This window comes from Balaenoptera ricei, chromosome 4 (genome assembly GCF_028023285.1).
Source record: "Balaenoptera ricei isolate mBalRic1 chromosome 4, mBalRic1.hap2, whole genome shotgun sequence".
Lineage (NCBI taxonomy): Eukaryota > Metazoa > Chordata > Mammalia > Artiodactyla > Balaenopteridae > Balaenoptera > Balaenoptera ricei.
In genome coordinates, this window is record NC_082642.1 from 111567160 (window position 1) to 111689055 (window position 121896).

Here is a 121896-nt window from a genome sequence, read left to right on the forward strand (position 1 = left end):
CATCAGTAACCAGAGATCAGAAATTCAAAGTCATAACCAGTTACATGCACAACACTGGTAATGTAAGCAAGGACTTTCAGGTCTAAATAGTGAAAGGTAAGCTAAAGACCAAAACTGATATCCACAACCACAAACAAACCCTCTCCCTAAGCAAACTCAACCTTTTCACTGGCTAATGTTTCTGAGGTAAACAGAAGGTCTCCGTTTAACAAATAAGGCTTTAGAAAATGAAACTGCTTACCAGACCAGGTTGTTAGATAAGAATTTCTTGTACGTGATGAACAGACTTGTTTGAAATGCCTCTAATATGGTAATCAACATGATATACAAGCTCTACTCCAAGAGCGCACCCATTCTTTAAGAGAGGGTGGGAAGCACATGCTGGACAGAGGCATTAAAAAGTCTCCCAGACTGGAAAGCACCTAGTATTTTTAAGAACCCAGAAGGCCAATGTGGTTGGAGTGAAAGAAGTAAAAGAAGAGTGGTGATGGCCAGAGCTGAATTTGGAAGGATAAGCCAGATCTATATTTCTGTCCACCACTGAAAGAATTTGAGCATCTCAGTGTGATGGGAAGTCACTGAGATTTTATTCTCTCTGGCTGCTATGTGTAGAATGAACTATAGAGTAGCAAGAAGAGAAGCCAGAAGGGAAGCTAACATGCTATGGCTACCCAGTAGCTGGCCAGCACCATCTTCATGTGTCATAAGTCAACACTCACCTCACGTATGAAGAGCATCTAACCACCCCATCAATGCTCAGATAGAGTAACTCACTCTGTTATGTTACCCTTTTCTTTTTTTCTTTTTTTTTTAACATCTTTATTGGAGTATAATTGCTTTACAATTTTGTGTTAGTTTGTGCTGTATAACAAATCAGCTGTATGTATACATATATCCCCATATCCCCTCCCTCTTGTGCCTCCCTGCTACCCTCCCTATCCCACCCCTCTAGGTGGTCACAAAGCACTGAGCTGATCTCCCTGTGCTTTGCAGCTGCTTCCCACTACCTATCTATTTTACATTTGGTAGTGTATATATGTCCATGTCACTCTCTCACTTCATCCGAGATTACCCTTCCCCCTCCCTGTGTCCTCAAATCCATTCTCTACATCTGCATCTTTATTCCTGTCCTGCCCCTAGGTTCATCAGAACCATTTTTTTTTTTAAGATTCCATATATATGTGTTAGCATATGGCATTTGTTTTTCTCTTTCTGACTTACTTCACTCTGTATGACAGTTTCCAGGTCCATCCACCTCACTACAAATAACTCAATTTCGTTTCTTTTTATGGCTGAGTAATATTCCATTGTATATATGTGCTACATCTTCTTTATCCAATCGTCTGTCGATGGACACTTAGGTTGCTTCCATGTCCTGGCTATTGTAAATAGTGCTGCAATGAACATTGTGGTACATGTTTCTTTTCGAATTATGGTTTTCTCAGGATATGTGCCCAGTAGTGGGATTGCTGGGCCATATGGTAGTTCTATTTTTAGTTTTTTAAGGAACCTCCATACTGTCCTCTATAGTGGCTGTATCAATTTACATTCCCACCAACAGTGCAAGAGCGTTCCCTTTTCTCCACACCCTCTCCAGCATTTATTGTTTGTAGAGTTTTTGATGATGGCCATTCTGACTGGTGTGAGGTGGTACCTCATTGTAGCTGTGATTTGAATTTCTCTGATGATTAGTGATGTTGAGCATCCTTTCATGTGTTTGTTGGCAATCTGTATATCTTCTTTGGAGAAATGCCTATTTAGGTCTTCTGCCTATTTTTGGATTGGGTTGTTTGTTTTATTGATATTGAGCTCCATGAGCTGCTTGTATATTTTGGAGATTAATCCTTTGTCAGTTGCTTCATTTGCAAATATTTTCTCCTATTCTGAGGGTTATCTTTTCATCTTGCTTATGGTTTCCTTTGTTGTGCAAAAACTTTAAGCTTCATTAGGTTCCATTTATTTATTTTTGTTTTTATTTCCATTTCTCCTTCACTTGGCATAACATATTTTATATATTTCTGCCACTAAGTTAAATGAAATAATATAAGTGAGATACTTCTCACTGTGTTTAATGCATAATAATTGCCAATATTAGTTCCTTTCCTTCCTTCTGAGCTACGAATAGTCATTCTTCATTTTTTCTCTTCTGCAGGGAAGACTGCTGTGGATTACTTTCACTACATATTACCAATAATGCCACAATTAAGGGACTTTGCAGTTCAAGACTGATAAGGCAAAAGAGGAAGTAGGGAAATTTCGGCAAACAAAGTTGGGGTGCCAGCCATGGATATTGAAAGCCAGGCAAAGAATGGGCTTTAGCAAGCCAGGGAGGTAAGAGCTTGCAGGAGTGTGAAGATAGAATGAAGGAAAGAAAGGTCCTTTGTGAATGCCTGGAACAGGCTGACTTTACTTGTAAGGAAGCATGCCAGTTATGTTTAAGTGGTCAGAAAATGGGTGAATAGTCCCTGCATCTTCTTCACTGATATATCCCCATGTCATAGCCTAGGGCCAGGCACATAGAAGCTCAAAAGTGCTATTACACAATTATAAATAACGTATCCTTCAGAGAGAGACAAGCTGTTAAACTGAGGTGCAATCAAAGCCAATCTGAGGAAAGAATTACAGAGCCCAGGGGAAATGGCTCTACCTGACCTTGTGTTGTATGGAGAATCCAAGTGTGGCAGGGTCTTGGAGGTAACTCTCCTTTAAACAACATGAACATAATCAGAGAAGGGTGGTCATGGTTTTATTGCTAGAAGGGAGAGAGGAAGGAAAACAAAGGAAGAAAAATGGATAATTATGTTTTACTAACAAGATTGTTCCATAATAGACTCATGGTAAAGAAGTACAAAGCCAGCAGAGGCCTCTTTCTGAAGGGTACCAGTAATAATAATTCAGACCTAATGCGGTTTAAACCCCTGGAGCATTTTTCTCTATTTCAAGCCTACTTCCATCTTTGCCATGGTATTATCCTTTTAAGTTTGAATTATTGGCCTAAGCCTGATGTCTACCCCTTCCTTCTGGCAAAAGTCACAGTCTAGCCATTTGAGCTCAGAGTCAATAGCTCACTGAGACAATTAATGAATGATTCATTTATTTCTTCCAACTCCTGATAAGGGTGGAAATCCATCCAGTAGTCATTTATAGAAATACCACAAAATTTTTCAAAAAATCAGTCAAAGTTCCAATGCCCCTAAAGAACAGTACTTCTCAAAGTGCTTGTCCAACTCCCTGGTAAACCTCTGAGGTTTACCATAGGCAGCTATGGAAACAAAATTCTGACAATGGAGAAAGGCTGGAAATGAAGAACCTGCCTATTTCTGATTCACACTGTGTTTGTAGATTCTTACCATCAGGTAAGGACTGATGGGGTCCAAGCACCAGTGACTGGGATGAATGGTGGGAGGGTTTAGGGTTATGTGAATATGAGACAGAGCATACTCAGGAAGAAAATTTTCTGGCTTCGATTAGACATGACTCTATTGGAGAGGGTGCTGGCAACTGTGGAACTACCCTAGGATTTGGCGTTATGAACCTCCTCAATAAAAAGTATTTTATCGGACTTCCCCGGTGGTGCAGTGGTTAAGAATCTGCCTGCCAATGCAGGCGACACAGGTTCAATCCCTGGTCTGGGAAGATCTCACATGTTGCAGAGCACCTAAGATCGTGTGCCACAATTTCTGAGCCTGCATTCTAGAGCTCACGAGCCACAACTACTGAAGCCCATGAGCCTAGAGCCCGTGCTTCGCAACAAGAGAAGCCACCGCAATGAGAAGCCCGCGCAACGCAACGAAGAGTAGCCCCACTTGCCGCAACTAGACAAAGCCAGTGCGCAGCAATGAAGACCCAACACAGCCAAAAAATAAATAAATTTAAAAAAAAAACCTCATCAAAAAAAAAAAGTATTTTATCATCCTGTAATCATTCTTCTCTTCACCTTGACACTCCTCCACACCTCATTACACACACACACACACACACACACACACACACACCAAGGTTTACACAAGGCTCGGTGGTTTGTGACCACCTAGAGGGGTGGGATAGGGAGGTTGGGAGGGAGGGAGACGCAAGAGGGAAGAGATATGGGAACATATGTATATGTATAACTGATTCACTTTGTTATAAAGCAGAAACTAACATATCATTATAAAGCAATTATACTCCAATAAAGATGTTAAAAAAACAAAAAAAACACAAAAATCTAGCTCTGAAGCTGACAGCAAGTTAAGAGAGGCAATCAAAACAAAGTGGAAAAATGTCTTGGGAGCAAATAACATAGTATGCTTGGATGAACTTGCCTTACATAGACTTTTCCGAAATATATATTTTTCAGACAGATGTTTTTGTTCTCACGTTCAGTAATGCAGGAAAAAAATAGTAAGAGATAAAAATGGCTTGCAGGGCGAGGACACAGGGCTAGGAAATGTGGGTGAATCAGATGCACATCTTGTATAACCAAACCTCAACAGAAACCATACTTGTTTTCCACCTGACAGAGTCTCCAATTCCCTGCATACCCACCAAACTGAGACATAAATTAGATGCCACACTAATTTCTGATTAAATTCATGAGTGATAAATGATTTGAACATACTTTTGGATCTGCTAGTTTTTCACCATGATGGATAAAATTATTTATTTCCCTTTGGTGAGCTAAAGACATCCAGCTACTTAACAGCCTCTCCTGACTCTAATTCCATAAACATTCATTGTAAGTCTTATTTTAAAAGCTCTAGTGTTTTCCTTCCCCTAACCAAGCTATAAAATTTGGATTTGTCTTATTCAATGCATCCCCTCATCTCATTACCATATCCTGTTCATATAAATAGTACAAATAAAAATTTAAAAGGAAGGGAGCATTATATTCATGGCTTAGACTTGTGTAAGTTTTTATTTAAACATAGTTAATTAATAAGTATTAAACTTGAATATGCTATGCCTTTCTTATGTTAACAAACATAATTCTTTTTAAAACTCTGTGTAAGCAATTAAATAGTTTATGTGGCAGCTTCTATACCAAGTTCTAATTATTCTGTATGAAGATAGGCAATGTAATAATTAACCACCTTCAATTCCTGAACAGGAAATAGCAAGTTCTTTGTTCTATTAGTAGGGATTTGACAATCATTAAACACCTTAACTTCTTGTTCCATAAGTAATGATAAAATTGGTAATCTTTAAAGAGCTGAGACATAGATATTTTGCCTAAGATTATGAGTAGAATCATTTTTAAGATAAGCATTAAAATATGTGGAGTATTTAAAGATTTTAATCAAGCAAAACCCTAGACTACCATGTACAGGATATGAAATATCCAGTGAAATATTTGCTGGTGAACAAGCACACTTAATGATACGTTTCATTCCTATTTAGTTGATGAAATAAAATCTGAGAAATCCAAAGTAAAACCTCCCCCCGCAAAATGGGGCCTATACCATACAGACTCTCAGATAATACTTCCCTTTTAGCTGTGTGGGAAAGAATGAAAAAAAAAAACTAAAAAGACACACTTACTTAATCTTTTTATCATAAGCAAGACAGCAGGTATCAGGGCCTAAATTCCTTTAAAAAAAATCCATCTAACTAGCAAAATTTAGGTTGCTCCATTCACATTTAATACATTCTCTTGAATCAATCTTTATTTCCATCAACCTTTTATCATCAGCATTAGTTAGGACCCTTGTGGCAAGTGACAGACCCAGGTTAAACTAACTCAAAGGAAAACAGGTATATTTATTGGTCAACATCAGCAATGGCACTGAACCAGCAAACCACAAGAAATATACAGATGCTAGAACAAAGTCAGATTGTTGACTACAGTAAGGAGTTTCCTCCCTCTCTCTCTGTCTCTCTCTCTGTCTCTCTCAATCTGTGTGTCTCTCTCAATCTCTCCCTCCGTCTCTGTCTCTCTCTGTCTCTCTCTCTCTGCATACTGGCTCAATTATTTTTCTTCCTTACTACACATGGTAGAAAACATAGGTACCAAATATTCCCATGTTTACATGTCTTACAAATACCATTAAAGATACTGAATTGTTATTTTTAAGACTAAAAATTCCTAAGATTGCCCTAAGCCCACACCTTTGCAAATTAACTATCCTCTAATTATCTTATTTCAATTGTGCTGTGGGTTTCTTATTATGATCTTAACTGATATAAGCATGCAAGCAACAATCACCAAATACTTCAGAAACAGCAACGCCAAATTCAACAAAGATAATAACTTGTACCTGAGATAAGCACAGTTAATAGAACAAGTAAAACAGGATTTTAAAATATATCCTTGAAGACTTATACAAGAATATTGCAATCTTTTAAAAAATTAAGTAGAGGGGACTTTTGCTTCCAGATATAATAAAGTACCTGGATTGATTAATACTAATCAATCCCTCCTAACATGAATAATTACAAAGCTGAACAAAATGTATGAGAACCCTATTTTTAGGCACTGGATGACAGGCAGTGCAATACTATAAACCTTGAGGGAAGAGAAAGCCCATGAGATGAGCCCCACAGTCACCCCAGTTCTCAGCCTGGAGAAAATTTCCTGACTTTACTGACTTTTTTCCACATTTTTCCACTGTGTCTGACTTTGGCACAGTGAGCTGGAATTCAGAGAGGATATGGAGGTCCTAATGAGCTGAGGAGGTAGATATCAGGGTTTAGGGGAGCTGGAGCAGCTGGAATCTGAGGGCATCAGACAGGAAGAAGCTGTGGAGGGGACGGACAGAAGTCTGCATGAGGGTTCAGGCAAGCCCTTAATTAAAGGCTTGGCTGCAAATGCGCAAGGTGAGACTTCATGAGACTTACCAGAAAACAGCTGGTATAGGGTTCAGAGCTCAACATTAGTTGTCGAACAGTGCTGCAGGTTGCAGTCTTTTCCATATAGACAGTATAGACCACAGATCTATAAAACACTAGGGGTATCCTGGGAATCCAGTTGAGACATCACAATGTTTAGTACAGACTTCTCTAGATAGGCCCAATAAAATGAAAAAACCAAGCCCTGAACAAAAAAAAAAACTCAGGGAATATATAATTTGGAGGAATTTGAATCCTTGAAAGTTGCAGTATCTTGGGAAATACTTTATGCTTCTGTCAGATCTACATTAACCAACTGACAACTATGCTTATACAAATTCAAGGTGTTTAATTAATAATTAATTTTTTTACTAGCACAAAATTAAGACACTTAGAAGGAGATGACAGAATCCATATTCTCTACAGTGTATTATCCAAAATGTAGTATATAATAATAAATTATATGATATACAAAGAAATAGGAAAATGTGATCCATAGACACAAAAGAAAGCAATCAATAGAAACCAGTCCTTTGAAAGGCTTATTGTTGACTTTAGCAAACAAAGATGTTAAACAAACTATTGTAAATAAATTCTAAGAACTCAAGAAAAATAGAGGCAAAGAATTAAAGGAAAATATGGTAATAATAAGTAAACTAAAAGGGGTCCTTAGCAGAAAAATGAAAATTTAAAATAATAAAAGAATCAAATGGAAATTCTAGAGCTGAAAAGTAATGAAATGAAAATCACTGAAAGGGCTTATCAACAGAGGGGAGAAGGACTCAGTAAATCTGATGATAGGTCAATAGATATTATCCAATCTGAAGAATAGTAAGAAGACTGAAGAAAACTGAAGAGAGCAATAGTGACCTGTTGCATGATAGAAAAATGGTCTTAACATGTATGTAACCTGGGCCCTAGAAGCAGAAGAGATAGTGAATGTAACAAAGAAGTATTTGAGGAAATAATGGTCAATTTTTTCCCAGTTTTGATGCAAAACATTGATTTATGTACACATACACTCAACAAGCCCAAATAGGATAAATGCAAAGAAAATATCTAAGAATATCATACTCAAACAACTAAAAAAGAAAATATAAAGAGAAACTCTTGAAAAATAGAAAAAAGAGACCCATTACATACATGAAGCAAACAATGAACTGACAGCTAACAATGATATAAATTATAACTGATTTCTTATGAGAAATAATGGAAACCAGAAGATAACAGAACATTTTTAAAGTGCAAAAAGAAAAATATAACAGAAAACACTGTCAACCCAGAATTCTGATCCAGTGAAAATATCCTTCAAAAATAAGAATGAAATATAGACATGTTGAAATAAATTAAATCTGATAGAATTCAGTACCAGCAGGACTTCACAAAAAAATGAAAAAACAGAGATGTTCTTCAGAATAAAGGAAAACGATGCAAGGTGGAAACTCATATCTATTGGAAGGTATAAAGAACACTGGAAATGGTAGATAAAGAGGTAAAATAAATTACTACTTTTTTTTTCTGGTCATAACTTTCTTAAAAGACATCTGACTCTAAGGCAAAATTAATAACATTGTAAGGTGGTATTTATAACATGTGTTGAAGAAAACAATGTGAAAATAACAGTACAAAAATGGATATGTGGGTAAATGAAATTAAACTATTATAACTTTTTACATTTATCAAGAAGGAAATGGAAGGTGGAAAGTATCAGATGTGAAATGAAGAGTGGGAAGTAGAAATTCATGCAATATTAACTTTACATAGATTTTCATAAGTTAGGTTGCATGCTGTTAGGCCTAGAGCAACAATAACAGCAACAACAACAACAACAAGTTAATTAATTAACTTAAAAAATGAAGAGAAATAGATGAAATAAAATTTAATGCTAAAAAAAATTGAATTAGTCTCAAAGAAGGAGGAAAGGAATACAGAGAAATAAAAAGGCAAAAGAAATAAATGGAGAAGAAATATCAAAAGGAAAAAGGCAACCTACTGAATGGGAGAATATATTTACAAATCATATATCCAATAAGGGGTTAATATCCAAAATAGATAAAGAACACATACAACTCAAAATCAAAAACAAAAAAACCCAATTAAATGGGCATAGGATATGAACAGAGAATTTTCCAAAGAAGACACAGAGATGGCCAACAGGTACATGAAGAGATGCTCAACATCACTAGTAACCAGGGAAATGCAAATCAAAACCACAATGAGATATCACCTCACACCTCATAGAATAACTATTCTCTAAAACACAAGAAAGAACAAATGCTGGAGAGGATGTGGAGAAAAGGGAACTCTCATACACTACTAGTGACACTATAAATTGGTGCAGCCACTGTTTTATGAAGAACAGTATGGAGATTCCTCAAAAAATTAAGAATAAAACTATCATATGACCCAGCTACCCCACTTTTGGGTATTTATCTGAAGCACACAAAAACACTAATTCAAAAAAAAAATACATGCACCCCTATGTTCATTGCAGCATTATTTACAATAGCCAAGATATGGAAACAAACTAAGTGTTCACTGATGGATGAATGGATAAAGAAGATGTGGTATATTATATATACACATATATGTGTATATACACATATATAATATATATATGTATAATATATAGACAGACCCACACATAATGGAATGTTACTTAGTCATAAAAAAAGAATGAAATCTTGCTATTTGCAACAACATGGATGGACCTTGAAGGTATTAGGCTAAGTGAAATAAGTCAGACAGAGAAAAACAAATACTTTATGATGTCACTTATATATGGAACCTAAAAAGGCAAAACAAATGAGCAAACAAAATAAAAGAAAAACAAACTCACAGATACAGAGAACTTAGTGGTTACTAGAGGGGAAGTGGGTTGAGGGTGGTAAAATGGGTGAAGTGTGTCAATTGTATAATGATGGATGGTAACTAGAGTTATGGTGGTGATAACTGTAGTGTATACAGACATTGAATTATGATGCCGTGCACATGAAACGTATTTTTTTAAAAAATAGCAAAATGGTAGCCATAAACCCAATCACATTAAGAACTATTACATTAAATGTAAATTGATTAAAAAATTCAATTAACAGACAGAGATGCCAGTCTGGATAAAGAGGAAGACCCAACAGAATAGTGGCTCCATATGAAGGACTTTATATAAAAAGACATAAAAAAAACAGGTATATAGACTGAAATTTAAAAGATGACGGGGGAAAGCATATTGTAAAAATACTAAGCTTAAGAAAACTGTAATGGCTATATAAATAAGAGTAAAAGAATATTACAAGAGATAAAGAAGGATATTTGATGATGATTTAAAAAAGACAATTTATAAGGAAGACAGAATCCTAAAATTATATGGATCTAGTTAAAGAATGTCCAAGTCAGTAGAACAAAAATAGAAAAAACTAAAGGCAGAAGTAAACAAATCACAAATCACTGGAAATTTTTAAACATCCTAAGAGTAATGGATAGAAAAAAAAATGTTTTAATTAAATCACTAAGTATATAGATTGTCCAAACAACACTATCTATAAACCTGTCCTAATTTACATTTATAGGACACTACATCCAATATCTCCAGAATATAGAGTGCTTATGGAACATTCACCAAGACAGTCCATCCACAGACAATAAAATCAGTCTCAAAACATTTCAAAAGGTTTAAGTCATAGAGTATGTTCTGTGATTATTAAAATGAGATACCTAAAGAAAACAATGAGATATGTAGAAAACCACCTCAATTATTCAAAAGATAATTAATACACTTATAAATAACCCTAAAATCACAGCAGTAATCACAAGGGAAATTAAATAAAATTTCAAATTGAGGGATAATGGAAACACAACATATCAACTAAAGCAGTATTTAGAAGGCAATTTATAGTTTTAAAAGTCTCTATTAGAAAAGACAGATTTAAAATGACTTAATATTTCACATTAAGAAGGTAGAAAAACAAGCAAATTGAAATCAAATTAGGTCCCATTTGTTTATTTTTGTTTTTATTTCCATTACTCTAGGAGATGGATCCAAGAAAACAAAAAAAAAAAAAAGGCTGTGATTTATGTCAAAGAGCGTTCTACCTATGTTTTCCTCTACGAGTTTTATACCACACAGGCTTAAATTTAGGTCTTTAATCTATTTTGAGTTTATTTTTGTATATGGTGTTAGAGAATTGTTCCAATTTCATTCTTTTACATGTAGCTGTCCACTTTTCAGAACACCACTTTTTGAAGAGACTGTCTTTTCTGCATTGTATATCCTTGCCTCCTTTGTCATAGATTAATTGACCAAAGGTGCATGGGTTTATTTCTGGGCTTTCTCTCCTGTTCCATTGATCTATATTTCTGTTTCTGTGCCAGTACCATACTGTTCTGATTACTGTTGCTTTGTAGTATAGTCTGAAGTCAGGGAGCCTGATTCCTCCAGCACTGTTCTTCATTCTCAAGATTGCTTTGCCTATTTGGGGTCTTTTCTGTTTCCATACAAATTTAAAAAAATTTTGTTCTGCTTCTGTGGAAAATCGCCATTGGCAATTTGATACAAATTTCATTGACTCTGTAGGTTGCCTTGGATAGTACAGTCATTTTCACAATATCGATTTTTCCAATCCAAGAACATAGTATATTTTTCCATCTTTTTGTGTCATCTTCAACTTCTTTCATCGGCATCTTATAATTTTCAGAGTACAGTCTTTTGCCTCCTTAGGTAGGTTTATTCCTAGGTATTTTATTCTTTTTAATGCAATGGATATTTGCATCTATGTTCATCAGTGATGTTGCCTGTAATTTTCTTTTTTGTGATATCTTTGTCTGCTTTTGGTATCAGGGTGATGGTGGCCTCATAGAATGAATTCAGAAGTGTTTCTTCCTCTGCAATTTTTTGCAATAGTTTCAGAAGGATAGGTGTTAACTCTTCTCTAAATGTTTGGTAAAATTCACCTGTGAAGCCATCTGGTCCTGGACTTTTTTTTTATTGGGAGTTATTAAATTACTGATTCAATTTCAGTACTGGTAATTGGTCTGTTCACATTTTCTGTTTCTTCCTGGTTCAGTCTTGGGAGATGGCACCTGTCTAAGAATTTGTCCATTTCTTCTAGGTTGTCCATTTTATTGGCATAGAGTTCCTGGTAGCAGTCCCTTATGATCCTTTTTCTTTTTGTGGTGTCGGTTGTAACTTCTCCTTTTTCATTTCTCACTTTATTGATTTGGGTCCTCTCCCTTATTTTATTGATGAGTCTGACTAAAAGTTTATCAATTTTGTTTATCTTTTCAAAGAACCAGCTTTTAGCTTCATTGACATTTTCTATTATTTTTTTAAGACTCTATTTCATCTATTCCTGCTCTGATCTTTATGATTTCTTTCCTTCTACTAACTTTGGGTTTTGTTACTCTTCTTTCTCTAATTGCTTTAAGCATAATGTTAGGTTGTCCAAGACAAGGATGCCAACTCTTGCCACTTCTATTCAACACAGTTTTGGAAGTCCTAGCCACAACAATCAGAGAAGAAAAAGAAATAAAAGGAATACAAATTGGAAAAGAAGTAAGACTTTCACTGTTTGCAGATGACATGAGGCTATACACAGAAAATCCTAAAGTCGCCACCAGAAAACTACTAGAGCTAATCAATGAATTTGGAAAAGTTGCTGGACACAAAATTAAAATACAGAAATCTGTTGCATTTCTATACACTAACAATGAAATATCAGAAAGAAAAATTAAGGAAATAATTGCATTTATCATCACACCAAAAAGAATAAAATACCTAGAAATAAACCTACATAAGGAGGCAAAAGACCTGTGCTCTGAAACCTATAAGATGTGAATGAAAGAAATTGAAGACCCCACACCCACAAACAGATGGAAAGATATACCACGTTCTTGAATTAGAAGAAACAATATTGTGAAAATGACTATACTATCCAAGGCAAGCTACAGACTCAATTGAATTCCCATCAAATTACCAACCGCATTTTTCACAGAACTAGAACAAAACATTTTTAAATTTGTATGAAAACACAAAAGACCCAAAATATCCAAAGCAATCTTGAGAAAGAAGAATGGGGTTGGTGGAATCAGGCTCCCTGACTTCAGATTATATTTCAAAGCTACAGCAATCAAAACAGTATGGTACTGGCATAAAAACAGAAATATAGATCAATGGAACAGGATAGAAAGCCCAGAAGTAAACCCATGCACCTATGGTCTGTTAATCTATGACAAAGGAGGCAAAAATATACAATGGAGAAAAGAGAATCTCTTCAAAAAGTGGTGTTGGGAAAACTGGACAGCTACATGTAAAAGAATGAAATTAGAGCATTCTCTAACACCATTTACAAAACTAAAGTCAAAATGGATTAAAGACCTAAATGTAAAACCGGATTGTATAAAAATGTTTTAGAGGAAAACATAGGCAGAACACTCTGACATAAATCACAGCAAGATCTTTTTCCACCCGCCTCCTAGGGTAATGAAAATAAAATAAACAAATGGGACCTAATTAAACTTCAAAGCTTTTGCACAGCAAAGGAAAACACAAACAAAATGAAAAGACAACCTTCTGAATCGGAGAATATATTTGAAAATGAAGCAACCAACAAGGGATTAATCTCCAAAATACACAGACAGCTCATGCAGCTCATGCAACTCATGCAGCTCAATATCAAAAAAACAAACAACCCAAATAAAAAATGGGTGGAAGATCTAAATAGACATTTCTCCAAAGAAGACATACAGTTAAAAAGCACATGAAAAGATGCTCAACATCACTAATTATTAGAGAAATGCAAATCCAAACTACAATGAGATATCACCTCACACCAGGCAGAATGGCCATCATAAAGAAATCTACAAACAACAAATGCTGGAGAAAAGGGAACCCTCTTGCACTGTTGGTGGGAATGTAAATTGGTGCAGCCACTATGGAGAACAGTATGAAGGTTCCCTAAAAAACTAAAAAGAGAGCTACCATATGATCCAGCAATCCCACTCCTGGGCATCTATCCAAAGAAAACCATAATTCGAAAAGATATATTCACCCCAATGTTCATTGCAGCACTATTTACAATAGCCAGGACCTGGAAGCAACCTAAATGTACATTAACAGAGGAAGATGTGGTACATATATACAATGGAATATAACTGGGCCATAAAAAAGAACAAAATAATGCCATTTGCAGCAACATGGATGGACCCAGAGATTGTCATACTGAGTCAAGTAAGTCAGACAGAGAAAGACAAGTATATGATATCGTTTATATGTGGAATGTTTTTAAAAGGTACAAATGAACTAATCTACAAAACAGAAATAGAGTTACAGATGTAGATAACAAACTTATGGTTACCAGGAGGTAAGCAGGGGAGGGATAAATTGGAAGATTGGTATTGACATATATACACTACTATGTATAAAATAGATAACTAATGAGAACCTACTGTGTAGCACAGGGAACTCTACTCAATACTCTGTAATGGCCTATATGGGAAAAGAATCTGAAAAATAGTGAATATATGTATAACTGATTCACTTTGCTGTACACCTGAAACTAATACAACATTGTAAATCAACTATACTGTAATAAAAATTAAAAATATATATAAACATATAAACAAAAACAAAAAAACAATTTTATTCTATAGATCAGCAATTAACATTTGGAATTTAAAATCTGAAAAACAATATCATCAAAATATGAAATATTTGGGGCCATTCCTTTTAACTGAACTATAGATTCAACACAATCCCAAATATAATCCTAATAGGCTCCTTTGGCAGACATTGACAAGTCTATTCTAAAATTTATATAGAACACAGAGACTTAGAATAGAAATAAACAGTTTTGAAAAAGAACAAAGTTGAATGACTTATTGGACTTAGTTGACAAAGCTACAGTAATCAGGGAGTGGTTTTAGCATGAAGGTAAGCATACAGATCAAAAAAATACAGTGTCCAATAACAGACCTACACATATAAATCAATTTATTTCAACGAAGGTGCCAACATAATTTAATAAAATTAAGGTACTATTAGGAAAATTATATTCATCATTTTCCAAGCAGCAGCAGCTGGAGATGGGAGGTAGAAGAACCCCTCTTACAGACTGACAGATTCTGCCATAAGGACTAAAATAACTGCCAAGAGGCCACAGATAATTGGGCAAGATTGAGATTAGTTTTGCAATTGCCAGCCTTCCTGCACTTGATTCAATTCACTGGGTCACTCTTTCCCTATATCTGATTTAAAGTAGCATATTAAAGTTTTTCCAACTGACTTGTAGATAACTAGCAGCCAAACTGCAGTTATATTTTTAAAAATACATATATGGGATGAGCAACATAAAAAGAGGGAGAAATTCTTTTTTTTTAATCAAATGGATTTAGGTTTCACTAATCTACTTCCTTGTTTGATAATTGAACTTCCTGGAAGAAAAAAAAATAATGTATCCATTCATTAGATCTAACCTGCCTCAGTTATGAGTAAAGGCCCCTTAACAGAAAATTGATTTCTGTTTTATATGATAAATAAGTCCATCTATATATAGAACATATACTTTTGTCAAATACATTATCTCTAATCTAAGTTATTTTTAATTGCACAAGCTCATTTTGGTAAAATCATTTCTTAATGAGATTTAGCTTGATCTGAGTAAGAAAAAAACAAATAACTGCATAAATGCCTCATTTGTTCCTGCTCATTTGAATAACAGCCAAAGTAATACTGTCTCAAAGAGATGTTTTTTCCAAATGTGATTTATGCAGTAATAAGTTATTGATGTTAACATTTCCAGTCATTATTACTACAAAGCTAAATATCACCAAAATCCATTCATTTCTATTTGACACATAGGATATGGGCAAGGTTGGGAGGCCCTACATTGACCATATTACATTTCCCTTTATCTCCTCATCAAGTCCATGCAGTTTAATTTCCGTTGCATCAGACTTTGATAGCGTGTCAATTTTTTAAATGCTCTTCTTCCCAAATTACTAAAATACAAAAATAGTAACAAAGAAGGAAAGTTATATTATTACTGACTGCTTTTTAAATACAAAGGCTGTTATTGCTGGCAGATGGATTTTTGTTCTGAAGAGTTTCATCTTCCTCTTCTTTCTCCTGCCAACACAAAATTAAGCTTTGGCAATTAAATATTTCAGTGAATTTGAATTGTGAAAAAAGCCAATTTGGACCTTAGACCATTTAGCATTTACTGCCCATGAGAGATAAAGGTAGATGCTTTAGTCTGAACTATGTTAACTGTCTACAAAGCAATTTCAAGAGACAATTCTAAATCCTCCAATGTAATTCGTGCCCTCTGGATCAGGCAGGAATTCCCTGCTGTATTTATTTATACTATTTCACCAAATATGTAAGCAAAAGCCTTGAACATTTTCATTTTTATTCTCCCCTTTAACCAATTTTATAGGGATCAAATTGAATTTAGTATTCACTGTTCCCATTATTTTACATTTGTTTTTTTAGAAATGGGCAGACTATCATGGAGTAGGGAGAAAAAGAAGTACAATGCATAGGAATATATGGAATCCATTGTATATAAAATTTTTTGCATACTGTTGAAATTGAGACATTTTTGAATTGTGTCTCCTGGCTTGCTCTGCCATTACCATCATCACATAAGGGAGATGAGTCATCATTAATGTAACTAACTATTCAAGCACTAAGGGTGGCAGTAAAGACCTTCAAAGAAAAGGACTCAACTACTGGAGTCACTAAACTCCAAGATTCAAATAACACAAATATGCATTGGCAGAGTAATGTGTACATCACAGTAGTTTGTACCTTTCTACTGGATTACACCAGCCATTACTTCATATGAATTTCCTAACTAGAGGGAACACATTGTAAGAGAATGCTAGTGGAAATCACATATGTATTTCAGAAAAAAATTCTACCCCAGAGCTTGCTTTTTAAAACGACAAACTAGGACTTCCCTGGTGGTGCAGTGGTTAAGAATCTGCCTGCCAGTGCAGGGGACACGGGTTCAAGCCCTGGTCCAGGAAGATCCCACATGCTGCAGAGCAACCAAGCCCGTGCGCCACGACTACTGAGCCTACGCTCTAGAGCCCACGAGCCACAACTACTGAAGCCCACGCGCCTAGAGACTGTGCTCCACAACAAAAGAAGACACCGCAATGAGAAGCCCACGCACCACAACGAAGAGTAGCCCCCGCTCGCCGGAACTAGAGAAAGCCTGCGTGCAGCAACAATGACCCTATGCATCCAAAAATAAATAAATAAATAAATTTATTAAAAAAATAAAATGACAAACTACCAGAATCTGAAATCTGTCCTTGCCATGATGATAGAAACCACCACGCTGAGATGCTGAAGGGTTCTTCCGTACCGGTGAGCCAATCCCTTCAGTTGCCAGTCTTTATAAATGTCTTCTTCTCTCCTCTAATGTCTCTGATTCTGCCATCTAGTAAAACTGGAATTGTGCCTGGTTGTGACTGCAGTGGGCTTGCTGGGCATTTGAGAAAGCCCTCCCAATTTGAGAGTTCCCTATTACCACCTGGAATAGAACATTACTAATTATAGGTTGCTTATTATAAAATATATTTTTTCTCCCAGAATTTAATTATCAAAATCGCTTAATCAGCAACCAATATATGATTGTAGTTTTATCCTTTATAGCACAATTGAGAGCTCTGGGAATCCATGGATCCTGATGCTTCAAAAGGTTTTGTAAATAGCACCACCTAGGGACTAGGCCACATGCATCATGTCACGTCCGGAGAATTCCTTCAGGGCTGCTCTTTGTTGTACCCAGTATTGGGGTACATTGCTTAATCAATCCTGTGTTACAACGTGGAATTGCTGCTTTTGGCATTGGGGTCGGGGAGGGCAGCAAGGATCACCTTCTCATAGGTTAAGAATGAGAAAGTAGCCTTGTCAGAGCAGGAATACACAGCTATTTGGTACCAGGAGTTAGAGAGTTAGAATTTGGATATCAGCTGTTTACAGGGACTGTCTGAGAAAGCTGGCTGCCCAACTCCTGGAAGCCTCATGGCCTGTAGGATGCTGTCAAGAGTCCATGGGAAGCTGAGTTTAGATGCAGTCCCTTCCACCAGGAGAGGGGAAATAGGCTCTGGTGTCCCTGCTGCCTTATTGTCCAGGTAACCCACACTGAGTCCACAGGGACCCCTTTCAGAAAGCTCTGCTCACGGAATGCACCACATTCTGGTCAGAAGAACAGTCCTAATAAAAGCATTTTATTATGTGGTTTGCGGAAATAAGGCAACAAAGCTCATGTTAATTTCATTTCAAGAGTTGGTTCCAAGACTTACTCATGACTAAACCTTCAATGATAAAAGCAACATTCTGGTAATCCCCAAAGCAGACAGGTCCTCAACTACAAATGTTTTACCATCAAAATAATACTGACTTACTACTATCTGCAATATTTACAAAACACAGCAGAAAAATCCATTAGAAGATAATTCTGTCCCCAAAAATACATCCCATTAAATTCTTTAAGAAACGTTGACTACTTTAGAGCAACATGTACTCATTTGAGTTCCCCTTTTGATTCAAGGACCAGAATACTACTTACTAGCAAACTCTTTGCCGGCACCACAGTTGTGACTTAGTCATTTTTTGTTTCATTATAATTTTCTACTTCTATACTAGTATATGGGTGTCTTTTCACCATTGACAGCTTGAGCAAAGATGAATTATTTTAGATATGCAGGAATTCTATGTGGGTATATTGCATACCATTTACTGACATCAGGCAGACTGGAAGATTACTGGTGTAAATGATTTTATGTTTCTCAACACTCATGCATAAGTTCTATTTTATACACATCCATAAGGGAATTTTAAGTCCTACAGGTATTTCCTTTTCCGTGAAAATAATCAATCTAGTAAGGAAATAATTACCACCTAGTCAATTTCTTTTATAAATTTGAAATTGAATTGATAATGTTTTCCAAAGTAAGCATGTATGCCTCATGTCACAAAAAAAGGCAAATCATGTCTTTCAAATGGACACATCCGATTTTGAAATAGTATGTGCAAAATCTTTCAGAGAGGTAATACAGAAAAAGAGTGTCATCATATTAGAGTTTATGATGGACAGACAGCCACATTACAAACTATAAATGCATTCTATGTTTGAACGCTTCTGCTCTTAAACCTGCATGTTTCTGTGTCAATACACTGCAGCACAAGGCAGTGCTACATTGATGCAACTGGCTGTTAATGTTCTCAGATTTACTGAGGCATCCTATTACTGGAGTGATTAGATTTCATGTACATGATGCCATGGTGTCAGCAATGTTGATGTTGGCTCAGAAGCCATTCAAATTAGCATTGCTCATAGCATTTTTTATATAGTAAGATGTTACTCATAATGGCAATACTGAAGAAAATACTTCTTCCATAGATGACATACAACACCCCCAACTGTCAGAGAAATGATTAAGCAGAATATAAAGGCAGCATTTGGAAAACAAAGGGATGAAGCATTAGGAATTATGCATGAAACATTAGGAATTATGCAATCATTTACAAAAGTTTGTTCCAAAATTCTTGTATCTTTATTGCAATTTTAGGCTGTGTTTACATTACAAAGACATAACTCCTGTGTATGTGTTGTTTTTTTTTTTAACATCTTTATTAGAGTATAATTACTTTACAATGTTGTGTTAGTTTCTGCTGTATAACAAAGTGAATCAGCTATATGTATATATATATCCCCATATCCCCTCCCTCTTGCGTCTCCCTTCCACCCTCTTGCCTTTTGGGAAGTCTGAGGTCTTCTGCCAGCGTTCAGCAGGTGTTCTGTAGGAGTTGTTCCACATGCAGATGTATTTTTGATGTATTTGTGGGGAGGAAGGTGATCTCCATGTCTTACTCCTCCACCATCTTTACGGTGCCCCCGTGTTGTTTTATAGAGGATTCTTTCAGACATTTACATTAGGAATTCAGTTTTGAAATAAAAGTCATTCCCAAATTAGGCCGATGTTGTTTATTAAAATGAAATTCGTGCCCAAACCCCCAAATGGCTCTGGTGGTAATTAACCAAAATCAAGTACTGGAATATTGCAAGTTTTTAAAACCAAGCTGACAATTTTTAAAAGGAGACAGTCACCTGCTATAGATCAAATTTTAATGCATTTACTTAGTCTGCCATCATTTCAAGAGCTTTGTCACAAATCCTGTTTTCCTAGTAAAGGAGAACAGTATCACATTAAAAGAAATCTCTTTAGCATGATATTTCTTTGCTGAAACATGTACTCAGTTGAGCTTATTTACATTAGCTCTTCACTTCCAAATGCTCACTGCATTTTATAATATAATCTAATTTTAGTAATCACAGTGTCTCTGTAACACCGGTAAGTGGAAATTAGCATTCCCATTTTCCAGCTGAGTAATTGGGAAAAAAAAAAGGTAACCGTTTTCTAGGGTCACTCAAATGAGAACGAGCCTAAATACCTCAACAGAATTCATGGCCAAAACACCTGCAATTCCTAGAACACATCACGTGAGTCCTTTGAGTTTTTCTTTCATGAACTGTGTGTGAACAAAATCCCACCATTACATAGCACTTAAAGTTTACAGAAAACTTCAACATATATCATTACACATAATCCTCACAACTGTGTGAAGGTGGGTATTTTTATACCATTTTGCTCATGAGAAAAAAATGGAAGCTTGAAAGAGATAAATTGACTTCTCTAGGGTCAAAGATATGACAATTGGCAGAGCTGGGCTAGGAGGTCAATTGGATTTCAAAAACAGCATTCTTTCCTCTTCCCCATGACTACAGTTGCCTTGTCCTGAGTCTTTGCTGTCTCTGCCTGTAAAAGCATATTTTACACTTCAAGATCTATCTCAATACCACCTACCACACAAAGCTCCTAATGTTCCAACGTTCCCACAAGAAATCTGTATAAATATCTTACATACAATAATAAGATGTGGCTTATCTCTTTTTCTAGAATGAAGCAGTAAAATGAAAGAACGGTGAGCCTTGCATATAGCACTTGTTCAAAGGACATAGATTGAACAAATGGATGAATTAATCAATGGAATCATTAACCAAGGGAAAGAATGATTTTTTAATGTTTATATATCAACAGTCATAATAGTTGATAGGATGTTTAGAATATTACCTAGCCTTCCTTCCAGGAAAAAGAATATCTGTGGATCTACTCTGTCCTGTGGACAGGAGAAGGCAGGCGTGCTCACCTGTGGCAAGGAGCAAGGTGGGAACTGAGTCCCAGTGCCAGGTGAGGGTGGCCCAGGATACCAGGCAAGCTCTGAACATTCAAATCTAAGGGAGCAGGCAGGGGTAAATCTTGGATCCTACAAAACTGCAGATACTCCTACCATATCAGAAGCTTGGCAACCAAGTATTTTTATGAACCAAGAGATGTTCCTCCTGTCTTCGCAACTTATCCACACAGGGTCCCAGAGCACCTTATACATCTAAATTGTCCTTAGTGTTCGCAGTCTCAGTCAGGCAGAAGTTAGGACAGAAGAGGCCTTGCATGCTTGTGATCTCACTAGACCCTAAGGTCTTTGACAGCCAGGACTGTGTCTTGAACACCACTATGTTGCCAGTACAAAGCAAAGTGCCTTTAGGGATACTCAACACCTTTAAAAATAAATAAATAAATAACCAAAGCCCAGATTACCGTAGAGGGGGAGGGGTCCCCTGTGGTAAACCAACTTGTTCTCCTCCCAAAATGCTTTGTGGGATGAGATTAGCTTAATAATTTTCCCATGGCAGCCCCTGGCCCTTCATCTTGAAGACAGTGAAGCCTTGTTTGTCAGCACACATACAGTGATCTCTCAGATGCAGACGTACATTAACTGAACTCACAAAACTGATAAATAAAACCAGAGTGACAAGTGATTTATTTTAGTATAAAATCTACTTGATTCAGTTTCTCAATTCTAGCTGGCACACTATTTCCCTAAAGACAAAACATATGAGAAGTCCAATTATAATCAAAAGGTTCCTGAACGAGAATACAATTGAAAACTTGTATATTCATATAAAGCCACCATCTCCTATAAGGAAAGTCTGGACAGAAGGAATAGTCAAAATCATTGGCCAAAGATCTTTTTCCACTTACCAGACTATGCCAACATGGATCTAGTCTCCATTTACCTTCCTAACTCTCCTTTTTCTTTGTCCTGGAGACTGTTAATGCCCTCTTTCCATAGATTCATTGTTTTTAATTGGTATTTATATACTTCAATGAGTTACTATCAAGTCTCGCAGACCTAGGAGCTAGTTTGCCTCTTTGGCAGCTTTGTGCGTTTCTCAGCTCAATTGACATTAAAATTTTACTCTTAGAGCAGGGAGGGCAATTAGATTTTCCTCACTTCAAAGTTCCTAAGGGAAGCCCCACTGTATCATGATGTCATAACAACAATTAGATGAAAGAACAACTAATAAGATAAAAAAATGTTTCCCAGCAGGTAGAAAGTCAAACTCACACAATGTCAAGAGAAGCCTAATCACTCCTGAGCCTTGCCTGAGTCGGTGGTGCTCTCCTGACATCACAGATGAAGCTAGTTGACTCACCCTGCAGGCAGATCCAGTCCACCCAGGTCTGTGATCATAGGCAAAGGAGATCTAAGTTCCTGCCCCACATTCTGGGTTTCTGCACCCCTTGTTGTTCAGCTCTCTTTGAACCCTTTCTAGAGTATGACAACTGGGCATCTCACATTGCTAGACACTGTGTCCCCATGTGCTCTAATATCAGATGCTCGGTGACAAGGGACACAAGCAGCCTGACATGACCCTATAGGGAGGGACCTGGGGGGAAAATACTTTGACTTCACTTTCTTCCCTACTTCTCTCCAACTTCCCTCTATTCTCCTCCTGTCAGTCTCTTAGGGTAAAGATCAAGGTGGAGAAGGATCCAAGGGGCAAATAGAGCCTATCTGAAACGGTAGATAAAAACACAAATAAGCAGTGGGACTTTGGTCAAGTCCCTTCTCTAAACATCAGTTTTCTTACTTTTAGAAGGAAAATAACAAACCTACAGAATTACTGTAATAAATAAATGAGCTAGTTCACGGAAGAGTGTTTAGCAAAGCACCTGGTATATAGTAAGAGCTTTAACTATGCCTATGATCACTGCTGCTGGTGTTATTATTATTGCAACCACTACCCCAATCCACTCCTCTGCCCCTTTCCCTTTGAACAATCCTGCCAGTTACGCTCCATCTTCCTGAGGCTGGATTCTTGTTCATAAATCCTGGTTCCAGATTCCCCATAGTTGGGGTCCACTAACAATGATCACATCCTTAACTTCCCTGATAAGAACAGCTTTACTGAATTACCCACTGATGAACTGTGCTACATCTGCTGAGTATTACAATCTTTTTTATTATAAGGTTAAGTAGGAGGAGTCCCTAGGTTTGGGACTTACCAACCCTATGTCTTTGTCTTAACTGGCTATAGTTGATATAATCATAGCCCAAGATTTAACAAGGACAAGAGTTTTATTTTTAAATCCTTGGTGTTATTCAGAACCATTACCTTATCATTTAAGAGTGACATTTAGAGAATGAAAGGATGCACCGTTAGGAATTATGGGTCTGTATACAAATGAATACAAATGCAAACACAAAATGCCTTGGTCACTCCCTGTTTCCTTCCTGAGTCTATGGTTTATGGGTGAAAGCTTCACTGGCTACAGAAACCATTCTGGAAGGATCATTACCAACTGCATGAAAGTTTGACAGTCAAAACATATTAGGTGGGCTTCCCTGGTGGCGCAGTGGTTAAGAATCTGCCTGCCAATGCAGGGGACACGGGTTCGAGCCCTGGTCTGGGAAGATCCCACATGCCGCGGAGCAGATGGGCCCATGAGCCACAATTACTGAGCCTGCGCGTCTGGAGCCTGTGCTCCGCAACAAGAGAGGCCGCAATAGTGAGAGGCCCGCGCATTGCGATGAAGAGTGACCCCCACTTGCCACAGCTGGAGAAAGCCCTCGCACAGAAACGAAGACCCAACACAGCCATAAATAAATAAATTAATTAAAAAAAAAAACATATTAGGTGATTGTTGGCCATAACTTATTGAAATATGAGCATAAGTGGAGCAAAGCTGAGACCTGAGGATTGTTCTGAGACTGTATACCAACAATATATTTGAATCCAGTAATTCACTGTTGCCAGCTTAGGATGGCTCTATGAAGCACTTCAAACTCTGTTGTTGGCTGGAGTGGTCATTTGATGGGAGGGAGGTTTTTGTTTTATTTTCCAACAGGTGTATTTGTTTTCTTTCCTTGAGATTCCACTTTTGCTTTTCTACCCTCAAAGCCATACTCTGCTCAGCTTGGGGTGTTAGTGATATGGAAAATGATTTTATCTTCACTCTAGGACTGCACCCTCCAAACGAAGCAGAAAGGCTGGCTTTGTTTTCTCAAGGACCAGGAATTTAATAGAAAGCTGAGCTGCCTGTCATAGGGATGAGAAAAGGGTGAACCTGAGAGAAGAAGACATCTATCACTTAAGCTGGGCACCTGAAAGTGCCTAAATGAACATAATTTATACCCCAGAATTTCTCAGCTTGATTTAATTTCTTGTGCTTTAAAAGGCTGGCTTAATGTGATATATTTTCCATGGAAGGTAAAATTACAGAATGGTAATTGGGAGCACATAAATAACAATGTCTATAATAAAGGGTAATCAGAGTATGTGAAATCCTCCAATGCTACTGATTCCTGGCCTAAGGCCTTGCATGTATCTTTGCAAAGTTTCAATGTGGCCCGTGAAATAAACCAAAAAGAAAGAGTAATTATGAATTGTATTGATGCTGTGATTCACAGTAAGATCACAAACTTTGAAAAAAGTAAAATGGCATTATAATTTAAAGTTTCTTTAGTGTGTATAAACAACATGGAGGAATATATGAATTTAAGCATTTTTAATCTGGAGAAAAATAGCTATTTCAGCAATTTGTCAGTAACTCAAATGAATTCTGTGGCCCTTCTTTGATTAAGGCTTTTAAGTGGTGAAGTAATCACTCGAAACTAATAGGATTCTCCTGTAAGCATGCAGAAGTGTTGCTCACAGTGTTCTAAAACACAGAATCTAGAGGAAAAATGTTTTCTGTCCCTCATAATGCAGCAGCTAGACACTAATCAGCTGTGTGATCTTGGACCATTCACTTAGCCTATTCTTCAACTGCAAAATAGGAGGTTTGGGTAAGACCATCTTATATCCCCTTATAATTATTAAGTTATAAAATTCTAGAGTACTTATACCTGACTTCCTGTAGAGTGGCAGGACAGCCAAATTAGTTTTTTTTTTTTTTTGAAGCTATTCTCAATCTCATGCAAATGAAGTTCTAAATTTAACAATTATAGGCTGTATTTTTGGTGAACAATTTGGTTGACAATTTCTTTATTAATTACCTAAGTTTTTTCAAAAGCTAAAAAAGAGCTCAAGTGTCTTCTCCATAACCAAAGATGCTCAATTCCAATGCATATATGTCACCATGCTTTGGACCATGTCACCCCAACATCTTTGTTATAGTTGAAGGACCCCTAAACCGAAGGCACTCAACCTTACAATGACTTACACAGCCTGTGATGCATCCTAGAGTTAAACATCTATTCATTGTAGGTACTCCATACTGAACCATAATTATCTGTCCTGATTAGATCCCTTCTCCTGAGAAACTTGAATAAAAATAAGAGAGACACAGAAGGTATAGTAGCACAGAAGGAAAGACACATGGAGAGTTTGCAATAAACAGGAGCCATGAGACAGAAGGAACCGTCAGTAAATGGAAGAAGGTACCCTGATGCCAACTGATAGCAGTAACAGAAGTAGAGAAAGAATTACAGAAAGTATAAAACTGGGATGGGCATAATTCATTACTAGAATTATTGTTGGACCACTAGAATAGCTTGAATTCTTACTGAGTTCCAGTTCTCCATGAGGCCTGATGATGTATCTTCTGAGACTGTTCAACACTTCCTTGACTCCTCTATGTGAATTCAGACCAAAAACTCATATTATGAAAAGAAAACTTCATATCTTTCTGCTCCTTGCAACCTGAAAGAGCCTAACACAAGTAAGTTTCAATAAGTGAAATAAGTCAGAGGAAGGCAAATACTGTATGGTATCACTTATATGTGTAATCTAAAAAAATACAGCAAACTAGTGAATACAACTCAAAATAAGCAGACTCACAGATATAGAGAACAAACTAGTGGTTACCAGAGGGGAGAGGGAAGGGGGGAGGGGCAGTAAGAGGGGGTAGGCTATTAAGAGGTACAAACTATTAGGTATAAAATAAGCTACAAGGATATATTGTACAACACAGGGGATTTAGCCAATATTTTATACCACCTATGAATGGAGTATAACCTTTAAAAACTGACTCACTATATTGTACACCTATAACTTATATAATATTGTACATCAACTATACTTCAATAAAAAATATATATAATGCAAATAAATAAATAAATAAAATCAACCTGTTGTATCTGGTCCCAAATGGGCTTATTCCTGAATATGCAAAAGCCTGGTGTAGCTCAGCAACAGTAGGCAGAAGGGAGTGACGGTAAAGCCCACATCAGTCCATATTTCAGGTTATAGAAAGCATTTTAGTAAAAGTATAAGAGGTCAAGTAATCTAAAACTGAAAACTAAAAGTTTATATGAGTATCTATAAATTGCATTTATCCAAGCTATTCTTGTTCAGCATTTTCAGGGATATTCACGATTGAGGTTTAATGAGATTATTTTGTAAATGGAGTTTGGCTAATGTTATTATTGCTTTCATGAAAGCCTGGTATCAGCAGTATGGTTTATCATTCCCTACCAGAGAATGTTGGAAGAACTGTATAAATTAAACCACAGAATGCTTACTCTGTATGCTAGCTGTTGAAGTATTTATCAGCATTCTAATTAGAGTCCTGTTTATGAGGCTGAAAGAGCTCAGGGCCAATTTCTCATGTAGCTCCTGTTGGTGGGCATAGTTTCCAGAAAAGCATGGCTACATCTGGCGTGTACCTTGTAGCGCAGGATTGATATTTTATTCATTTTATAGCTAGCAGCAATTTTGCAGGCAATATCTTTCTGAAACAGTGGATTCAGTACAAATAGCAATGTAGCTATGATATGGTTGCTCTGTTTTATCAAGTGGAAAACTTTAAAAGGAAAACCTGTATGATTTGAATATCCCTGTAAACTGTGTTTAATGCACCTTTAAATGAAAGGAGAGGAGTTGGTCACAGAAACAAAAGCACTCAGTACATCTCTCTCCCCAATCTGATGCAAAGCAAGACTCATGTGATATCAGGAGAATGAAAGTCATCATCATAGGGCCATTTCAGGAACCATGGAACCCAGAACAACATTTTGACAAATGGGAAAAAAAGGCAATGCCTTCTCCACTCTGATTTAGTTTGTCAGTCAGGCAGTCTGCCAACAACAAACTTATTTGTTTTGCCCAGCATAATTGCTAATTTGAGGATAAGTGTATTTTCTTTTTCCTTCAGTCCATCTATTCTTATATTTAAGCTGGGATTTAAAACAGGGGTGATTAAGATCATACATTCCTCACAATAAAAGATGACTAGTTTTTATTGTCCATAAGGCGAGATGCAACTGTAGCTGATGACCAATTTCATTCATGGGTTTAGAAAGATGAATGGCTCTGGCTGGATTTTAAAATCCTTAAAGGGACAATTCTATTTATCCAGATAATTACTCTATGAAAGGTACAACGGAAACTTATAACAGTATCTTGCCCACAGCTATCAATACGTGGTCCCCAAATGACCCTTCCCATTACATCTTCTGCAGAGTTCACAGTGATTTACATGAAGGATGAAAGAAGATTTGAGAAGCCTGAAGCGATCCTCTCAATGTTGCCTAATTGGTAGATGCGGTAAACACTGATAATCCTGCACGTTGGTGGTGTTGAAGGCCAATAAAGTATTTTCTAACTGCATCTTTCAATCTTCTCACAAACGTCTCACACAAAAACGCAGTTTGGGGCTAAACAGAACCACAAAATATTGGGGTAGAGATAGGATGCACAAAATGAGGAGGATGGCCATTGATAAAATGCTGTGTTGTTCTGTGATGAATTTTCACCTTACTCTGAATACCAAACTGACCAGGTCAGGCTAATACAAGTCATCATCAAATGGCAAAAAAAATTCAGAGTTATAGAGGTGCTTTTTGTTGTTGCTATATGATGGTGAGGATGGTCATAGGTCTTAGTAAAACACTTCAGAACAAAGACTCAGTCCACAGTTGAACTTTGGTTTTGGGAGAAACTTTGTTCTCCCTCCATCTTTCATCCATGACCTTCACCCACCATTTTTATCCTAGCGAATTTCAGTTAAAATAAATATCAAAAGAATGTACAGCCTAAGAGGAGTACATGGAAAAAGAGAAGGAAGCATCAAAGCCAATCTCTCTATCCGCTGGGGGTTTGGGGGATTTTTTTTAAATTCAGCTGCTGCTCTATCTTTTGTTACTCTATTCCTTTACTACAACTTAGTATTAGCAAATACATCTATAGAGAAAAAGACAATACTTTTTCTCCTGATTTAGCACCTTCCTTGTGAAAGATGTTCCACAAGGCATTGTGGAGGGTTGAGGGAAAATAGCAACCCAGTCCTTGCCCTCCAGACTTCTCAGATTAAGTTGTAAATGGCAAACTAAGATAAAAGGGTGAACATGAATACAGTCTAGAAAATGGAGAACAGGTTAGGGAGAGGTTGATTCCCACCTGGGAGATCCAAGAAAGCTAAATTAAAAAAACAACAACAACAAATTTTAAGTAGAGCCTCAGAGGACAGGAATTTAAGTAGTCAAAAGAGTAACAGACCATTCAATACAGAGAGAAAGCATGCAAACATTTTTTAACCAATATTTATCCAATTAAAGAATTAACTAGTATGTATATAATGGAATGTAAATTGGTGCAACCACTATGGAAAACAGCATGGAGGTTCCTTAAAAAATTTTAAATGTAATTACCATATGATCCAGCTATTCCACTTCTGGGTATTTATTGAAAGAAAATGAAAACACTAACTCAAAAAGATATATGCACCCCCATGTTCACCGAAGCATTATTTACAATAGCCAAGATATGGAAACAACCTAAGTATTCACCAATGAATATAATGTTATATCTCAATTATACCTCAATAAATGTAAATCTTTAAAAATAATTAACTTAATAAAAGTTAACTATTCACATAAGGCAATGTTAGAACAAATTTAGAGGAGGACATCTTCTGAAGTGCTGGAGAGCAGAGTATTAGTAGCATTTTAGGGGAAATGTCTGAAGACAAGGTTATAAAGAGAGACAATGACCCACTTTGGTAGATTGTTGTCCATCACGCCTACGGGTGATAGAAAGTATTTGAGGAAGGGAGTGATCTAAAAAGAAATGCTTTAAAATGTACCTACAGCAGCACTGTTAAGAATGGATTAGAATGTGTAGTGAATTATACCAGTTAATAAATTACTATAGTTCTGGTTTCAGTAAAATATTAAAAATAACCAATAATTCTTTAGTGTGTTAGAATTTACAAAGTTCTTTCACTCTCGCATACATTCTCGTTTGAATACAGGCTGATACAGGGCAGAAAGGTAGGACTAAAAATAAAGCACAGATACGAGACAGAGGTTGAACTGAAGGATCTGACTACTGCCTGAATATGGACAATGGGAAAACTACCAAAGGACTTCGGTCTGAGTTGAGAGCTATTCACCACCATCACCACCAACAATGTATTGAGGACATCCTAAGTCTTAGATACTGTGCTAAAAATTTATATTAGATGATCTCATTTAATTCTCACAGCTATATGTGGCCACCCCATTTCATAGATGAGAAAGCTGAGGTTTAGGGAATATTAAGAAGTTTGTCCATCACATAGCTGGCGAGTGGCAGAGCCAAGACTTATCTGAATCCAAAGCTGTCAACCACTTTAGCTTGTAGTAACTTCCATAATACTGGTCAGTGACAGGCATAGAAGCAAACTGTTTATATCCGCATAACCTATGTAAGATATGCAGATTTTATAAAGAACTTAATTTGACTTTTTTTAGGTTATTCATTATTTGATTCAAGAATAAACAGTACTTTCTTTTAAAAATGAGCTGGGAGCCTTGTCAGAATCGATTATAATGGCAACAGATCCCACTTAAAGAAACTGGCAATCTCTTGCCACACTAGATTTTAATTAAAAGGGTGTACAGGGGGCTTCCCTGGTGGCGCAGTGGTTGGGAGTCTGCCTGCCGATGCAGGGAACACGGGTTCGAGCCCTGATCTGGGAGGATCCCACATGCCGCGGAGCGGCTAGGCCCGTGAGCCACAGCTACTGAGCCTGCGCGTCTGGAGCCTGTGCTCCGCAACAGGAGAGGCCACGATAGTGAGAGGCCCGCGCACTGCGATGAGGAGTGGCCTCCGCTTGCCGCAACTAGAGAAAGCCCTCGCACAGAAACGAAGACCCAACACAGCCATAAATAAATAAATAAATAAATAAAAATAAATTAAAAAAAAAAAAAAGACTTTCTTAAAAAAAAAAAAAAAAAGGGTGTACAAAAAGTGGGAAGCTTTCTGCCAAAATGCTGTAGCATCATAATAGAGTCACCTTCACTTCTGGACGTTGTTACATGGAAAATCCTCAAGTGTCAAGGAAAGAAAACCATTTTCCTTTAACCACCTATTCACACATGACAGTATCTGTATTCCCAAAGTTATTATATGCAGTCACAAAGTAATTTCCAACATGCTCGACTTTCAGCACTCCTGTATAAACTATTGTGGGGGTTTCTTCTGGAGCCTAACCTAAATCTTTCTGGCCAGTGGGACAACTCAGAAGGTTACTGCTTTAATCCACTAAGTGGCCCTTGATGGCATGAAGCAATTAATGACTTGTCCAGAAGTACCCGGTGATAGCATCAAAAATAAGAATGAAACTTTCTATTGTTACATCTTTTACAATGTGATTTTTATATAAGTGTACATGTGTACACTTCAGATGGAGTCTCTATGATTTTATTCTATGCTGTGCTTGAAATCACAGGCCAGTAAGTAAGGATTTATTCTTCTCTATGTATTTCATTTAATTACACAATTACATTCTCTAGAGAGAGGCTGTATTTGAAATGACCCAGGCAAAGGAAGGTTTAAAGGTGGAGAGTCATATTATTATGAGCGTTTACAGTTCCTAGTTAAAATGACAAATCCACTCAGTTACATATATTAAAGAAATGATGAGCATCTTTTTTCACAAAGTAAATATTATCATGTTTCTCATCTTGTCTTTCCTTTGTATGGCGTGTTACTTATTTTATACATAAATTTATCCTGGAGTAAGAGAGGAAATAAACAACAGTATGCGTTAAAACGCTTTCTTTCCACAGAAAGAAAGCACTAGCAGCAGGGAAAAGCCTATTTAAAGAGTATTGTCATTTTGGTTGAGCAGGAAATGAATCTGCCACAAAGGGTTGGAACCCACTCTGATAGAATTGAAGGTAATTAAAATCTAATGGTAGAATCTAACCATTTAAATTGCAATATTAAATTGATCAAATAGGATTGAAATCAGAATATTTGACAACCTTAAAATGGGACTATAAGAGATTCACTGTGTGCATGTGAAATGTTTGCTTACTCCGGATTGAAATGAACATAGCATGGATGAAATGAAATAGTTTCTAAATTTATATGACTTTTCAATAGTAGAAAAAGATGGTTGTGAGGATTTGCATCTTACAGTATATAATGACGACAACTGGCATAAAATTAAAAGCTTTCAATTACAAACAAAAGATGATTAGGTATTTGCTGTTTATGAGATCTTATTATTCTAGCATGTATATTTTATTCCATAAAGTCTGAAGATGGGAGTTTTAAAATATCAAATTACATTTATTGCTGGCTTAACCTAAGTCTTCATGGTTAGGCTTAACAGTTGCTCTCTCCAAGCACAGACAACTTAAAGTTGCAATGCATATGTTTCCACATGTAATTATACTATTTTTATTAAAATGTTAATATATTAAAAGTAGTTTGATGCATGAAGCAGAAAAAATGCCAGTTGAATTTCTTACAGGAAATTAATAAAGCACAGTACGGAATCTAATAGAAGTTTAGAGAGATTATGATTTGCCGAAGTGAATGTCAGTCTCCCAGCTTCTTGTTCAACATTCTTTCTAACATAAAACCAATTCTTACTGCTTTGCATATTACCTGAGACCCTAGGTACAACTTACTTTGTTATCGACCACCAGATGTTCAGTGTTGTTGAGGATATTATGCACTGCAGCTGCACCTGTCAGATTCCATCTTGTTCCAGATGACCAGGAAGAGGGTTTTCAGGCCTCACTGGCCATATAAAATCTAGGTCTCTGAACAAGGCTGTGAATTAAAATACACTGAGAGAATAAGTACTAACAATAAAAGACAGATATGGGTTAAATCAACTTTTATTTTCTATTTCAAAAGCCTTCTTTTAAATTGAAATTGTTTTCTAATTAAGGATTCTTTTCTTGGTTGTATTACATTTATATGTACAGCACCCCCCACTCCCACCCCCACACACTTACATGCATTTTTAAGAACTTTAGTTTCCTGAGAATTTTGTGACTCAAGGAAATGAATGCTTCACTCATAGTAAAAGGCTCAACCACCACATAGCATAATCACATGACCTGAAGGGAAATCATTGTACCAAAGGAAAAAAAGTTCCAACAGAAAGAAGAAAACCTAGGTCTCTGTGCATTAGGTTTACTGAAATTACAGACAAGCAAATGTTCATGAAAGACAGTGTATTTATGTATTTTTCCCAGAGAAATAATGTTGAAATTGAGAGCTGTGTTCTTGGAAAGAGACTTGGCATAAAAGCAAGGATAGCTTAGGCCAATGATATCATTTAAAAAAAGCATAAAATTCTACCATATATTTAATACTAAAATTCTGCTGAGAGTCCAATAAAATGAGCATAAATATCCTATACACACTGATTATACAAGAGGGCACTCTACTCTATAAAGGCTACATGCTGCACATAAATAAAATTGTGCTATAATACAAATTAAAACTACTTAAAATTAATATGCTAGTTATAATAAAGATTAAACATTTAATTAACAATATTTTTGCTTGCCTTCTTAGAAATTTTATGATTTGAATGGACTGGGTCACTTAAATTGCTGTCTAGGGAAGTTTGAAATGACTTTTTCTCCTCAATAGATTCCCTGTCTTGACGCACATGATCCCGGCTGTAAGATTCTGAGACTGCTCAGCAGACTATAGCGTAAGGGAAGTAAGCACGGTTAAGAATCCACATGCACTGGCTCCCCTGGAGGAGGTCAACCATCTAAAATTAAAAATCAAACCTGGGTCAGACTTAGACGTGATCTGGGCTGGTGTAAAATTCCATGGGGGAGAAGAGACCCCAAAGAGGAATCTTCCAATACCAGTGACACCTTTGGTCAGGAGCACTGCAGCTCACAATTCTAGTTTATAGCAGGACAGGACCTGGTAGCAACTGATAGGAGTAGAGGCAGAGAAAAGCGCTGTGCAGGCTGTCAGGAAAGTGACGAACAAGTCAGGGATTAGAACTGAAGTCCAGTCATGAGAGGTGACAAATAACAGGAAAGAGTGCAGCCTGATGGACACACAGATGTCCAGGGAGTTCCCAGAGGTCCAGAGGCAATGAGTCTGAGAAGTAGCAAGACAAACTTAAGACCCTATCATCACAACCCTGATGGAGAAGGGGCCCCTATTACTGCCAGGTTCCTTGGCTCCAAAATGGATCTGTAGTAACCTGCAGTTCAGCAGCCTGAACCTCTAATATCATTCAGTGCTCAAAAATCGAGTTCTTGTTTTCAGAGTGTAATCTTGGTGGTAGATAAACATTCTTTCCAACAAATAAATTTGGTAATATACAACACATTTACAGTAGTGTCTAGAGCTTTAAGTTTTTGAAAAAGAGGAAAACCTTCTGAACTCGGTCCTTCTACTTATTTATTTCATACTTGTTAAATAGTTTGTTCTTCTCACTCATCTCATCCTACTAAGAGCATGAAGGCTGCTAAAGAAAATACAAATAAGAAGCTGGGGGATGTGTTTGGAAAGGAGGAGCAGTAGTTGTACTCCTCTACCTTGACTCTATGCTATTTGGGAAGGTGTTTATGGTTTGATTATATGTGTAAGGTCTTGAGGCTTCTCATTTCAGTTTTTGGAATCTCATTTACTATCTCATTTTATTTACAACACTCTAACATGGATACAGAAAGAATTATTATTATCCCTGTTTTACAGATTAGGAAACTAACTTGGAGTAGAAGTGGTAAATGAAATCTGTCTTCAAAAACCTGAGGCAGAGATCTACCCATGCTCAAGTCCTTTCACATAGTAGATCTTCAAAAATATTTGCTGAATGAATGGGTGAGTAGATGATTTTTTTCCACTAAAGTACTATTTTTAGGGCACAAGTAGGATAAGGAAGAAAAGTGAAGTTACAACAGGGCTGAGGAATGAGGTTAACAGTAATAGCTAACATTAATGGCATGCTTCCTCTCTGTCAGTCATTTGAGAAGCACCTTATACTCATTTATTCCTTAGAACAACTTGTGAAGGTAAGTAGTAGTATTTTTCACATTGAACACATGAGGAAAACACAAAATATATTTCAGAGCTGGGATTCAAACTCAGGTATGCTGACCCACAGTCCATGCTCTTAACCTCCCACCACACAATGTAGAAACAAAATTAAGTCAGAAATCACAATAATGGCCAAGAACAGGTGCAACAGTGAGGAAATCAGGATAAGTGGAAGCTCTAATATCTACCAAGTGCCAGGCCTTTCCACAGATTATCCCTAGTCCTCAAATTAACCCCCAAAGTTGGTATGAGAATCTTCACTTCATAGATAAGGAAGCTGAAGTTCAAAGAAGCTAAATGACTTCCTCAAGGTCATACACCTCACAAGTGACAACTGATTCAAATCAAGTCTTTTTGACTCCAAAGCACAGGGTTTTTCTATATAGAATATTTCTAGAGACCAAATCTACACAATCTAGACCACAGAAATCTTCCAAGTCCTGGAGCATTCTCTGTCCTTAAGGAATATAGTACAGAGGAATTCAGGGATGTTCATGTCTTTGACCAAAGAACCATCTTTCTCGATCTGGAACGTTCATCCCTTCACTAAGCATATAAAATACTAAACATAGATAATAAACAAGGAGAAATGAGGGAGAAAGTACACCACTGCCCAGCCAGGTCAGCTGAATCAGCCCTGGGGATCATAAATGATGGATAAGTGTAACCATTTGGGTCAAAATGCTATACATAATAGAGGATTTCATAATAGAGGTGTATTTCCAGCTCTAGACACTAGGTAGTATGGCTCCTTCTTTCTGTTTGGGGATATACAGATACTTCCATATATCTATGGTGATCTCTTTTCAGCTTTCTGGAATTGCCTTCAGTCTTATTCCAGAGCAGTGGTTCTCAAACTTTAGCATGCAGCAGAATCAACTGGAGGGCTTGCTAAACAGAAAAAAGGGGACTCCACCCCCACAGTTTCTGATTTAGTAGATCTGGACTGGGTTCTGAGAAACTGCATTTCTAACAAGTTACTGGGTAAGACTGATGGTGAGGGTCAGGGGATCATACATCCAGGACTAGCGTTCTAGAGTTATTGTAAGTTTCCAATTTATTTCTCTTACTCCAAACCAATGCCGGCCATAATATATCAGCTCGCAGGAATGAGCAACCTGTTTTACAAGCAATGTGCTCAAATTCCTTGACTTCAAGGCCCCCAGGAAGCTCTAGGTACTGATTTGCAGAGCTTCTGCATTTCATAGTCAGTTCCACATTTTCCCAGAGCATAGAAAGCACAAATAAAGATGATATCTAAGATAAAAGTTAAAAACAATAATGCCTATACCTTTGCAATTTATGCACAGGTCCTCAAAACTCAATTTCGTCCTACGTGGTTTAGATTCCCTGGGCTAGCCCTGCATAATCAATATAATCTAGAAAGCGTCATCTAATCAATACTGTAGAACTTGTTCATTTTTCTGCCAATATCAGATAGAAATAAGGTTTTGCTCATGTTTTGCAAATGAGTTTTTTAAAAAATTATTTTCATAACTTCACTGTGAGCCTTAGACTTTTCTAGTTGTCAGAGCTCAGCTAGGGAAAGCTATAACTGACTGTTTCATTTGACAGTTCCTTTGGAACAATTATTTAATGTGAGCATTATTTAAATGTGAGAGGAGAATGCATATATCTTGGTGTGGTTTTAAAATTTACCCTCAACATCTTATCTTCCATTTACATTTAAAACAGCACATTATTCTTTGCTTCTTGGCTTCCATTTAGAGTTAGCACAGAGTTCAGATATTGGGAGAAGTCATTTAAACTGGAGAGCGAAACATGAGAACACATTTTTCTTTCTTCAGATGAGATTAAGAGAATAACCTCTTTTTTTTCTTTTTTGGACACCCAAATATCTTTTAAGGGGGGGGGAAGGGGCAGTGGGGGGAGGGTCTCTCACTGCACATCTTGTTCATTGGGGCTGCTTCCTGAGTCCTGCGGCTTCATCACATGCAGCAGCTCGGGTGGGTTGGAGAAGGGCTCGATGCGCAGGGCCTCAAATGCTTCATCTGCTCGGAAGGCTAGTCCCACAGTGGCTGGGGCCTGAGGCCCTGCTGTCTGGCTGGTGAAGCCACACTCGCCCAATGTCTTACCGTCGTCCAGAAGCTTGTCGTCCTTGTACAGCCGCTCGCTGCTCGTCCAGCGACCGCCCGAGGACGTCCTCGACGATGCGCTTCAGCTCCAACACGGTGCTTGACTCCTTGGCGTCCGTAAACATGTCGTTCTCGTGAGGAGCCCGTCCCTCACAGCTACTACTTCTCCCTCTAGACGCTCCAGAACAGCCGCGCTCCGCCCCCTTCCCAGCAACCCGGGCGCTGGTCCCAGCATGCCCCGCGCCAGGGCGGCCCCACCCCGCGCCCGCAGGGCTCCGTGATTCTCTTAATCCTATTTAAAGAAAGAAAAGTGTTGGTCTTAAGCTGAGGCAAAATGTGATCCCTTTGAACTCTATAGTTGACAATTTAGGAAAAACCACACAGTCCTCAAGGCATTATTTCAAACCCTCTGGGTATGTACAAAGTTACTTACACTGGTTGCCATTTTGAGGAAAGATCTCTTTTTGAGGAAAAAATTTAACTCAAAAGAGTTCATGGGGGCTTCCCTGGTGGCGCAGTGGTTGAGAATCTGCCTGCTAATGCAGGGGACACGGGTTCGAGCCCTGGTCTGGGAAGATCCCACATGCCGAGAAGCAGCTAAGCCCGTGAGCCACAACTACTGAGCCTGCGCGTCTGGAGCTTGTGCTCCGCAACGAGGCCACGATAGTGAGAGGCCCGCGCACCGCGATGAAGAGTGGCCCCCGCTCGCCGCAACTAGAGAAAGCCCTCGCACAGAAACGAAGACCCAACACAGCCAAAAATAAGTAAAATAAATAAATTAAAAAAAAAAAAAGTTCATGAATTAGCGCAGGAAAGCTGCTACAACCTTTCTCCTCAAACCTGGAGGAATTTGGACCTTATAGCTGTATTTCCAATGGTGTCCTGACCACCCTTTCCAAGGGATACTGAGTAGGGCATGGAGGGAATACCAAGAGTCTCCAAAGCAATTATCACTGTTCTGATGAGGTGATGGGGTGAGGCGAAAATGCACAGGAAATGGTTATTTGTTTACTTCAAAATATGAGTAGTGTTCAACTAAAGGGGCTGATCTGGAGAATTTCTGTATCTGTTTCATATGCCAGGCAGTGACATTATACTTATTCTGGAGATTGCCTTTATGTACAAATAGCATTCATTACATGCAGCTTTTGTCAACTCTAAAGGGCAAAGGAAAAACAGATTATTAGTAAAATTAAAAAAAAAAATAACACTGGTATGTATTTTTTTTCCTCAGGGTGAGAGGGAAAATGCCTAGATGTTTTCAAACATTCCAGCCATCAACTCCAGAGAGCATGGACGAACATAATTTTCCCTGATGACAATAATGAAGATGATAATGCTTTTCAGCATTTCCCAGAGCGTAAACTCGGTTTGAGTGTGAGCCTGGCTGTGTGACCATAACGAATGCTAGTGATATGGGAAAAACAAATGCACAAATGAAAAACAGTGAGTCAGATAGCTCATTCGTTGCTGTCAATAGAATCTAGAGTTCCCCAAATCTGCTTAGTGTCTGCCATTGTATAATGTTAAGTGCATTGCAGACCATTTGCATGTTGAATAAAATGTTAGAATTGCTTTGGAATAAATAAAGCAGTTGCATTTCCACTGTCTCTCAGAAAGCTTTGGATTTTTGTTTTCTTCCTACATGCTCATTAGATTAAGTGCTAAGAATTTTTTTTTTCAGTAGATGAAATAAAGTTGAGAATTGATACAATTATGTCAATAATATAGACGAAACACTTTCCTCAACTTCCAAATTACCAGACCACTAAAATTACTTTCTCATTTAAATTATCTGGATACTTTCTCAAAACAAAAAAAAAAGGAAAAGAAAAAAGAAAAGAAAACATTCTAGAGAGTAGTAGTATAAGAAGATTAATATCAAAACCAATTATTCTTCCTAACTGACCATAGTTAACTTTTCTATCAGTTTCCTTCGTGTCTTTTTTCTGTGTGAGCTCATATTATATATACAGTTCTGTATTCTGCTTTTTTCTTTTCATGTTATAGCATAAGCATTTTCCATTTGGGTAAAGGCTTTTTATAACTGACTTTAGTGTTTACATATCATTATAGCACAGCAAAGGACCATAATACATCTAAGAATTCTGTATTTGGAAACATTTAAGTGGCATCTAATATTTTTTATTAAAAATAATAGTGATAAACATCCTTGTACATAAATCAATGTATCTCATGTTTCAAAGCTGTGAGTAAATGATGACATGACTTGAGTAACATAGGTTTAAGTCAGATCCTCTGATGATAGCTGGGCATATGGACACCCACAGTGCATTTCTGAGACACCTGTGCTGGTAGTGTGATGATGTGACTAAGTTCTGGCAAGTTAAAAATGAGAGAAAGTCTCCTGTGGCAGCTTCCAGGAAATTTCCTTAAACTATTGACGATGTGTGTATGTCCTTTGCCTCTGTTTTTGGACCTTTCTCCATTTTGGATCACAAGACAAGGGCTACAGACCAGGGATGATGAAGTGTGAAATAAGAGAAATTCTCATTATGGATCCATTGACAAACTGGAAAGAAAGCATTAAAGTTTTGATAAATCTTTTAATGAGATAATGAATCACCCGTGTTCCATATTGCATTTTTGAGAGTGAGGGTGATGCAAAAACTAATTGTGATTTATCTTTATAGAATTTAAGAGAAATAACTGGGTTCAATTCTCTCTCAGTGGGCATTCTGCCATCTCATTTTATGAACAACAAAATATATGTTAGCAAAACAATAGCTTTTAAAATAAAATCAGTTCCAATCCCCAAGTGGTAAATAATTTCTAAAGTTAGAAAACTACACGCAAAGGGAGAAATGGCTTCAGGACCTGTGTAACTTTGAGTCAGAGTTGCGTGAACTTGTCAAACCCAAACTCTCCCAGGATCTTCCAGTGTTAGTTGATTAGCCAAAGGAGCAGGATTATTCAGTAATAGATTGTGCTTTGGGCATTGCTAATACAGCTGTGCTCCTGATGAAAACTAACCTCAACATTTGATCCAAGTTCCCTTTGACTAAACTTCCATATAATGATGTCACTTCTCTTTTCAACATAGAAAATGAAAGGGAAAATTGAGATAATTATGTTGGCAATTTAAGTAAAACAAAAAATATCCAGATACTTGAGGCAAAAGGGAATTAGAGGTTTGAGCTATGCAGATAACAATCTGAGTTCTCAATTTCACTTCGCCAAGAATACAAAGCATTTTTTAAATGTAGTTTATTGAACAGAGATTTCCAAATATTGTGTCTAGTACCCAAACCAATTCTCTCCTTGCTATCTCAGCAAAAAGTGGTATTAATCAAGGCAATTTTAGTTCTCCTGTATTATTCAAATTAGTAAGGATCAGGCAAGATATTCTCACAAACATGAAAGTATAACTTATATTTATCCAGTTCCCACTTCCTTTGAGTCTCTGGAGGAGACGAGTCACCATCATGAGAAACATGGGTAACAGCTACCAGAGATTTGTTTTTGTCTTCTACCAGTGAACTCATGCCCTCTGAGAAGCTGCCTCACCTCCCAGGGTTCAACACTTGCCTTGTTTCATTTGCCCCCTATTATCTCTGCTTTGCTGTTTTATGCTTTTCACTGCTTCTGGCCTGTTGTCACTGCTGAGGACATCACTCACTCCACTCCTTGGCCACCTGCCCCCTCAATACCAACCCTGCAGGATGTAGGTCCAGTCAGTACTTTGATGCCAGGCCTCCTTCTGCCCTGTTTCTCATGATAAGGAGAGATAATTCAGCATAATTTCCAAGCACATCACTGCCCACCCACTCATAGCCCTGTCTTTTCTCTGTTTGATCCATATTTTTAGCTAATATAAAAGAGGACCCTCTGCTCACAAGCCCTTACCTCCAGACATTAAATATTTCAAAGTAATTTCAAGAGATTATCAAATTTTGTAATATTTTTATTTATTCATTCCCTTAATGTGGCTGGGTTCATTGGGACGTTTTATATTTTAGTAGTGTGACACATAATAATGGCGTGTTTGCAAGTTTACCAGCTGTGATGGTTCATTTTGTGTCAGCTTGACTGGGCCACGGGTTGCCCAGACATTTGGTCAAACATTACTCTGGGTGTGTCTGTAGGATGTTTCTGGATGAGACCTAACATTTGAATACATGAGTAAAACAGATTGCCCTCTCTAATGTGAGTGGACCCTATTTATTCAGTTGAAAATCAGAATAGAACAAAAAGTCTAACTCTCCCATGACTACGAGAAATTCCTCCTGCCTGACTGTCTTTCCAACTGGGACACTGGTTTAGTCCTTCCTTTGGACTAGAACTGAAATAAAAGCTCTTCTGGGGCTTGCGCCTGCTGGCTCTCAGTCTGGAAACACATCACCAGCTCTCCTGTGTCTCCAGCTTGCCCACTGCAGATCTTGGGACTTGTCAGCCTCCATAATAATGAAAGCTAATTCCTTAAAATAAACCTCTTTATATGCATACATCCTATTAGTTCTTTTTCTCTGGGGAACCCTAAGACACCAGCCAATCCTGGTACTTATTTTGTTTACTACCCAAGTATATACTTTTCTAAACTACAAATTTGGATTGTTTTGTATTAAATGTCTCCCTGCTTGTAAATAATTGAGGAACTTCATTTTCGAAAGCAATTGATCTATGGTCAGCTTGCTGTTTTCCTTATAAATATAAAATGAAAGCAAATGTGTGCTAGCCTAATAGCCTCTATCATCTTGACAGAAGGCGCTCCATCCTGTTACAGTTCCCTCCTGCCAAGTGCTCTGAGAATCCTTCAAACTACACCTTGTGTGTGTTCACAAACAAATGTCTCCCATATACTTCTTCTCCTGCTCTTTTCTCACTTCTAGAAGTTCACTGCCTTACATTTTCCACAGCTAACAACGCCCCTTCGTGGATCATCATGTCTGTCATGCTCCCAAAGCTAAGTGCCAATACTTGAGGACCCAGACTAGTACTCAGTTCTGGAAGATTGGATTCTCCCTGAGTGAGGAAAAGGATTTCTCCTCAACTCTTTGTCATATTCCAAAACAAGGGGTGGCAGCCAGATCCTGACGGGACTGTCATGAGAGACTATGCAACTCTGGGCAGAAGCTGAGCTCCTGTCTTTCCAGTTTTTACTTTCCCCTCAAAGTTTTAAAAATCGTAAGCTCAGTTTTAGTCAGAGCTCAGACTCAAGGTAAATTACTTCTTTACCCTCAGCTGATCTCATGAATATGCTCCCAACACAGGGCTGCGGAAGTTCAGCGTGGAGAGGGCAGTCTTCATCTAGCCTAGAGCTACTGCCCTTCCCTGTTGCATTAGGCAACTTATTTTAAGTTTAACCTTTCTTAATGTTTGTGAAAGTAGGAACAGAATGGTGAGAGTAGGATGGAGATATATCTTAAAAACAAAAAAAAATAAAAAACAAACAAAAAATCACTGTTTTAAAGATATCACTTAATTATTTTATTGAACAATCATCTTTTACATGTCATCAGACCTTACCCCTGAAGTGCAAAAAACAGTTTGAGGTATTAAAACTGAAGGAACATTTGCACATATTTTGTAAGGTTTTCACACTATAGTAACTGGAATATTCAGTATAACTAAATACTACATATAACTGCAGGTTTACAAGAACAACGCTATTTAAAGCAAACCTGGTTTGTCTCATTATAGCTTTGGACATCCCACTTATGTTATAAAGGTGGCAAAAAATAATATGAGATTTAAGTTGCTTGCAAACTGATATGTGCATTATTCAGTTTTAGAAAATGGTGTATAGAATTTAACGGGTTAATAGCTGAAACAGTAACTATCCCCAAAGCACAAAAATCAAACTGACAAACCAGTTTCAATGATATAATGTCCTATTCACAGGATTTAATCCTTGGATCAATGGCAATTCACTTAAAGTATCTGAAATAGATTTACCAGAATATTTCAATACTATCCCTGTACATGGAGGGTCACATAAGTAGCATGGTCCATATTTTTTTCTATAAGATTTCCCCCTTTAAATTAGTAAATAAATTGCTAACACTGATAAAGTTCAGAATGGTCACTTCAAAGTTATTTTGAAGTAACATGAGGAAGAGGAGATTGGCTTTTTAAGTATTTGTTAGACTCTGTTATATTGAAGAAATTATCAGGAGACTTTTCAGATCCCATTTCCCTCTGACTGTGTCTATACCTTGAAAGAGAAAGTTGAAGCAATTATATAGCTAATTAGAGTAATATAAATACTTTCTTCTGAACTATTCAGGCAAATTAGAGAAAAGGTATTTTTTTGATTTGATGATTGATTTAATTATTAACATCAGAGCATAGACACTTCATTTGAAACAAATCTAAGCTTGCATAGTGATTTGCATGTAGTGTAGTAAAATTAAGTCCTGAATAATAGGTCACAAATGTTGAATAACAATTAGTCTCTACAGCAATTTCTACAGTTATAAACAGCACTTCTAGTAGCTGCACATGCTAGGTTCTGGTGTTTGTCATTGAATTGTTTTATTTGTTCCATTGTGTAGATAGATTGAACAAAGGGAAGCTTGATTTTTTGGTAAGAATATAGGCTTAAAACTTGGCTTTTTAAAATTTTTTGCAAAACTGATAAAAAATAAAATGCTTCTTGCAGTTTACTATTAGAGGAAAATACTGTTTCTTCCATGGCATTCATGACGCCTTAAAGGAGACACCTGCAAAAGTAGGCCTCCTCCAGACTATATGTTTTGTCTACATCAGAAATTTGTAAGGAAAGCGACAATTTTTTCATGGAGACTCCAGCAAAATTCTGCAAAAACATTTAACCTGTTTCCTCTTTGTTCTAGGGAAAAAACGGAACTTAGGTTTTTAAAAAACCCCATAGGAATGCTATGCTTGTGTGTGGGGACAATGTCCTCTCCCACAACTACTGTTTGTTTTCTCACGTATTGGTTCCTGAATTAAGAATAATCTTTGCAGTCTGGAAGCACAGCTGCAACAGCAGCTGAATGGTTTACTTGGGGGCAGAGGGAACACAAGTTGATGTTCTCACTTGAACCAGGAGAAAACTGATCACAGATTCTTCTGTCAAATGAATAACGACCTAGTGTCAGTATCCTTTAGAGGTTAACGACTATTTTTAGTGTTTGCTACACAAAAGGATGCTCCCTCCAGGTTAGGATACAATACCCAAGAGTTGTATTTTTTTTTTTCAAATGAATGTTTTCAGACACGGAAATCAGCCAAAAACATAGGAGGTCATAGAATGAGAAATTAAATCTCAGGTGTCCAAATTGGCTGGTCCAATTAAAACCTATCCCCAAGCTGCAATTATCTGGAACAAAACAAAAAGCAACTTTCATTTCAGGACCACATATGCAAATCTAAGTGCCATCACAATGGCTTTTAATGCTTAGGGGATAAAATGCAACAAATTTATTTTTTTTCCTATGGTCACCTTTTATCTATAAAACCAATAACCAAAAGAAAATTGAAAGGAAATGAAATAATGACAGATCCTATAGGATCTAAGTCCTGAATGTTGTTTGCTTATTCTCAGTATACCCATGGGTGCCATACAAACAGGGCTGACCACAAATGTAAGTGACAAGAGCAATATTATCAAAATTCTCTCACTATTGTCATGCTAACAAGCTACACTGAAATCTATCAAACCTACAAATATCAAATGCTGGCTGGCATTCAATTCAGATAGAACACTGACTGCAGTCACACACTGCAGAGTCAGTGAAGCCTTCTCCCGAGAGCAGGAGCCTGTGACAGTCAGTCAAAGACTGGGTTTCGTATGCCATTCAATACCAGACTGGTGGGTGCCTTCCTGTGTAGAAGGGCCAGTGAGCACAGGAGGAGGGAAAAGCTCACGACTCCCAGAATGACCGTTCCTGATATGAGTGCACTGGTGATGGCGTTCAGCTGGAAATGAGGTTCGTTTGGAGAGCCTGCAAGTAATAAACACGCACAGTGGGAAGGTCCAGCATCAGATTTAACTCACCTTATCCCAATTTAAACCTGCAAAGTATCTGTCATCAGTATCTTGTAGAATAACAGCATGAGACAATTATGCTACAATTTATTTGACTATAATTCAATTCAATACCCAAAGGATTGTATGGTTTAGAGGCCTGGTATCCCCCCGGCAGCCAAAAACAGTCACCTATAAAATGCTCTAAAAATTGACCAACAGGTTGCATATGAGTTCAGAAATCCTCAGTGAACTGTTATTTAAAATATAACAAGCTTGTTAAACCAGAGCTCATTATTTTTAGTTGATTACAGTTTTGTAACTAATCACCAAAAAATACTTACCATTTAAAAAAATTATACTTTAATTTTCAATATATGTTAATTATCTTACCAAGCTGTGAATTGTTGGTTGGAGTCTCATCTGGGGGGAAGAAAAGAAAAAGAAAAGCAATATTGTGTCTCCAAATATTTATCTATGTCTGTTATAGTTCTATAATTACTTTTTACCTATATGTCCCCTCACCTTCACCCACAAGCTCCCTGGGAAAGGCAATAACGAAAGTCCCGCTAAACCGTCTGCTTTCTCATTTCCTGTTCCATGTGTCCAAGATTTCATCATCTATCTATTCCTCCAAGCCCACACCCCGCCACTGCCCTGGGCATACAAATAAAATCATAAAACATACTGCTCTGTATTCTTTCCTGCTGACTTTGCTTCATCATTATCTCTCCAGTCAGGTTAGTGGGGGCAGTAATTGTTAACAGCTATTACATTTTTTAAAGCCCTATAACCTGCCATTTATTATTCTTTTATAGAGAAACATTCATTATTTAGTGCCACTCTATTTTAAGTGATGCCAATTTGCCCATTATAATCTGCAAAAAACATCAAGTTCCAAGAAAATAAATTCGTACTTAATAACTAAATGAAAAGAAAAATCATTCCTGAACTTGAGTTGCAGTTTTATTTGCATCTGTTAAGTAAAAGACTGAAGCCATTGATTTTTCATTTTCCCTGACAAACATAATAGATGCAATGAACACATTCACTTGGTTTCCCAGTTTTTGTTACCCATTTTGTAATCATATAGCAATTAACCCTTGAACATACACAATGAGTGAATTTTATATTTGTGTTTAAATACATGGGTGTATATGTGCCTGTGAGTGTTTGTTATTTGAACCATAAAATGTGTGCAGTTGGCTGTTTGATTCTGGAGTATAAATACTATTACAATTAATATGTGTGTAATTTCATACAGTTTACAAAGTGCTATCTCATATGTTATCACATTTAATTCTCATAATTGCCATATGGTTTAGATATTATTGCTACTCCCATTTTACAGATGAAGAAACTTCCATCTGCCACAGCCTCCATGATAAAGTAAACACTAAGCTTAAATAAAAGATCAGTTTCAGAGTCCCTTTTCTAAAATAATATAAACTAGCAAGTGTGGAAATATTTTTAGTAAAAGAGATAAATATCTCAAACTATAAAACTCCAGGATTAGTATTTGAAATAATTGATGGGAGAACCTGGTGAGATATTTATAAAACATCTGATGCCATTTCTTTTCAGACATATGAGTCTTGGCAGAAATGATGGTTCTGCTGTTTGATCCTGAAGTACAATGTCCAAAATAAATAAAGCACTCATTCATAGGATTCTTTAGAATGGTGCAATGCATTGCTATAGGACAAAAAGAAAAACAAAATACAAATTTTCATTATAAGACGCCCTTAGGAAAATCCTAACCTCCAACCAGTATCATCCTACAAGGACAATAGCTTCTCATGGAAATAGACAGGATGTATGCACTGTGATTCATTCATCCAAAAGATCTGAGTGCCCCTTTCCCAAAACAAGCTGCCTCACTGGAACATGGAAGAGAATATATAATGCTATAAAATTCCTTTTTAAAAGTTATTCTTTGTTTAGGAATTACATTTATTTGCTCTTAAAAAAAAAAAGGTTTCTATTAAAGAATAGGAAGTTTCCTCCTATGTATCCCAAATTAAGCAAAAGTTCTATGATTGTATGCCCCCACTATTTTCTGCAATTTCAGGTTAACAAAAGAAGTCAGAATATCCACTCCTCTCTTACATTACCAAAGCACTTTTGTAAGAACAGCATCCCAGCTGTCATCTACAAGGACTTGGCTGTGGACAAAATCTCTGTGTGGGGACAAAGATGCCAAATGAGCCACATCAGCTGCAGGCTCCAGGACTCTGAAAAACTGAAAGCATCCTACCTTTGGTAGATGGCTGAAATCAGAGTGTGTAATATTTGAATATTGTTTGGAATTGTACTCGATACTGAATAAGCTTAGCGAGAATAAATTTATCTGTTATCTTCTGTTTCTGGTATCCTGCAATGTTAGGATCATTGCAATTAAAAGAAAATCAAAGAACTGTCTAGAAAAGGGAGGTAGAGATTTTTCAGGAGCTTTTTGTCACCATACACTTCTATTTTTCTCTCACACCAATTTGGTCTTATACACATATACACTAAAAGAAACCTTATGGAATTCAAACAGATTGGAATTCTAAACTTGGTGAGCTCTTCAAAAAACATATAGCTAGCTGAGGACCCATAGGAGGAAAGTGATAGCAGCAATACCACAGCTGTTTAAAAGCCAGAAGTGGAAGATAAATTGTCATTCTCTGCTTTTCTCTCAGATAAGTAGCTGAAATAAATGGAAAAAGTGAACATCAGTGCAAAGATATATGCAGAATGAATATTTTTCCTTTCTAAGCACAAACTATTTTTTTAAGTCTTCAATTTACCTATGTGGTAAAATGAACCACATATTTCAGGTTGAGAGCCTCAAAACTTTTTACTCTCCACTGGGTCATGTTCGTTAATAGTCTATCTCTACATTTGAATTCTAAGATTCCCCAAGGGCAAAGACTGTGGCCTGTTCTCTATTTTATTCCCAGTTCCTAGCAGAGTGGCTGTCCCTGTAGGGGCTAAATAAATATGCTAGAATGAATTATTCAATGAAACTCAATGACGCTAGTTGGACAAGAGTTTGGCTTGAACTTCTCCATATGAATTTTTGTAAAAAAAAAAAAATTAGGTACTACTATTTTCCAGTGATTATACCTTTAAATTTCCAGGATTGTACCCCATGATAAGCATTTCCCTACCGAATAGTTTTAGCATTTCAGAGCTTAAAATAAGAACATTTCATGAATTTTGAGGATTTTGAATTCTGAAGATATGAATATTTTCCTAAGTCAACTAAAAAAAGGATTAACAATGTTGGGTAAAAATAACCACAACGGATTTGACTTCATTAAAGTAAAACAAAACAAAACAGGAGTTCTGAGGTTTAACAACTTATTAAACCTGATCCAAGCCAGATGTCTAGGGGAAGGCGTGGTTCAGTGTGTAAACAGAGCAAAAATTCCAAGTATCAGAGAGCTTTGAAGAGAGCAAATCAAGCCTGAAACTGGACTTGTCTATGAAAATCAGCCACAGGATCTGCAGAGATAAATTCTAGCTGAATTAAGGTAAAAAATAAAGTAAAACTAAGAGAAGAAGGTAGACCTGGTCATTAAGTTGGACATTAAATTTACATAGAATTTGCCTGTGAATGGCTATAGCTTGATTTCTGAGTTGTATTTGTATGGAATTTAAAATTAAAAAATTTTAAGGATATTATAGTATTATAATGAAATCATTGTTACACATGGTCCTCTAGGCAGTGAGGCCACCATGATATCCAAAAATAAGGACCATCCTACTGCTATTTATCAAAGTTACAAAAAAAAAAAAAAAAATCCACAGAGAGTGAGAGAGAAATGAAGGAAGGTTAACCATTATCCTTTGGGGGCTTTACGGGTGGAGAAACCAAGGTGACTAGGAGAGAACCTTAGTGCATTGGGAAATAAATGTCATCTTTGAGGTGGAAACAAGTTGAAATTGGAAAGGAAGAAATCCAGGCATGACATCAGAGGTATTGTTATCAAAGGCATTAGCTCTTTGAGGTTTTAACATAGATATTTCGGATGACTAGACGTGATGTGGAAGAAACCTATAAACCTGGATAGCTGGTGAGCTACAGTAGGATTAGAAACTGCTGCTTGGTAATCTTTACTGGGATTTGGAAATCTTAATAATTTTGGTCTGTTTTAAAATTATATTACAGTAGTAAATTATTTAAAATTTGTAATATTTAAATTTGATTTCGTCCAGGTAAGAAGGAAGCAAAGAAGTTAAAGAGGAGGAAAAGTCATCTACTCAACATGAACAGAGAAATGTCACTTTCAAGGTTCTTTTCTTATGGCAAACTGACTCTAGATACGCTCCATAGAAATAAGAAAATTTTTTTTTTTTTTTTTTTTTTTTTGTTTAAGAATATTTTTTATTGTGCCTACCCAAAAGCATTCCTAATTATTGGCAGCAAGAGCTGAGTTTCCATGCAGTGTAATTCTATGAGCTATTTCCGACAGCTAGATAGAGATAAGGATTGGGCCTCTGACAAACCACAAACCAGTCATTTTCAAACCATTCAAAACATACCAAACCCTCAGGGAGTAGAGACTAAGTTTGAAATTTTATATTTAATAAATTTCTGCATTATTTAAAGGGCCTCTTAGGCTTTTTAAAAAAATACTGATATGTGTACACAAACACAGAGGAGTGAATAATTAAAGCAATTGTCTGGATTTTTCAGGTCCAAATGACTTTTGCTTAATTACCTCTTTCAGACAAAACTTCCTTTTCATTGTGGGACAGGAGACCCACAATTGAAACATAATAATAGCCTATGGCTATTATAAAATAGAGAAAAATTATTAGCATATAGTCCAAATCAGAATTCTGCTTTCCCTTTTTAGACAAATTTAGAACCATAGAGTTAGAAAGAATCTGAAAGGCTACTTTTTCAAACCCTTTATTTTAAAAATAAAGAAAGAAATGTTTGCCCAGAGAAGTGGAGGAAAATCCCAAGTTTCACAGCTTATTAGGACAAAAGCTGGAACTAGAACCAGCTTTTCAGACTTCAGTGTGTGTTGTTTACAATGCATGTCTGTTTTATCCAACTGATTCTGGATATCTCCAGGTTCACGCTTGTAAAGCAGTATCCCTTTGGAGAGTGTGTGTGTATGTGTATATGTATGTGTATGCACATGCATATACAAATATTTGTATACATGAAAATGTATTGTATAAACAATTGTGTCCATTAGAGTCATGAGCACAAATGAGTGCACTGGTGGGCGTATTTACATACTATTACAATTCAGGATCCTGGGAGGAAGCAAATGGTATTCAAACTAGCAATTTAAGGAGATTTAATAGGACTATTTATAAAGATGGAGGGAATTCACAGGAGAAAGTCAAGTTACCTGGGCTATGGGTTAAAGGGAGAGTTTCCAGAACTCTGAGAGTAGTTGAATGGAGAGAGTTGTCTGGTGGGAGCTGTGTGGACTTCACACCCAACCTCTGACAGCGCCACCTATTGGCCAAGTCCAACCAGAAACTACTTGGCAAGGCAGCCAGGGGATGCAGTTCACAGAGACCAGTATTCAAGGTCAGAGAGGGGCTGGGAAGGGCAGAGTGGATCCGGATGGGCAAATGAAACATGTCCAGCACCGTATACTTTGTGTGTGTGTGTGTGTGTGTGTGTGTGTGTGTGTGTGAAGGGAAATGTGGTAAAGACAATATTTCCCTTAGTAAGTTGAATAAACAGGAAACTACCATGAAATTAAAGTTGTCTAGCAGTTTATCTTGTCTCACAGTTAATTAGTGCTCTTTAAGAATCACTTTGAGTTCTCCTTAGAAGCCAAGGAACAAGCCATTTTGGAACCGTCTATTACTACACACAGAAGGAGGAGCGCTCTTACCACTCCGAGTAATGATGGGCCCTGCAGAAAGGACAGCATTTCCAGAAGTGCTCTGGGGGCTCCAGGTGGTCCTCCTCCCCGCATCTCGCCTTTCTCTGTGGTCGCAAATCTAAGGAGTTAAGAAAACAAATGAAATTCCACACCGGCACAAAATTGTTTCTTTATGGCCATTTGGAAAGCAGATTCTTTTAGAAGAGATACCACATGTTTAATTTTATTCATTTACTTCTGTGCATTTATTTAATTACTTTGCATATAACTGCTACAGTATTTCTTATCCTGGCTTGGGCCGCATTTCTTATTTCCTCCCGTTGTAATTGTGCATTGCCTCATTAATTTACATAGCTCAATGGCTCCCCTGAAAAAGGGCTGTGTTTATCAAACTTTTCTACTTTTATTTCTCTCAAGGCTTTAATAAATCTTTCCCTGAAATGTTGGTCAGCACAGAGCCAAGGAAATGTGGAATCTCCATTTAACCCCAACTGATATAGCTACTTAGGACTAAAGCAATTAATGATTGTGAAGAAATGCATGAATTAGAGCACACATATAAACACATTAAAGCTATCTCAAATCAAAAAACATGACTGCATTTTTCTCAGGTTAATATTGCTGTAACACTAGGGGGCCTACTGTCTAGATATTCTACTCTGCTCCATAGCCCTACTGAAGGATTGGAAGTTCCCTGGTTACTCTGTTTCATGTGTCTGTGACTTTGACCATCCTTTGGCATGGAGTGTCTCTTATACTCTTGATTTTGCCTCTTTGGGGTTCAGCTGTCTTCAAAGTCATATCTCTTCCACTGAGCCTCCCAGCCTCTCCTGTTTCATCTCTCTCACAATGATGAATAATGCCTTTTACTACAGCCCATATATATGTCTGCCTTTGCACCATAACATTTTGTCATATTTTATTCCATGATTATCTCATGATCCTAAAGGATAAGCTAACTGAATTCAGAACTCATTCATGCATCTCTGTATTCCCAGTATAATGCTTGGCACAAAGCGGCATTCAATAGATCTTTCCTGGATGAATGAAAAAATTGTACTCCAAACTATTTGACCTAATGCATATCCACTTTCTATGTAGAAATTAGTTCCTAACACTTGATAACTTTCAGCTTAGATCAATTCAACAGTTCAGAATAAAGTTGCTAAAAACATACTGGCATAAGGAAGGGGCAGTCATCAGCTCTGCAGAGCTTGGTAACACAGTGCAGGAAGACAGTGGACATTTTCTGATTCTTGTGTTTCACAAATCGGAACACTTCAAAGGAAAAGCGGCCCTGCTGGCTCCTGCCGTTTTCAATGACGGTTGTTTGAGGATCTTTGTCACAGCTACACGTTAAAGAATGTGAAAACGATATTACTGGAAAGTACCAACCCACCGTGACTTGTAAATTAATTTCTGCAGTATTAAGAGTACCCCATTACATTAAGAGCTAACAAAATTATGCCATGTTATAGATACTTAATAGGAGAATAAACTAACTCAACAGATATGTAAGTGACCTAGATCACAATATTTAAGCAGATCAGTTTCTGATTATAATATTATTATCAAATTTTAGAGGAATTATACTTTCATATGGTTCAAAAATCCAAGCAGTATAAAATATATATAGTAAAAAGTCTCTCCCCACATCTCTGCCCTTGTCCATGCTCTCCCATGTCCACACACAAACCTGCCCAAGGTGACCTCACATGTTACTGCAGCCTCACAGGGCATATGCAAATAGAAGCAGAAGCAATATATTCTCACTGTTCCCCCCTTCTTAAACAAATGATAGCACACTCTCTATATTGTTTTGTACCTTGCCTTTTTTTTAATTTAACAATGTATCTTAGAGGTCTTTCCATATCAATATTTAGAGAGCCTCCTTCATCTTTTTCCACAGTTGTACACTATTTCATCATGCACACGTCAGAGTTTATTTAACCTGTGCCCTATTTATGTACACTTGCATTGTTTTGAATCTTTTGCATTTTTACAAAGTAATAATGAATAGTCTTACAATACATCATTTTGAACGTGTGCAGGGTTATCTATATATCTGTAGGATCATTCATCAGATTTTGCCACAACGCCCTCTATAAATATTGTTGCATTTTGTACTGCCCCAGTAGTGTATAAAAAATACTTATTTCCCTCAGAGCTACATCAACAAAGTATATGTATGAAATTTTGGATTATTCCCTATTTGGTAGGAACAATAAACCATCACCATATAAAATCAATTCACCTTTATCTTAGTGTGAATGGATGTGTGCATTTTTCATATATATTAGAGCCATTTGTGTTTCTTTATCTGAAAATTTTTTATGTTCCTTGCTCAAATTTTTATTGTACTGTTGGCCTTTTCCTTAAGATTCCTATAAATTCTTGGTTTTTAGGAAGAGTGGTTCCTTGTTTGTTACGTAAGTTGTAAATTGTTTTAACTTTGTTGTTTGGCTTTGGACATTCCTCCCAGTGTGTGTGTGTGTGTGTGTGTGTGTGTGTGTGTGTGTGTGTGTGTTTGAGCACAGAAATTTTATTTTTACATAATTTAATTTTAAATATTTTATTTTATGGCTTCTAGTATGTGGGCTAAACAGGATTTTCCTTACTCCAAATTTCTAAAGATATTTTGCATGTTTTCTTCCATCACTTTTAAAGCTGTAGTTTTTACATTTAAATTAATCTATTTAAAGTTTACCATGGTATAATGAGTGAAGTACAGATCCTATGCTATTTTTTTTCTTAAGATTATCTACTATCCAGCACTATTTTTAAAAATCTCTGTCAATCTCACTGATTTGCATGTTACCAAACTCTGTCATATAGTAAATTCCCATGTTTTGGATCTATTTTTCAACTTACTACTCTAAATTTTTGTCTATGTGTCTAGCCTCACATAATATCATACCCCTTTAATAACTTTAGAGCTTCTATTAACTGTAATATCTGGTAGAGCCATACCCTCCTCATTTCGATGTTGATTTCCCCCTTTCTTTGGTATTTTATGGATTTTTTGTTTATCCCTTTTTTCTCGATTCAGTTAGCTTGTGATTCTCTGTTCTTGTAGGTATGCATTTCTCCTGACTGTTTCTGGGATCTATGGCACTGGGACCCCTCAGCAATCACTTTTCTTCCCTGCTTCTCCTGCCACTTCTTCCCACTCTGCTTCCTGCCAGCCTTTTCCTGCTCTGTTTTGTCTTGATCGTAACTGTTTTTATCAACACTAACACATATTTTGGAATTTCTAGGTTTTCTTTTCCTCCTAATCTCACTGAAAATGGCATTTAGGGGACTTTTTTTAGTTATCCATTTCAGTCTCTATAGTTTCCAAGAAGAAAACTGAAAGAATTAAGCTGAAGCCATAGTCATACCAGAAGTCTGATGATCTTATTCTAGATTATCAATACGTAATCATTATAGAAATTTTGGAAAATAAGAAAAATGTCAAAACAAAATGATCCACAATCTCACTTGCATAAATAACAAAGGTGAACCTTTTGATGTATTTCCTTATAGTCTTTTCTATCATGTATTGTATAAATGAGGTCAATTGTACAATCGTGTATGCCAATTCTTTCACTTCATATTTTAATACATTTAAATTTTAAAGAACCACATATTTCTAAAGATAGAAATATCAAGAAGACAGAAGGGGAAGAGATAAAATAGAACCAACTATTTTTTTCTATTTTATAAATAATTTTATATGATTATTGTGTCTGTGTGAGCTCTCAACTTACTGGTTCTCCATAATTCACCTACCCATTTCCTTACTGCTGAACATGCAGTCGATTCTCATGTTTTACTATTTTAAATAGCACTGATAGACAAGAAAGTCATAAATATTTTAGAATATGCTTCCCAGTTCACAAAAGTAGAATCAAAGGATATGAAATCTTTTAAGGTTTTTTGATACATACTGATATTTTTTCCCAAAAATGTTAACCAAATTAACACTTCCAGCAATAGAATATGAGTGTCAGTTTGATCATACCCTCTGAGTATCATCTTAACATTGATTAGCCAGTAAAACTTATTCTTTTGGTTTCCCATAATATTACTCCCATCATGTGTCAATAAGTGGCAGTGATCAGAGCCAACTGCATTTTATAAGCATGATTAGAAGCCATTGCTTGACTCTCAAGTCTGTTCTCCTGTCAGATAAAGATGCTGAAAAGGAACTGAGATGATTGAATGTTTTTATGATCAATGTCCCCTTTCCCCAAATGTAGATTACATTCACTCTATCACTGTCTATTGGGGAATGAAGTTGAAGTTATTGGCTCTGATAAAAAAGGAGTGGTAGGCTGTATTACACTTTCATATTAAATACTGATAAATGAAGAAAAGCATTTTGAGGTCTAAATTATCTAGCCCATTACTTTAATTTTATTCTCCTTTTGATATACCATGAGACAGTCTAGTTTTGGAAAAATAGTACCCTCTCACTGCCTTTCTCATATTGTCCATAGTACCCTAGCCATGCTTTTCCTAAGACAGTGAAATATTCCCACATGACCTAAACATGAATAAAACATCTTTGATGGAGCAAACTTACTTGTAACTGTCATTCAACAACAGCCTTATCAGCATTTCATGTTGAAAATTTTTCTCCACTTTTATAGTTCCAACTATATAAGGACTAAAAGTTCAAAATGTAAAACTTTAAATTTAAAAGCTATAAAAGTACACTATAATTTGTTTATCTGACTTAGCTTTTCTATTTTAATTATCTACAGTAGGATTATTGCTATCAATACAAGACTTAGACACTTACCTAAGGAAGAGATCATATCGAATATCATCATTTGGGTTCCCTGATGGGGTCGTGTAGCAATAATCCATTAAGACATTCCATCTGCAGGAAGAGGTAAGAATAATCTAGAGTCAGAATCTCCTTTTGGATGTTAGTTACTAATCCAAGGGAAGTAGATATCGACAAACATCTTATCCCAGGGAACATAGTTTTATATTATTTGCAGAGACTTCTTGTTTATTAAAATTTTCTCCTAAACTCAAACTATTTAAAAGTCTGCAACAAATTGCTGTCACACATCAAGAATCACATACAACCAAGAATAAAAATGCCAAGAAGACAAAAAGGGAGAAGGTAAAGTAGAACCAGATTTCTAGAGTGTGCTAATCTCTTCAGGATGCAATGTTTAAATAATAATATATGAGAAACCCAAAATAAACTATTTACATGCTACAATTTTTTTACTAGGCCAGAAATGGATCTTTACTTTTGAATTTCCTTTCAATTCTGATCATTCTGGATTTTCTATGTGTCAAATGAAACTTGATTGATTTTGTTATTTTGCAGAGATGTTTCTGGAGATAGTTTTATATAATTTTGGCCCAGATTCTTATGGGGAGAGTTCTTTTGTTTTTTAATAAACTTTTATTGAATAGTAACACACATAGAAAATACATGAATCATAAGTGTTCACAAAATGACTGCATCTGATTAATCACCTTTCAGATGAAAAACATAGAACATTCTGGTATCCCAAAAGCTCTCCCCATGCCCTCTTCCAGTCACTACCCCTCCTTCTTTATGGGAAGAATTGCTATTTTCCAATTAATGACATAAAGTGGGTGTCACCCTTTAATCCTTGTAATTTGGTTTTTTTAAAGATAAATTTATGTATTTATTTATTTATTTTTGGCTGCATTGGGTCTTCGTTGCTGCACACGGACTTTCTTTAGTTCTGGGAATCGGGGGCTCCTCTTCATTGTGGTGCGCGGGCTTCTCATTGAGGTGGCTTCTCTTGCTGAGGAGCACGGGATCTAGGTGCACGGGCTTCAGTAGTTGTGACACGTGGGCTCCAGAGTGTAGGATCAGTAATTGTGGAGCACGGGCCCATTTGCTCCGCGGCATGTGGGATCTTCCTGGACCAGGGCTCGAACCCACGACCCCTGCACCAGCAGGTGGATTCTTAACCACTGCTCCACCAGGGAAGCCCCCTTGTAATATGTTATTTCTACTTATTAGCATTTCTTTTTTGTTTTAATTTAGGCAAATATGTAAAATATATGTATTTTTACATATAGGCAAACTAAAAAATATAGGCATTACCTTCTAAACCAAAAATTGGGGTACATGATTTGATATACAGTTTGACAGGAGGCAGAATATTTGAAATCATCCCTCTCTTGGAGAATCTGAGGTCTATGGCTTCAGAAGGTGTGGCGATTGTGGGTGGGCGGGCATTCAGGTGGGAAGAGTAATGTGAACAAAGGTGTGAAAGAACAGAAGGAGGGCTTCCCTGGTGGTGCAGTGGTTAAGAATCCGCCTGCCAATGCAGGGGGCACGGGTTCATGCCCTGGTCCGGGAAGATCCCACATGCGGCAGAGCAACTAAGCCCGTGTGCCGCAACTACTGAGCCTGCGCTCTAGAGCCCGCGAGCCACAACTACTGAACCCACATGCCTAGAGCCCGTGCTCCACAACAAGAGAAGCCACCTCAATGAGAAGCCCGCGCACCGCAGCTAGAGAAAGCCCGCGCACAGCAAAAAAGACCCAACGCAGCCAAAAATAAATAAATAAATATTTTAAATAAAAAGAAAAAAAAAACCAGAAGGGACTAGGAAGGTCCTGGGGTTCATGGGGAGCATCAGGTGGGAGGGCTGAGATGCGAGCAGCACGGAGACACTGGAAAATCTGGAAAGGAGTCTTAGGTGCTGACATTTTTTAGAGAGAAGCAGCAGGATGAAGGAAGGTCACAATCCCCACTCTGGCAGGGATGTTTTGGGGTGAATGTGCTAGAGAGTGCAGGAGGTGTTTTGAGATGCTGACAGCTGGACCAGAGGGTGGCTGCATGGGTGGAAGAATAATAGACATAATAGGAGAGGCACGTGGGAAGGAAAACTGAAGAATAAGATGGGGTGAATTCCTGAGAAGTTTTTTGGACATTTAAGGTGAGGTTATGTCACCTTAATATAGGGTCGAGTTTCCCATTTTGGAAACTGGGAGAACAGTGGTTCCACTGATATTCTTCTTTTCCTTTAAATTCGTGTCTTTTCCCTTGATTAATCTCACCCCATTCTGACTGCTCTCTTGTTTGGAGTGATAAGGATAGATATCAGACAGAGATGACACTAGATCAGGGCCAGGAACACTGCGTAGGATTTGAGCTGGCAGAAATAAAATGGAAGCGTGTGTGTGAGGAAAGAGGGTGGTGGTGGAGATAGAATCTGGTCAGAGGCAATGGCATAAGCCTTGCTATGTTTGGCAAAAATGTGTAGCCATGGATGGCGAGAGTGAAATGTCTGTACCTGGTTAGGGCAGGAGATGTATTAAAATCCCTAGGGGAGTGGCCTCAGGCCTATGCCCCTAACTACTTTTTTTTTCTTTTAATTAATTAATTTATTTATTTTGGCTGCTTTGGGTCTTCATTGCTGTGCGCGGGCTTTCTCCAGTTGCGGCAAGCTGGGCTACTCTTCGTTGCTGTGCGCAGGCTTCTCACTGTGGTGGCTTCTCTTGTTGCAGAGCACGGGCTCTAGGCGTGTGGGCTTCAGTAGTTGTGGCTCACGGGCTCTAGAGCACAGGCTCTGTAGTTGTGGCGCACGGGCTTAGTTGCTCCGTGCCACATGGGATCTTCCCGGACCAGGGCTCGAACCCGTGTCCCTGCACTGGGGGGTGGATTCCCAACCACTGCGCCACCAGGGAAGTCCCCCTTAACTACTTCTTTAAGAGCCATTGTTTAGCATTTCTAAATGGAATGGCAATGGCAATATTTTTTTTAAAGTGAATGAGCTAACTTTATGATTCATGAGGCTTTAGGCAGCCAAAATGTTTTAACCAACAAAAGATAAGGGTTTGAAAATACCTGCTGTCCAGATTAGTGGCTTGTACAGCTGCAAATACTTTGGTTTTCAAAGGTAATCCTATACTCGGGATAATTAACTGCTGACTGTAGGTTGAATCCTAATGATGAAAAAAATAAGCAATTAATCTATCATTGCCTTCCCAACAGCACATCTACTTAAGACAATAATGTCCTATAAAAGAAAAGGGGTCAAATCAACATCAATTTACAGAACCAACTCCAAAAAGGACCTAATTAATCCTCTAGTTTTTGGCAGAACTGTTCTTAATCATATCCAAGTAACAAATTCATGCATAAATCTTTTTGTGTCCGTAGTTTACCATTTATGATGATTAATGTTCAGTGTATTTAAATTATATGCAATGGTTACTAGTCAGAGATTAGTATTTAGTTTGTCTAATATTCAACTATCAATATTCAGTTTATTTAAATTCATATTCCAGTTATTTAAATTATATTAGTGGCTAATATTCAGTTTATTTAAATTATATCTGCTTCAGTTTAAGCCCTTTGCCATTGGAGTTGTAAGTCTTTACACTTTAAATAATGTCTCATTTACCCAGAGTCACTTATCTGGCAATTTGAAATTACCAAAATTTAATAAAAAACCTAAAAAGAGACCAGTATGGTCTCTGAGTTGCCAAAATGCATGCCCTGGAATTCCTGTACTAGATTACATGGTAAAGACTTATAGAAGGGTGTCTTAGGACTTCATTTCTACCTTTTACCCTAAGTTTAGACCAATTCTGGAGAGTTTATTTATATCACTTCCCAATCTACAGTAGATTAAAGCAGCAAATTAGAAATTGAGAAGTGACAGCTTTAATTTGATAGTAAAGAAGAACAGAAAAAAATGTAGAATAAAGAAAAAACTTCTCAAAATCTAAGCTGTCAAATCATTTAGCATGGAGGCAAATTGTTTCCCCCAAATTCAGTAACTCTGAAGATAATGCTATTTTGCAGCAAAGGGGAATTTTTAATGTTCATTATGAAATCTCAACATCATCAAGCAAAGGCAAAATACAGAGCATACTCTATTTAAGAAGGTTGGGAAGAAAACAACAGATATTGAATTTTTAAAATTAAAAGAATAATAATTCGTATGATTCACTTTTGAAAAAGTTGCATTCATGTGGAATATTTCATTCTCAAATAAAGCCTGATAAATGAGGGATTATATGCTGTATTTATTTTCTATATTTCTGTGATAAATGATAATAGCTCCTCTAACCATTTCTGATAGGTAGTATTTTTATTTCATTATCTTTCTGGCTCCCTTTTCCAACTTCTCCAAGTTATCCACATTTCATTAACTATACAGTTCTTTCATCTTGTATTTGCATCAATATTCTCCAGAAGAATGTTTACTGTTTTTTACAAGTATTATACTATAAAGTCAGTTGCAAGTGATATGACTCAGCTGTGGTTTAATCATGACTTATCAAATTTATTCTTCTAAAAGGTGATCTTCTGATTTTATTTTGTTTAGTTGCCTTTACTCCCGTTAGCACAATATTGTCCCTAAAATCAATTATATTTATTTTAAATTTTTTCTTCAACTTTAAAAATAATTCATAATTAACATAACCCAGTTTTAGATTTACTCTGTTTCTTTATCTGCTCAGAAGACACTATTACTTAGGTATAATTCAAATTCACAAGGTCATCCTCACTTTCAGTTTCCACAGAGGAGAAAACTGATCTATTTATACCATGCAAAAATAAGGTCATAGTTCAACTTGAAGTAAACTCCATATATTAAAATCACACAGTCAATAAATGTCATTATTTATTACAAGTAAAATTTTCCTAAGTACATTCACTGAATCCCAGAACACATAGAAATAAACAATTGTACTTTTTCCCAAGTAACTAACCATAGAATAAGAGCAGTAGGTATGTAATATAATTTTCATCATTCCTAAGGGTTAGAAATCACAAACTTTGCATGTAAAATAGGAAAATATGGCCCCCAATGGTTGTAAAATAATACTTAGTTTGAAATACTGCAATAAAATTACATTTGGGTAGCTAAATGTTAGTGTTCCAAACAAATAATAAATATGGTTTTGGATCAATTCGTCAAAGTATACAAAAATTTTTTCAGTATAAATTACTATTTTTTTAATGTCCTGTAAGATGGCAAAATATTACAATGGTGCCATGTTAAGAAACTAGTTTGGGGCAGTGAAGCTCTCCTGTATGATACAGTAATAATGGATGCATGTCATATACATTTGTCAAAACCCATAGAATATATAACGTGAAGTATTAACCTAAATGTAAACTATGGACCTTACTTAATAATATGTCAGTATTGGTTCATCAATTGTAACAAATATGCCATATGACCCATAATACAAGGTGCAGATAATAGAGGAAGTTGTATGCAGGCACTGGAGGTCTATAGGAACTCTCTGTACATTTTAGGTCAATTTTTCTAAATCTAAAACTGCTCTAAAAAAATTGTCTGTTAATTTTTAAAACACTAGTTTGTAGGGAAGTGGTTGAATTTTATTAAATAACTGGTTAGTAAATAACTTTTAAATTTTAATGTATTAATTCAACCATTAGTAATACTTTCATTGCAAATTGGTTAAAAATGAGAAGGATTTTGGCACTATGTATTTCATTTATATTCTGATATAAATTACTTACTATAGAATTAAAATCTTAAGGTTATCATCAAATTATAGACTTTTACTTGGCATTAAGATTCTAGAAACTCTTTGAAGGATTAGGTCTAGTTAGCAACAGGACTACGATACTATTTCTAATGATAAAGGAAAGAGCTTAATAGCAAAGCTCTCCTCAAATCCACAGTTCTAAGGTTTGATTTTCTGCTTTTCTGCTGAGAGAATAGTTTAATTTCACAGAAAATAGTGGTATCCTTAAATGTCATGTGAGTATGTTTTTCACTTTTTTAGGATCAGGAATTCTCATCTTTGTTTCACTCAATTATAACAAATAAGATTGAATCCAAACCATTCATCACAATTCTACCTGAGGGACCTTACACATATAAATTAACAGAAATGTTCCCATTTAAAAATACTGCTCACAACAAAATAAATATCTGGCCATACTGGGAATGAATACTGACCCATATTTGCTGAGTATTGTAAAACCAAGTATCTTGGCAGCTTCTCCTTACAGAAGAAAGTTTAGAAATGACAGAAAGGCAATCTCCATTCCAACACATTTTAATTTGTTGTTTAGAACTCTGTGGTGTCAGACTACAAACTTATAAACATGACTTTTTAAAATGCCTTTGGAAAATGTCTTACTACAATATTTATAGCACATTATATTCAAAGTATAATGCAATGACTTTTAAATCAGTTGCATGAATTATAACTCAGTGCCATGATGACACGAATAATAATGTAAAAATCAGATTCATAATTTACAAAAATGTTGGTTGATAGATTGAAAATTGATATTTAAATCAGGCATTTAACATGTATGAATAAAAATTTTTAATCAACATGAAAATATCATTGTGAGATTAATGTTAGTTATAAATAGAAATTCATGTATTTTTCACGTTTTTGCTGCCACTGTCGATATTTAAATGACAAAAGTTTATACAATACTGTGCTGTCAACCCAAATTATTTCAAATGTGACAGAATTGACAACAGCCAAAACCCACATTGAAAATATTAACACATTCATCACCAAGCATCGTGCCTTCAAGTCAAGTATCATTTGGACTTTTCCTATCTTTTTATCACAAATATATTATTTCCAAAATCTTGACCCTGACTATGGCTACACACACACACATACACACATAAATAAATATATATGTATAAATGTAGATAGACACTTGGAGTAACTATGCAGAATCACATTTATAAAGTAAAGTTTAAATCATACACCAACTTCTAGAAAAAAATGGAGTTTTTAGTATACTTTTATCACTAAGATATATGAAAATGGTGGTAAAGATGAATAAGTGTTACCAAAGTATAACAAGGTTAATGTGGCTTTTGGTACATTTTTATATAAAAGCCATTCTCATAAATGGCTCCTCAGAACAGTGAAAGAGGAGATAACATCCTTCGCCCGTCAACTTACGTTATAAAGAATCAGGTTCAAAGTGCTGACAAATGTACCATTGTTCTCCCTCACAGAAATAGCAGCTGAGGACCTAAAACAGATTGAGGAAAAGGAAGGCATTGATGAGATTTTTAAAGTTTCAGTTATACCTTAATGTTAGATTTAAGGCAAAAAACTCTTGAGTAATCCTGACATACTTTTAACTAGGTCTGGAGTGTGCATACTGTTTAAATTACTGAACAGATAAATAATCAAAAAGCAAGAGGGACTAAGTAAAGACAAACTGTTCTTTATGATCTTTTTATTTATAAAGGAAGCTTTTTTACATTTTTTATTACTTACATGAAACTTTTGCAGAAAAACGTCATTCCAAAAAAAATTGAATCTGATGCAAATACATTTTCATCAATTTCACTTCAATAGAAGTTTCATGAGATCAGGGACTTTGTTTTACTTTGTTCACTGCTGGAACATTGCATGGCACGTAGTAGGTGTATAATATTTATTGAATAAATGAATACATTTCCATGTGCATTGAAGTTCAGGAGTGTATTTAGTGAGAAAGTTGAGGGGAGCAGAGTGAAAGACTATGACCTCCTTCCCTCTGCACCTGTATGCTTTTGACTCAAGGCCTTTCTTTTCTTTTTTTCCACATCAAAATCTTGCTTTTGACCAAGCTGTTTGTCATCATTGTGCCATTAAGTCATCTATGAATATTTTTTATCTGAAGCAAAATGTGTCCTCCACGTTCCCTGTGACTAAGATTAAACAATAACTTTACTTTTGTGATAGAAAACCCTAGAACTGGAGAGGGAAAGTTCTTATTCAATCACTCCATCTTGTCAAAAATATTTCACAAATCCATATGGTTATATTGTAACATGGATGTATAACTGTCTTGGAGTATGCGCTTTGGGAGTAATGAATGGATACATGACTATAAACAAAAGGCAATGACCTCAGTCCATGTCTGAAGCTCTTTGGCTCTGGGTGACACCACCTTTCCTGGGAAGCATCAGCAACTGTGCAGGTGACACCTCAGCAGGAGGCATGGAGACCTCAGATTCTGGGCAGCAGAGTCCACCAGTGAGAGATACGGCAGAGAATGAAGCCAAAGAGGACCCAACAATGCAGTGACCGAATGTTCTACACACTGGAAACAGGACAGGCCCTTCTGGACTGCATAAGCACCCAGGGTTCTTGGGTTCTTGGGCAGTTCTGAAGGGAGCTAGGAGAACCCAAGGCTGACTAGTTTGAGCCAATTTTAATTGGAGGGGGGGAGGATTAAAACTGAGCTGTTGATATGCATCATAACAATAACACTCACAGATGGATAGAGAGGTAGATAGGTAGGTAAATAGATAGATAGATAAGACCTTATATGATTTCCATTAGATTGAGTTTAGCTATTCTCAACAAACCCTGCTATCTTTATAAGTCCCTCAAGGGTAAAAATGACTCAAACCAAAAGACAATATGAGAAAGCAAGAATAAAATGCGACTTACGAAGCAAGCTGGGTATTATTAACCAGGTATTCCAATGGATAACTACAACTAAATTTGTAAAGAAGTCCAGGTAGATAGCTGATGATTGTTGGTGGGTCTGGAGTATCAATATATCCTGAAATATTTCCTATTTGTACTGAAGTTGCATTTCCATAAGCACTGACTCCAGGAATTGTGGATACCTGTTAGAATGGTAGATCAAGCTCAGTTATTAAATTGTTACATGTAAATCTAGGCATTTCATATAAATAAATATTAGAAATAAAATAAAACATTAGACAGATCATTTCTAGGGTCTGTTGCAACTATAACATGGCATGGTTTTGAAATTATACACATATAATGCTACTTATAAGTGATCATATGTCTTTTTTTTCTTCTTCTCATAAAGAGGGTGATTTTATTCTTTTTTAATTAGTTTTTATTGGAGTAGAGTTGATTTACAATGTTGTGTTAGTTTCAGGTGTACAGCAAAGTGAATCAGTTATACATATACATATATCCACTCTTTTTTAGGTTCTATTCCCATGTAGGTCATTACAGAGTATTGAGTAGAGTTCCCTGTGCTATACAGTAGGTTCTTATTAGTTATCTATTTTATATATAGTAGTGTGTATATGTCAACCCCAATCTCCCAATTTATCCCCCCTGTTCCCCCCTGGTAACCATAAGTTTGTTTTCTACATCTGTGGCTCTATTTCTATTTTGTAAATAAGTTCATTTGTAGCATTTTTTTAGATTCCACATATAAGCGATATCATATATTTGTCTTTCACTGTCTGACTCATATGTGTCTTTTAACTAAATAAAACTTCATATAACCAAAGACACTATACTCATATTTCATAAATAAGAAAGTAGAGAGACTATATGTTACTCGTTGTGCTACAGCAAGTAATTTGAAAACGCTCATGGGTAAAGTCCAAATCCCGTGGCATGGTCTAAAAGACCCCTGTTAATCTGATCTTGTTTTCCATGTTAGCTTCACATCTCCAGGCTCCCACTCTTGGTTAATAATGTCCCAGCCCCAAGGCCCTTGTTGCTCTGGCCTTTGTGCATACCCCTCCTGCCTCCACTCTCCCCTCCTCACCACGACATATCCCACTCCTCCCCTGGATCTCATCTTGCCTGGAAACTTCTCCTGATAGCCCCACAGCTTCTATTCATGCAATCACAGTGCATGAGCAGTCTGACTCAGCACACCCCCATCCATAATCAGAGCTCTTTGTGGGCAGGGGACCCTCCTGGTCTTGTTTGCCTTTGTCCCTTCAGCATAGCTCAGTGACACCAGCATTTTGGGGTCCTCGAGATAAATTCTGAACAAATGAATTAAGGTCACACATTTTCTTAGGGTCGATCTTCTCAGGGTCTTCCTCTGTGGTACATGGAGATTCTCATCCCCTTCCAGGACAATAGTTCATAGGTGGGTTGCAGAGGGATCATGAACTCCTAGAATTTATATAAAAATATTGTCCATGTGTATATTTCCCTGGGACTGATTAGCTTTCATTTCTCCAATCCCACTAAAATTTAAGAGCCAGCATTTCAGGAATAATCAATAATGTTCTTGACCTTCATAATACAATTGAGCTTCTCCCGCCATGTCAAATACAATATGATGCTCAATTAATATTTTTAGCAGATATTATGGAGACCTGTAACATTTAATTTTCAACAATAGAATATACTTTATACGTGAACCTAGGAGCACATGGGCAAAGCTGAAGCAATAATCTAGCTGACTCATGAAGAGAACCAAAATCATTATGAATGAAAACATTTTGATTCTAATCCAGATGACTTAGTAGTCTACTTAATTTTTCCCATACAGGACTATCCTTGGAGCAGACTCCAAAGGTGGTGACATCTAAGACAAAAATAAAAAAGTAAGTGATTCTTCCTCTCTACACATCGCTTGCCTGACTGGCTAGCTAAACATGCAAATTCTGTCTGCGAAAAAAAAATTATATACATATATTTATATATATACATATAATATATATCTCAATTTTTATACCAGAGTAATTCAGCTCTAAAAAAAAAAAAATGAAGGTACACACATGAACACGTACACACACACACACACACACACACACAGGCTTTGTCTGGCATTTCTCCCAAATTGTTTTTCCAGCAGCAGGGTAAGACTGAAGTCAAGAGTAGAAAGCTTCTTGAAGGAGAGGCCTTGGGCTACCGTGGGAGGAGGGGCAGAGCTGCTTCTCTCCACATGGGCTCCCTCCCTCCACACGGAACCTCGGATGTGTAATAATCAACCTGCATCACTCTCCCTCTCTCCCTTAGGCCCACTTCATAACCTCTCTGCACACAACCCAGAGAGATGAATAAACGTTTTTAATAAAAAGAGTCAAGAATACTCAAGCTGTAGACTTGGAAATGGTCATGGGCACAATATTCTAACTGCCCTCCGGGAAAAGATAAAGGAGATTCAAAGAAATCTTTTTCCTGTCTCCTATCTCCCACCACGTCTTAAAAGTCCTGCCCTTAGAATAATCAAGCTTTCCCCCTTAATCCCAAACAATAATTTATCAAGAGGAAAAACGGATCTCTCCTTCTTCACCGGGCTGAGTGGTCATGCTCATTGAATCTTCTTTTTGTCTTTGCTAGGATTAACCAATAAGACTCTATTTAAACAAGCAAAAGAAAAAATAGTGCTAAATGAATTTTAGTGTAACACCCCCCAAATCACAATATTTTTACTTCAATTAATTTTAATTCCCAGGAGAGTGAATGCCTCTTTCAATTCTATTTTTGGTGTTCAATGCATGCATAAATAAATGAATAGTGTAGACTAGTGGTTCTCATTCAAGGTGGAAATATTTGAAGTGGTGTTTTGATTTTCACAATGACTGGAGAGAGCGTGCTACTGGGATTTCATAGGTAAGATTGGGTATGATAACATTTTGAAATTCAAAGGACAGTCCCACAGGATGAAGAATTTCACACTGGAAATGCTAACAGCCCTCTTTTACAGAACAGTGGTGTGGATCATTCAATGGTAAACATGATACCTAGAAGACTCTAAGTTTCTCATTCTATATTTCATCTTTCTTCCTGAATGAGGACACTAAGAAGCAATAGGCCAAGTGATCCATTGCCAAACTCACTGGAATACTTCCATAAAAAGCATGAGGAACATAGCTAATGATCAACAGTAGAGACATATTCCTCAGCGTCACTCACACAAAATAATGTTGGTTGGAGTAGCACAGTTAATCTCAGGCCCCTCAACCACCAGCTACAATAAACAGAACCACTATTGGAAAATAAAATTGTATGATTGGGAGCAGAAGCCTCAAACAGACAAAGGAAAGCTATTTGTTCAGTTTTATTGGAATTTTTTCTCGAAAGATAGATTGGGCTTCTGATTATTTCATGAAACTGGGAGTTTTTTTAGTTATGATCCCCAAACCTAGCACACAATTTCACACTAATCTTACCACTAAATTGTTTCCACAGCCCTCCAAGGTGCTGAGATTGATGATGAAAATGACCACCGCAGGAAAGGTGTTGTTATTGATGAACCCCCTGCAGTGGGAATCCCCATGCCTTCCGTTCAGTGCCAGGTCTGTTTCAGAATAACCGGAGAAAAGTACTGTGCAAAAATTAATCTTCATTGTAATGGCCTGGACCCCACAGTAGACATTGATGTCTCTTTCAGCTGAAATAAAAAATATAAAAAAACAAACAAGTCACGAAAGCACAGCATGGGGTCCAAGAATAACTTTAACATCCCCTGAGGTATTTTCATCCCCTTGGTCTGTTTAACTCATTCCTATACTTGAATATACCATAATCCAACGTGAACGTATTAGGAAAAATAGTCTTTGATTTAGTTATTTCAGGAGAGATCTTTGAGTGTAGAGATTATAGTTCATCTCTGTTTCCTTGTGCCTGGTATACAGTGGATGTGCATTAAATGTTGATCGGGTAGTGTAAAATGATTGTAGAATTGAGTGGAAAAAATTAGGCCACTTAGGAAATTCAGAAGAGAGTAACTGAATTATTTAGATCACCTGTCTAGAGTAGTGAGACTCACTACAAATGATGCATTTTCTCAAGTGTAAGGAAGAAGCAGTTAAAATCCATCCTAAGCCAAATTGCTGAGCACTTCGGTGTTTTGTAACCCATCTCATCCAGGATGTATAAACAAAAGCCATCCATGCAGATTCCATTTTATTTTATTAAATTATGCTAGAAAGGAAGAGAATGAAAACTTACCTGTTGATATTACTGTCAGATATGCAGTCTACCCTAAGAAAAATTTGCCAATGACTATTCCTGAATAAAAGCAATTAACTAGGCATGAAAATGTAAATTCACAATTTGCAGTTTTCCATGATTCCATGAGTTATCAGTGATGGGGTCCATTCCAGGTCTATAGAGGTGAGCAGGCACACACACACACACACACACACACACACACAGCCCACACACAAAATTTTCATGTCTCTATTTAGTTATTTTTCTGCATGTAATGAGGAAAATATATGTAGAAAATGGAGAATTTGGCTGCTGCTAGGTAATTCCCCAGTGTCAGAAGCTTTTAGTTTTATTGGTTTTGGTAACTGTTACAGATTGAATTGTTTCCCTCCCTCCAGAAAAAAAAAAAAAAAAAAAAATACATTGAATCTTAACCCCCAGTACCTCAGAATGTGACCTTATTTGGACATCGGGTTATTGAAGAGGTAATTAGTTTAGATGAGGTCATACTGGAGTAGGGCGGGTCTCTAATCCAATATTACTGGTGTTCTTCTAAAAGGAATATCATGTGAAGAGACAGAGACACAGGAAGAATGTCATGTGAAGACAGAGAATTGGAGTGACACACCTACAAGCCAAGGAACAGCAAAGACTGTCAGCAAACCACCAGAAGCTGGGAAGAGGCCAGGAAGGATTCTGTCCAGAGTCTCAGATGGAGTTTAGCCCTACTGATACCTTGATTTTGAACTTCCAGCCTCCGGAATTGCGAGAAAATATATTTCTGTTGTTTGAAGTCACTCTGTTTATGCCACATCGTTACAGCAGACTTAGGAAATTAATACAGTAAGCTTACCACTCTTTAACACTCTTATTTTTTACCACTGAGATAAAGAATCTGAAACATACATCTGGTTTTCAAAGTGTGAAAACAAACAAATAAAAATGGATTAAGCTGTTTGGAGAAATCAACTTTATTGTTCAAAAAAGGAAAAACAAGCAAAATAAAATATTTTTTTGGTAAATGATCTAATATGTAAATGTCATTCATGACTTTTTGGCATGAAGTTAATTTGCTTAAATGTATCAGTTCTAATCTATGGGTAAAAGTGTTCAACAGCATATTTCTTTGGAGTGTTTATTCTGCATACTGGCTTTTTGTTGGTAAAGTGAATCATGTTTTGAGGATACGAATCAATCAAAATGGAAATTTCTATGTTTGATTATGATTTTAAACTCAATACAAAAAAGAAAAATTGTTTTCATAGCAAAAGATAGAAAGATGGAAAATCTTTTTCATGGCCAAAAGGCAAATATGAGGCTACTTAGTATGGAAAACTCCAAGCAATATTCCCTTTGTAGGTGGAAAATAAAATGATATTCCACAGATGAAGTATACTGTGCCAACACAGAAAATAATAAATACCACTTAAAATTGGGAGAATATGTCTATTAGCTTTCAACAACATTAGCTGTTCAAATGCAACTATAATTTTTAAATGATGCTCTTATTAAAATAATGAGTTCATTTAAACAAATGTTTGAGTGTTTCAAACATTCAAACTTCAAATTACATCTTAAATCTGTTGATTTTTCTCCATCTTTATGCTATTCCTTGGTCTATGCCATAATTATATTTTCCCCTAGAATATTACATTAACCTCCTAACTGGTTCCTTTATTTCTACTCTTAATGCCCTCTAATTAGTACAGCTGTTAAAACGTAAATCCAATCATGTTACCTCTTTGCGAAGATCTTCAACAGCTATTCATTTCACTCAGGCCAAAAGTCCAAATCTTTTCCCAGGTCCTCAAGAATCTCTGTGATCCACCACCTGTCTACCTCTGCATTCTTATCTCCTCTCTACTATCTCCCTTGCTCCCTACATCTGTTTCATAGAATTCTTTTCAGTTCTTTAAAAGTATCACACTGAATCATAGAGGCCAGATTAGTGGTTACCTCTGAAGGAAAACTGTCTAGAATAAGGGAAACAAGGAAAATTTGGAGGGTGATAAAATTGTTCTCTATCAATCTGGGTGGTGATAACATGAGTGTATACATATGTTAAAATTTCAAGCCACACCCTTAAAATTGCTGCATCTTATTTTATATGTTATTCCTCAATAAAATACCGTATTTTAAAAAGCCTAATATAGGTTACATAAGACCTTCAATCAGTTTTCTTTCCCCTCCGTAGGATGCTTCTCCTATTCCCAATCTTTGTCTGAGGAACTCCTACTCATCCCTCAGGTCTCGAATTTCATTGTCTTTTTCCCAAAGACTTTCCTGATCCCAAATCTAAATTATGCTACTCTGCTTATGATGTCAGATCGACTTGGAATCACATATGTATTTGTATAATTGTCTTCTCAATAAATTGGAAGTCCCAGAAGGCAGGAAGCTATGATATTCATTGATGTACTCCAGTGAGTTATTAATTAATTACTCACATAAATTATGGGGCAATAGACTGCACTAAGGATGTACAAAGTAGTGGTCCTTTTTCTTAGGTAGATCACAGTCCATAAGAGGAAATAGATGTGGCCCACATTTACAGAAAGATTGGACAGAGAACCATGGGGTGGCATAGAAAGAGAACCTTACCCAGACCAGTTGACTAGGGACAGCTTCCTGGAGAAGATGGCATTGAACTGAGTTTTGAAGTATCGGTAGGAGTTAGCTACAAAAAGTAGTGGGAAACTTACAGCACAAAGGGGACAGCATGAATGATGACAGAAGTATGAAATAAATATGCTCAGGCTGGTTAGGAGCTGGACAGTTCCATTTTCATTTGAATTTAAAAAGCAAGGAGGGGGACTTCCCTGGTGGTGCAGTGGTTAAGAATCCGCCTGCCAATGCAGGGGACACGGGTTAGAGCCCTGGTCCGGGAAGATCCCACATGCCGCGGAGCAACTAAGCCCATGCGCCACAACTACTGAGCACACATGCCACAACTACTGAAGCCTATGCCCCTAGAGCCTGTGCTCCACAACAGGAGAAGCCACTGCAATGAGAAGCCTGCGCACAGAAACAAAGACCCAATGCAGCCAAAAATAAATAAATTAAAGGAAAAAAAAAAAAAAAAAGCAAGGAGGAAATGGTAGGCAATGAGGCCAAGTAGCAAGCACACAGGCAAGATCACAGGAAACCTTCACATACAAAATGGTCTCTGTAAGGTAGCAAAATGTCTACTTAAATGTGAAATCAAATTCTCAACTACCAGAGCATGCACTAAGAACTCTTTATGCCTGGCGAAATAGAGAATGAGTATCATTGCATTACTTGGCATACCATAAATGTATGGAAGTTAATACATATCATTAAATATGTTACAAAAGAGGTATCACTCCCTTAACTTAAACCAACTAAAGATTTTAGCTTCCTCACCTTTGTTCGAGAATTAATTGATACCTATGCTAGCTTAACAATGGCAGTGATTGCTTTGTCCAGACGTAGTGCTCTCTTCCGTTTTCTGCTTTATAACTGGAGACTTGTAACCCCTGCAGTGGAACTGAATTTGCTACAAGCTGATCTCACTTGGAGAAATGATAACAAACTAAAGACTTTACAGTGTAAGAAAGGATCTGTTCAAATCCATCCTAACTTAGCTTTCTAAAGACTTTTCACTGTCCCTACCAAGGAACACATTTTTCCCTGGTTGTAGATACTAAAGACATCTATTCAGCACAACTTTTCCATTTGTGAGGCTTTGAGGCAAACAAAAATGCTACTTCAAGTTGCCAAAGAGCAATTTCTGCCAAAAGTAGAGAAATTGTTTTCAGTTACTGAATAACAGTTGCTCTCAACAACTAAATTTTTTTAGCCCTTTTATTGTCCAATCCCTGGCCTGAATTGTAATATCCCTTTGAACAACACTGCAGTATTAAACAAGCCAATGAATACAAGCTAACGACAAAAAATAATCAAGGAATAAACATCTTTAGATGTTTGGTTTCTAGTGTTTTCTGTCTAAAGATACTAAGTATGTCTAAAATGGTAGGCCTGCATACAGAGTTTAGGTGCAGTTATGCTGCCAAAAGGGTGATTTTTCCACTGATATTTAACCAAGCTAAGTTCTTCATAGGAAATTTTAAAATGCAGTATTCAATTGAATTCAGATAAAAATAAAGAGATGTTCTGCACTCCTCTTACCTACCAATCAGGCAATGAGTTTGTCTCAGATTTTCTAAAATTATGCAAATTTAAATATCCTGTCACACTAAATATCCTGTCACCATCTATCTCACCATGTACAAAAACATAGCCTGATATGGGGTTCATAGAATATGGTTACCATATAAATGGAGTAAAAAGGGAATGGATCCAATTCTATATATGTGAATAAAAACATCACTCTACCTATTTATCTCCAAGAAAGTTCCATTCCTAGAACACCTAGTATACTTTTCCCTTTAGACATAATTAATGACAATATATTCTCAGCATATGATTCACATATTTAACAAACATATCTATTTTCTTTTTCTCAACAATTCCATACTCAACTGGCTTACATCCAATGGCATCCAGATGAGGCTCATGATTCCTAGTTTTTGATACATGGAATGATTTTTATCTCATCTCAATACTATTAAGTTTGAGACCTACATTTCCTTTCAGTAGTGTCAGAATATTTAACATGTTCTAATTATTACCTGGATTAATAAGGGCACAGATCAATGCAAGTATTCAAATAATTTGCACACATATATTCTGCAACACAAACACCCTAGAATTGAACTGAACTCAGCACTGCAGTGCAGCGGCTCAAAATGTTCCTTCACTATTGACTTGAAAAGGTAAAAATTTGTATGAAAAGCAATTCTGGGTGTCAGTGTAGAATGTAAAAAAAGGTTAGGGTGCACAGGAGTTGAACACAAAAAATCAGTGCCATCAGTTTTACACAAGCTAGAGGCTATTTGGTCCTATTTATTTTCAAGATCTAAACTACATGCCACTTCATGTTAACAAAGTATCCAAAAAAAGCATTTGTTTATATACAGTATGTTAGTTTCTGTGCTAAACTCTGAGGATAAAGACATTAACAGGACTCCTTCACTTCCAGGACTCATGGTTGGGTAAAGGACACAGAGAAAAAAACAGACAATTGCAATGCAGTTGATAATGATATGATAGAGGTTTGAATACCACATTATATATAACCATGTCTTGGTAGGGCACAGCTGTTTGGAAGGGATTGTTGGGAAGAAATGAAACAGTTCCAACTGGCTAAATTTTATAAGAAATTGATTAGATGATGGCATGAAGAGAAGGGGATGTCAAACTTATGCTCAAGTTTCTAGCGTTAGTGACTGGGTGGATTATTCCCTGAGATAAGGAATACAGGAAGGAAAAAGATGATGAGCTCAGTTTTTGAGAGGCTGAGGTACATATGGGACATTCAAGCAGAAATATACAGCAGGTAGTTGGAAATAAGAGTCTAATATTTAGAGGATAGAAAAGAGTAAGAATTATAAATTTGATAATCACCAATACTTAGTACATCAATTATAAACAATAAAAATAGATGAAATACCCATTGAGAGCACTCAGGTAAGAGAAATGGGCTGAGAACAGAAAAACAATTTCTAAGGCTTCCTTTCATAAGACTTCATTTTTCCAATGATATATAGTCATTCTCTTCTGCTCTATCCCACATCACGTTAACTATGAGTCTACAATATCACCTACATTATACCTGGGAGTGGATATTTTCTTTCCCACTAGATTATGAACTCATTGAAAGCTCTGGGTTTTCCCAACATGCCTAACAAACACTCAGCAAGTGTTTATTAAAATATGTTTAATTAAACTCTTTCACAAACAGCATGCATGGTTTCTAACTTTTTAGTATCAACTTTCAAGATTCACAAAGAAAATATGTGCTTAATGATATAGGTTCATCTTGACTGTTCATCCAGAACTCATATTTCCTATCTGTACTCTGCCAACTGCCTGAGATGATTCCTGTTTTCAGACTTTTAGATGAACATCAAAATTCTCTATGTCAGATATTTTCTAATTCAACACACTAAATAATATGAAATTAATGGATTTTTGCTATTTGTTTAGGTATTTAGCTTTTTTAAGTGCATTAGTCTGGCAATTAATTATCTTGCTTTATTATTAATAATAAATTTTAAAAATCATTTCCCCTTAACAGAAAGGGATTTGCTAATCCCTATTGTCATTAATAGCAAGCAAGTGTGTGACAGCCAGTTGGGGTTGACATAACCACTGTGGTATGTAACAACGTAAAGCTGGCAAGACATCATGAGTACCACGCTCCAATCAGCACTTCTTATGAATATGCATTACAGAGAATCTTATTAAAATGCAGATTCTGATTCAGTAGATCTGGGATGGGGCCTGATTTTTACATTTCTCACAAGCTCCCAGGTGATGCCAATGTTGCAAGTGAAGGGGAGCGAATATGCCACCCCAAAATATGCCTCTTTGGCATAAGGATTACCTTAAATTGATTATTTTAAGAAACAGCAGGGATTTCCCTGATGGCGCAGAGGTTAAGACTCCACACTCCCAGTGCAGGTTCAATCCCTAGTCAGGGAAATAGATCCCACACGCATTCTGCAACTAAGAGTTTGCATGTCACAGCTAAGGAGCCCACATGCCACAACTAAGACCCAGTGCAACAAAATAAATAAATAAATATTTTTTTAAAAAAAGAAAAAAGAAATGGCAGACATAGGAGAATCCCTGAAAACAAATGGAAGTTACTCTTCTGAAAGAGACATTTACATTTATAAGGGAAATCTCCATTTGTAAGTGCATCTCCTTCTCTGTACCAGGAAGGAAGAGGGGAACAACTAAACCTCCAGAAACTCTTACAAATGGAGGCTACAGACCTAAATCTGCATAACAACCGCACTCCTGTTTACTGTGATTTACCTGATGACCTCCCATAACTGGCTTCCCCACCACCACCATCTCTTTTGTCTTTAGCTTGAGATGGTATTTAAGGTAGTGGCTTGGGCCATTTCAGGGAGTTACTCAGTTTTCCTGGGTATCACCCATGAATATAGGAGGTTTACATGTTATTAAACTTCTATTTGTTTTTTTTCTATTAATCTGTCTTTTATTATAGGGGGCTTCATCTAAGAACCTAGAAGGGTAGAGGGAAAATTATCTTTCCTCCCCTACACAAGTCTCTTAACCAACTGAGTTACTTAGTCATAACTGTACATTTTGATTGGGCAGGAATTAATCCTTAGGTGGGTTCTATCAGGTGGGATTAAGCACTCCCACCAAACTGTATGATTTATAGGCTTACAAGAGGGAGAGGTTTGGAAGAAAAAGGGACAGGAAAGAGAGAGAAACAAATTGTAAAGGGGATGGGTGTGTGTCTGAGTCCCTTCCTTTTTGAGGAACTAACTGGTTTGAATTACAATGAACTGAAAGAGGGTTGTGAAAGACTTTGTGAGACTGAACCCAAATGAGTCTACTTTAGTGCTCAGGTGGCAATGTGTGAAATAAAATTGGGAAGAAGGTCAGTCTTATCCTTACCCACCTCTACCCCATGTTACAAACCATAACAGTTTAATAACCAGAGGGGCAGGACAGTTACCTCAAATGGCAACTATTCCCTGGGCACTCTTCGAAACAATTGAAGGAGACGTGTGAGGCTGGGTGAGTCTGTTGTGAGCAACTGACGGCTCTGTGCAGTTCAGATGCAGGTATTCCCATGAATATGATTGCACCTGGAGCCATGGGCTGGTTTATACACACTTAAAGGTAACATTGGTTTAAAACTGATTGTATAAACAAAACCTATTCAGTATAATAGGAGGAGTCTTTTCTGTAGGCTGAAGACTGTGCTGCTTTGTAGTACCACAGAAATCTCACCTGGAAATACAGGACACTCATCCCTCAGTATCCATGGGGGATTGATTCCAGGACCACCCTTGGATACCAAAATTTAAAAGAAATCCATGGATGCTCAAATCCTTTACATAAAATGGCATATGCAGTATTTGCATATAACCTATGCACATCTTCCTATATATTTTAAATCATATTTAGATTACTTGTAATACCTACTATAATGTAAATGTTATGTAAATAGCTGTAAATACAATGTAAACGCTATATAAATGTTTGCTGGCATGCAGCAAATTCAAGTTTTGCTTTTTGGAACTTTCTGGAATTTTTTTTCTGACTATTTTCAATTTGAGGTTGGTTGCATCCACAGATGTGGAACCCATGGATATGGAAGGTCAACTCTAATTTATTTCCTGGACTCCAAGAGATATTCCAAGACTATATAATCTTAGCAGATTATAAAAGTAATTTATATATCATTTCTACTTCTATCTCTATAAAATGAGAGTAGCAATATTTGGCACTACATAAACTTAAAATTGCTTAGCAAACAGATGTTATATTTGTTGTTTTAACACAATTTTTAAAGTTAATTCTCCTCAAGTTTTTATACAATATTGAGCAAGAAGTTTAAAAGGGGTATTGATATTTCATCTACCCAAAATACCAGCAGCTGATGAAGAATTTAAAGTGGATTAGGAATTCAGGTTTCCCCTCTGTATTGAAGGTGGTGGTTGCTCACCACCTCAGTTTTCCCCTTCTGTTTCTCATTAGCAAATGCAAGTTGTTGTCTGCAGGGCTGAAAGAAATGCATATGCAGTCCTCGATAAACTTTGCAGGCTTCTATTCACACTTGCTAGAACTAGAAGAGTTTGGTCATCTTTTTCAAGCAGAAGAAAGCATATAGGTTTTACTTATACAAGTAGAGGAAATGAAAAATCCATGCAATAAAGAACTTTGTTATTAAAATAAAGAAGAACAATTCAGAACTCTGAATTGTTCAGTCACTGAACTTGCTGACTAATTCCTCTTCTCTCCACTGCACTTTATCACTGAAGGTTAATCAGGATGTGATCTGCAATCGCTGCCTCGATCAGTTCTTCTGCCTCATCTGGTGTAGTAATTGAAGTCACAGCTGCAAAGCGAAAGCAGGCATCCTCTTCACAGCTTGGAGACCAAAACACTACTACTATGTAGGAAGGCAGCAGAATTAGCCTTTCTTACCTACAGAGAGAGCCAGAACGTATTCCCTGGGATAATTATTCCATAATCACTCTTACTTTGTCTTTGGGCACAGAACAGTGCAATGGTTAAGCAAAGCCTAACACAAAATCAGGCAGCTCATTTTACTTGACCTGCCCATGAAGTCTATCACTGAAATAGGTGATTCTCTATTTTATTTCCTGGGGAACACTGGCACTCATTGAAATATTAATAAATATTATCAGAGAAAAAATTTCCTTAGTCAAGCTGGTCCTGAAAAAGCTAAACAAATTTTCCTACCATATGATTTTTCAAATTCTTTAATGTGTCAGTTTCCGTTGTGATTCTCCATTTACACATAATTTTAAAATTTTAGTTTTATTGATATAATTGACATACGGCATTATATAAGTTTAAGGTGACAGCATAATGACTTGACTTACACTTATTGTGAAATGATTACCACAATAAGTTTAATTAATATCCATCATTCATATAGACACAAAAAAAAAGGAAAAAAATGCTTTTTTCCTTGTCATGAGAACTTTGAGGATTTACTCTCTTAGCAACTTTTAATATATCTTAAATATAGCATACATCAGTGTTAACTATAATCATCATGTTGTACATTACATCCCCAGTGTTTATTTATCTTATAGTGTGAACTTTGCACCTTCTGACTACTTTGATCCATTCTCCTGTGTCCCCACCTCTGCATCTGGTAAGCACAAATCTCTTCTCATTTTCTATGAGTTTTGTTTTTGTTTTTTAGATTCCACATATAAATGAGATCGTATAGTATTTGTCTTTCTCTGTATGACATTTCACTTAGCATAATAACATTTGCAGTCCATCCATGTTGTCACAAATGGCAGGATTTCCTTTTTTTATAGTTGAATAGTATTCCACTGTGTGTGTGTGTGTGTGTGTGTGTATCTCACAACTTTATCCATTCATCTGTTGATAAACACTTTGGTTGTTTCCATGTCTCAGCTATTGTAAATAATGCTGCAATGAACATAGGGTACAGATGTCTCTTTGACATAATGATTTTGTTTCCTTCAGATATATACCCAGAAATGGAATTGCTGGATCATATGGTAGTTCATTTTTATTTTTTGAGAAATCTTTAAACTGTTTTCCATAATTGCTGCACCAATTTACATTTCTACCAGCAGTGCACAAGGGTTTCCTTTTCCCACATTCTCACCGGCATTTATCTGTTGTCTTTTTGATGATAGCCATTCTGACAGGTGTAAGGTGATATCTCATCGTGGTTTTAATTTGCATTTCCTTGAGGATTAGTGATATTGAGCACCTTTTCATGTGCCTACTGTCCATCTGTATGTCTTCTTTGGAAAAATGTCTATTCATTTGTTTGCCCATTTGTAATTGGATTATTTGGTTTTTGGTATAAATCATTTTTTAAACTTAGTATTCAAGATTCACTTTAAGGCATCATGGTTTGATGGAAAGAGCTCTAGTGTTATATCTCTGACAATTGCTAGCTTTGCAGTATTAGACAAATTCTAATCCTCAATCTCCATATCATAAAGTAAAAATTAAAAAATTTTGTAGGTGTATTGTAAGAAATAAAAGAGAGAATTACATAATGTGCCTAGCATTCTATACATGGAATTTATTCCTTCTTAGCACTATTTCAAATAGAATACAAAATGACAAGTCATAAAACATTGACTTACGTTCAGTTTCCCATGACTGGTTAGTTCACCATAAAACAATGTCAGGCCACAAAGTTTCTGGTGTCATTAACCTAATCTCTCCTTGATTGTGCCTTTATCATTAAAGACTTCTTTAGAGGCTTGAAAGTTTAGGCCAACCCTTACGTATACCATCTTCTAAAAGAGGGGCTAGTTCCAGAAGGTATCCATTAGTTGCAGAGGCCAAATGCATTTATCTGTATGTTTCACTTTGGCCAAATAATTCTTTGGTACTCTAAAAGTCAACTATGGATTGCATTTTATTCTTGGAAGAGCATAATCATAATGTCAGTTGGGCATGAGTCTATTCCCTGCTACTAGCTTGGATAGGCAAGAGTTAACTACCTTTAATATTAAATGGTATCCCTTTAAATTTAAAATGAATTAGACCATGTTGGTTCCCTTGGCTCAAGGATAAATGGCATGGAAATTAAAGAAAATAGTTCTAATGTCATGAAACAGCAAAGGTCAGATAGGGTGAGATGATTACTCTCATCATTATTAACATTACTTTGCATTTAGATAACTCCTCTCCTTTGCCAGACTCATTCCCATTCTAGCCCATTGCTTAGTATCTGAGCAGCTTGTGGAGCTCCTAATGACATCAAGGGTGGTCCTGATGTGGAAGAGAAGCCACAAGTCAAGAGGGGAGTGAGCAATTAACCTTCAGGCTTTATTTGCTCACTCTAGTCTTCTTTTGCTAACAACCTGCAAAAATGGGCTTACTTGAAAAGACTACCCATATAAACTTAAAGCCTCTCATGAAACTTTTGATTTATCTGAATTTTAGATTTTTTTTAATATAAATTTTAAATTGCAACAATGTGTGTGTGCGTGTGTGTGTATAAATTTGGAAAGTTTGGATATTTGTTGTCTAAGCCCAAAAGTACTAAAAGTGCTAACATGTGTAAGGACAAATACTAATTAAAAAGAAGAGGTTTAATTCTCCCTGTTGAAAATAAAGGAAGAGACCATTTATATCAGAAAACTTGTATGTACTTTCTCTTCTCCTTGAAATGTATATAAATCCTTTTGAAAATTAGATAGGACTTTTGTCAGCTTTATGATGCAGGGACGTCTTTCTCAAGGACTTGGGAACCATCTCTTAGAAATGTAAACATCAAGGAAAATAGTATCCTTATCTCACAGTCTGGGGAGGGTGGGAGCCTTGTTCCAAATCACAAAAGTACCTCCTTTCATAAAGATAGGAGAATTTTATCTTCCCTCTGGAGAAAGCTAATACACTAACACAGATGGTCACCTCAATTACCAGATAAATTCAGGATGAACTATACGTGACAAATGGTGCTGTCAAGTCCTCTTACTTGAGGACTAATTATTATTTATTTTGAAACCATGTATGCAATGGGTTGCCTCTGCTTGACTATGTAAAAGAGTGAGATTCCTTTCTGTCTTTGCAAACTTTTAATGAATTGCCTGTGTTGAGCATCACATTCTGGTTTAATGCTTATTCGGTGATAAATGTGTTCTCATCTCTACTATCTTTGTGGAAAGAATTTTTGGGTTGGGAGAAGATTTTGTTTTTAGTTATATTTCCCCAAACATGACTGTGCTTTTAACTGGAATAATGGATTCAAGAAAATAATAGAATACAGTCATCTGTTCTCAATCATAATGCATATGAGACTCATCTGCAGGGTTTAAAATACAAATTCCCAGCACCATATTCAGAGATTCTGACACTACATATCTGGGGGAAAGCAGTGAAGTCCACACTGAACGACTATCTCAGGTGATTTTGATGCTGATGGTCAGTGGGCACCATTGTAAATGGAAGATTTAACATAATTTTTAAATTTTACCATATGAAAAATACTTCCTTTTGCTGTCCTAGTCACTCCTTGGCTTATTTACAGGTTTTATTTACCTTTACAAGTATAATACATCATCAGCTAGTTCCTCTCTGCCGAGCAATCTTCTTACATTCTGGCCTTCTTTTTTATCCATAACAGGGTAAGACTTAACTACCCTTCCCAGGCCCCAGCCAGGCCTCTGGCCCCTCACTCTCTGAGGGTCTCTGCCTTCCACCTCAACCAAGAAGATGAACATAATTAGCATCTCTCAACTTCTCTGCCTCTGTCTTTTATTTCTCTTCTCTCCTAAATCAAACAAACAGCTGCCACTTTTCCAAGGTTAACTCCTCCACCTGTACCTTTGATCTCTTCCATATTTTCTTTCCTCATTACGTCAATTATTTCTTTGTTAGTATTCCTAGTCTCTGAATACTTTCTCTTTGCTCATGTAGACTCAGGTGTCTCTAATCCTCTAATCCAAAAATCTCCTTTCTCATTTAAACTGCTGGCTCAATTTACTCCTCCCTTTCTTTCACCACCAGGGTTATTTAAATAGTAGTCTATTTCCACAACTTTCCTTTTCCTACCCCTCATTCATTGCTCACTCACTGCACAGGGATTCAACTCTCACACAGCTATTTTCGGTTTCAACCTCTCTCCTTGGACCCAGGTCCAGATTTCCTCCTTCTGAGTAGAGGCTGCCTCTACTTTCTAAGAGCACTTCAAAGTCATTATTTTCGAACCCAAACTTCCTTTCTAAAACATGCAAATGCCTTATACTTTTGGCATCAGTTAACAGTACTGACATCCAGTTATCTAAGTTCAAAACAGCCTCTAGCCTTCTCTTTCTCTCACTTCCCAACCCAAGTCAAATCAGTTCTCAGGTTCTGGGGGGTCCACCACAAAATACTGCATCTCTTAATAACTGTCTCCTTCTACTGCTTCCACTGCCACTGCCTTCGTGACATTTTTCTCTGTCTCTAGTTCTTCTAACTTGATTCTGTCCTTCACACTTTCCCCAGCATCTGCTTTCTGAAACAAAATGTGACCACATCAAATCCTTAAAAAAGTATGTTTGAAAAGATGCAATGGCTCTTCATTGCTTACAAAATGAAGACAAAACACTTTTATTAAACAAATAATACAAAAAGTATCCTTGCCAAAACAATTGAACCTGAATTTATTCAAACCTCTAGCTCTCATTAGTTGACAGGTTATACAGGAAAAGAGGAGCGTATTAAATGACACATGAGTTACAGTCAACCAGATCCAGAGTGTTGGAATTCTAAGAAACAAATTGCCAAATTATTTAAAGAGATAAATGGCATTTTAGAAAAGCAAGGGACTTCTATAAATTAAGACAGACTTAAGAAACATGTCAACAAATGCACCATGTGGATTTAGAGGCAAATTGGCTGAGAATAAGATGATATTGAGTAATTATTGTTAAGTTTATTAGATATATAAGTGTAATGACTTTTTAAAGTTCTTTTCACTTATATATATAATGAAGCATGAATAATGAATGTATTTTAAAATATTTCAGAGATGGAGGTAGTAAGAAGGAGAGATAAACAAAATTTATAAATGTTGACAACTGATGAAGCTGTATGATTACTATGAGCACTTTTTTACTAATTTCTACTTTTGCATATGTTTGAAATTTTCCATAGTAAAAAAAAAAAAAAAATCCTATCATTTTTGGTGTTCAAAATCATTAAGAACCCTGCCCTAACTTACCTTTGTAAACTTGCCTTTAGACATTCCCCATCCTGACCTCCTTATTTTACTTAACCTGTCAAGTACTTTCATACTAGGTCTGGGCTCATGAAGCCATTCTTACATACTTTTGTCTTTATTCTGGAGCAAGCCAGATTACCTCTCCTCAAATAAACTCGAAACTTCACATTAACTACCTAACTACCTACTGATTGCTCTGTGCAGGTGTGTTGTTACTCTGGCATGCTCCAAACACAGGAGCATGTAAAACATTGCAGAAGGTATTTCAGTTTGCAATACATAAGTAGAAAAGTAGTTTCAGATCATCTAATTCTCATTTTGTAACTATTGAACTGTGGTTCTATAACTTTAGCTGATATAAAAAGATGACTTAAGTGAAACCTTAAATTACCCCTAAAAAGTGCAGATTTTAGGAACCTGTGGGACACGTCCATCAATATGGTCAAAATCTCATGTCTGTCATAATATTGACGTGTTGCTATGAAATGCATTCTGAAGCTGGCGTGTGTACTTTGGTGGTGACCAACATTTCATTGAAATAGTATTTTTTTGAGTATTGCATAATATTTCACAGTCATTTTCTGAGTATTATTCCTAAATAAATTTATCAGCATATAAGGGCAATTTTTAAAGTCTGAATTAATTTATGAGAAAAAATCCCTCAATTAGACAAATTTTGAATGACATTAGCCTCTCCCAATTTTATCAACCATTAGCCAATATTTTTCACATCTGTGAGCAGTCATAATAATATAAACTACAATGAACACTTTGTATGTTAATGTGGTTATAAATTACAACTTCAGAAAAATGTCTTTTGTCATTTGCCATTTGCTAACATCCACTTAATATAGACAGATATCCCCCTCATTTTCCATATGTATTTAAATGATTTACTATTCAAACATAATTGCTCTTTCCAGATACAATTAGAGAAAAGACTGGGTTCAGACTTACCAGGAAATCTACTGTGGAGGTTGGTGTCACAATTGTAGCCATTGAACTGAGCAGACCCTGGAAGCACTCTAATTATAAGCAAGAGCAACCATATCTGTTCCATTGCAAAACCTAGAAAAGAGTTACTTTTCATGTGGACATCACCAGCCTTCACTCTCACTTGCTGGGAGGACTGAGGCTGATCTCAACTCACTGTTGTATAGGCAGGCTGTCTACATCCATGCAGGCAAAGCTCATTAAAGACCTAAGGATTATCAGAAATAATTATCAACAATGAGGCAGAGATTTTGGCTACAATATTTCACAATTATTTTTATTCTTTGACTCCAGTTTGCAAGCGTGACAAAGCTAGGCTTTTGTAGCAGAAGAACTAAGATATAAATCATAACATTTGCAAAAGAAAGATTTTTATTATAAATAGGAAGAACTCAAACCAAGTATTTAGCAGGTTAGAACAGCATAGCTAGGCAGACTGACTGATTTGGAGGCAATGCTACACTTTAAAGTACCAATATCCATAGTCAGAGGGATTTAACATTCATTAGTTGAGTTTCAGAGAATTCTCAATGCTCTCAATGACCAGATAATGTCAAGAAAAATTTCCTCTCAACAAAGGAATTCCAGGATACTACTACTTCTCAAAATCAATGGTTTGTATATCATTTTCCTAGGAAACACAGGAATAAAGCAAAAGGGAGAACAGAAAAATACTACATGTAGAATGACATCCTGGTTTCTCCAATGTCTGCTCATTGGTGGTTGATAATTGACACAAAAGCATGAAAACCTTGAATTCTTAGGAGAGTGTAATGGAAATTGTCAATGTGTGTTGAACAAATAAATATAAATTGACTTTAATACTTAAACTCCAGTCAGTCTGGTATTTTTTTTTTTTCCTATATGGCCTTTTATTGTCCTGATAAAGTTAAAATATCTTCCAGAAGTGGCCAACTTATTCTCAGAGCATAGTTTGTACACTGGAAAAAAATCTTTTGGGTTGGTGGTTTTGGTCTATGTATAAAAAACAAAAAGAAAATAAAACTGCAAATGACTTGTTCAAATAATTTATTGCATTTTTAAAGCTTTGGGCTAGGGGAAAAAAAATGATGTTTTAGCTGTCCTTGAAGATCTGCCCTTAGATGATCAATTAAGTCTTTAGCAAAAGGAAGGAAATACGTCTTGCTTTTGAATCGTCATTTTAATATAACATGTTTATGGTGAACAAAGTCACTTTGGTGAGGATGTGGGAAAGGAAAGCATGAGTTTACTCCCCAAAATAGACACAAAAACTATTAATTAAACAGGAGCTTCCTTTCTTAGGCACTATAACATACCATTCAGGCACAAACCTAATCACTTTAGGAAGAACAGCCACATGTCTGGTTAGTTCTGATCCGCTAGGACACTCCGGAAACAGAAGACTCACACAAATGGCTGACCCAGACCCTGGGGTCTCTTGGCCTTGCCTATGCCTTCAACGTCTAGCTCCTCAGGACACTCCAAATAGACGAAGACAGCCTTGCTCTTTTGGAGTCTCTGGAAAACTTTTAGGAAAGACAGCAGCTTGTGTCTGAACGGTACATCCCATCACACACACAGCGATGCAATGCCCCTATGCTTCCTTCTCATGATGGGTCCCATTAACTCCTAGAAGGCACTGGAGGCTCTAGACCCACACTGTTGTCTCTCAATCTAGAGAAGTCTCCCACCCCTAGGGATTCAGTCAGGAATTTTCAAGAGTGAGTTATTTTTATTATTCAAAAAGGCTTTCTAGCTTTTATATTGTCTCACAGGAGAAAAATAATGCTTATTGAGTGGATGCTGTATACAAAGTAGGCAGTGTGTTGCCAGATCATTTACCTATAGTCTCTCATTCAAATCCTTATAAACACTGGATGATACTGGAATCACCACTCCATGTATAGAAAAGGAAAAATAAGTCTCAGGACGCTAAAGTGACATGGAAAACAAGTGGAGGGACTAGAATTCAACTCTAGATCTTTCTGATAAGAGCTTGCTGCACAAGCTACCTAAATATCATCTGTTATTAAATAAATTTCATGTTATTTTGGTTGCCATTTATCATCAGTTGTTTTCTTTAGCTTTTAAAATCGTGTACCCTTTATTAGATCTTTTCATATAAAAATAAATTCTTACATAGTGAATGCAATTTATTTAATAGATGTATTCAATAATATGGGCATTGTGAGGAAGAAAATTATTTTTTAAAAAGGGAGAGGAGGTCCTGATTGTGGAAGCAGTGAGAATTATTACTACAGACTAAACTGGACACATCTATGTTTAGCAAAAATGGTTAAGAAACACGTGCTACTTGAAACGGACCACTAATAGCAGTAGTAAAGTCTTTGCTTTACAACATTAGATCAGATATGAGGTTGTCCAAAAGACATATCTCTACACTTTGAATAAGACTTAGAGCTGTGTCATGGAGATTAAAACTCTTAATAAATATTTTTTTGACAAGAAGAAGGTAGAGGTAGAAGGCAGCTTGCTTTAACAGAAAATCCATTGATTTTGATATCAGCAGATACAGATTCAAATTCCCCCTCAGGCATTCTCTAGATTTAGCATTTGAAAACCAAGATGATGATCATAAGACTTTATAAACTACAAACACATTAAGAACATAGCACAGTCTGGACATACAGAAGGCACTCTCAATCCCGTGGAGAGGGATGGTGACAGGGTCTGTGCTCCTTTGACTAAGCCACATGCTCTGGAGCTAGACTGCACAATACAAAGGTGTCCCATGGGCTAGTAACAGCCCTGATTAGTTGCATCACATTATTATATTTATAATGTTATTTGTATTGGTCTCTGTGTTTTAATATTATGGTACATTAAGCAGGGGAATTTTGAAGGACACCACAACTTTTGTATAGGCAGTATCCACATTCTGATCCCTATAACATTGGCAGTGCTCATGGCATTTTTAAGACTTTGGGAGTTAATGAACTATTTTCTTGTACACTCCCCATCCTCAATCCTATCTCCATCGTTTGCTCTCTACATAGAAAACTTGAAAACTACATAGAAATGGGAGTGCTTGGGGTTTGGAGACTGTGTTGAGATTCTTTACACTCATTAAAGCATAATGTCTTGTTTGCTCAGACTCCCCTGCTCCTGGGCATGTGCAATTCTAGACATGTGTACTCCAGTCTCGATCTGGCTTAAAAAACTTAGTTGAGCTTCATGTCACAAGGTAGAACCCAGTGTCTGTGGTTTACCCTGGGATGACCTGAAATGCTTGCTGTCCCATTGCGGCTCCAGCAAACTCTGATTAGAGAACCTGAGCAGAAGCATTTCCCTTCTTCTCCACCATCACTAAGTGCAGCATCCAATGACCCTACTTTGGTACTTAACAATGTTGTACAAGACTGTCTGACATGGTCAATATTACAAAACATTAGTAACACATTCTTAGATAACAATGACCTTGAAGACATGTATCACAAAGTTTTTGTACATCTTTCTTAACTCAGTACCTCCATAAATTTAAATTGATTGGGATAGGGGAGGGAGAGGATTGTATGTATAACATTGAATTTTAAGGAATTCAGAAGTCTTGATTTTAAAGAGACACTTGCATCTCTTAAACTGGTATTAAGAGGCTCTGTGTTTTATACTTAGCGATACAAAGGAAGTCATATGCTGAGTGACTTGCTATCAAATGTCAATATTTCTCATATTAAGTTCTCGTTTTAAAATAACTTCTTCTAAAATATGAATTTCTAATTTATTTGCTTAAGATTGAACTTGGAGTCAGAAAAACATAATTTCACTTTTAATTCTCACTCAGTTTTATATAAATTGAGACAGTTCTGTCACAAACACTGTTCTCTAGATTTTATACATTTGATAATCTTTTTTTGAACCTCCTTTTATTAAGATCTGTTATGTGCCAGATTCTGTGCTACATTTAATATTCTACAACTAGCATAGATTTAATTTTCGTCCATATTAACAAATGTGGAAACTGAAGCCAAGGATTTTAATTGACTTGCCCAGGGTCACAGACCTAGTAAATGACAGAGAAGAATTCAAAACTAAGCTTGATCTTTGGAATTATTGTAATACTCCGTTTGACTTAATTGGAGTTTGTCAAATAAATAAAATTAATGTCTTGTTAATTTTCAGAAAGTAAATTATATTAATAATGAATTCTTAAAATATGCTTTGAGCTAAATGCTTCAGATGATTGAGGCAAAATATTTTTAATATCTACAGAATTGTCATGACTTTATTTCACTTAGGCAGAGTGCATAAAAAATATTATTATTTTCACAAATTGATTTAATGATACTGCCAGTGACTGTTAAGGGCTGATTATGCGCCAGAATTTTTTTTTTAAATTTATTTATTTATTTTCATTTTTGGCTGTGTTGGGTCTTCGTTTCTGTGCTAGGGCTTTCTCTAGTTGCGGCAAGCGGGGGCCACTCTTCATCGCGGTGCGCAGGCCTCTCACTATCACGGCCTCTCCTGTTGCAGAGCACAGGCTCCAGACGCGCAGGCTCAGTAGTTGTGGCTCACGGGCCTAGTCGCTCCGCGGCATGTGGGATCTTCCCAGACCAGGGCTCGAACCCGTGTCCCCTGCATTAGCAGGCAGATTCTCAACCACTGCGCCACCAGGGAAGCCCCAGAATGTTTTTTTAAGCACTTTTCTAACCATATTTTCTAAGTATATTTTCTAACCATGATACAGGTAAATTATTCTCCTTATTCTGAGGATGAAAAAACTGAGGCACAGAAATGTTAGGGAATTTGCCCAAGGTTAAACAGATGACCAGTATGAGAATCAAGATTCAATGTACATGCCATATGATCCAGCAATCCCACTCCTGGGCATATACCCAGAGAAAACCATAATTCAAAGAGATACATGCACCCCAGTGTTCATTGAAGCACTATGTACAATAGCCAGGTCATGGAAGCACCCTAAATGTCCATCAACAGAGGAATGGATAAAGAAGATGTGGTACATATATACAATGGAATATTACTCAGCCATAAGAAGGAACAAAATTGTGCCATTTGCAGAGACATGGATGGACCTAGAGACTGTCATACAGCATGAAGTAAGTCAGAAAGAGAAAAACAAATATTGTATATTAATGCAAATGTGTGGAATCTAGAAAAATGCTACAGATGAACCTATTTGCAAAGCAGAAGTAGAGACACAGCCATAGAGAACAAATGTGTGGACACCAAGGGGGGAAAGGGGGGTGTGGGATGAATTGGGAGATTGGAATTGACATATATACACTACTATGTATAAAATAAATAACTAATGAGAACCTACTGTATAGCACAGGGAACTCTACTCAGTGCTTTGTGGTGACCTAAATGGGAAGGAAATCCAAAAAAGAGGGGATATAAGTATACGTATAGCTGATTCACTTTGCTGTACAGCGGAAACTAACACAACATTATAAAGCAACTATACTCCAATAAAAATTAAAAAAAAAAAAAAAAAGATTCAACACACAATGACTCCAGAAACCACCCTCAACTATTATATGGCATTGCCTTCCAGAAAATGATCCTTACAACAGTACATCAAATGGAAATTTGGCGATTATTTGGTAAATTTAATCAATATTGATTTATTCCTACATTCATTTATCAAATATTATTGAATGCTTACACATGCCTGGTAGTGTCCAGGAGAGCTGAGGTAATGAAGTCAGAAAAAATTGTTTGCATAGAACTTACATTCTAGTGAGGGAAGTCAGAAGAAAACGAAATCTATAAGTGGAATACAGAGTATATTTACAATTAGTGCTATGGAGAAAAAGTAAAAGGAATGACAGGAAATTCTGGGGCAAAGGAGAGGGAGTTTTGAAATTTTAAATGGTCAGGGATATAAATCAGTCCATATAAATGAAGCTCGGGGGAAAAAGAACAACTTCATTTATGAACTACCACATCTACCTGTGTTTAATTTGTACTGCACTTTTTTTTTCTCTTTAGGCATTTCCCAAATAAAACAGATTTTCAGTGCATAAATTATTCTCTGGGAATAACTTGGACACTTTGAACAGCCGCATTAACCTTTTCAGATGAATAAAGTTGGCTCTTAGTATCCAAGAAAAGTAATTTATTAAACAGCACCCCTGTGACCTGAGAAAAAGTGAATCTGTTCAAAAGTGCTTTTACCTACTCTCGAGAAATAACTCTTGCAGAAACAATTCATCAAAATTTCATATTTCTTTAATTTTATTACCTTCATATGGGCCACGGTGTATGATACTCTTCTAGTTGGGAAGAAAAATAGAAAATTCAAACCAAAAATCATTTCTTCAAATATTTAATTGTCAATCTAAGACATGCATTTTTTTTTAGTAAACTAAAGCAAATTGTTTAATCATACAGATTCGCAAAAATATGGAATGGGCTGTTAGGCATCAGTGATCATCTTAATCCTCTCATTCTCAGCCCTCCTGTGCATTTACTGACCTGCTACTCTGCACAGACTTGCTGTCCCCTACGGGGGCTCAACCTCTTTCCTAGCGCTTCTGTATGACCCACTCAAGCCTGCTTCTCAGAAGAGTTCAGAAACAGTTCATTAAGCTTTAAATGACTGCAAATAGTTTGAAGAGTTCCCAGGAAAGGGGAGGAGAACAAATGTACGTATTTTAATAGTGATCAAAATTTAAGTTAAAAGAATAAAGCCCTACTTCAGCCTTCAAAGGAACCAATAGGACCCAGATAAGATCTGGGGCAAAAAAGGCACTGAAGTCGTACAGGTAAGCAGCTGTCTTGCTCAGTCAAGTCTCACGGCATTACATGGTCTTGCCTCTAGAAAAAGGACATATTAGCTCACCCTCCAAAATCACCAGTTTTACCATGCTGGAGACAATGACTATTTAATGAAGAAATCTGTTTTTTGATCGGGTGTCTAGACTGAAGCTCTATGTTCTTTATTTCTGTGTTTGCACTGGGACATTAGAGGCAAATATATATTAAAAGGAAAATGAAAATATAAAATTTTCATCAGCAATATCCATTATTATGTACATATACATTCTTTAACAGAGAATGTCCTTGTCTTGCTAAACAAAGAATAAAACACACTGTGTACTTTCAGAATAATGCCTCAAACAGAGAAGGAAACAGGTTTAGTCATCAAGAAGACATTCAGAAATTTTATGACTCTAAAGAGACTGATGTATGCTATGAGAAAATATGAATGCTAAAGGTTGTTTCTAAGAGTAAAACCTAATCCAATTTTCTCTGACACGAAGTGAGTGCTCATTTATTTCCCTTTCCCCGCATTTCTCACCTGTCTTTCTTTTGAGGGTTTTCTCAAGTAATCTATAGCATTTAAATGATCTACAGTGTTTAGTTTAGAACATTTATTCTAGCACCTTAGCTTTTGGGGTACTGACAGATTGAACTAAGTCACTCTAAAAGCTTTTTAAAATAATTTACCACATTCATTTTCAAGATACGTGTACATTTTATTCTTCTGAAGTATCTTTGAAGATATATTAGTATATTGACTTCCTTCATCCTTTCATGAAGTACAGTGATAACAAATCAATAATAAAGTGATAATTTATTTATCTTAAATACCCATTTCCCTCTAATTAATTAAACAATTGACTATTAGTGTGATCATTTCAGAATGAAAATATTTCTCAATAGAGATGATGTACAAAATACGTATGAGCAGGCATAGCACAGGAATCAGCCAATCAAAAGAGACACCATGCTGATATATTCTGGCTGGATATCAACCCACCTCCAAAAAATCAAAGGTTTTTGCATGGGTACCAATAACAGTAAAGATAACTTCATACTTTGGTCAACTCTTACCTAAGAACACAAGAGCCCCTTTCTATTAGTACTCCACTATTTGATATTCCTTGGTTAATTCATTCATTTATTTATTCATTCCACAAATTTTTATGAGCAATTTCTAAGTATTAGACTCAGGGGACTCGGAATCAATCCAGTGATGAGCAAAACAAACATGGTCCTTACCCTCACGGAGTTTAAAAACTAGAGAGAGGAAAAGTCATTAATAATGGCATACATTAAAATATACTTAAATATATATTTGGTAAGTGCTATGAAAGAAAATAAAGAGTGCCTCAGGAAAGTATAATATGTATTGACAGGAGGATGTTTCTAACACATTCAGAGAGATAGCATTCTATTGAGCAGTTAGGATCTATAGCTAGCTCATATAGTCAAAATTACCCTGGAAATTCCCTAAATTGCCCATCTTTATGTGGGATTCCTGAGTAATATAACAATATTTTGAATGAGTTTCCTCCTGATCACTTCTGTTGTCCCACAGCTCTTGATCCTTTTAGGAAGATGAGAATAGAACCTATATTAAAAGAAAAATATCACCTAATTCTGACTTCCAAACAGCCTTATTTTAACTCAAAGTAGAGAAAATTGCATAAAGATCCATGGTTTTTGACTACTAGAGACCAAGAAGATTTTGGTTCTCAAACATCTGGACTTTAAGAGCCAGAGTTGGAAGACTGAAGAGTTTGGAAGCCTAGAGTTTGTACTAAAGTCCACAGAGAAGGTGTGAGGTATGACAGCCATGGTGGACACAGCAAGGGCAGTGATGCTACCTAAAGACCAAACAGATGAGAATTCCCTACTAAGGCCAATTAGGACCACATGATGGTAAATGGACTAAATACCCTCACCAATGCCAGGGCAATAAGTATTTTTTAAGTAGCTAATGTATAGAATAATTACTACTTTTTATTTTATTTACATAATTTTTCCTTTTTTTTTCTTTAGTTACTCCAACATCTTAATAGACTGATTCACCCATGTGGCCTATGGGAATGTGGAAAAAGTGCAACGTCCCCTTGCTTAAGGCCTGGGTGGAGGTTGCAGCATCACATCAAGGGAACTGTGCTTAAAGGTTCTAGGTAGTTATAACAGCTAAAAGGGATAATTGGAGAAATGGAAGCCAAGGCCATAACCTAGAATATTTGAGACATTTCCTATTTCAAAATTCTACAAAGAGATAATCGAAGGCTAGGTGGTTAGAACTGACACCTGTCATACAATTCAAGTTTTCCTTTTATTTGGCTACTTCCCCTCCCCTATAATCTCCTTCTCAAACTACAAAGGTATTGCCGTACTGCTCTTCTCTTTACTTTGAAACTTGTTTCAAAGATTAGTACATTCTAACGCTCTAGCTCATTAACTTTCATCCACTCTTCCCTTAGGATTTTGCTTTTTTCCTGTCTTTCTACTGAAATTACTCTTCTATTTGTACTAGGAATCCTCTAATGACCAAATCCAACAACCTCTTTTTTTCTCACACTACTGGAAATCTTTGTAACATTTGCAATGCTATTTACACACCCTGTGAAACGCTTTCCTGTCCTAGTGTTCATGCCCTGCATAGTCCTGTTTCTCCTTCAGTTATTTAAAAAAAAAATTTTTAACATCTTTATTGGAGTATAATTGCTTTACAACGGTGTGCTAGTTTCTGCTGTATAACAAAGTGAATCAGCTATACATAAACATATATCCCCATATCTCCTCCCTCTTGTGTCTCCCTCCCACCCTCCCTATCCCATCCCTCTAGGTGGTCACAAAGCACCGTGCTGATCTCCCTGTGCTATGTGGCTGCTTCCCACTAGCTATCTGTTTTACATTTGGTAGTGTACATATGTCCATGCCACTCTCTCACTTCGTCCCAGCTTACCCTTCCCCCTCCCCGTGTCCTCAAGTCCATTCTCTATGTCTGCATCTTTATTCCTGTCCTGCACCTAGGTTCTTCAGAAACATTTTTTTTTTTTTTTTTAGATTCCATATATATGTGTTAGCATACGGTATTTGTTTTTCTCTTTCTGACTTACTTCACTCTGTATGACAGACTCTAGGTCCATCCACCTCACTACAAATAACTCAATTTCGTTTCTTTTTATGGCTGAGTAATATTCCATTGTATATATGTGTCACATCTTCTTTATCCATTCATCTGTCAATGGACACTTAGGTTGCTTCCATGTCCTGGCTACTGTAAATAGAGCTGCAATGAACATTGTGGTACATGACTCTTTTTGAATTATGGTTTTCTCAGGGTATATGCCGGGTAGTGGGATTGCTGGGTCGTATGGTAGTTCTATTTTTAGTTTTTTAAGGAACCTCCATACTGTTCTCCATAGTGGCTGTATCCATTTACATTCCCACCAACAGTGCAGGAGGGTTCCTTATTCTCCACACCCTCTCCAGCATTTATTGTTTGTAGATTTTTTGATGATGGCCATTCTGACCAGTGTGAGGTGATACCTCATTGTAGTTTTGATTTTCATTTCTCTAATGATTAGTGATGCTGAGCATTCTTTCATGTGTTTGTTGGCCATCTGTATATCTTCTTTGGAGAAACGTCTATTTAGGTCTTCTGCCCATTTTTGGATTGAAGACAAAAAGACAACCCTCAGAATGGGAGAAAATATTTGTAAATGAAGCAACTGACAAAGGATTAATCTCCAAAATATACAGGCAGCTCATGCAGCTCAATATCAAAAAAGCAAACAACCCAATCTCCTTCATTTATGATTGCTCATTTCCTACCACTCTGATCACGCTCTTCATCTTTCTATCCTTGAAACTTCCCAACTTCATACAAATTTAAAGTTCCAATCCCTATACTTCTCTTGTCATCAGATTTTCAGCTCTTCTCTCTCTCCTCACATCCAGACCTGTATTTCCAGCCTAAGTATTCCATATCGAAGTCCTATGTGTGTATCTGATGCAATACACACAGACCTTAACTTTTCACCCAATCACATTTTTCTCCTGTATTTTTAGCCCTCTGTTTCACTCAGTAACTCCAACTAGAGTTTTAATAGTTATTTGCAGCTCTACTGATGCTACCTCTCACATAGATACCAAAGGCTTCACTCCTGTTATCTGCAACCTTACTGGCATCTTTATTTAAGTTCCTCATCAATTCCTCAATCTGACTCCAAACATTCCCTATTAGTTTACTTTACCTCTTCCTTATCCACCCCCACCTCACACAATACGTGGTCTAGCATACGCTCTTATCACAACTTCCAGAACATGTCATGCTTTTGTTTGTTTTCTTTTTCTCATATGCATTCTCCTCTGCTCAAATGCTCTTTTTCTCCAGGAATATGTTTCCTTTGTGGAGACTTTTCTGATTCTGGCTCCCTCCTAAATTATTTCTACTTCCAAGTTGCTTCAAACAAATTTGGCAACCTGCTAAGTATTTACAATTTGCTGCCGTCTGTATTTTGACACTGGCACCAGGTTTAAACTAAAGTCAAGCACATCTTTTGCTCCAGAGCTGCTAATAATCCATGACATAGACTACTCTCTTTGATTTTTTCAGTTGAAGAAACTGATTCTCCTTGTTTTTTTTTTTTCCCCAACTCTAACACTGACCCCTTACCATTCTAGTAGAAAGCATTTTTTTGTTTGTTTGTTTTAATTTTGTGGTTGGAACTCAGGCCTACTTGAAATGTGATAACTGTGCCCACAAAGATCAGGAGAATGGCAAACCTGAATGAGCCAATGGAGTCGTATGAGGCCCCACGGGGTAGGCTGGAGCCCCCTGGATTTATTTCTACCCATTCAAACATCTGCTTGTATTATGATAGCTGGTTTTTAGGAGATCAAAGGACCTGGTGTGGAAATGTTGTTTCTATGACTGTGCAGCACACAAACATTATTTAAATGTTCCCTCAACATGCGCATATATCCAAAGCCCATTGGAGCATCAGATGGCAATAGGAACTGGTACCATGCCCACATTGTTAGCCTTGCTCCATTATGATGGAAATAACCGGCAAGACAGAGACAGATAGTAAGGAAAGAGGTGGGGTGTACTGTGGCATGGAGACACAGTGCCTGTAACATAATATTTGAATTTCCAATTTTGCTTGAAAAAGCAAATCAATCTGATCATGGCTCTACAATCTCCATGGCTGCAGGTGATTTGTAAAAAAGCTCCTCTTCTATCTCTATGGAGATAGAACTCTATGGCCACATGAGATCTTAGCATTGAGATTAATCCCCCATGTGTGGAAGGCAGAGATGGGTAAAATAATCAATGTGCATGGCTGAGCAGGTTGAATGCCGGAGGCCAAAGGGTAAATGATGCCAGCAAGCAGCGATGCTTCTGGTCATTCTCCTCCCAGGATCCTGTTCCTGAAAACATATTGTGAGTGTACTTCATGTGATGATTTTTGTAACATTCATTTATCAAATATTTTATACTGTTCAAAGGACTTTGATATTTATCCATTTATTTAGAACTTACATTTCTCCTGTAACGTCATAAAGCATTAGAACTGGAAAATTCCTTAGAGGTCATTTCTCCAACATCTGCATTTACTAAAACCCAAAGAGATCTTAGATTGCCTAAAATCCTATGAGAAGTTAGTAATACTGGATCCTACACCTGCTGATTTTTCAATCTGTAGCTTCTCCCATAACTCTAAGGAGCCACCTAGGCAAGAATTTGTTCATCAGATACTTTATCAATTTTTATCATTTATTTGTTTATATAATTACTATTGATAACCATTATTTAATAGTTATTAAACATTATTTACCAATATTACCTTTAAATTCTCACTGCAAACTTATAAGTACTATAATTGTTCCCATTTTACAGGTGAAGAAATTGAAGCACAGGATAGTTAGATAGCTTACTTTAGGTCACTCACCTAGGAGGTGGTAGAGATGGCACCTGAACCCAGGTTATCTGGCTACAGAATCTGTGCTCTTAAACCTGCACTATACTATCTCCCTACCATTCCTTTCCATACATGAAACATGAGGAGTTAGGAGAAGGGGGATGAAGAGAACATTAACTATGACTGAATAGTTAACACCAAAGAAACTAAATTTTAAACCAGAGTTATCTTGAAACGGCAAGATAAAGTGTTTCCTGCCATGGACAAAAATCAGTCTCTTGGATAATTTGAGTTCACTTAAAGAGAAAGAACAAATCTTCATTTGAATGTATCCAAGATGCAAACTAATTTTAAATACAAAACCCTGTACAGAGATATACATTATCCATGAGCTGTTCCTAGCCAGGTTTTCTTCTCACAATTGAATAGATTAGTATCTTTGGAGATGAGCTCTATACTATCAAGGTTACATTCTCAGATGCTGAGGCCACCATGGACTCGAACACAGTCTTGAGATGTGACGGGTCCATGTAGATATTATTTTCTCATAGTTTTGTTTTACTTTCTCTCTCCATCCATCCATCTATCTGTTGTGGTGGTGATGGTGATTGTTGAATCATTTGGTATTAAGTTTCAGACATTTTGGCCCTTAATATTTCAGCACACATCTCATAAGAAAAAATGGACCATCTCTACATAACCACAATACCATTACCAAACTTAAGAAAATTACAATTAACTCATAATAGCATCCAATATCAATTCAATATTCAATTTTCCCCAATTCACCAAAAGTATATTTTATACCTGTTTTTTTTCCTTAATCTGGGATCCAAAAAAAGAGACCAAAAAGTTAATACAACTAAATGCAAAGGTGTATGCTTTGCATTTAAGGTGTGATAGCCCTTTAGTCTCTTGTAATACAGAAAATCTGAGCACTTTACGTTGGTAAGAATTCTATGGTCCCACCAGACCAAAAGAATGTGAGAAAATGCAAGATTCTGTCAAAATCAGAAATATTTAAAGCTAGATGAAATTCATTCAAATATCTTGAGTCCATAAATTCAAAATTTAATCAAATATTAAGAGCTGCATGACTGAGATTGCAGAGAGAAAAACTGAGTTAACATGTAACATGAATCTAAAGAACATTAGAAATGCGGATTATATGGTCTGGAAAAGTCATGTGGGCCATAACAATTCTCTAATTTATCAAGTCCTTGTATAGGCTGTAAATAAAGTTATGTTGCATGATGATTACTAATAAGAATCTACCCATTGTCCCAGTCAAAACCTCTGGCTAATAAGCAATTGCAGTTAGCTTAGAAGATAAGTGCTTTCCATCTATCAGCATCTATTAACCCCAGGATTATGTAGGCATAGAAGTGTTAAAGATAATCAAAAACTAAAGAATCATTTTTCATGTTACAGAATCTATGCATGTTGGTATTCTTAGTATTTCAAATGTGTTAGAGAATTTGACCTACTTAACTAACAGTTTTGTCCTTTTATTTTGATTTGAGATGTGGAACTGAGTAAACAATTTAGAATTTTAAGGTAAAATTGACATGATTATATATAAGATTATATATATTATTGAGATAGTTAAGAAAATGTAAGATTGAACAAATTTTTAAATCTATTTTTAAGCACTAGTTAAATAATTTATAGATGGATTATTATAGCAGATAATTAAACTCCTTCAAACATATTAAATTGCCTTTTATAAAAATTTATTATATTCAATTTCCTATTCTGTACATCAGTTAACTACTTGCATATAAAATCAAATATTTCTCAAAAACCTGTTAAAAAATGACTATCAAAGTCTGCTTAGACTTACAGATAAATAGAATTTGAGCTTAAAATCTTCAAGAATAGCTAGATTTGGTCATTTATAGTTTTAATGTAATGTTCATTCTTAAAAAATTCAGAAGATATTTTTCAATTACTCAAAACAGAACATCAGGAAAACCTCACACTAAACACAGAGTAAATGGTTGTTTTGCTTCAGAAGCCATAATAAAAGCTGAGATAGAATCACACCTTTAAATGCTAAAATCATATACCACACTTTGAGATGTTTACACTCAGAGTTACAGGGGAACTAAGATCAACTGTAGGATATCAGTTTGATGTTGTCTACCTCACGCTTACATAAAGTCATAAATAAATTCATTGACTGGAATAACAGGAAGACTGAACATGCTATTTAAATTAATTGTTTCTCTTTTTTCTCCAAGATTACGTAGTTGAATTTGTTGATGATAAATGCCAGTTTGATGTAACTTCACTAAATGCACAGAATATGCATTTCTGAATATGTGTTTCTGCCCTCCAAAAGTTTTTAATCAAAAGGCAAACACTTCAGCTTTATAATTATATTATCAACATTAAAACTTCTAGAGGTTAATTTATGGAGAATATGTTTATGACCTTGGGATAATGAAAGATTTCTTAGGAAAAAACATTGTTGTATCATCATAAATTACAGGCTGGGCCGCCCAACAACTTCCTTCTAGAGGCTTACTGAGATATTTTTGTTTTCATGTTGCCCATTAATTCATATAATGTGACATTTATGCAACACACACTAACATACCTTTGAATAAATATAACCATAGGCTTGGGCTCTGGTTCCCATTTCAGCACTAACTGTCTGTGGTCTTGGGGACATTTATGCAACACACACTAACATTTATGTGACACTTATGCAACACACACTCACATACCTTTGAATAAATATAACCATAGGCTTGGGCTCTGGTTCCCATTTCAGCACTAATTGTCTGTGGTCTTGGGGAAGTCACATAATGTGCCTTACCCTCAGTTACCTCATGTGTGAAATGAAATGTTTGGCTAGAAATGACTGAGATGACTTCCAGTTATAAAGAGCCAATGAATGCATGATGTTTTAACAACTGTAGGAGAATATAGTGATAAATTCCCCAGAGACTTCTTTCTAAAATCATCTCCCTTATCAGAATTTAGGTTTTACTATATCAGGAAGATTTAGAGATCTTCTACTGCTTTTTTAACTTTGTCTATGACAATCAATTAGGTGGTAAATGTTGCATCTAGAACACCCTCATATCTATCTCTTGTCATTTTCATAAGAAATAAAACCTGTAAGAGGTCTCACAGCCTAATCTCAATAGTGTTAAAAAAAAAAAAAAGGCCATAGCCCTTTCACTTTTTGAGCAGCTCTGTCCTTCCACAGACAAAAATGGTAAAATTAAAATTACATGAAAAAATATAAATAAGTTGTTATTGGTTTTATACTTTTATTTATTTCTCCTTGCATCTATATTTGTTTGTTTCTCAAAGGTCTCAAAAGCCTTTAGGAAACAATAATCACAAAATAAAATAGGCTGCTGGTAATTTATAACAGCACTTTGTTCTGCCTGAAATACATTTTCAACCCTGTTCTCATTAATGTTCATGATTTTTTTTTGTCATGTTGAACTATTTGGGGGGACGTAATATTAACCTTCATGACAACACTCTGAGGAGTACATTGAAGTGAACAGAGAGCTGCCTTTGTTTTTTAGATGTGGGAATTGATACCAAGTGGCTAAATGTTTTTCCTAGGTAACGCATGCTTGTAATAGATAATATAAAAGGAGGTAACTAAAGGAAGCTTCCGAAGTAATAATTTCTAATATCTCTAACTCAGCTATTTGCTAACAACAAAATCACATCCACAAAGCACAACACTTCGGGACATAATGAAATGAGATCCACCAATGTTTTAGCCAGTTGGATCAAGTAGCATATACACACAAAAGCATTACTCAAGAATTGATGTTGAAGTCGGGGAGAACCTAAAATTTAAATCCTTCTATTTAAACATTTCAATAAGCACCACATTAATTGTTTCTATTTTATGAATTTAAAAGGTTATGCATAGATCACTGGAAGTGATCATTATATCAAATCCTTACTCTGAAAATCAGTAGTTAAGAGGACAGAATTAAGCATTAATCCTGACTTTCAAGGAGCGGCAGTATTTCTGTTTTAAAAATAACTCATTGAAAAAAAAGTTTGTGTGTGTGTGTAGGAAATATAGAAAAAATATTAAAGATTATGCTATTATTTCAATATCTTGTATATTTGTAATTTATCATAATAAAAACTCAAAATCAGGAGACCTAGTGGTAACTTATTCTGTGATAACTTGAGTAACGCATTTTGCTTCTCTTTGATTTTCTGGTTATCTGTAAAATAAGGACCTACATGATCTAAGTGACTAACTAAAACTGGGTTACAGAACCTTTGAAAAAAGGACATTTCATCCTTTATCTAGTAGAGTTAGGGGGAAGAGGCAGAAATCAGCCTAACATTTATAGGATGAAAGTCAATGAGGTCAAGATATTGGAGAATGAGAGATATGAAGGGGAGGAGAGTTATCACTTCTTAAGAAGATAGCTTATGAGCTTTTGTGTTTTAGATGAGATGAACATAATTCTAACAAAGTTATAGTCCTGGTTATATCCAGGGTTAGGAATGTAAGACATAATTTTAAACACAATTTTTCGGCTCTCTCTCATAAACCAAAATGGTCTCTGGGATCTGAACCATCAGGCAAGCTCTAGATGGCTGTGGGCCACAGTAGGCAAGGTAAACTGCCCTTACAGTGGGTCTCAGACAGAAGTAAGTGAGGGGAAGGAGGTGAGCAGAAGGAAGGAGGTGAGCAAAAGAATGTATTATTGTGGATGAGACTGCAGACAGTGTTTCATTATAACTAGTACAGCAGGATCTTTGGCAAATTTAAACATAAATCCTCAGAGTCACGGAGATCCCACCTCTTCAGACTACTTTGGTAAATAGTCTATCAAGAACAGTATGAAAACCAAAGCTCATCATAACATAAATGTCTCTGACCCAAAGAATTACACAAAAGGTGTCACCCAGCAATACATACTTAACTACTAAGTGAATTTCAATGGGTGTTTAGTTTGGTCCATTCATCGGATGACTCCATGAAAAAGATAAAATATAAATGGGATTTGAAGAAAAGTAGGGATTAGATCTTTCAAAAATGTTAAATAGTCTCATTTTCTCCTACATGCGATATTTGAAAATCTGTATAAATTAACTCTCTTCACTAAACACAAATCAAAGCAATGGAACAAAGAACAGTTTTGTTTTCAAGCTATCTGCACACCCCTTGAGGGTTTTACTGACCCCCTTAGGAGGATGCTATAACCCACAGGCTGTGCTGAAAATCATGGGTTTAGATTAGGAAAACCTTTTAAAATAACTATTGTGCTGGTATATTAGTTTAGTGGGTCAAGAATAACATTTCTCATGAAATAGAATAGTATGGGATAGTATAGGATGGAATGGAATAGATTATTTTTGTAAAATGTTTATGTGCTATACATGTATGGATGGATGTGTGTCTACTAGATCACAATGTAAAATATCTGACTGTGAGTTATAGTCAAAAGTTTGAAACCCACCAGTTTAGAATAAGGTAGAAACATGGTACACATGGGCTAAATGTCCCTACCCACAAACAAGTTTTGACTGGTCCCACAAAAGAAGCAAGCAAAAGGATAATAATAATATAATCTATGGCTAAAGAACAGGGAGCGGGCCATAGGAAGATCAAACTCTTAGACCTGCTTCACTGCACCACACTCACTAGCCACGTGAACCAATTGATCATAGAGATGGGCAGCACAAAATAAGACCATTTAAAAGTATCGATATAAATATCACTGTTCAAAACTTCATGTTCAAATCTCTAGTTATCTCTCTGCTACATGAGTGAGATTCATCCAGTTTGTGGATTTTATATAAGAAATCATAGACTACTTCCCTCTTGCTCTGTTACACTGTCAGAAAGTTACTCTTTGAAAGTAGGTGTATGCTAAAAAAAATTAAAAGATCATTTTAACTTTTAATGGAAATAAGAAGGTGTGTTTACAATGAAAAAAATCTAAAACATAAGTCATTTCAAAGCCAAATAAAAAAATGTGGGGTTAATATTTTGTATCCATAGCAGAGTTGTCTGAGTTAACGTGAGGAGTTTCAAGAAATACAGAAACACAAATCTCTCCCTCTAGCGATTCTAATGAGTAAGTATCCAGGGTTGAGAACCACTGAGACAGAAGAATAAGGTTTTGCTACAGCTGAGATTCCATTTATAGTTGTCTTTTTTTCATTGGTAAGCAGATTTTTTTTCTTCACCATGGCTACACAACAAGAGTCTGAAAATAGAACCTCCAAGGAAGGACAATGCTACCTGAAGCTACAACATGGCAGCTTCTGTCCACAAGAGTCAGCCAATAAGCAACATAGTACATTTATGAAACTACAGAAAATGAGTTAAGGCTAAGTGTTTGTTGCTTTGATATAGTTCTGACAAATAAAGTGAAAGATATTGAATCAGAAGCAAAACATTTATAGGAAAAGAAGTAAGGAATCTTCTTTCCTACTGAGAGACTATATCCTCTCGTGTCTCTTCTCTGGTCAAATGAAGTAGGATTTTATTTTCCCTTAAATAATCATGACACTTCACACCATGGCTGATGAATCCTACAAATAGACTGCCTCATCATATGTCCCTGCTCAAAATCTTTCATCATTTCTAACACCTTCCAGGAGAAAACCCAACTCTACATGACATAGTAAGAAAAAGCTCCCAAGATGAGATTCCTACTTACCCACCCAAACTCCCACCCCCAACCTACACACTATACTTTGTATAGTTCCCAGAGATAAGAAGTTATTTTACACATCCATGCCTTTGCTCACTTTGCTGACTTTGTCTGGAAAGCTCTTCTTTCCAACTCCACCCTCTCCCTACAGGAACATCTCTCCATTCAGCCTTTCAAGAATCAGCTCAAGCACAGCTCTTCTTTGAAAATATTCCTCTATCAAGACAACCATTCTTGTTTGTTGAGATGTTAAATTGACCACTGACTTTTCTGTGTTCCCACCAGAGTCTGTGCATCATTCTATAATAACAGTTCTAAAAATGTTTTACACTTAGATCAAGGTTTATCAAATTCAGCACTAGTGACATTTTAGACTGGATAAATTCTTTGCTGTAGGATATTTTAACAGCATTGTAAGATGTTTAATAGCATCCTTGGCTTCTTCCCACTATGTGCCAGAACTCCGCCTCAAGTCATGACCACTTCCTATCTCCAGATACTGCCAAATGTCTCCTGCAGTCAAAACCACCCCAGCTGACTAAGATGTGCATCTTTGTTCTCCCCTAATAAACCTGTAAGTTTCATGAAAGCAAGAATGTTATTTTCACCTTTGTATTTAGAACTTAGCATAGTGCCAGGTCCATTGTAGATTCTCAAGCTATGTTTGTTAAAGGAATGATTATCTTGTTACAAAAGGGATAGTAACACACTATCAAAATGTAGAAGATCAAGCATATCAACATCTATCCTGATCATGATAATGCTTTGGTTTTTTTTAAGGATTACATCACTACTGAAATTAAAATTTTCAATATCATCAAAACATCACTTAAAATCCTCAAATCCATCCACCCATCACTAGAAATCATTTGTATTGATTTTTATGTGGTTTTAATACAAAAGAAAATGAGATTTGGGGTCTAGAACTTGATTTGAAATTATACCTAGGTATATAAAACTCTTGGAGTAAAAATTGATTGAATATAGTTGGTTAACTGATTCCGTTTTTTAAAAATGCTCAGCTAGTATTTTTATGTTCTCTGAATAGCTTTAATTAATTACTTCACTTTTTAAAAAACATTCAGGGAGTATTTTTATGCCCTGTAAATAATATTTTCAATTTAAAAAATTTTTACAAACTAAACCCCATCAAAGTTAAAAATAGTCCCTTCCTAAGTCTACTTTCACTCCACTAACATTGATGGAACACATTTCTATGATAGAATTGATAAAGCAAGGAATTTTAGAAGCCAGAAATACATTACTTTAATTTAAAATACTTATTCAAAAGAAGTTCCTAAATAGAATTGCTGTGCCAGAATTCAAATATGTGAGCCCAAATATGCATAATACACAAATACACATAAGTTTTTTAAATGTACGTATTCTATGGATAATGATTTAAAATCTCTAAAAGATTATTTTAAAAGCTATCAATTATTTTAACTTCTTATATCCAAATTATTATTAATTACATTTAAAACAGAAAGAAAAGTTAGCCATGAATTCTTTCCAACTCCATAATATATCTTATCTAGAGATAAATTATTTAATTTGAAAGTACAATTCATGTAATGTACAAAGGATTTTCATTAATGATGGTGTGTTCAACTAAAAGATAGTGTGGCTATATGAACTCTGGCTATTTATTAGATAAGCATATTTGAGCAAATATTGTATTTTAAATTCTAACAATTTGACAATAAGTGGTCTTCATTCTTTCTTACTTTCTCTAATGATGTAATTTCATATTAAATGACTATAATGTTATTGAAAGTTTAAAGTCAACCTTATTTTATAGAGAATCTTAACTTTGCAAATAAAGCCACTGACGTTTTCATTTGGTCTCAGTTCCTTTTAACCAAACTAAAAATATCTTGTGTATTAGCATCTGAAGTTTTCACGCTCACAGCAATAGAAATAACAAAACGTCATATTAATCTATCTTTAACGTCATTGTTCTTGAGGTTTAGCAAATGTTTTTTTTCTTCTTCTTCAAAGTTTGGCTCTCTATATTCTAAATGATTTTTGGTCACTTTTAAAAAATCCATAAATATCCAAGTATATGATTCTGGTTTTTATATTTTTTGAGATACTAGTACGTATAACCCACTGCAAGTTCTAGAAAACTAATACTTTAAACCAGGACTCAGTAAACTATGGCCTACAGGCTGAATTCTACCGATCACCTATTTTTGTATAGATCATGAGCAAAAGCAGTTTTCACGTTTTTTAAATGGTGGCAAAAAGTCAAAAGAAGAATAACATTTCATGAAAAGCCAAAATTATATAAAATTCAAAAATTCCAGTGTCAGGAATTCCCTGGTGTTCCAGTGGTTAGGACTCTGTGTTTCCACTGCAGGGGACACAGGTTCAATCCCTGGTCAGGGAACTGAGATCTTGCAAGCCACTGTGAGGCGTGGCCAAAGAAAACCAAAACCAAAACCAAAAACAAAAAACAAAAAATAAACCAAAAAAATTCCAGTGTCTAAAAATGAAATGTTATTGAAACATAGCCACACTCACTTGTGCACGTATTTGTCTAAGGCCACTTTTGAGCTACAATGGCAAATATAAGTAGTCATTACAGAGACCTAAAAAGACTGAAATATTTACTATCTGCCCTTTACATAGAAGTTTGCAGACCCTGCTTTAAACAATTAGTATATTACTATCACACACACAACATGTAAACCTGGTGAATAGGACACAGTCCATTTCTGAGGGGATTTCTTTCAGCCAATATCATTTTCTCAATAATATATTTTTCTATAAACCTTGGTAAAGGCCGTTGGTTATTAGCAATAAAATACTTACTATGATGTTCTTAAAATATTTGGAAAAGTACTATTGAACTAGTTGAATTGATCATTTACTTCTTTGAGGTGTTCCTTTCTTTACCTCACCATTGAAGTCTTGAGAGTTTGGAATTCCTATAATTCCCCAGTTGAAATTAAATTAGACATCTAATAACAATCATCAATGACTCTGAATCTGTAAGCTCAGCCTAATGTCTACTTTATCATATCTTAATAAAGCTGTTATGCCTGGCTCCTAGCTACACCATTTTGTAATGAAGACAAAACACAGCAAACCAGATCAAGTTTAATTTATAGTCTTGACCCAGTTTACATTCCATCTTAAATACAGGAAAAAAAAAAGCCCACAAATTTGGTAAATTAACCAAAAAATTGAATTCCTTGCAAGCAAACATTGCTAATAGGTGTTTAAATGATACAAAAGATTATCATTCTCTACTAGTGAACTTAACACTATTCAAGCTTTTGAAAAAGCTACAAAAACATGAATTATCAGTAATTCTGTTTGATGCCTTAACTAAATAGATAATACTCTGAGCATCTGCTCATGGTTCAAAAGTTACCTTTAAAATAAGATTTCCTAGCAGAAAAATTCAACTTTTTATTGCCTCTGCACATTACTATATGCCTTCTTTTAAAGGGGAGAAAAAAGCTTTAAAAGTCTTGAAGGGAATGTAGAATTTAATATTTTGCATGATCTCGATACTATATTATGTGACTATTGATAACAATAACTATATTTTATTTTGAGGATATTTCTGAAAATCTCTAAATGAATGGACATAGAGCATATTTCTAGGTTTTTATATTTTGCTAAGCATTATAACAATCAGTGAAGAAAAATCAAAATTCATTTAGGGACATTTAAAAATAAGTAGGAGCAATGGTTCAAATAGTAGTTCTGATATGTGCCTCAGAAGAAAGCTAGTGACTGAAAAATAAAATAATAAAGAGATATTTTCTATTATATATTAAAAGAAATATTAAGTTTTTAACTGAATTCAACTCCTTTGTTGTTACTACCAAATTTATTTAAACTGACAGTTTAGAATTGTTTTTCTTTGGCCCCTAAAACAAATTATAAGAAGCCAAATAAATAATGTCACACTCCTGAGAACCAAAAAGATTATTATCTCCAACACATGAACCTAAGAAGTGAGGTCTCTTTCTTAACACCACAAACAACTGGTTTTACCAAAGGCAATCTTGGAAAGAAGGAGCCTTAGAGATCACTCAAGAAATGGAAATCACGTTTCCTCTAAGTCATGGATGACTTCTCCTAAGCTGTGTGAGATTCCATGTCAATTCTAACAATACTAGGCTCATCTTTAAAATAATTTTCATTTAAAAGAAAAATAGATTATAATTATCTTCAATTATCATACAATCTCTGTAATTAGAGATGATGCCGTATTCAGCCAGCTTTTCTGGTATGGTAGAACCCTGATAAGAAATCTCAAATATAAATTGCCTGTTTGCTTCCATTAATGGAATATTTGTGGGCTGAAGCTGACTGGTGGCAGACCGTGGATGGGACTGGAGTCTGGAATACAATGGTGTGGCAAACCTGTACAACATTTGACCTCAAGCTCTATGCTTAGAACTGAAGAAACTGCCCAAAGAGTCAGTTCTTTCTCCAAATCTAATCAAAATATTTCAGATGGGACTACAGTTCACAAAATAAAATTTTGTTTCCACCTTTCTGTTTCCAAATGTGGGAAGATGTTTTTCACTTTCTTTTGCTACATTTAATTCCCAGCCCAACCATTACCCATCACTGGAACCGTACCACCAGAAAAGTTTTACTGGAGGCTGCCTTATGTCATAAACACGTTATTAAATTAAAATGAATTTTCCATGCTTACTAAAAAGGGAGCATTTGTAGTCACATTAGGTGGCTTCAGTGCTGGGCACTTACCCAAGTCCCTGGTTCTGTGGAGTCAGCTGTCCTCCATGTGCCCGGCTCTGCCGTGTATGACTGAGTGTTGGCCTTACCACACTTTTTCAGAAAAGATTTGATCCTTCAAATGGGAGGTGAGTTGCTCATTATGAGAAGTCTAAAAAAAAAAAACCTGGATTTTAGACAAGCAAATGTTTCCACAGGTCCCAGAAGTTTTTGCAAGATTAATCATCACCAACATGAAACTTGAGCTCATCTTTTACAGACTTTTGTTTCCTTCCAACTACATCTCTTTCAATTTTCATTTCATTCCCTTACTCTTTTTTTTTTTTTTCCTACCTGCTTTTGATCTTCTATTTTACACTGTACAGAAGTCTTGAGTGGTATGTGTGAAACGAGCCATCGTCAGCCTGCTGGTCTAGAAAAATATCATAAAGTAAGAAACAAGGCCTGAGATTGGATTGGGAGTTAATCTGCATGGTTATCAATGTCCTGTTGTGCTTCATGAAAGATGCCTGGTCCTTTCAATACTACATTTCATGTAGCGATGAAAATGGGATATGGAATATCATCGTGAAAACTAGTTTGATTGGGATAATAATGACTAAGAAGCCATCAATGCGAAAAACCTAACAGGACCCAATTGTGAAGAATGAGCTAGACACTGAACCTGCTTCACAATCTCTGCTTTTGTTTAGAGACTTCCACCAGGCTTTGGAGCCTTGGAATGGGTTTGGATGTCATCTAAGCATTCTACCCCAAAAGCTATTATCATTTCTCATTGAGAAGAAAAGTGGGAAGCTGGGATTTGGGTGCCACAGGGAAAGCTTTTTGAGATACCTTGACCATAGTAAAGCTTTGATTCATGCACTTCATGCACTACTGTGCTTAGGGATGACTGTGGGGAAGCTTGGAGCCCATTGTATAGATTTATGTTACTCCATTGGCTGTTTAATAATAATTGCTATCCTGAAAAAGGACCTTATTTTATCAGTAATACCACTAGCTGATACCTTTATAAAATTTCATTTTATTCAATTGGCTCAGGGTACTTTAACAACATTTAAGTTCTCAATTGCTTCTGTGATAGAGGCAAGTTGCCTATGGCTACTGTGAACTGAGATTAAAATCCAAGAGTTCAGCCTTTTAAGATTTCTAGTAAATCCCCTGAACCAAACTCTTTCCCTAAATGGTAAGTGAATTTAAAGCTACTATAACTACTAAAAAATAATAGACAGAGGCTATTCACATTGCCTTCTATCTCCTGTTTAGTATTGAAAGAGAGATTAGTGCTTTCTACACCAGACAAATTCAGGTTCACTTTTTCAGGGAAGTGTCAGCTCCATAAACAAGCATAGTTAAAACACCATTCTACTCCTGAGTAAATATGAGATACATGAATCTACCAACTTTTTGAATACCATCAATATAAAATTCTTTGTATTTTCTTGATTAAAAACATAATAAAAATTCTAGGAAACCTCTTTTTAGGCCTTCCTAATTATGCTGACAGAATTGCAGCATCATTCTCCAGAGGCTGTTTTACTCTATAATGAAGCTTTTGAGTGAGATGTCTTCAAGCGATGTTTCAGGTTTTACTTTGAACGCATCTCTGCCATGTTTTCTACCATTTTAAAAGTTAAATAAAAATGCAACAGGTTCAAGTAGCAGTTAATAAATTCTGTCATTTACATCAAAAAATCAGCAGCTTCTATCCTATGAGAAAATGAACATTTCATAAATATTGAATACCATTACACACATACCCGACAAGTTGGTTAGCTAAAAAGAGAGAAATTCCATTAGAGGCTTTCGCAAGGAAAATATAAAATAGTTGAGATAAAGTAGCTGACAGTATTAGTTACTACTTTGCTTTAAAAATGTAGTGAACAGCAATGTCATACATTCCACAAACTTCCAAGGGAAAATTGTACCAGCTATTTGAAAACTCTGAGCCCTTTATTAAGGGGATTTCTTGTCTTATAGGCTGTGTGACTTGGTTGAATATTGATTAGTTGTATATGCAACATATGCTTGTATCAGAGAATAATTTAGCCACATAAAATATTCATCAGTATCTGATAGCATCAGAAGTGGAAATCCGACAGTCATCCTGTCCAGGAAAGGATGTTTCATAATCAGAAGAAGTGACCAGTGCCCTTTAGTACCTAATAAAGACTGAATTTAGACTAGGAAGGCACCCTGACTTCTGTTTTCTCAAACTAGGTGGCTCACTCCCAACTTCCTTTAAAAATCATATAACTAAAACCTCAATGACTGAATTCCTCCAGCTAGAAAATGAAAGTAAAAAGCCCTCCTTGTCACATGGAGCAATAATAGAGCATAGTTAATAAGTCGGTATTTTAGGACCTTGCTTACAGGAGAGTTATGTTCTTTCTGTCATTTAATAAAAGTATCTTTCTGGTGTGGGACATGAAGGTGAGATTTTTGTCTTTTTATTATTAGAGTCAAACCTAGAATGATGAAATTAACATTCGCCAGCACCTGTGTATTGGGGAAGGGATAAAGGTTGATTTCCACTGTGGTCTCACAAAGTTATCTCTCAGTGATGGAACTGCTTCCAGGGCTCAGTCTTTGCCCTCTTCACTTCACTATGTACAACTGTGTCCTGAATGATTCCATCTTATCCAGTTTTATAGCACTTACTTTCTAACATACTACATAACTTAACTTATTTATAAGTCTTCTTCCTCCAGACACATACCTGAATGTAATCCCCACTGTAGGTTCTTCTTGTTCCCTAATGCTTCCCTAGTACTCAGGAGAAAACCTGGCCCATAAGAGGCACTCGATAATATATTTTGAATAAATGAATGAATGAAGAAAAACAGTGACAAATTACAGAAAATGTATTTGAAAGTGGGGATATAAATATGTTTTTTTCAAAGTTAAAGGAAAAGGCAAATAAGACTAGTTTTAGCATAATTTTCTATTAAAGCAATGTTTTAGCTTCACAATAAAGAACAGTATTATAGAATAAATATAAGAATTTTGTAGATCTAAACCTCTGTGCTTGATAAAGTTTGTATCACCCAAATGTTTAGTCTCATTTTCAGAGTTCTTTTTAAGATGGACCTGAGCTCAATATACAAAGGATCTCATAAATATATATATATATGTTGATTTTTAAACTTTGATTGATATAATCAATTAATCCAGCAGCCAGAAACTAATTTTTTTTTAAGATTTACTTATTATTTATTTATTTTATTTATTTATTTTTGGCTGCATTGGGTCTTAGTTGCAGCATTCAGGATCTTCGTTGAGGCACGCGGGCTCCTCACTGCAGCGTGCGGGCTTCTCTCTAGTTGTGGCACGCGGGCTCCAGAGCATGTGGGCTCTGTAGTTTGCAGCACAGGGACTCTCTAGTTGAGGCGCGTGAGCTCAGCAGTTGTGGCGCATGGGCTTAGTTGTCCCGTGGCATGTGGGATTTTATCTCCCTGACCAGGGATCAAAGCCGCTTCCCCTGCATTGTAAGGTGGATTCTTTACCGCTGGCCCACCAGGAAAATCCCCAGAAAATAGTTTTTGACATCAGAGATTCTCCCCCACAAATTTACTTTACTTTTCATTTTCAGTTGGCATGTAGGCATCTCATAGATGTACCCTAACAGGTTTCTTACTGCAGAGCTACATTGTAGGAGTGTCATAGTTTTTTCAGGCACTAACAAAACCAGTTGTAGCCCATGTATTCTTTTATACAAAGAAATTGGCTCTGTGTCCTAATGGGATTTCAGGCCATGCAGCATTGTAGACAAATTATAAATACAGATTCAGCCATACTTGAAAGAGGACCCAAACAAGCTTTACGCATAAGTGCAATCGATTTCCCAACTCAACAATTAATTTAACCAAATATTTCTAATCTCAAGAGTCTAAAAGCCAAATAAATTAGCCTTACTTCTTGATCAGCATAAATTGTTGGTTGATAAGTTAGCAAGCAGCTATAGGCTACACTAAAATTTTATTGTATTGAAGGTATTATTGTACCACAAAAGGGGAAAATGTTATTAGAGGAATGTTGAATTTATTACTTTAAGACCATCAGTGGAAATACTGGTATATTGTTGCTCATATGTCTCATGATACTTAAACCTCTGTTTGTTTTTTCAGGTATTTTTAGAGATTCTCCTTATATACAATGTACTAACATATTCTAGATGCTTTCAATGAAGAATTCATGGTTATTACAGTATTTATAGTACTACAATTTCTTGGTAATTATTTATTTACAGATGATCAATTCCAGGAACTAGCTTTATTAGGTATCTGGTATTGAATAACTTTAAGAAAGCTTTTAAATCATCCTAGATTTACAAGGCATTTCCTTGTTTCTTAGATTACTTAGGCACACTCATTTCTGGAAATGCCTAACCAAAAGCATTAAATTTAAAATAATTGTAAATTGGAGTGCTGATGGCTATAAAACTTCAATTACTGTATCAGTTCACCAATACAGCCTGATTTGCCAATAAAAGCACTGAAACTGTGGTTTGTATTTCCAGCAAATCTATGTTGAAAGCCACAAACTAGATAATGGTAGGAAAGATTGTTCTAATCATATCACTATTGTCATAATAAGATGGGCCCATTCTTTTTAAAACCAAGGATTCTAAGAAATTTCTAAGCTAGAAACATAGGCTACTGCAATAGTTTCAACACACATTCGAGGATGGTGGGCGTTTGTTCTGAACTCTTCAGTTAAATTGAGCATCACCTCTTTTCTAAGACAGTAAACAAACTTCAAGGACTACAAAGGCTGGAAGGTAATATAAATGAGTGATGCAAACTACCTGGTGAAGGGGCACATGGGCACATTGGGTGAGAAGCTGGAACTGTATCCAATTCTAGGGCATGAAGCAATGGCTACACTCTTTCAGGAGACTTTTGCCATGCAGGAATACATTACTCAACATTGCCAGACATTCCAATTTTTCAAGGAAAGAGTAGATCATGGTTTTTATTTGAAACTACCCACATTTTATGTGCTGTCTCATGTTTTTAAATCATTTGCACATATTTGGACTGGATTAAATCTTTGAGCTACTAGTTTGCCACCTTGTCTAGAAGTCGGAATAGTCAATGGTATTTTCTTACTAGAAAAAAATGAGAGTTTCCTGTTAAAATCTTGTTCTTTTAGACAGTACTGCTCAATTAGCTAGTAGTGGCATTTTCCTGAGTCACAGAGTGAATTTCCTATGTCCATTTATACATAATACTGAATGTCCATGAGGCCCACCATCCCAGTTTCACGTATATGTTTTTATCATATAAAAAGTACCACATCGTGAAGGGGAAAAATGGTACGCCCAAAGGTACCGTCTTGATGTTAGTTTTATTATAATTATTTCAAAGTCATAACATCATAGTTACTTTTTTGACACATTCAGGACGGTATTTTGTGGCTTTATCCTAACAAAACAGAGGATAAGAAATAAAGAACAATATTAACATTTTCTAGTTTTTCTAATCTATGGTTTTGACCTATAGAAACATATTATGTATGAAAATACAATGTATACGGAAAAGTATTCACTCCCTAAGCTTCATAAATGGAAAAATATTAATCAATTTTTCTCCATCATCATTTTAAAGAAACCTTTTAAATGTTTTACCTTCTTACCCCTCTCCATACAGCCAATAGTAAATATATATATAAAATATATATATTTAGGGCTTCCCTGGTGGCGCAGTGGTTGAGAGTCTGCCTGCTGGTGCAGGGGACACGGGTTCGAGCCCTGGTCTGGGAAGATCCCACATGCCGCGGAGCGGCTAGGCCCGTGGGCCACAATTGCTGAGCCTGCGCATCTGGAGCCTGTGTTCCGCAACGAGAGAGGCCGCGATGATGAGAGGCCCACGCACCGTGATGAAGAGTGGCCCCCACTTGCCGCAACTGGAGAGAGCCCTCGCACCGAAACGAAGACCCAACACAGCCATATAAATAAATAAATAAAAATTGTAAAAAAAAAAAATATATATATATATATATATATATATATATATTTAGAGAGAGAGAGGGGGAGAGAGAGAGAGAGAATATATTATACCGTTGGTTCTGTTTCTTTGGAGACCCCTAATACAGTAGGCTAATTTTATACATGTTGCTGCTAAATTCCATCTCCCCTATCTTATAAATTTACAGATTTTTTTCTCAAAAGTTTTTATTTGTCTGCACTTGAAATGAAGGAATTTATATTTATTCACAATAAACTTTATCTTATTATAGTCAACTCATCATTCTTGGCTGAATGATTCTTTTGGAGGTTTGCCTCTGGGCTCTCATGTATTCACTGTCTGCTCAGGTTTATCTCAAATACAGAGGATAGAATCATGCTTGCTTCATAAAGGCTAGTTTTTGAAGTCAGATGAATCTAAGATCTGACTTTCTAAGGAAGTGGTCTACACCAGCCATAGCTAATGTGACTGCTGGACACCGTGTTGCTATTGTTTTTCCCAAACATAAAAAGCTACCTTAATAACTCTTTTGAATCATACTAGACAAATTATAATGCTCAAATTGAATGACACAGTTTATTCTTACCTAGCTTATTAAATTCTCAGGAGAGACTAAACCCTTTGAATGAGAAATCTTAAATCAGTATTAAATTGAGCCCATGTACCCCAAGGAGATTTAGACCATCTGCTAATTCTGCTGGGCAAAGACTTCCTTTTCTATTCACTCAGCTTTGGAGAAGTAGAATCCAATTTGCCTCCAACTCCCATTTTTTCATCCTATAGTTAAATAGTCTATGTAAAACAAACTTTTGCAACCACCTTGTGTTATCTGAACCCAGTGTATTCCTTTCCCACAAGAAAATAGATGGATGTATTAAGGACACTGAAAGAGTGTTCACAAACACAGTTCTTTCTTAGGATCTGGTGTCCTTTAAAAATTATTTCCTAAAACATGTGTTAACCTTTATATAAACAATGATTAGGTCAAATAATTTTCTTTTTGCCAAATAAATATTTTGGAAGGTGAACGTTATTACATTTTGAAATGTCACAGAAATCTATTGGTATTCCCATCTGACCACTCTTCCCACACCCCTCCCCCCTCTTTTGGAACATAAGCATGTGTAGCAAGCCTTTCATGAACAAGGAATCCATTCAGGACTTAGGTACCTGGGCCAATTTCCACTCAGCAGGTTTCCTATGCACTTGTAGGTGCCAAACCGCAACTCTTATGTTTCTCCAAAAGAATTCTTAATAGAGAGGGGATTAAACTCTAAGTGGCTTCCTGATTTCACCATTTCTGAAGCCCAGTGTTAGGTTGCTGAAAGTTCACTCCATTTGTACCATCAGTAGCCTAACAGGCTTTAGAAACTGAGTGAGTGAGGTAATATTTTGTGTGTGTGCAGATGAAATATTGGAGTACTTAGCAATCTATTGCATTAAAGGCACATACATTTTTGATCATCTCTTTATTTTTTGAAAATAATTCTTCTGTAATATTCTGAGTTTCAGGTTTAACTGAAGAATGTGAGATGAAAATTATTGTAATTTTAATAATAATCTGTGTGGTAACATAAAGACAAAAGTAAAGAAATGCCTGTATTTGCCTAATACTGATTCTCAACTCCTCTCTAAGCACATATCTATTCATTATCTTAATATAAAAATTAAAATGTCGGGCTTCCCTGGTGGCGCAGTGGTTGAGAATCTGCCTGCCAATGCAGGGGACACGGGTTCGAGCCCTGGTCTGGGAAGATCCCACGTGCCGCGGAGCAACTCGGCCCGTGAGCCACAACTACTGAGCCTGCGCGTCTGGAGCCTGTGCTCCGCAACAAGAGAGGCCGCGACAGTGAGAGGCCCGCGCACCGCGATGAAGAATGGCCCCCACTCGCTGCAACTAGAGAAAGCCCTCGCACAGAAACGAAGACCAAACACAGCCAAATAAATAAATAAATAAAATAAATTAAAAAAAAAAAATTAAAATGTCTTCACAGTGGTAAGGCAATGATAAATGTCCAGTCTATAAATGCCAAAAGCCAGATTGCGGGAATGGTTCCACATACTAATGTTCAATCAAATCAATGTACAATCAAGATGAAAAAGGAAACAAAATGCACAGTAAATGCGGAACTCTCCAAATTATCAAACATGAAATTAAACACTAAAATGATTGCTTTTAAGAATATAATCAGTAATCTGGAAAATGAGTTTTATACAGATATAATGAGTTCCCAAGAATAATTTGTGCAATGTCCAATCAATGGTGTTAGGCTTGTATAAACCTTGCCTAGTGCCATCTTGGTAGTGATTTTTGTCCTAAGCATTGTCCAACATCTCCTGTGTTCTCTGAGGCATGAGACCACCAAATATCCACATTTGAATCACATGATCATGCAAGGTTATTTGTGAAAATTAATTTTGTTTATTTGTCTATCTGGACCCACAGTTGAGCTCTCACCTTGAAATCAAGAAGCGGCATTGTTGGAATAAACAACTTTGGCAGAGTCAGTTTATAATCACTACTTCAGCAATACATGGAAATTCCATGGGCAAGGGTTATTTACTGATATTCATCCTAAGTAATTTTCCTCCTTGTCAAGGAGGTATGCCTTCCTTCAGTTTTAAGAAATGCAAGCTATAAAGATTCAGAAGGGTCAGGAAACAAATATTCCATATAGTCTGAAATTAAGGGATCAAATTAATACCTTTGATAATTTACAATGTTTTTAAATTAATTTTATTTTGTATAATTTCTATATTACAAGGGTAATATTCTGGCCAGTGATATATGTGGGCCTGTTTTTGTCAAAAGCCATGTATTCTGTTTACTGGAGACTGACCCCAAAGTCCACTGTACTAGATATTTAGTTAAGAAAATCTCTTAAGGATCAAATGCATTTTTCCCAAGCTCACTTATTACATTTGTTTATTTTTTTTTTCAGTCATGGCTGAAGTAAGTGGTTTCTACCTATTTTTAAATTGATTTAAAGTATATTATAAGTAAGAGATGTGGATATAAATAATATCTGCTTTATAATCATGTTACTATAAAAAAAGGTAAAGGACAAGAGTCAAACAGCGAAAGAGGGATTTAGTTCAAGAGTCTATAAAGGAGCATTAACTAAAATATGAACACTATCTTCAATAGCAACTTCACAGAAAATGAAGAACACAGACATTCTTTTTTATACTGCTTCTTATCATGGCTCTTTAAAAAAATTAGCATTGAAAAGAAAAGGTTAAGTGACAGGAATTTTTTCTTTTCTGTAAGTGTCTCAATGGTCTTCTGAGAATTTTTCTTTCTTTCAAGTCATAGAAATCATCCCTGTGCCTGACATTTTCAATTGCCCTCGAATATCAATTCATTTAATCTTCCTTTCTAAATGAATACAAATTAATTTAGTGGGTAATGTTTCTATTTAAAAATACTTAGCTTTCCACACTCCCGTGAATCTGTAGATGGGCATGTGACTACTTCTGGACAAAGAGGTATACGTGACAGTTAAGGGTTGGGCTTTTCAGAGCGTTGTCTTCCTAATAGACTGAGCAAACCTAGTCAATGTATCTTTTGCCCTTTATCTTTTCCCTGTCTTTCTTCCTAGATTGAAAAGTGATATCTAGAAGGGTAATAGCATTTTTTGTAAATATGAGGAGAAAGGCCTTGCACTAAGGATGACAGCATAACAACAACACTAAGGTTGTTGTTATGCTGTCATGTCACCATAACAACAACCCTGGATTACTGTCTGCCTCCAGACTCAATGTTACATGAAAAATAAGATAAATAAAGCAAAATAAAAGAATAAAATAAGCACGTCAACTGACTTTCTGTGACACAGCTGAATACAACCTTAACACTCAGACTTCCTTTATGTGTCCTTGCCCCACTCTGGTTTAGGTGCTCCTCCTTGTTTCTGTGACATCTCCTACAATCCCAAACACAGTATTTTCTGCCTCTCACTGCATCATAAGTTTCAGGAAGACAGAAATCATGTCAATCTTTCAATCAGTGATGTCCCTGGAATTTTGTACATATCTACATAGCACATAGTAGGCACCCAATACATTTGATAAATGGGGAAATAATAAAGAAATGACTGAATAAGTACAATTCCCACCTCTCTATATCTACTACTAACAAATAATCCAAAACTCTTCCTGTTTTCACTTAGACTATTGTAGTATCTTCCTCATGGTTTTCCCTGCATCCCCCTTGCTCAAAAACCCTCCCATAGCTTCCTATTATATTTATAATTAAATCCAAATCCTTTACACATTCTATGAAGCCTAGTATGATCTGGCTACTCTCTACTGCTCTGAATATACCTCTGTTCATTCTCTTCATTATATTCCAACCACAGTGGCTTTCTTTTGGCTACTGAAACATTCCAAGCTCATTCTCACCTTAAGATCTTTATGCCAAATGTTTCATTTCCACAGATGTTCACACAGCCGACTCCTTCTTGCCTTTTAGATCTCAGCTCAGATCACTTCCTCAGAGAGGTCACAGCTGACAACTCAATCTAAAGGAACTCATCAAACACTCTATCCCATAGCCTTCTTGTGGGGCTGTTGAGAAAATATTTTTGTTTCTGCACAGTAGGGCTTTCTGAGAAAATTTTACTGAAATTTCGAACTTGAGCTAAAATGCAACCCTTAGAAGGTAATTTATGATGGAATAAATAATAAGAACTCCAGAGAGATTTACTTCCCAGAGGTATGTGTTTACATTTCAAGGGGAGTTGAGACCCAGGACCATGGAGACATTTCAAAAAGTGAGGACTCAGTATTCTCTCCATTACTTTTCCAAGGAAACTCTCTCAAAAGAGGAAGGAAAACAGCTGCCCCTCTCTCCTATATCAATGTCCAGATTCATTTTCTTTTGGGGGAAGAGGAGGGCTTACTCACCTACAATTCAGACCCAGTATGTGTAGAGTAACATCTGGCTCTTACTGCTTTGCCCTGGAGGGAGGATGCTGTAGCACAAGGAAAACAACACATTATTATTTACTATAAATAAGTAGTGATAAATCTTCTCTGCTCCAGAAACCTCATGTTGGCATTCAGGGTAATATTAATAAATATAGTATAAAAAACATAATCTCTCCTTTATTCTTTTATAGTTCTTGTCATCCAGTACTGGGTATCCACATCACTCAAGATGGTGCATGAGTTCAGAGTCTTTGTTAGGTTTACAACTCATGCCTGAAAGAGCTCCTAGTAGGAGATCAACAAGTGTTAGTGGAATGAATAAATGAATCAGTCAATGAAATGAAAAAAAAAATCACTGAAATGACACTTTTTGGAGCACTGGATTGTGTAGATTTCTACTGATTTGGCTTAAAGCAGAGGGGAGATTAAAAATTTTAGAAAAACAATTGTTTATCTCGGATGACCTGCTAAAGCATAGTATATAGTAACATATAACATATCTTTATGTAAAATAGTAACATATAACATATCTTTATGTAACATAGTAACATATCTTTGAAAATTGAGGTTTTTATAAATGTCTAAAGTGAAGACATTTTGGGTTTTTTTTTAATGGACTGATTTCCTTAAAACTTAGCTACTGGCTGTGTAGTTAATGAGATTTATGTTTATATAAATATTGAATAATTTATATTTTATATATATATTGAATAAGTTATCTGTATTCTTGCCCAGCTGCACAGCAGTTGAGATGAGAACCCAGCCTTCTCTGAAAAAGCAGCTTTAGCCCTTCCCAAGGCTCTGAACAAAAACAAAAACACAATTAATTCCTCAGAGTTCTGCATCATAAGTTAACTGGAAAATTTAAAAGAGTGTACTTTAGTAACTCTCAATCTCTATCACATGAATGCTGACAACAATTTAAATTTGAGGAGGACTCCACCTTAAAGGCATTTCCAGATGAGTTACTCCCAAAATACATTTGGCAGAACCTGCAGGGTAGACTTACTAAGCATCATCCACTTGAATATTGAAAGAGATCTTCAGAAAACAATTATTTTCATTTTGATGGAATTGATACTGAGTTCTTACTTCTGATAACACTTGTACAATTTGTTCAAGCTGATCATCTCATTGTAGAAACAAAACAAACATATTGACAGCATAAATATTTGACAAATGTAATTCTTAAAGATTTCACTCAAAGAAAAAAATGGGCTCTGAATTATGGTGGTGGATTCAAGAATGGCTAGAATTAATTAGGTATTCTCTTTAAATTTTAAACATTTTAAACTATGGGTTATGGTAAAAATAATTTCTTCTTTAAGAACTACTGAATGTAGTAGGTATTTTTAAAATTTTATCATAACAAGTCAGTTGAAATTACCTAGAATTTGAGGAGAAAGTAAGCATAACATAAACTTCTGAAATCTAAGCTTACCATAAACATCACATTTGATCAACTCTTTAGAGAGGTATCCAATCTAAATGATTATATATAAATGTGTTGCTACTCTGAATAAGGCTGTACAGACTTAAATCCTATTGGGAGGATAAATTAATAGAAGATAAACTGTAATGATAAACTGATAGAAGATAAACTGTAAGTTTGCAACGCCCAATGCCTTCAGAAGGGTAAAATCTGGGTAAACAAGGATTAAAAATTAAATACTGTGTAGTTGTGTCTCTAGCATATTCCATAGAACAGGGCACTCTGATTGGCAGGTATGAGCCTCTAGCCTTCTCAGTAGGTATATTGCTATAGTAAAGCTGGGTGCATGCCAATCTATTAACACTGTTTCCAAAGATCATCTAAATAATTTTTTTAACATTTTTATTGGATTATAATTGCTTTACAATGGTGTGTTAGTTTCTGCTTTGTAACAAAATGAATCAGTTATACATATACATATATCTCTGTTTCTCTTCCCTCTTGCATCTCCCGCCCTCCCACCCTTCCTATCCCACCCTTCTAGCTGGTCACAAAGCACCGAGCTGATCTCCCTGTGCTAAGAGACTGCTTCCCACTAGCTTTCTATTTTACATTTCGTAGTGAATATATACCCATATATATACTACCAATCTCTCACTTTGTCCCAGCTTACCCTTCCCCCTCTCCATGTCCTCAAGTCCATTCTCTAGTAGGTCTGTGTCTTTATTCCCATCTTGCCCCTAGGTTCTTCAAGACCCTTTTTTTTTTTTTTTTAGATTCCATATATATATGTGTTAGCATACAGTATTTGTTTTTCTCTTTCTGACTTACTTCACTCTGTATGACGGACTCTAGGTCCATCCACCTCACTACAAATAACTCAATTTCGTTTCTTTTTATGGCTGAGTAATATTTCGTTGTATATATGTGCCACATCTTCTTTATCCATTCATCTGTCGAGGGACACTTAGGTTGCTTCCATGTCCGGGCTATTGTAAATAGAGCTGAAATGAACATTGTGGTAAATGACTCTTTTTGAATTATGGTTTTCTCAGGGTATATGCCCAGTAGTCTGATTACTGGGTCATATGGTACTTCTACTTTTAGTTTTTTAAGGAACCTCCATACTGTTCTCCATAGAGGCTGTATCAATTTACATTCCCACCAACAGTGTATGAGGGTTCCCTTTTCTACACATCCTCTCCAGCATTTATTGTTTGTAGATTTTTTGATGACAGCCATTCTGACCGGTGTGAGATGATATCGCATTGTAGTTTTGATTTACATTTCTCTAATGATTAATGATGTTGAGCATTCTTTCATGTGTTTGTTGGCAATCTGTATATCTTCTTTGGAGAAATGTCTATTTAGGTCTTCTGCCCATTTTTGGATTGGGTTGTTTCTTTTTTTGATATTGAGCTGCATGAGCTGCTTGTAAATTTAGGAGATTAATCCTTTGTCAGTTGCTTCATTTGCAAATATTTTCTCCCATTCTGTGGGTTGTCTTTTCGTCTTGTTAATGGTTTCCTTTGCTGTGCAAAAGCTTTTAAGTTTCATTAGGCCCCATTTGTTTAGTTTTGTTTTTATTTCCATTTCTCTAGAAGGTGGGTCAAAAAGGATCTTGCTGTGATGTATGTCATAGAGTGTTCTGCCTATGTTTTCCTCTAAGAGTTTGATAGTGTCTGGCCTTACATTTAGGTCTTTAATCCATTTTGAGTTTATTTTTGTGTATGGTGTTAGGGAGTGTTCTAATTTCATTCTTTTACATGTAGCTGTACAGTTTTCCCAGCACCACTTATGGAAGAGGCTGTCTTTTCTCCTTGTATATTCTTGCCTCCTTTATCAAAGATAAGGTGACCATATGTGTGTGGGTTTACCTCTGGGCTCTCTATCCTGTTCCATTGATCTATATTTCTGTTTTTGTGCCAGTACCATACTGTCTTGATTACTGTAGCTTTGCAGTATAGTCTGAAGTCTGGGAGCCTGATTCCTCCAACTCCATTTTTCTTTCACAATATTGCTTTGGCTATTCGGGGTCTTTTGGGTTTCCATACAAATTGTGAAATTTTTTTGTTCTAGTTCTGTGAAAAATGCCAGTGGTGGTTTGATACAGATTGCATTGAATCTGTAGATTGCTTTGGGTAGTAGAGTCATTTTCACAATGTTGATTCTTCCAATCCAAGAACATGGTATATCTCTCCATCTGTTTGTAACATCTTTAATTTCTTTCATCAG

At 36.3% G+C, this 121896-nt stretch overlaps 1 protein-coding gene and 1 pseudogene across 4 annotated transcripts; both read right to left on the reverse strand.

The window, feature by feature from the left end:
* Positions 1–36359: 36359 nt before the first annotated feature.
* Positions 36360–36681, reverse strand: LOC132365463 (elongin-B-like; annotated as a pseudogene).
* Positions 36682–43962: 7281 nt separating this feature from the next.
* ZPLD1 (zona pellucida like domain containing 1) lies at positions 43963–118244 on the reverse strand. 4 transcript variants are annotated; one of them, XM_059922190.1, is made up of 14 exons: positions 117702–117748; positions 107662–107740; positions 107341–107479; positions 83452–83502; positions 83259–83369; positions 67225–67445; positions 63767–63948; positions 62279–62351; positions 58197–58294; positions 55143–55223; positions 51534–51705; positions 50366–50474; positions 44901–44930; positions 43963–44484 (listed from the first exon to the last, which is right to left on the reverse strand). In XM_059922190.1, the coding sequence occupies exons 5-14, from the start codon at positions 83359–83361 to the stop codon at positions 44309–44311; spliced, it is 1245 nt and encodes a 414-aa protein (XP_059778173.1). In that variant the 5' UTR covers positions 83362–83369; positions 83452–83502; positions 107341–107479; positions 107662–107740; positions 117702–117748; the 3' UTR covers positions 43963–44308. The 4 variants fall into 4 exon arrangements, with proteins under 4 accessions (XP_059778173.1, XP_059778170.1, XP_059778171.1 ...); XM_059922187.1 differs by having other exon boundaries at positions 83259–83502; XM_059922188.1 differs by lacking the exons at positions 107662–107740; positions 117702–117748 and adding an exon at positions 118206–118244 and having other exon boundaries at positions 83259–83502.
* Positions 118245–121896: the final 3652 nt, after the last annotated feature.

Excerpts from the sequence above, each read along its gene's own strand:
- ZPLD1 (XM_059922188.1), bottom strand. The coding sequence starts at position 83,391 with ATGAAAAGTAACTCTTTTCTAGGTTTTGCAATGGAACAGATATGGTTG. Across the intron at positions 62,352-63,766 it reads AATAATACCCAGCTTGCTTC|GTCCTCAGCTGCTATTTCTG; the intron begins GTAAGTCGCATT and ends AATCTGTTTTAG. Across the intron at positions 55,224-58,196 it reads GCCACTAATCTGGACAGCAG|ATGGAATGTCTTAATGGATT; the intron begins GTATTTTCAAAC and ends CTCTTCCTGCAG.